The 113,560-nt window shown below is 41.0% G+C and overlaps 6 protein-coding genes and 1 long non-coding RNA gene across 10 annotated transcripts; 5 read left to right on the top strand and 2 right to left on the bottom strand.

Annotated features, from left to right (window-relative positions):
• The first annotated feature begins 3,098 nt into the window (after positions 1-3,098).
• On the top strand, positions 3,099-48,213 carry cntn3a.2 (contactin 3a, tandem duplicate 2). Of its 2 annotated transcripts, XM_030423489.1 has the most exons (24): positions 3,099-3,844; positions 4,806-4,912; positions 6,469-6,606; positions 8,184-8,319; positions 11,904-12,079; positions 14,993-15,088; positions 15,602-15,805; positions 16,670-16,772; positions 17,121-17,305; positions 18,646-18,782; positions 21,298-21,427; positions 21,874-22,024; positions 22,889-23,016; positions 26,662-26,831; positions 28,226-28,343; positions 32,843-33,001; positions 34,446-34,595; positions 34,747-34,817; positions 35,489-35,723; positions 36,216-36,325; positions 38,793-38,979; positions 39,220-39,332; positions 39,465-39,633; positions 43,612-48,213. In XM_030423489.1, exons 3-24 carry the CDS (start codon positions 6,552-6,554, stop codon positions 43,707-43,709), a joined length of 3,081 nt encoding a protein of 1,026 aa, XP_030279349.1. In that variant the 5' UTR covers positions 3,099-3,844; positions 4,806-4,912; positions 6,469-6,551; the 3' UTR covers positions 43,710-48,213. The 2 variants fall into 2 exon arrangements, with proteins under 2 accessions (XP_030279349.1, XP_030279348.1); XM_030423488.1 differs by lacking the exon at positions 4,806-4,912.
• Positions 31,337-41,609, bottom strand: LOC115585249 (uncharacterized). 3 transcript variants are annotated; one of them, XR_003984677.1, is made up of 6 exons: positions 41,347-41,609; positions 39,389-39,464; positions 38,773-39,077; positions 33,221-33,335; positions 32,814-33,128; positions 31,337-31,538 (listed from the first exon to the last, which is right to left on the bottom strand). It is a non-coding gene; the product is annotated as an uncharacterized LOC115585249 (long non-coding RNA). The 3 variants fall into 3 exon arrangements; XR_003984675.1 differs by having other exon boundaries at positions 38,773-39,464; XR_003984676.1 differs by having other exon boundaries at positions 32,950-33,128; positions 38,773-39,464.
• Positions 48,214-49,448: 1,235 nt separating the features above from the next.
• On the top strand, positions 49,449-60,128 carry exosc10 (exosome component 10). The gene is made up of 25 exons (XM_030424406.1): positions 49,449-49,667; positions 50,650-50,786; positions 51,207-51,330; positions 51,417-51,521; positions 51,705-51,864; positions 51,973-52,081; positions 52,170-52,245; positions 52,333-52,443; positions 52,639-52,782; positions 53,858-54,048; positions 54,951-55,107; positions 55,289-55,437; positions 55,634-55,684; positions 55,806-55,917; positions 56,051-56,098; positions 56,198-56,273; positions 56,354-56,463; positions 56,554-56,646; positions 56,733-56,801; positions 57,505-57,610; positions 57,690-57,763; positions 59,246-59,426; positions 59,548-59,612; positions 59,699-59,775; positions 59,880-60,128. Exons 1-25 carry the CDS (start codon positions 49,542-49,544, stop codon positions 59,908-59,910), a joined length of 2,682 nt encoding a protein of 893 aa, XP_030280266.1. The 5' UTR covers positions 49,449-49,541; the 3' UTR covers positions 59,911-60,128.
• A 3,799-nt stretch (positions 60,129-63,927) lies between these two features.
• On the top strand, positions 63,928-67,163 carry srm (spermidine synthase). The gene is made up of 8 exons (XM_030424485.1): positions 63,928-64,161; positions 64,621-64,741; positions 64,853-64,945; positions 65,052-65,205; positions 65,296-65,379; positions 65,637-65,782; positions 65,964-66,086; positions 66,195-67,163. Exons 1-8 carry the CDS (start codon positions 64,031-64,033, stop codon positions 66,207-66,209), a joined length of 867 nt encoding a protein of 288 aa, XP_030280345.1. The 5' UTR covers positions 63,928-64,030; the 3' UTR covers positions 66,210-67,163.
• Positions 67,164-71,634: 4,471 nt separating this feature from the next.
• sst6.1 (somatostatin family member 6.1) lies at positions 71,635-72,880 on the top strand. The gene is made up of 2 exons (XM_030422005.1): positions 71,635-71,981; positions 72,297-72,880. The coding sequence occupies exons 1-2, from the start codon at positions 71,877-71,879 to the stop codon at positions 72,522-72,524; spliced, it is 333 nt and encodes a 110-aa protein (XP_030277865.1). The 5' UTR covers positions 71,635-71,876; the 3' UTR covers positions 72,525-72,880.
• Positions 72,881-96,556: 23,676 nt separating this feature from the next.
• On the top strand, positions 96,557-101,612 carry masp2 (MBL associated serine protease 2). The gene is made up of 6 exons (XM_030422124.1): positions 96,557-96,656; positions 96,730-96,952; positions 97,041-97,218; positions 98,645-98,776; positions 100,194-100,390; positions 100,607-101,612. The coding sequence occupies exons 1-6, from the start codon at positions 96,649-96,651 to the stop codon at positions 100,778-100,780; spliced, it is 912 nt and encodes a 303-aa protein (XP_030277984.1). The 5' UTR covers positions 96,557-96,648; the 3' UTR covers positions 100,781-101,612.
• A 2,698-nt stretch (positions 101,613-104,310) lies between these two features.
• Positions 104,311-112,094, bottom strand: dffa (DNA fragmentation factor, alpha polypeptide). The gene is made up of 6 exons (XM_030424266.1): positions 111,772-112,094; positions 110,444-110,602; positions 110,211-110,365; positions 107,773-107,977; positions 106,650-106,777; positions 104,311-105,884 (listed from the first exon to the last, which is right to left on the bottom strand). The coding sequence occupies exons 1-6, from the start codon at positions 111,863-111,865 to the stop codon at positions 105,657-105,659; spliced, it is 969 nt and encodes a 322-aa protein (XP_030280126.1). The 5' UTR covers positions 111,866-112,094; the 3' UTR covers positions 104,311-105,656.
• Between the last annotated feature and the right edge of the window lie 1,466 nt (positions 112,095-113,560).

The following is a 113,560-nucleotide window of genomic DNA, read 5'->3' as shown; positions in this document are numbered from 1 at the left end:
AGGAAGGATCCCTCTTTGAGGATGGACAGGCGAGTGATAGCTGAAGTAAACAGAGCAGACAGAAGCAGCAGTCTTAGAATTCCTAAAAGAAGAAACAGTATGAAAAATGATATCTAGGAATTCTGCGTTCAAATGTCTAAAAAAAGTACCAGCTGTGTTATATATTTAGTTGAATTGCGCAGCTTACTTACATTATCCCAAATTTTTCAAACAATATTCAAACCGACACAAAAAACACAAGGTGCAAGGGAATCTATTCATCATTATTACAACACAGGGTTGTAAAACTAAATGGGAGTTTGTAAACTCCTTCATGCAACAGAAATTACAGAACACATAGTTATTGCGGTTATTCATATTAAAATATACATAAACACGTAGTGCGTGTGTAAGCAGCAGCAACAACACAGTGATGATAATGTGGTCGGCATCTACATATTACGCGCTTGACGTCTGGGAAACACTGTCCAACAGCTTTGACCGTGTGTGAGTAAGCATCGATGTTGTAAACACAGACTCCACTTCAACTTGCTCGAGTCCCAGTCGGCCCGTCTAGTACAGCAGCCCCACTTTATCCATTTCCTTTTCCTGCAACCGGACATTAGCCAGGAGAAGCCTTAAACTTAGCATGATTAGCATAGCTCTTTTTCTGACCCACCTCCTCTCTGGTGTGGTCCGACTGGTCAGGCTGAATAGTCAATGGCTGCTGCTCTTAATCGAAAACACCTGCTTTCTCCACTGATGATGATGATGATGATGATGACAGCATATCTGGCACAGGCAGCATTAAAGCCAAAAAAATAAGTTACAGCCACAGCACCCAAGCGGCAGAAATTATATATTGTTAGTTCAAAGCAGCTACCAAAAACTTTTGTTGATTTCCTGCCTCCCATAGACAGAAGTCAATGAGCACCATCAATCAATACTGATCTGCTCATAGATGTAACATAGAAAAAGATACCGGACCTTAATCAGGACTCCTCATGTGGCACATGCGCCAAAAACAGTTTGAGGTTCTGGGTTAACGTCTGTGGCCCACTGAATATGCACAGCAGTAACTGTAAGTAATATATGCACCATAAATCTACACGCCTTACTGTAAAATGCCAAAACATCAGTGAAGAGGGCCAATTATAAAGGCAGAAATGTCACCGATATCACTATCATCATTAGCACACTCGCATTATCTGTGCCGCTCCATTACATCTCCACATCAACCAGGTGCATTTCTTGTGCAGCGAGTGGTCGAGTGGAAAACAGGCTCAGTTGTATCCACAACACTTCAGCGTACTCCAATCACAACTAGTTTGAGTGATGTCACTCAGCCCCCGTGCGTGCCCCACTTGCACACATAGACGAAGCCACACTCGCACATTTTTGAGTAATTTTAACACCCCACTCTGCAGCTCTGTGTTTTCAGCCACTTGCAGCTCATTATATTGTTTTCTGGTACGTGTATACTTGAGTCCAAATGGCTCTCAGTGGCCCCACATATTGTAGTTGGCAGCCACTCCTAGCTCGTAACCTCACACAAGCGGATTTCATGCTGCTGTCTGGTGAGTAATGAAGGCTTGGTGAAGGAAACAAGCGATTGGTGGAGAAAGCAAAATCAAAGCGACCAAGACCCGTTAGTAAGTTCTGGAGATGACACACCCCCTTGTGGTCGAAAAATAACAGAGCCAAGTGAAATTACTAAAAAGCAGATGGTTAACACAAAAAATAATGAAATAGGTCTTATTACAAATGGGCCTGTCTTTTGTTTGATTTACGATTGCTGCGATTCAGGCAGAGCACTACACCAAACACTCAATCTCATTTCCAATTTTTGGGACAACCCTTCAAGGCCCTCATATGTCATCAGTAGTCGTGGCATTTATGTAAACAGACACGACTGGCCATTTCCAGTATACCCTCTTCAGCTGTGGCAATTCCTATTATCATTGTGGCAGTCCGAGTATTATAACAATGCCATTTGTCATGTATCTGATCTAATCGTAAAGCACGGGCGCTCACAATTCCTTCTGTCATGGACAAATTGGTAATAACAACAGTTAGCTGGCTAGTTGGTTAGCTTCCAAGACCTCTGCCAAATAGCGGTGATTGTGTTTCGCTCATTTTAAAGAACAGGACCAAAACACATAGAAAACAACCAACAGTTCTCATGACTCTTCGTTTGAGGTCTGCCTCTAAAAACCTGCATTGGGAGGACATGTAGCCCTGACAATCCTCGCTACCCATCTACCTCAACAAGAATTGAGACGCCCTATTCCGGTGCGCGATCGCACAAAATGGAATGGTTGTACAAAATGGTGTTTTGGGATTGAGCCTTAATCCTCACTATTTAGCAGTGTCACATATTTTGGTCAGGGGGCTCACAATAAGGAACTATAGTCAACATATATTTAGATCTCTTAAGGATGTACTATATAATTTACATAAATTCATTTGACAGGACAGAGAAATATAAACTATTTAACAGATACGTTAATGATTTAATGAATTATATATACATATATAAAAAAAAAAAAATAATACAAATACCATGTAGTTCCTCCTTACAGATCATTGTAAAATGTTGGAAATTGTGTTTATAAACCTTTACAAATTATATATAAATTGTTTATAAAGCATTTAATTGTTTGTTACATCATACATTTACCATTTAGGTGATACCATAAAGTATAACTGTCATTTACATGAACTAGCTATAAGAGTCCACGGTATTAAGTTTATATCTTTATTTCATTTTCAATGCATGGCACATGTATTTATTCATTTATGTATTGTATGTATTTATTTGTTGATTTTGGCAGGTCTGCTCCTCCATACAGTGGGGAAGGCGTGAGAGTCCGCGAGGGTTATTGATGAGGCTTATTGACAGGCTGCACGTGGATCAGGAGGATCTCACCGCAGACATCTGCAGGCATAATCTTCCGTTTGTGAGTTTCGTTATCTGAACCTGGGAGAAAAAAAAATTGCCCTCAGACTAAACCACATAATGACCCCATGCTCCACTGATCTTGAACCGAGGAGCCTCGCAGTTCGATTGCAGTACTGCGGTCTGACGCAGAGGGGCGCGGTTCTCCTCCAGGTGCGTCTTCCCTCCCTCCTTCCCTCCCGCACCTTCCCATCCCGGCGGTGCTGCTGCTGCTGCTGCTGCCTCTTGCTCCGGCTGCTCCGTCGCATTCTCGCCGCCGTGCAGCCCACTTCTCCTTCTTCTTCCTCCTCCTCCTCTTCTTCTTTTCCTTCTTCTTCTTCTTCTCCCCCTTCTTCTTCTTCGGGGGTGGGGGGGTGGAAGCTGACTTGATGCGCAAAACAAATCCTCTCCGCAAGATTTCCCTTCTCGAGCCCCAATTTTCAGACCTGCGCGTGCTGGATTCGAGAGCGTAAACACAGGCTGGAGTGAAGCGTCTTTAGCCGGGTTCTGTTTCAGATGTGATTTAGCACCGCAAGCAACGTGGGTGTTGTGTGCGTGCGTGTGTGTGTGAGAGAGAGGGAGAGAGTGTGTGCGTGTATGTGTGTGTGTGTGTGCGCGCGCGCGCTTTTTTTGGTGGGGAGTGGAGGAGCGGGAGGAGAGCAGCGATATGAGGCGCGTGTGTTGATGCCTCCTGCGTTCAGCCCTTCTCCTCTGACTGACTGACTTACTGACCACCGGCTCTCTTATTTTTTCACCTGTGTGAACGACCTTGCGATTGTGACCGAGATACTCCATTCTCCCCCCCCCCCCCCCCCCTCCAAAAAACCCCCCCAAAAAAACAAGGTTTCCATGGAGGATCAATCTATCGCTTTATCCGCGAGGGCTGAATTCGGTTCCTGCTGCTCTCAAGACATCTCAAGATAAGAGGTGAGACTCACATACACACACACACACACACAGACACACACACACACTACATGGCACGCGCGCGATTGGGAACGTGCACAAATACAGAAATCTAAATTATTGACAAACAGTGGTATTTACATGCTGAAATATTTATTCACTCTAACAGGGCTCAGACGTCGGCCTGTCCTGCCCACTGTCCCCGAATTGGCCCATCAATTCCTGAAGCCATGTATCTGATAATGGTTGTTTTATCCTGGAGTGGCGTGAGGTGCCCTCCCAATTCCTCTACACTCAGCTGTCTGCTTGCACTTTTATTCTTATTCCAATTATTTCTCCCTCAATAAGGAACTGTAGCTCAGCTGTGCCTTTTCTTTGTCAAAGTGCTGAGGAGATGCTGTTGCATCACTCACATGGTGGTTGTATTTGTCTTAAGCCTGTGCTCCCTGTGGTTCCCCAACCTGGTGTGGTGCCACACTGCAGGCAGCCTGGCTTCACCCCCCCCCCCCCCCCCCCTGTGAAAATGTGTGGCTAAAGGCGGAGAGCAACACAGTTTGGAGGGGCTCGAATCAGCCTTGAGTGAATGTGTTCAAGTGTACTCAAGGTGCCCATCCTCCAAAAGAAAGAAAGAAAGAAAGAAAAAATGCAAACCTTGAGAAGTGTCAAAGCAATGGCTGGCGTTATTACTCTTGAGATAGAGCAAGGGTTAAAGGTACACACACACACACACACACACACAGGATTTGTTCCTTGCAACATTCAAAAGGTAATTTGCGTACTGGTATATGCCACAGTGTCAGCCGGAATATCTGTGATGAATGCAGCTCAGGCCTTCAAAGTAAGTACACTCCCACTCTGCCAGCTGGGCTATTTGTTCAACCAGCGTGTTACTTGGATGCAGGCGGAGTGTGATGGAGGTGGCGGGTATCGTGATTATACATTATTTTTTCATGTCAGTTAACCCAGTGGTGTGTTGTTACAGGAAGGCTCCCTCCTTGATTGAGAGTGATTCACCCCACAAAGCTTTTCTCGCCACCTTTTATCGCCACCATCGTTAGCACCATTATCCATGAGTGCAAGCTGAGAAAGGTGCGTGCAACTGTGTGTGTGTGTGTGTGTGTGTGTGTGTGTGTGTGTGTGCGTGTGGGTGGGTGGCAACATGCTTGTGCTCGCCTCTGTGTGTGTTCCTGCGTGTGCGGATAGCCTTTTACTGTAGGTACGTGTGAGTCACTGAGTGTGATATCGCTGACAGGTTTCTGTAACTCAGTGTTTTGCATTTGTGAATGATTTATTAGAGCTGTGTGAAAACAAAACGGAGCACGTTGCGAAGACGGTGCCATCCCTGACAAAAAAAAACAAAAAAAACATTACTGATGCAAACCAGAACGTGCAAAGTCGACCGTAGTGTAATACCCACTGTACCTTCCACACACACACACACGCCAACCCTCGGTCCTGAGGTGCCAGCAGTTTGCACACTGTGGGCCTATCGCTGAGGTATGGCATGCAGGACTCCTCTCGAGAGGAAGCGTACCAATCCAATTTTCAGACTTTGGGTGAGGAAAAAGGCGAGAGCGAACATGAAAGGTAGGAAAGAAAATCCTGGCTGAGACCCCACGTGTCTGATTTGACATCCAGGCAGCTGACAAACAATTAGACCCTCCATAAGTAGCGTTCTGAACCAGGCTCGCCCCGGGATTAGGCCACAAATGAACCGCACATCACGGCTTATGTCTTCTAAATGGAAAGCGAGTGTGTGCGTGCCTGTGTGTGTGTAGGACGGTTGTTAAATGTGTTGTACACAGTGAGAACGTGAGTTTGGTGTGTAGGTGTGTGTGGGTTGTGTGACATTTAGCAGACTGGCGTTATTATCTGTCTCTGCCCTTGCTATATCTTGAACACCTCTAGGAGAGATTTGTGTATCCATGTGCGCAGCGGACCTGCCTGTTCACATGAATGTTCTGCATGTAGTCCGAACACGTGCACGTATGTGTGACTGCTCTCTTAACTGCTGCGTTGTTGCCGGGTTCTCCGTTGTGTGTATGTTTGACATTTCATAATTGCATCATTACTTGCTCAGTCTCCCCCCTGCAAGAAGTGGGTGCGCTGCAATTTGCAACACATGCTTCAAGCAGACAGACACTTGCCCTTGATTATGGACCTGGGTGGAATGGCTTCCTCATCAGGCTGTCTTGATTCACCCCAGCATGTGGGGAGACACATGCTGCTGTGGGTGAATCTAATTGATTGGATGGCACCCAATTCCCAGGTCCAAGTCTCCTCAGGCAGCCAGAGTGAATCCGTCCAAGTGAAGGATGAGCTTAGGCGTTGGTCGCTCCCCTAATAGATTGGCATGGGCTTCCTCCCATATGCCTCTGGTATCACCCTCAGACATCTCCGGGTACAAGTTGGCCAAACAACGGGGCACAAAATGACACCGCCTGAATCTTCACTGATTACAAATGTGAGAGCGGACAGAAGAAATGTGACACATTCCGCACCAAATTCCACATCCAATTTAACCCTAATCATACTTTTACATTTGACACTTGGCTTGTCTTCTCCTGACCGATCATTCAAGGCACAGTGTTGAAAGCCAGATAAAGAAATGTGGAGTTTTTACAACTAAATTCTTGTTCCAACAGGTCAAGCTCCCCTCTCACGGAGAACACCAGTGCCATTTCAAAGCTTATTGGATGAAAATCTCATTTGCCCTTGGCTGCCAAAGATGACGTTGCCATGGAAACAGCTTCTACTGTTATCAATCATCCACTGTCTGGCAGGTAAACCACCTTTTCATATGAGTAATGATTCTTTCACGTTTGGACATTTACAGTTGCGGGATGATAGCTGAAGAGCTGCAAATCATGTCAGTGTCAGAGATGATGGGGTGGACCCGGATTTGACGGAACGCTCCTCCGTATTGACTTCTATTCACAACACAGACACAATACTCTCAATCTTTCTCATCACCACTCCGTGATAGTGGCCTGATGAAGAGATATTTGATGCTGTTACCTTGTCTTTCATACTTTTCTTTGTGCATTTAGAAAATGTAAGCAGCACAAAACACAAAGCAAATATGATCGCCTCTGTAACCTTTTCCTTATAGTGTTAACGCTCCGCACAGGGAACAGAGATTGCTCCTCTCAACTCAAAATAAACAAGAATTATTTTTACATAATGTACAACAATTTGCCAATGAAATATTTTTAAAAAATCAACATTTTCAAAAACACTTTCTAGTCCAATTCTGTAAGACATTATAACATATTATGAACATGCTTTCAGTGTCATAATATCCCTATAGTGCTATATAATCATAGTTATAAGCACTAATAGATATTCATAATGCCTTATAAGGCCTTATATAAGGCTATATATGTGATTAAAAGCACTGATGAATATGTTTGTATGTGTTTCAGATATATATGTACTTATATACTTATAATGTGTTATAGTGTGCTTATGGTTATAAGCAATCATAAAAATTCTGAATCCTTTATAACAATAATTATAACAGGTTATAAAGCATTTCATAATGACTTATAAGGCCAAGTATCAATACTTCACGATTGCTGCTCGATTGCTATTTTTCAAGGAGAATACAATTCCCAAAGTTGTAATTATAATCATTTTATAGCACATTATAATTATCATGATTATAAGCAACTTATGACATTATTGCACATTATAATCATGATTATAATGTGCAATAATGTCATAAGTTGCTTAAAGTGGCCATTAGGTGCTTTAAGTAATGAATTAAGTAACAAAATTATTTTTTTGATAGCTACAATGACATACAATGTCATTAAAATGTATAAAGCATTACAGACATTGGTGTATTAACAAGTTATTAAGTTATAAAGCATTATAAACATCATGAATGCTTATAACTATGATTATATGGCACTATGGGCTGTTGTAATGTATTACAAGTATGTTCATGATGTGGTATAGCTTCATAGAAAGTGTTACCCAATTTTCCCTCTTCTATAATATAAAATTGGAATTGTTTTAATTGCTGAAAGGGCAGCATTTCTAACACTTCCTACCAAGTGTCAGGACATAATCATGACACAGTGACAGACTATCAGGTGTTCAATTTATTCCCCTCATTTGTTCGGTGGAAATTTGCACTTTGCAACACCTCAAGATAATATGGAACGTATTGAGTCATTTCCCATGTTTAGTAATGTCCAACCTTCCATTTTCAAAGAGCCTTCCTATTAGACCTGAATATCCCATTTCGTCCCAGAGAACAAGGATTTATGGAGGCTGGACTCAGAATGGCACTTTCTTTTTTTTCTTTTCTTTTGTTGTTTCCATGCTCAGGCTGTTTCTGTTTCTCCCACAGATTGTCTGGACAGTGGATCATACCATGGTCCAAGATGGAGGATGGAGCCAGGTGACTTGTTCATTCCTGTCGACTCCATAGAGGAAGAGGCGACCCTGACCTGTGACGCAAAGGGAATACCAGCTCCTCAGTACAGGTAGGAGTCAGACTTTTTCAAAAAAAGAATCTGTCAACTTGTTTTAAAAGTGACTATTAAAAAGAGTGAACATCTGAATTATAAATGATTAATCCCCAAAAAAACTGTCTGCAAACTTGATTATAAAAATATAATTCAGTAAATTTATTTCTTTTTTGTGAGACAGCTAATGTGCACTTTCTCCCTCGTCTCATCTTCACTGTTATTCCTGAAAGCATTTCTGAGCTGTCAGAAGAGGACCGTGGTTAATGCTAGTAACTAGAGGCAAACATAATATTTGGGTGCATGGGGACATTAAAACAGATTCAAAATCTGTTCAGAACTACCAGCTTTTTAAAAAGAAATCTGGATGTAATTTTGGTGAAAATATTCTACAACCTAAATAGACATTCCTCAAATTAGTCAGCCCATTCAGCCCATTTTAATCATTTATCACTGGTGCTCGCTTCTCGTTCAATTTTCTCCAAATCAGACTGAAACACATAAAGACGCTCTTAGCGGTGCCGTCAATATGGCTTTACTAATTCTTATTGACTAATGCGCTGCCAATCTGCCTCTTGTCTCGCCAGATATTATCTTAGCAACACACGTGTAGCATCGTAATGCATCTTAAACCTCCTGTTATATAACGAACCGCCATGAGACCAATGCGGCTTTCTAGACACCAGTTGGCACCAACAGGCATTGATTACAAATGTCTTTGGGTTTGAAAAGCGGAGACGAGCTGAATGATAAACACTATTATTTCCTCAGCCCTCGCCTTAGACCAGGTATTTCTATGCGCTGATTAAAGGTGAGATGAGCATGTTTAACGTGGTGTCTTCTTGAGCCGGCTGTGCTAGGCTCTGCATGCCCTCAGCACCTCTCTGGCTCCTCTCTTGAAGTGTAAATGGGCTCACACTGCTGTCTCCCCCTTCTTCCCCTTTCCCTCTGCCAGCCCTGCCACTCACAAAGAGATGAGACCCTCATAGTATTCACACTGCAGCGGCACAATAAAAAGCCAAATCTCATATAGAAAAGCATCTCCCTGCGTAGCGGGTCATGAAAGGGTTGCGGTTTGAAAACATCTGAACAGAGGGTCACTTCTGCCTAACCTTTAGCCGACCTGAGAGTTGAAGCCCGGCAGGATCATCTGGAATACACAACTTTCTCTGTGGTCAGATGGTCCGACGACATGTGTTCACAAAATTAGTCTCAAGCAGAGTAATTCGGTTTTCGGGGTTGCTATTCAATCACCTGCCTGATGTTCAGGGCTCCGCTGAACAGCAGATGCACTTTAGAGCAGGTCAAAAAAAGGTGAAATAGTGACTCAGGACAGAACACAAACACAGGCATGAATCACAGCTGATCTGACTCTTCTCAAACCTCTCTAGCGTAAAGGTCTCATATTGTAGAAACTGACATTTCCATGTCTTCTTTGGGATTAAAGCAGGTCTAGGTGACGTATTGATGCTGTGTCAGAAGTGTCAAAATGCTCCATCCGAACAAGATGCAAAAAGGCCCATATTTTAAAAAAAATCTGAAAATCTTCAGTAGAGCTGTCAGGACCTCTGTAATGTTGTGATGTCGCAACGAAACAAGCGCAATCTCCAGCCACGCCCCAAGCATGTTAGTGGTTTTAAAAATTCCCGCTAAGCAGATTTGGAAACACAGTGGATGATGCATACTCAGGCTTGTGAGAGTTGACCAATCAGAGGAGCATGGGCTTATTCAGGAGGGGTTCATAAAGAGACAGGAGCTAAATTGTAGAATTTCAGAAAGAGGGGGAATAAAGGTGCTGCAGCAATGGACCAAAAGTAAAAGAATGATGTGGGAATATGGGACCTTCAATAAGTAATAGGTTTTATCTTATACAAAAACACAGCTACCAATTAGAAGTGTCTAGAATACATCAGCAAGCACTCACCAACATCCAGTGGTTTGGATATATTTTTTGAGAAATCATTGAAAGCAAACTTGAAAGCGTGTGCAAAGTTACCCGTCATGGCCTCCATGGCTTTCATTTCCTCTTAAGGAAAGCAAAATAGAAAGATGTGGCTGAAGGAAAAAAAAAATGTCTGTGCTTTTAGAAGAACGACGGAACATTCTTATAGAGTGCTCTACCCTTGAACCTCTCAATGCTCCGTTTTGAATAGCATTTAAAGAGAGATTGTGTTTTGCGGCAGAGGGGAAAGCAAGTCTGTCCCTGCTGGAGAATGGGACACGTTGAAATCAATGAATTAACGCTGTGTTTCTTACGAGTTCTTTCAGGTGCGTCATTTATTTGATAGTATGATCTGAACCTGCTGTGGAACATTTTTTTTTTTTCTCCCTCGCTAGCTAAGTGTGGGAAAGGTGTAATGGCAGATGAGACAGAGTGTAAAAGGCATCCTTTGTTATACCAGCCCACTGTTACCTCTTGCCAAGTGCTAATATTTTGCCCTAATGAGAAGTCAAAGGTGGAATAATGTCACATTATGTAAATATAATGTGGCAGAGAAGACGTGATTATGGTTAAGAATGATGATGATATCTAGGATGGCTTCTACAACCCTTATCTTCTGCTTCCCTTAAATAGCGGAGGACAGCTTTGTGTATGATCCTCCCTGATTAAACTTTAATGATCCCGGTGGGAAGAAAGGGAGATCGCTGCAGCAGCAAAAAAGTGATAGAGCAAAATAAAGACAAATCGAACAAAAAGAGAAACATGCAATATAAATAAGACATTTGCATGAAACGCATAACCAATAACAGGCTAAGGTTTACGTTGAACAAACGACTTAGACGTGTTGGATATAGCAGCATTACGCATTATTAGATTACAGGCGCAGAACAGCAATCATGTGCTGTGCAGAATACGATAGGTAGCACGAGGCATGAAATTATCAATAACTTGCCGTTCATAAAAATGTCACTTCAGAAGAATTTAAGACTGTAAAGGAGAACAAAAGTGCGACCGTTCAAATGCTCATCAGCATATTTACTTCTGAGGGATGTGCACATTTAACCAGCATTCATACCGTGTTACTCTTTATGGCTTAAAGTTGCACTATGTAGTTTTTTGGGAAGCACTCTTAAACAGAAGATAAATATCTTTGCTGATTGATTTTCATGCTTTAACAAACTGAATAATCAAACTGTCATTATTTTCATGGCTGAAGAAACTGAATATTTAAATGCCATCTCGTGCTGTTTTTACATTTTTTGGACCTTATTTTTCCTCTGAGGACGGTTTATTTATTCAGTTTTGGAGCAAAATAAATGTTTTTGAATTTGTATAATTACCTTATCCATATTGTAATATTTGCTTTCTGAATTTTGTTTTCCAAAATGACATCGTGCCCTGTTCAGAAAAACATACTCCTTTGAATCACTGCAGGAAAAGAATTAATGGCAAAACTCACAACCGTACGGGTTCATGCTGTTCATGCTTCAAGCCTATAAATTCCTCCACACCAGCAAATTTACAGTAAATTATTCTTACTTGGAGTGAGTTACTACAGTGAGTTGTGTTCTCCGCTCACCTCCTGTCGGACCACCTTGGTTGGTAGAACGAAATGGACAGTGTGTTTTGCCAGGGACTGATGGTGTCTTTGCCCTCACAGATGGTCATTGAATGGGACTCTCATAAATCTGGGCCTGGATCGCCGGCGGCGTCTGTCCGGGGGCAACCTCATTATAAGCAGTCTGGACCGCTACCAGGATGTAGGGATGTACCAGTGTATGGCGTACAACACTGTAGGAGCCATCCTCAGCAGGAGAGCAAGTCTGCAGTTTGCTTGTAAGTTTCAGTTTGTCACTTTTTTCACTAAGAAAACTGAAGTGTAACTGCACTTAGCAAATAATGCAGACGCACAGCAAACCGAGGGGCCATATTTGCAATATTTATCAGTGCTGCAGTGTTGAGTGTGTGATGTTGATACGAAGTGGGTGCAGTCGAAGTGTGACGACTGTTCTTTACTTTTACTTGACATGCAAACTAAGAACGACTGCGTCCCTTTTTGTTTTGTCGACTAACTCGCTAAAGCACTGCCAGGAGAGTTCCTTAAGAAGGACTGAAGGCTGAAGAAACCACCCTCTACGCTGACAAGAGCATAAAATGCTGGTTCTGTTATAAAACACAAAGTAATGCAAATGAATAGGAGAAACAGTGCAAACATTGATTTTTATTACGTCTGCATTGTCACAAATTAATAGGTTGGGCTGAATATAAACCCAAATTTTTTTTCACATCACATATCTGCAGTGAGCAAACACCTCAGATGAATAAAGAAACGACTACGTACTGTTGTATGCACCGTTCATTAAGGGTTCTATTCATGATCACAACAAAACATCTTTTCACACCTTCCCTCCGTGGTGTCTGGCCAGTGTGGATATTTTTGGTTCTATTCGACAAAGCTTTTAAGATATGCACGGCTGAGAAAATTGAATAATCACTTTTAATAATAACTCAACAACAATGAGCCTTGGCAGAATTAATGTGCTGGTAACACTGGATAATCTACACACCTCGCTGATAAGAGTTTTACCAATTTTCACCTTCAAATGAAAAAAATTCCCAGTTGAGAACTACAGTGAAGTTTGTAGATTACACAGAGAAGAAATACCTGCACGGCGAGACGCTACAAAGGGTAAGTGGGAAAATACGTGTTTGTTTTTTGTGATGCAGGGTAAGACCCTTTCAAAATAAAGCAGCACTGGAAACCATATGTAATAAACATGTAAACATATTACCAGATCTACACATTCAAATTACAAAAAAATAAGTGTCTAAAATCATCCAGTTTGTAAAAATGTACTTAGATTATATCTAGATATAGAGAATTACTTTTGATTGCAACTTTGCTATATCACATTTGTTTTGGCACAGCATCTTCGGCGTGTAGAAGAATAGACACAGTACAAATATTTTTATTTAACCATACTGAATATGGAGAATGCATTGAGAAGGTTTTGAGATGTTCAAACCAACATCACGTAACATTTTTACCTTAAAATAACAGCTTCAGTGGTTGGTGCATGGTCTCTATCTCTTGTTTCTGCACTGTCAGTGAGAGGGTGGGATCACAGTGTTACATACATGTTCACATTAACATACACATTTTCAACACATAACATTGTTATGACGTAATGAGATTTGTGTGTAGTTAGCACCTACATTGCATCTGACTAATCGTTACAGACCTGGGATATGTATTAACGGCAGCGGTGATGCACTCAGAAACTGAAAAAAGGCAATTTCTACGTGAGGTCACATTAAAGAGAAAAAAAATACAATATTGAATTGCACTAACGCATAACAGCCAACACGCCTGAAGTGTATCCGTGTGATGTCTGTGTGGTTATTAGTTTGTTTTATCTCTCAGTACTATTTGGATCTGACCTCAGAGATTACTATTAAGCGATAGCTTCTTGTTTGACCTTCTATTTTTTAAGTTAGACCAAGAAACCAAATTATATTTGTATTTCTTTTAAAGGCATTTTTTACTGTTTTCAACTTGTTTTTGTCGTGTTTTGGGCTGCAGCCTGTCCTATCCTGCATACCTGCCAACATTTACAGATATGGAAGAAGGAGATAATAATTATTGGACAAAATTCTGGTCCAACAGCCTTGGTGCTCATTTTATAACCGAGCTTTGCAGAATTCTCGGTGTTTTTTTAATTAAACTTCAGCTCAGATAAACATGCTAAATCTGTGGTTTAATCTGGCTTTCACCATCTCAGAAATATCTAGTTATTCATGCCTACATAACCAGTTAGACTTCTCTCTCCCATCTCCCACCTCCAGCTCATCCAAAACTCTGCTGCCAGAATTTCTGACTCATGCTATGAAACATGACCACATTACACCGATCCTGGCTTCTTTACACTCACAAAATCCTGAGAGGCCTCGCTCCAAGTTAGATTTTTTATTTCCCTATGTCCCTTCCTACTCTCTAAGATTTTCAAAGTGTTCCTCGTTGTTCCAAGGTCTGTATTACTACACAAAGACTGTGGAACGACCTGCCAGAGGAGATCAGGGCCACAAACTTGGTCTGGTCTTGTAAATCACTTTTAAAAACCCACCTTTTAAAATTGCCCTTCTTTGATTTTATTTGCTTTTATTAACAACATTTTCTTCATGAGCAGGTGGCGGGTAGTGTTTATGTTTGTTAGGTGGAACGCCATCCTGACCTGACATTTTGACAACAGAAAATGTCAAATTAGCTTTCCCATGAACCTGAGTTGCCAGGTTGCGGGGACAGATGGGTTTAATTTGTATGCAGTGTGTGTGGATTGTGTCTCGAAGATGATCTGGCAACTTGGATAACGTCAGACAAATGTACGAAAACTATTTATCTATATACGGTGATAATTGAAAAATAACAAAACGGGATGATGCTGGGAGAGCTTTGATGAATAAGGGAGAAACCCAGAAACTTTACTCATAAACTGTTCGCACTAGACTAGTCCCTGCGTCGTTAAAGTTAAATCTAATGTCTAATTGAGTGCCCGGGCTTAAATGTCTGCATTGTATTTTGATCTTTTTACAAAACCCCTCATAAGTCTCTCTCCCTTCTCGTTGCAGAAATGCTGTCCTCATGACAATTTCTTTATAGCCCTGTATCAGTGTCTTGCTGCGAGCTTTTACTCAGCAGTGTTTCTCTCTGATTCGGAGATCCTGCGGTGATCTTTCTTCTCATTGTCTCAGACTTAGATCATTTCAAAGTCCACACCAGAAGTGCGGTGTCAGTCAGAGAGGGCCAAGGAGTGGTGTTACTCTGCGGGACGCCCACTTCCTCAGGAGGTAAACGATCTCTCTCTCTCTCCAACACTGCAACTGTGTAAAGTTAAAGATTAAAGTCTAATCTTGTCTCCATTGATTGGCCTTTTTATAATCACATTTAAGACTCTTAAAGGTGTGCTGTGTAGTTTTGGGGAAGAAATTTTAATCAGAAGAGAAAAGAGCTTCATTGACTGATTTATTTTTATTTTTTTTATCCCTAAACAAACTAAATAAACTCTTCTTTGTTTTTGTGACTGAATAAACTGATTAAACAAACTGACCTTAAAGGACAACAGAATTTCATATTGATCTACTTTGTTTATGTGTGGTGGACCCTGCCACCTTTCCAGCTTCAAACAGTGTTCTGGGTACCTGATTTTCCTCTGAGGACATTCATATATAGAGATCATTAATATCGTAAATATTAAAATTCTGAGTTTGAATATCTTCTCCAAAACTACACAGTGCCCCTTTGATTCCATTTAATGTCTCATCATTTGGTGTCCATGATCTGCACCCTTGTTTGTCTTTCAGACCTTACTTATGCATGGGTCTTCAACGAGTACCCGTACTTTGTTCAACAAGACAATCGACGCTTCGTCTCCCAGCAGACGGGAAACCTTTACATCGCCAAGGTGGAGCCGTCCGACGTGGGTAACTACACTTGTGTTGTGATGAACAGCATCACAAAGGGCAAAGTGCAGAGCTCGCCCACGTCTCTGATCCTCAGGACCGACGGTAAGACAGCCGCTTAAGGCCGGGATGTGACAAGTGTGCCTTTAATGTTGAGGACCTTCCCTTTCAAGGTGGCTTTAATCATCATACTAAGCATGAGAGCCCTTTGTCCTGTCGTGCCTCGCTGTGGTTGAGTCCCTCGGTGCTAATGCCTGTAAGTAAATAGTTGCTCCTCAATGTAGGCCAGCAAACAAAGCGCCCAAATCTCGTCTCTGCTGACTTAGCTTTTCTTATAATTCGCATTCACTTTAAAAGCTTTCCCTGTGCTTTCACATGAATTCTCAGGCCGGCCCTCAGTGCTCTGTTGTTCTATTCTCTGTTATGCTTTCATGGAAAGAGTGAATAAAGATTGCCTTGGGAATGAATTAAACATAAGCCGTACGTCACTGGACCATTACATTGAGTGTTCTGGTGGCTCAACCAGTTAGTTTCCACTCAGTGTACTGTACATGTAGCTGCATAAATTTAAATCCCGTCGCATCACTTTCTGATCCGGGCTTTGACTGTCTTCTCTGAATACTGATAGTAACAATAAAAACCACGAGATGTTGGGAGCTGCCCACTCAGGCTTTGAGATAATAGATAAACAGCTAGACGAGCTGAAAACACAAGATTGTAGATAGACCACTCCACTAAGAGGAGGTCTAAATTATTCCTTGCAAGAGTTTTTCCTCTCAGATGTGGCCACTGCACACTTAAGTGACGTACTACTTTGAGTATCCCCGTGAGAAAATGTTTGCTCATGTGTCTTTTATTTCTCCTCTGTTAGTTTTACACTGCAATTGTTTGGTCCATAATGCGAGCCATATTGCTTGTAAGTCATGAATAATGGAGGACTGAGCAAGTTCTTGTGCTTGCTCTTCATAGGAGTGATGGGCGAATACGAGCCGAAAATAGAAGTTAATTTCCCAGACAATGTGCCCGCCGCGAAAGGATCAACAGTTACGCTGGAGTGTTTCGCCCTTGGGAAGTAAGCTGGACTCCTTGAAGCATGTTTTCAATCTTCTGCTGTCTTTCATTCCAGGCGAGGAGCCTGTGGATTTCTATATAGTAAACTTACTGTTGCAATTATATTTCTCAGAGTGCAGCGCCAAGCCATGATTGGGCTGAAAACCATGTGAGACAGTTTTTTATGTTGTTGCAGGATTGACTTAACTCTAAACCATTCATCCGCAAAAGAAATACAGGCTTTAAGCTCAATCAAACACTTTATTGCAGGATTATTACAGTCTCCCGCTACCTGAGCAACGATCTTATAAGTTCAAAGGAAAGTGAATCATGATTTCCCGCTGAGCTTTCCTGACTGTTTTTCTTCTAGCCCTGTGCCTGAAATCACCTGGAAGAGGGCTAATGGCGTCCCCTTCCCCAGCAAAGTCAAAATGAAGTACTCGAACGCCGTGCTGGAGATCCCCAGCTTCCAGCAGGATGATACGGGAGGATACGAGTGTGTGGCTGAGAACAGGATGGGCAAGAACACAGCCACCGGTCGTCTGGCCTTCTACGGTACTTCGACTTCTGTTTGGCAAGCTAAGACAGTACAAACAACAATCCTGATTGTAAATAATGAAGTGTTAAAGGTCCAGTGTGTAGGATCTAGTGGCATCTAGTGGTGAGGTTGCAGATTGTAACCAACTAAATAGTTTTGTAAAAATATAGTGTATAAGTTGGCTAAATTGACATTGTGTTTTCAAGTTCTTTCAGATGTAAAAAAACGTTGTTTTTTTATCAATGCACTTAGTATAATGCCTTTTCATAGTCATCTACAATGTGCATGTGCAAAAAAGTGAACATCTGTGGAGTTCGGGTCCGGCTCGGTCACAGCTCTCTCAGACTCAAGCCGCGCTTTAGTCCACAGAGTGTGTTTCTCTGGCAGCTGGGTTAATAGCGCTTGTGTCGTGGAGGTGGGTTTTGATTGATATAGCTAGGTAGTCCACCTCACGCTACATTAGCAGAGGGTTGACTACACAGCTAACAACATGGTTACTGCGTAACTTGATTGACTGCACTATTAAGCAGTAGTGAAAACATTATGAATCATATCCCATTTTTTCCCCCATAAATCCTACACACTGGACCTTGAATGTACTTATTATGTGACCTCAACAGTTGCTTTAAGTGGTTTAGAATTGGTATCCGGTGACATTATAATCATAATAATTTTAGCAGCTCACTGGTATACGCACATCTGAAAGAAGTCTTAACCCTCTCCTCGGATAATAAGGGCCGCTGATTTTAATTTTACCATAGTTATTACATTTACTGGTTCTTGGCGTACTTCAGCTGTGAATTTTTGTGAGAGAGGGAAAATGACACCTGTGAAATTGGAGCTGACAGTATGTACAGTGGCTGCGAAGTGAGCCGTGCTTATTATGGGCAACTGCACTACCCATGAAAAATTCCCTGAAAAGCTGTAAATATGTGCACGGTAAGAAGCAGGATGAGCTGTGCCGGATGGGAAGCAGACGGTGGATGATGTTTATTATACGCAGAATCAAGGTGACAGGTTGGGGTGAGTGTCAGTGCACTTCAGCCATGATGAGCGCTTCCTGCTTCGCAGTGTTCGGTGCTAATCTTGAGTTGCCACAGGCTGCTGCCACATTTAAGTGATGAAACTGAGTGATAGCTCACATTCACTCTTCTCTTCTCTATTCCCTTTAAAGACAAACCCATTCTCCGAACGTTTTTTATGATTTCCACTTATTTGAGCTGTCAATCTGCCCAAGCTTTTCCTTTGAACTATTTCGGATGCAGCATATTTAATGATAAATCACGCCGCTCCTTCAGAAACTGTCGTCCTGCTTCTTGTCAGATATTTCACCGGAGTCTATTTTCTATTCCCTCAGCCAAGCCTCAGTGGATCCAGGCCGTGAAGGACACAGCCCTGGCCATAGAGGAGAGACTGTACTGGGAGTGCCGGGCCAATGGGAAGCCGAAACCCTCCTACACGTGGCTGAAGAACGGCCAACAGCTTCTCTCGGAGGTAAATTACAGCCCGTCTCCTGCCACCTACCAGTATTTCATTTTAAAGACTTAATCTTCAGCCTCGGCTCATGCTTTCATTTTAGATAGCCTGGCGTCAAACACATTGCTGTTTTTCCAAGTGCAATTTAGAGTGAGATGAGAGGAGAGTGTAAACATCTCGCTGAGGTGCGCCAGTGATGAGACATGGATGTAACTGTCTCTTATTCTGCTCTACCTTGGCAGATTACACAGTCTTAGAGAGTGGATCAGTGTAGTCCCTGGGAGATTGCTCCATTTCATCTGAATGGAGTCAGTGGTTGTTTTTCATTATTCATGGTGCATGTTTAAGCTCCTTGAGATTTAGGGACAATGGACTTAATCTTCTGTGAAATACACTGTATATAGCAGTACACCTTTCTCCAGACCACCAGAGAAATACATGCAGGCCTGTGTATTTTGAGATCCACAGCTTTAAGCTGGACTTTCTCACTCACATTTAATAAAGCCCAGAGCGAAGCTTCTTCTTTTGAGTTGGACTGAAAATATATCCTGTCTGATTTTATCATGAGAAAGACATTTTTTTAAAATATCATTCTTTAATTTGATTTCGATAATATTGTTTATGTTGCATTATTTAGAATATGATTGGCATTTGCACAATCATAGAGGCAGTGTAATGTAGTATCTAAACACAGATACACATTGCTTATGATGAACATATTATTGTTTAACTGTACACCTCTATTAAAGTGACTAGTGCACAGTCTGTTACATGTTCTTCCGCAAAGATTATCTGGTAATGTGAGGGCTTTATAGCCTCCTGAACTGCAGACAGACTCATCAAGCATTTGGTACTTACCATTTGAAATTGGGACGACTGCATCAGTATTTTCTGAACCGGGTCAGAGCAGTGACCCCATAGTGCTGCCAAGCAACGATAAACATTCTAGCCCTAGAGGTATTGAAGCTTATGTTAGCTAGCGTACTACTGGTGACAGAAACTTAAAATCTCACCTCCACTTCTTGCTGAAGAATAGGAAATCCATATTCACTGCACCCCCCACGCATCCAGACTTGTTTAATCTTCTGCTTTTGTTTTGTATTGTATTCGCACCACGCTCTCCATGTTGTTTACATAGAGTGATCTAACCAAAATTTTCATATAATCACTAAAACATGGTGGACAAAAGTAAAAACTGGGTTTATGGTAAAAAACTTTAACCAAAGTCGTGCATTGTATGGTTTCCTTTGTTTTCTTGTCACTCAGATACTAGAAACAACTGTCAATGTGTTTAAATACTCTGAGCAGTCGGGAAATGGGACCATTCAATGAGCATGCAGCATCAGTCTATAGAGCCATGAAGCGCTGAACGCTGAAGCCCCACCCCCCTGCTGAACAGAGCAGTGTCCGCTGTTTATTCAAAATGTACTAATATAGAATGTGTCCCATGTCCAAATTGCACTTAATTGGACACTGCATTTACTCAGGTCCTCAGCAACAAACCTGCCAATTGTGAAGTAGATAGGATGGCTGTTTTTCAAGATATGTGAATAACAAACAGACAGCCAGAGGTTGTTGCTTAGTTAGATACTGAGCATGCATGTGAGAGCTTAATGCTAACAGGCAACAAAGATAAACATGATTTTATGGATCAGACAATATCTTTTCTGGTAAAATCACCCATCTCAAATTAGGGCTGGGTGATGTCTACCAAATGACAATGTCCAAAGTGTTTTAATTGTGTCAGGAACACTGTCCCAAAGCGAAATGAAGCTCACAAAGATAGTAACTGACGCTTCCCACTGTCGCTTTGACGACTTAAAAGGGTCTTCATCTCCACAAGACATGTCCATGACTTAGCTTTGTTCAGCCTCTGAAGTTTGAAAACAAAGTTAGCTGTCACGCTATACAGAGGACACTGAGAAAATAATAGTGCAAACAACAACAGAGCAATTTGAAGAAACACACCAACAGCAGCTGCAGAATAGGAAAACTGTTGCTTCCAGTGGTCTTTGGTTCGCCTACGTAGACATACCACCTTTTTGCGCTCTCTGGCCGGTGGGGTTAAATCATACAGTTATGATGGTAGAGGGCTCAGTTTTCAATAAGCCCAACCCTGTCACAAGTGTTTAACGATGTATTGAATGGACAAAAAATTAACTTTTGTAACAGGAAAATAAATAATGTAGCCACACAGACACAAAGAGACGTAAGCCCAGTTTTCCCTGTCAGACATTAGCGCTGAAAACAGCTGGATAGAAGCAGCTCAGACCGGCAGGACCAACTGGCCCACTGTAAAGCAGACTGGTTTACATGACGGTGACAACAAGCATATTTGGAAAAACAAAAAATGTAGCTTGCTCTCTGACTGATTCATTCTCTGCAACATAATCCCGATTTGATCTGCGCCCATTGACAATGCTTCTAACCCGATCCGATGGTTATTGAGCTTTGACAGACTGCGCTGAGCGAAGCACCAGCTACCTTCAAGTCTTAAGCAATAATTGCTTTCTTTCATCCTCTTTCTTCACAGGACAGAATCCATGTGGAGGATGGAGTCCTGTCAGTGTCGGCACTGACGCTATCTGACGCTGGCATGTACCAGTGTGTGGCCGAGAATAAACACGGCGTCATATATTTTGCTGCTGAACTAATGGTTTTAGGTAGGATGGCATTTATCTGTCCCTTAAATCCTCAAATCATTGTTGCCAAAGAATCTTAAAGGTCAACTTACTGTCATTCTTAAAGGTTGTCTGGATTAGTGGATAATGGGGTCACCGGGGTTGGTATTATGGGGCCAAACACATTTAAAACATAATTTTTCCCTTGGTGATATCCTTATTCACTTTGATGTTATGGTGAGGATGGGCTGACGGATAAAGGCTTCCCAGTTCAGCAGAAAAACATCGACATAAAAACAGAATGAAAAATGATCACTAGTGATTCGATTTTATATTTAGTTGATTCCCCTTTAAATTTGTATAAAACGTCAGTCTCCATTTCTTTAACATTTGATGATTTGTGAACAGATCAAACTGAAACTTGCTTTGGATGCCCTGGGAGATTTGCTGCAGTCTTGTACTAAAGTCAGTTTACTGTTTCCCGTCAGCCTCTCCACCAGACTTCACAGGGAACGTCCTCAGAGCTTTGCTCAAAGCCAAGGCAGGAACTACAGTGACTTTAGAGTGCAAACCGCAGGCCTATCCCATTGCCAGCATCCTATGGAAGAAAGGAAACCTGCATATCCACACCAATGACAGGTGATGACTGAACTGCAAGTGGCTGCATGTGTTCTTTTATGAAGCTGTAGAAAAAAACAGATGGTCCAAAGTAGTGAAGGAAACGGAGGCACATACTCCAATATTGTTGAAAGTTTATATATCTTTTAAAAAAAAATGTCTTATAAGAAAGCAGGTCTAGGTTCTATATAAATATTATGAAAGTATCAAAAACACTCTTCCACAAAGAAATTCTCACAGCTCTTATCAAGAAAACGTGCCTCCAAACGAGCCATAGGACTTTTATAAGGATGCAATGTCAAAACATACAGTCACCCTCCTCAGCATTGCCGTGGTCGCAAAAACAGCCAGCAAAGGAAGGGCAGAAACGTGGTTGGTTGTGTCTGCTCAGGCCTGTGAGAGCTGACCAATCAGAGCAGACTGGGCTTTTCGAGAGGCCAGGAGCTTTCAGACAGATCACAGATGTGGACTGTATGAGAAAAATACTGTTTTGTAACATCAAAGCAAGTAAACACTTCCAGTACACACCCAAAATAAAAGCATTAACCTGAAAATTAGCAAAATGTGAAGACACAAAAATAAAGACAGAATACAAAAACTTTTGACAATTTTTACTTGTTCCATTAATAGATTCATAGATTAATAGATGAATTGTTACAAGCAAGAAACACTGTGTATTCATATTTTTTTACTTGTTTTTCATGTAGCATTTTGTGTAGATGTCAGAGCAGGTGCCCCTTTTAAGCCTTGTCTGGTCATACACACACTTTTGATGTCATTATCATTGACATGAAGACAAATCCAGAATCTGTGTTTATCTAATAATACATGATTCTGTATTAAGTTGGATTGTAAGCTGCTGCCTCTGTTTATACACACCTTCAGGATCACGCTTTCCCCGGATGGAACGCTGAGGCTTGCCAACGTGAGCAGGTCTGACGCAGGCAGCTATACGTGCTTCGCTCGGAATAGATTTGGCATGTCGAGTACAACTGGAAGGCTCCTCGTTACCGGTAAGCTCCGCCGTTAAACAGCAGAATGTCTGTGCATGCCACTTAGTAAGCAGAATTTGTTGCTCAGTATGGATTTACGCAGGAGAGAGCTGCTGTACCGTGAGGGCTTGAGTCAATAACTGGTGGGTAGAAAACATAAACAAACTTTAGGTTTTTGCTTTGAGCAGCACGTTAAAACTTTGGGATGTCTCTCTGCTTGAGACACTCTGCATAATCAAGGAACAACCTTAGATGTTTTTACATGTGATTTTATTGTTTATGTATTTATTTTAGGGGATTGTCAAAATAGTTGAAATCCATTTACTCCTGTCAGGGGTAAAGCTCGGGATCTAACAGGATGTATCTCAATGCCAGCGCTCAGCTTCAACCTTAAAAGAAAGACTCTTGTCTGTCAGCCTCATTTTATTGAGTTGTTTTGTTTGGCTGTATTCTGCAGCGGCTGCAATAATGCACTTGGAAGGTGTTTGAGAAAGTACTGGATCATTGTTCTCCTCAAAGCAGTTGAAACAACCAATTTACTGCAACAAATGAAAGTGGAAGCAATGAAAGCGTTAGTGAGGAGGTGTTACAGATGCTTTTATTGTCGAGAGTGTGTTTCCAGTGGAGTGATTGTTGTGTGTTCTCTTATTGGTTTTATTAATGTGCTGAATGCTGTTGTCTGCTGCTCTATGTGCCAAGGCAGTAATGTTTTCACGTGACTGTTTTTCAAGGCCATAATGCAGCCAGTAGCCCAGACATTGATTATTAGTAGCTTAAGAACGGAGAGGACACTGTTTTACCCTTTGACAGTCTATATAAGGTAAGATGTTAGAGTGCAAATCCTCTCCCTTTGTACCTTCTTTATTTGATTCTAGTGGATTCATTATCATGACTTTTGAAGCACAGTAGACTTAGCCAAATGACTGCTATTGTAGACTCTGAAGCAGTGCCCCTCATTTTTGTTCTGGATGCACAGAGAAGCCCATTACATGAAGTTTTATCTGATCCACAGTGTATTGTAATTGCTATCAGGATTTCAGAAGATTATTCCAGCTGTGTCAGCCTTGAGTATTAGGCCATTTTAGTCGTGGCGGGCTTCGCGTTATCACATTATTCGACTCAGACTTTGATGAGACCTTCCTCTATGTAGATAAAACTGCTCTGCCTGTGACTTAGTGTATTATATACCACATTCTTTTGATGGTGCTGTATTACTTTATTGCTTGTGTAGTATACGGAAGCATGTTGCTGCCACAGCAGAAAAATGTATCAGTATCTCATTATGAAAAAGTTTGTTATACAAGATGTTTTCACATAATAACAACAGATTTACACGTTTACTAGGGGTGGAAAAAATAATCGATTCTTAGATTAATCGCGATTCTGACGTGGATGATTCCGAATCGATTCACAAAATATCAAAAATCGATTTTCTACACTTTAATTGACAACGGTAATGTTGACGGAACACAAGAGGCGGAACTCGGAAGTGCAGAAGTGCAGCGCCCGGACAGTCGCCGGCGTGCACACAACAAAAAACATGGGAATGTTGTGAATGTCTATACCCCCAAACAACTTATGGGTGGAACAGTCTGGGGCATTTGTTCACGCTGAGCGGCTCGAGAGCAGCGTGGAGACCGCTGTTGGCTGTTAGCTGTTGGCTGTTAGCTGTTTGCTGTTAGCTGTTAGCTGTTTGCTGTTGGCTGTTAGCTGTTAGCTGTTGGCTGTTAGCTGTTGGCTGTTAGCTGTTTGCTGTTAGCTGTTAGCTGTTTGCTGTTGGCTGTTAGCTGTTAGCTGTTGGCTGTTAGCTGTTTGCTATCAGCTGTTTGCTGTCGGCTGTTAGCTGTTAGCTGTTAGCTGTTGGCTGTTAGCTGTTGGCTGTTAGCTGTTTGCTGTTGGCTGTTAGCTGTTTGCTGTTGGCTGTTAGCTGTTGGCTGTTAGCTGTTTGCTGTTTGCTGTTGGCTGTTAGCTGTTGGCTGTTAGCTGTTGGCTGTTAGCTGTTTGCTGTTTGCTGTTGGATGTTAGCTGTTGGATGTAAGCTGTTGGCTGTTAGCTGTTTGCTGTTGGCTGTTAGCTGTTGGCTGTTAGCTGTTTGCTGTTGGCTGTTGGCTGTTAGTTGTTGGCTGTTAGCTGTTGGCTGTTAGCTGTTGGCTGTTAGCTGTTGGCTGTTTGCTGTTGGCTGTTGGCTGTTAGCTGTTAGCTGTTGGCTGTTGGCTGTTAGCTGTTAGCTGGGGCGTTGAGTGCGCAGCGTCCAGGTTAACTTGTGACACCTGTAACTAACTATCGGGTATTTCTGTCATTCCGCCGTGCGTTCAAATGGTTACTCAAAGCCATCGTTCCCAGCCGCATACATCGTTATTAAGCTGAATCCAAGTCGATGTGAAACCTGTACACTGTCATACAGCCCGCACAGTATGTTGAAATCCAGCCCGAACTCAGCGTGGGGTCAGTCAGCTGCGGCAAAGTGTGAGACGTCCAGATCAACCTGTGATACAAACACCTGTATCGACCGTCGCCCAGCTGCAGCTGTATTAATGTACTACATGTATGCTGCTACAGGCACACTTTTCTTTTCCTTTTGGTTCTTTGCAAAGCTGGATGTTTGCTAGCAAATGTAACCTTCCAGTTGACTTGCCACATTTCTTTCATTTGTTTTATTAATTAAATATATTGGAAGTAAATTAAGTATGGATCATTACAAATACTTAACCTTGAAAGTACCAAGTAGTCACACAGTGAGAAAAAAGTAGGAAGCTATTAGCAAACTCAGATTTAATTATCATTATTTTTTTAAATCACGCATGAAAATTGCTGCATCGAGATGCTTCGAGAATCGTTTTAGAATCGAATCGTTGACCTCTGAATCGGAATCGAATCGAATCGTGAGGTGCCAAGAGATTCCCAACCCTAATGTTTACACATGACAATAACACTGTGTCAGGTACCTTATCTTATAATGTGATGATGATGATGACCATAGTATCATCAACATCTTGTTGCTGCTGTTTTACCCTAATGAAAAGCCACTGTCCTTCATACAGGCTATAGAGCATAAAAGTAGGGCGGTGATGAGACTGGAAATGGAACTACTTGAGTTGTTCTTTAGGTGGACACCTATATCAGGAGTTAATTGACACCCGGCAGCCAATCAGAATTGAGGATTCACTTACATTGTGGTATAACAGTATAAATTATGTATTCTGGATTAAACTATGAAATAAATGACCTTGTTACCTTGTTGTTGTTAAAACCTTAAATGTTTCACATTATAACAGGATTTTTTCATATTATAGTAACAATATACAGTAAGTTATAACAATGTAAGACTAAACATTTCCCATTATAACAATATGTAGTGCATATACACATACACAAAAGTTTCTTGTTATAATTTATGAAGTTTGTATATCATAATAGTGTGAAAATATCTTGTTTTAACATGAAAAAGCATCTTGTTGTCCCAGTAAACTTTTCACCTTAAAACGTGAAACTAATGCTATTGTTTTTTGACGTGGCAGCAATATGCCATCATATGTTGCTTTTTTCTGGAAAATCAACAAAGCACTGCTCATCTTGTTGCAACAAATGTTGTGTGAGATTGGCAGCCGGCCGAGTAGGAAATGGATCCTTTTCACTTTTTTTTTTTTTTTTTCCTGTCCGTGGCAGATCCGACCAGAATCACCCAGGGGCCAGCGGATATGGAGATTATTGTGGGCGAGAGCATCGTGTTACCCTGTCAGGTCACCAGTGACCCCGTCCTTGACGTCTCTTTCTCCTGGGCCTTTAACGGACAGCTCATCGCCAAGGGAGACGGTCACTTTGAGCTCGTGGGTGGGGTGAGTGACCCGCAGTCATACTTCTTCAGAACTTGCGAATGGGCAGTTGGCACCTCTTCCCATCTTGCTTCACTTCATCGCTGCCATCACTTAAAAGAGACAGCTTGTGGTTTGACATCATGGTATCTCTCAGAGAGACTTACCGTGGCTGCTTTGGCTGCAGCATGATGTGAAGCTATCCCTCTTGCAATTTTAAAAGTCTCCTCTGAGGAATGATAAGATGTGGTAATGTGAAAATCTTTGGAAGGAAGCGCTATAAGATCATTCAGCCCCCTCTAAGCTTCCAATTGTACTTTTGTGAATGGAAACACAGCGGTTACTATGTCAAAATACACTTCCGACATAAAAACCATCATGTAGGTAATGGGTGAGTTGCTCAGCCATTGTGACAGGTTGTCATCTTTCTGAGTACACTTCTCCCAACGGAGCTCAGCCTTCTGAGGTAATCTATTTTTTAATACTTCTGGCTGGTCTTGAATTCTTTTCAAATCCTACTTTGACATAGCTTGCTGCACAGCTCCTTATAACAGGAAGGGGATACACATCATTAGAGGTGTCTTTTAAAGGAACGAAAGCATGGCAGCGCCCCAGATGACAAAACACTTTCAGAAAACCCTCACACCCTTTGAGATTAACCATTCTTCCTGTGCGTGTGTCTGACTGACAATATTCTTATCTGAGAAGAGACTCCTTCCTCAGGAATGCTAGAATGTCCCCAGTCCAAAGAGATTATCAACTTAACTTTGCTGCTTCAAGGAATTTAATTTCCATAATTAAACCGTGTTGGCTGTGCTGCCACATTTCCCTGCCAATGCCAAGAGAACGATTTCACCACTTACGCGCTGCTTACGGGTGTCCTCTCAGATGAGCATCTAGAGAGCCCTTTTTTCCGTCTCCAGTCGAGCAAAAATCGTCTGAACTCTGCCTCAATACCCTATTTGTGTAGTTTTTCTTGCAACAGGTCTTAGCATAGCAGCGACGACCTCTACAAAAAGGAAGTGAAATACACAAGGCCGTGTCAAACACAAAAAAACATTGGCAGCATATAATTTGTGTGAATTCAGGCCTTTACCCTTTTCACCTGAGCTCGTCTTGGACAGCAGTATGTGACTCGTCTTCAAGAGAAACATTTCATTATGCACTCTTTTATGACTTCAACTGCACATACTGTCAAGATTTATGTGTAAAATATCTCCGTTGTGAAATGTCTTTTTGAAAACAGGCCAGATTTTTTCGCACACAGAGTTCCCCCGGCAAAATAACTGCAGGATCTGCAAATGTTTCTGGCACCGCTATTTACTGCACCTTATATATGCTTCACTACATTCTTTAATAAGCTGTCACAAGGTCTGTTATCTTTCATGCTACATAAAGCTTTCTTTCCTCCTTGGTAGAGAACAGCAGGAGATCTGATGATCAGGAACATTCAGCTTTACCATGCCGGCAAATATATCTGTGTGGTGGACACGGACGTGGAGAGCCTGTCAGCCGTGGCCGTATTGATTGTGAAAGGTAAGAAAAACCTCCTCTCCGCTCTGCAGTCGCTAATTAAAACAGGGCTCACAGCCAGGATTGTTCCTCCTCTTTTTTTATAAAAGGGGAACTAAAAATGTAGCTGTAAATGGCAAAGGGACTCCACTTACATAACGTTTTGTACCTTAACGGACAAAGCGCTTTACAATTTTACACTGATTCATCCATTTACACACCGGCAGACACACACAAAACACAGGGAGGAACTTGGGCCTCAGCGTCTTGCTCAAGGACACTCTGTCATGTATAAGCCACGTTAAAAAAGGTGTCCATATTCTGGCATCAAATAAAGCTGTGTTGCAAAAAGCAAAGATTTTTGAAGATGTTTTATGGTCATGTTTTACTGAGATCATTACAAATGCTGGCTGTCGGGCGTGTAATGTTCATTTTAGCTTTTAAACTGAAATGGGTTTTGTTTCAGCCCGCAAAGCAAAATGTCCATATTCTCATGAAAACCATTCGGTGTGTCATCGGAGAGGACACAGTTTTCATGTCCTGCTTAGCAGCAGCCACTTGATTACATCAGATGGAGAGGAGGCTTGCTTTTTTTTTCATATTGCATTCAGGGAGGGATGCTTGTGGAAGTGGAGAACTTGACAAAACTGGGCGAAATTACAGGAATATCAGCTATTTGTGTTTTCTCTCTCCACTGCACTCTCTCGCTCTCTGTCTTTGTAATGAACAATTTCCAATATTCTTGAATCGTACTTGACACTGGAAAATGTTTAGATGCCTGTCTGTGCTCACTCGTGCAGTATGTATGGCTCCACAGAGACACAATTGTCAAGAGTTATATCGGGCAGAACAGAGCAGAACAACTTTTGTGATGGGTTTCGGGGGGAGTGGCAGGTTTTGCAGGAGGAGGGATGTTTCTGCCTTTGATCAATAATCCGCCAAATCGCCCAGCAAATTGACAGTACGCAAATATGTTAAATGTCAGATGAGGTGAGGGATGATTAGGGTGTCAAGATTTGAAATGCCTCAGATCCATATGTTTATCTTGTAAGGACACCCACCAGTGATTTAGCTTGGCGTGCTGGAGATCTTGTAGGCAAATGGCATTAATAACCTTTCCGATTGGCTGAGGACTAAGTGGAAATGAGGCCGTTTCTCATGTGTAGGCACTATCAAGCCCATGGAAATGTATTGGCCCCAGTATTGACTGGAGAGAAACTTGTCAGCGGCTCAGATTGTGCATTATTTACACTTCCTGCCCTCGGCAGCTGTCGTGGATGTCTCATTGCTTGGATCGAATGGCTTCAAATGTTGGGCGACAAAGAATAAAGCTGAATAGGATACCAGTCATTAAGGGGGGGAAGACTGGAAGCTTTCACAACTGTTAACCTTAAATCAGACGTGTCTATCTAGTGGCCAGACAGTTATCATCGTATTTGCAAACCTCCACTATGTTTATACCTATAACCAGTTACCAAACAGTTTACCCCAGTGGTATCTAGCAGGCATTGTTAATGGTCCATCTGCCCATCTCAGTGCAATGGACAATAATCCGTGGTGGAAGAAATACTCAGATCCTTTACTTAAAGGAGCAGTTCAACTACAAATGAAAGTTAAGTCATTATCTTCTCACCCCCCATGCTGATGGGAGGTCCTTAGTCCACAAAACATTTTTTGCGTTGCGTCATTTTCCTAAAAAACTGAAGTAGATGGTGACTTTTTTAAATTTAAAAAACACAGAATGGCTACATACCGCTTTTCCAGTGTAACCCAATTGTCAGAACGCCAAGAGATGGAACTGATTTAATAGAAAATGTGATTTATACCCTTTTTTTAAGCTGAACTCTTTACTGTAGCTGCGGCGCTGAAAGTGATAAATAACATCTTTTCAAATCAATTTTGAACTGCTGGGCTTTCGGAGACTTGGATTGCGCCGCACAAGCCATATGGAGCCACTTTATGTTTTGTTTGTTTCTTGTTTTCTAGTTGTTGTTGGATGTTTAATTTTGAAACAAGTCACCATTTTTTTCAGTTGTTTCGGAGAATGCTGCAAGGCTATTTTGCAGTGATGCTTCAGATATTATTTTGAGGACCATCAAACCTCACCCATCTCTCCATTGGCAGTTAGGTGAATAGATAGTGACTGCATTTTGAATTTTTGGGTGAACCTATCTTTTAATGGGGTGGAAATGGAGAAAAGATCAAACTTTTGATACCTAGCTGCAACATGACTCGTCGATGTATCTACATTGTTATTCATCCATTCCTTGCTTTTTGTGAAAAACCATCAACCATCTTAATAGTTTAGAAGGGCATTACTGTTTGGGGAAACAGTGAAGTGACTCACAGATATATGTAGTGGAGTAAAAAGTACAGTGGAAAAGAAGTAAAAGGAAAAAAAATGGAAATAGTCTTAATATTGTAATGTACTTAGGTAGTTACATTCCACCACTGACGTTAATATATCTTTGCAAAAGGTTGTTTCTGTTTTCTTTGGAACTACTTCCCACCAGACAAATCGTCCTGTGTTGTGTATATTATCCAAAGCATTGGGGACACTGAATCTGGAAATAGATGTTGCTGGTGAGTTCTTCAAAATGTCATTTTTCAAAGCTCTGACCACCACAAAACGAAAAGCCTTCCACCCTCCTATTTATTTTGGGGTGGAGGCAGAAATCTCAAAGACGGATAACTTTGACAAATTAAAGCCCAAAGTTGCTGCACATACCGTGAGGATCTAGCTTCCCTTTGTGGATACGTGTTCTCAACAAACAGCAATTGATGACGAACTCATTCGACTGCGATAATGATTGTGTCAGTGTGATTGCGCTTTGATCAATACAACCTGAGTATTTGTATTTTTTGTGACAGACGCATTATTACATTGATGTAGTATTAGACAGCGATAGTAGCTGAGTCGATTTGCAGGGTGCTGCTGTTTCCCATCGTGTCTCACTCCACTCCTCTCGCAGCACTGAAGGTCAATGATAATAGCTTCTGACACAAAGACTCTTGAGTGATCATCTAGGTTCTTGTTTTTTTACAATGGTTGTGGAAAATGTTTTAGATGCCACTCCACGGTGCCTCGCAAACACTCTGCGGGGTGGCAGTGGTTATGGAGAAGGTCATGTTACACGGATAACATTGCTGTCATTAGCATTCAGACCACTTGACGAGCACTCGTGCTTGTTTGACAGCTGCGTTTCCATCGCCATCGCCCTGGAAGACAGTGTGGGGAAATACACAGTGAGGACAGCCAATATTATTTCATCACTTGTATCACACACTGTTATTTAGATTAGGTTCTGACATGTGTGACTTAGATTCTGAAATTTGGTAATAATCAGTTCGGCTCACAATAACATAACCAAGTTTTCATAATGCTGCCCGATATTAATTTGCCCCATGCCAAGTTCACAATAAGAGCCCAGACAGTCTGTCCATATTAATAAAAGATTATTTGAACACCCTGAAGACAGTGACAGCACCCTCTTGCCTCAGCCAATGAAATATAATTAAGAGGATAAGGAATTGATCCTTGATTGTGTGCTCCATTAATATGTATTAATGAGGCCAGTGCATTAAAGGTTTTTTTGATCAAGAGCTGCTAATGAGTTTTACAAAGATCAATATCTCTAAAGCCAGGCCTCGGAGGCCAAACGTATGTGGGCAGCGCGTTAAAGGCTTGTGTAAACAAGAAAATTTAGCTCAGCAGCTTTACTTATTCACATGCATGTTGAGTGGGTCTGCTAAATATTTATGCGTTCACGCATTTACACATGTAGCGCACAGCGGCTGAACCATAAACCCAAAATCAGTGGTTTATCTTTCCAAAGCATTGATTGTTTATCAAAATGATTATTTCCCACTAATAATTAGAATGTTTTGCTTCAGATTAGAAACCCACTCCAGAGCTGGTGAGGAGTGTGAGCAGAGCTAGGGGCGTTATTATTCTGCGGTCTGTCTCACAGCTCTCTAGTGGTCCATTATTTCTGATGAGCCGACACGTTCATTAGGACAGGAAACAGTAGATGAGGCTAAAGTAAAACATCACACCACTTAATTGGTGGGATAATGAAAATAAATGATAAAACTCTTGGTTCTTCAGGGCAGCGAGGCCCTTTTTCATCTTTTTGACTCCCTGCATCTACTTACGTCTGCTGTTTCTTCGATCAATTACCGCGAGGACCACGAAAGGGAAGGATTACAAGTTGGGCGAGTATTGGAGGATAAATCTTGAATTAACTTTTAATTCCTTGTGAAGGGCATAACTTCTCCTCCAACTCAAAGATTTTTAAAGATGTTTCTGCCGACTTCAAGCTACAGAGGCTTTCATCTTAGCACAATAATGTATTTTAGCTATGTAGTTTAGCAGGATGTGTTTTTTTTTAGCAAATATATCAAGTATTCATGTTTTTCCTTCAGTAGGTGCGAGGAACACGTAGTCACATCCACATTTCATAGTCTCGTCTGTGCCTCTTCATGTGCAAGAACCTCAGCGTCTGTTCCTGTGATTGCGCCAGGTCCCCCCAGCCCTCCAGACTCTGTTACGGTGGAGGAGGTGACAGACAGCACAGCCCAGCTGGCCTGGAGCCCCGGCAGAGACAACGGCAGCCCCATCACCAATTACCTCATCCAGACCAGGACTCCCTTCACTGTGGGCTGGCAGAGGGTTAACACAGGTAGGCAGCGGTCGGAAGATGATTTTTCATCTAATACCAGACGTGATGGTGTTCAGATGGATCCCCGCAGGGAAATTTTCTTACAGCCGGGAGGTCAGAGTGTGGGGTCAGCTACAGAACGGAGGCTCTGCAAATGGGAGGGATTCAGGGTCTGACTCAGGAGAACAAGAGGTCATCTCTGCTGCTTTTACATGATCTCATTTTAACCACTTTGCTGACCTTTACACCTGCCTCAGTCCTCGAGCCAGACAGTGCTTTTCATCTGCTTAAGCCAGTGGTTCTCAAACTGGGCGAGTTCCCCCGGGGTCGACATAGAGCCACTGCAGTGAATGACCTGGGGGAGAATATGGAGTCAGTATCAGCTGATCGTTCGTGCTGACCATTACCTCAGTTAAATCATAATTTTTAATGATTAAACCATATTGTGGGCTGGGGGGGTCATGAACTTTTTTTCCAGCTCCTTATGGGGGCATGCCAGAAAAACCTTAAGAAAACACTGGCTTAACCTTAGTCAATCTGTTTGGATGCCGTCTAGCGCTTGTTTCCATGCACATATGGCAAGTTGCTTTGGAGAAATGGCATCTGCCAAATTAATGGAATGAAATCAAATTGGATTTTTTTATTTCATTAGTTTTCATTGGGGACACTGCTCAGTGATTAACAGGACAAAGAACTGGAAATGAGCCACAGCTAGCCTAAAATGTAAGCAAATGCATATTCAGCACACATCCACCTACTGTATAAGTAAAGCCACAGTATAACACAGCAGCTAGCTCAACAAAATATACAACAAAGGTCTTTTTAGACATTTTATTGCAGAAATGTTGCATATTTTATCCAATATCCATATTTGTTTATTTTGGTTGTCTGTGTTTTTCGCGGACCTTCCGCTCATTGTGTTGGTTTTGCAGCTCACAACTTTACTATTTTGGTTCTCTTTCACCACTCTCATCAATTTCTTTCAGTTTTTGCTGCAGCAGCTGTAGTAGAAGTAGTGTGAAAAAGGGTCTAAAGGCAGATAGCATACAGTGGATATGTTGATGCCTTTAGACCATTATTCTCAACAAAAATAGCTGATGGATACAGCGCAGCATCTAGCAGCTGATCTAGCAATGTCTCGGCCACATTACTTGTAGGATCATCAAATTTGCATGCCAGCTTAAGAGTTTATTTTGAATATTTTGCTGTACAATACAAGGAAGGCCTGTCTTCTGGATCTTTGGCAGACTTTTGACAGTCTAGACTCCAAACCACAGCTCACGTGACTTTCATCATAACAGCACTTACATTATAGGACATAGTGCTTTGCTTAAACATAGTTATTTAATTATTTGTCTATGCAGCTGTGAATATATTTAGTTCTCTTGTTTTACGGTTATTCAGCTACTCCCTCCAGTTTTTTATCAGCTTAAGTAAATGATGTATGTTTTTTGTTTCTTTCCAGTCCCTGAGATAATCGATGGGAACACACTGACGGCCACTGTAGTGGACTTAAATGCCTGGGTGGAGTACGAGTTTCGTGTTTTGGCCAAAAACAGTGTTGGGGTTGGAGAACCGAGCCCTGTGTCGGTCAAGACCAGGACAGAGGATGCAGGTACAGCGAATACAATTCACCACCGTCCTTCTCCCCTCAAGTCATCCTGGTCCGATAGAAAATATCAAATCCTCAAAGTGTGACTGTATGTCTTTCTTAAGCTTGGAGTGTTTCCTTGTGTGGAGGTGTGAACATAGTCTGTGTTGTGTAGTCCCTGATGCAGCCCCCGGTGATGTGGGTGGAGGAGGTGGAAGCAGGTCTGAACTGGTCATCACATGGGAGGTAAGTCATCAGTCTTATGTTCTACTGTGTTACTCAAAGGGGCTGCAGTAAATCTTTTTTATCCTTGAGTGAGGTGCTTGATATTTCTCCCTAAATCAAAGCCCCTGCTCTGTTTGACTCGTGGGTGTCATAAATTTTGGGTCAATTGAGATCTGGCGCTGTAGTCGTTGTAATTTCTTAGTTACAGAGTATGCATGTGAGGCGGCGGCGATGTGTTCATAAGCAGAACACTGAATCTGACAGTTATTGTCATTTATGAGGCTTTGATCTGTGCTGAATTGCTGTTGTTTTGCCAAAAAGTGAATTGCTCAAATCGAGCAAAGGCGGAAGCCAGCCGATAGCTGAGAAATAATGTAGATATTGAAGAAGTCATTAGCCAGCTCAAGCTATCTCATTATTTTTTTCATTTCATTAAAATCAGAAATACCTTTTCATTTTTTAAAAGCTGCACAGATGCTCTGTAATGAGCTTGGATTTCTTCTTTTTTTTTTTAAATGGCATTTAGTGCTCATTTCATTTCATCAGGTGGGTCACAAAAGCAATTTGTGGGTCACGCACTTCTTTTGGCAGCATGAGAGTGTGGGTGGTGATTGTTTCAGCCCAGCGGTGGGGTGAACGTGAGAGGTTTGTATATGTTTTAATATCACTATAGTTTTGTGTTTCACTCTCAGCCTGTCCCTGAAGAACTGCAGAATGGTGAGAGCTTTGGTTACATCATTGCTTTCCGCGCCTTCGGAGAAGTTAGCTGGACTCACGTGGCCACCTCTGCCCCTGGCGCATCGCGCTACGTGTACCGCAACGAAAGCATCGCGCCGTTCTCTCCATTTCATGTCAAGGTTGGCACTTACAACAGCAAAGGACAGGGTCCCTTCAGCCCTGTGGTCACCATCTACTCTGCAGAGATAGGTAAGGGAATGAACATGAGTGGGATTTTTTTTGCAAAGCTACAAAGCTTTAACTGTTTATGAAATGGACAAAGATCATATGAAAGTGGTTTTCGAGGTAGAGGCATTTATTTTCCTGCCTGAAAAGAAGAAGAGACATGCAGGACAATAAATCTGCAGAAATCTTTTTACGAGTAAAAAAAGGGTAGGGGGGAGAAATTGCACAACACATTCATGTAAGGACAGACTGATTGCCTCCAAATATCACCGCTCTTTTGAATGGCTATGAAAACCGGTTGGCATTTAGATCCATGCTACCTCTCAGCATGCTGAGAGGGGGTCAGTCTGTAGTGTGGTGTTGGTCTATTTACCAGCAGCACCTGTGTGTGATGATTCATCCAAGTGGGGAATGGTGCACTGTTATAAATGTAAAAATTGAAGAGATTTGTTCTGCTTGTCTCTGTGCTGTTGGAAGAAGTGCAGAAATGCTCAGTCTCCTGTTGTCTGTTTTCAGAGCCAAGTGGGATGCCAGCGGGAGTCTGGGCCAGAAGTGTCTCAGCCTCTGAGATTGAGGTGAATTGGCAGGCTCTCTCCTTCACCCCTGAAAGGGTTCTGGGCTATGAGGTACATTTTACCCTTTTAAATGGAAATAGAAATCACACACGGCACAATTCAAATGCTTGTCATCACCCCCGTTGTACCTCAAAGCCATCACTTCCAAACTCTGCGTCGCCATGGAAATGGCTGTTTCAGTCAGGCGACCGTTACAGCCGAAATTATACAGTTCTTTGTAGCAACGCAACAGGAAAACATGTCACAGCGTTTTCAAGGGAACAAAAGAAAATTGCCTGTCCACATGCCTTTTCATGTTGCTGTCAGTTATGTGGTCATGATACGGAGCTTCATGATAGTCTGCGCCGCTATGCTGTACCAGACATGTGAGAATTCCAAGAAAGGGCGCCTTAACACAACACAAGCTGTGTGACGATACTCAAAACTGTTTTTATAGGCTAACACAGGGCCACAGTCGGCTCGCCTTAAGGTTCAACGAGGTCGGCCAGATGTTTCCAACAAAATTTTGAAAATAGAAAAAATACTTTTGAACCAAGGCCGCCATTACAGGGTAACTCCACCAATTGTACACATTAAAGTGTGTTTATAGGTCTTAGGGAGGTCTCAGGAGTCTTTACTGTTGTGGCTCCAGTGGAAGCTGTATAAAATCTGATGAATTGCACCCAGTGATGCCACCCATTGGCTAAATTGCATTGTGGGTAATGTAGGCAACAGGCTTTCAAAAGGAAGAAGAATGCGTGGTTTCAAAAAGGCAATATCACTGTTTCGATTATTATCAGAAACGCTGTCTATAATAAGTCAAACAGTGAGGATTGACTTTTTAAACCTGGTTCCTACATTACCCACAATGCAACTAAGCCATGGAATGACATCACTGGAGTTAATTTATCAGATTATGTGCAGCTTCCTGTGGAGCAAACAAAAGACTTTATGCTACTTTTTTCACATACTCAGTAGTACTTCCTAAGACCTGTAAACACACTTTCATGTGTAACATTGGTGGAGTTACCCTTTAAGATTCAGTTTGATCTCCTGGGAACGAGTTTGGCACCATGGAAATCAGTCTTTAGTAAATTTTTCACTAAATAAATGAGAATATTTGAAAACAGCTGCAACAGTGACATTATTCATCTATTAGTTGGTTCAAAAGAAAATTGGTAGTTAACAGTTTTTAGTAAATGATTCTCGTTCAAGCTAAAATATAGAAAAATTGCTGGTTCCAGCTACTTACATGTTGCATGTTTTATAGTAAATAATAAAGTGTTTTGGATTTGGACTGTTGGCTGAACAAACAAATTTGAAGACGTCACTTTGGGCGCTAGGGAATGGCAATGAACATTTTTCACATGAATTATGAACATAATTGATTAGTCAGTGTGTTGGGAAATTAATCAGCACATTAATGGAAAATAACCGTCAGTTGCCGCCCTGTATTCAACTAGGCCTATTACATTTTAAACCCAATGCGGTAGATTGAATACTGTTTTACCTTCAGATCTGGGACAGCCTGATTGCCTCACCTGCATAATTCAGAGTGAATAATCAGGGCGATCAAAGCGCTTTATTATGAGATGTTGATATTATTCTCAGTAAAATCAAAGCTCTTTCAGTAATTCATCCAGGAAAATAAGCTTTTGTGCCATTTCATATCTGAGCTTCTTCGGCGATGTCAACACCAGCTAACATTGAATAAAGATGATGGGAAAGTGGACGGGTGTGGGGTGGATGTCATTTTGGGTTGGTTTATGCAAAATGGTCACTTATTATATGATTGGTAACTTTAGTTGATATTTGATGTGTGATATTTTCATTTAAATGCACATCAAGATTAGAAAGATTTTCATTAGGGGGAAAATAATATTGCCTGCTGTGTGATGCTACATTTAATGATGCATTGTGGTGCTGAAACAATTAAACAATAAATCCCCCGGTCACGCTATGGAAGAATTGTGATTGTTAATTCTGATAATTGAATCATCGTTTCAGTCATCAGGCAAAAATGCAAAACTTCTCACATGAGAGCATGTGCTGCTTATTGCTAAATGATTGTGAATCAAATTACCTTTGTGTTTTTGAGTGCTGGTCCGACAAAATACGAATTATGATGGCGTCACCTCAAGTTTTGGGATATCATAGTGGGCATGCTTCATTATTTTTGACGTTATAAATATGGAATTATTCACAAAATACTCAAAAAAAAACAGTAGTTCAACCAACATCTTTCCTACAGTGCCACTCTTTCAGCAGTATTTGAACAATGACTTAACATTCCTCAGAGTTGTACAAGTACATCAACAAAGGCTTTGTAATGTCAGATCAAATATCCTGCTGGAATCAGAGGCAGGAGCAGGCGATACACCCTGCGGCGATCATTTAACAACATCACATATCTCTCCAGACATCAAAAACAACTACAAATGCAGGGTCGTGCTGTATGTGATGGAAAATGCATTCTACCGTCGTACACTTTCCAACGCCGTGTGTCACCGGTCACTGACCTGCTCTCCGTCTTAAACAGGTGGTTTACTGGGAGGATGACACCAAACCAGAGACCATGGGGAAGGTTAGAGTGCCTTGGAACCAGACCTCGGTCACAGTGAGCACCTTGGCAGGAAACACGCAGTATTTCCTAACGGTCAGCGCTTTCAACACAGCAGGCACCGGCCCCTTCCTCCCTGCAATCAACGTGACAACAAAAAAGCCACGTACGTTGCGGCGCCCGAGGCGCCTCACTGCTCAAGTGTTTGTGTTTTTATCCACGCTGATTATAATTCAGAGGTGGGAAGACTATTCTTAGCTTTCTCTAAAAAAGCAAGAGAAAGTACATCTAATTTCATACTTGTAAAGTATCGCATAAGAGAAATATGGTAATTCTTGGATAATGATGTGACATTAACATGTTTCTGTGCTGTCATATCGCAATTAATTATTTTTATATCATGCAGCGCCGACCCAACCGCCGCTGAATGTCGAATGGACCCTAATTGGCTCTCACTTGTCTCTTTACTGGGAGCCTGTGGTGGCGATGGAATCAGAGTCAGAAGTTACAGGCTACCAAGTGAGTTAAACATCATCAGCATGTTTATTTAGACTGAGTGAAAGCGTGGACCTTACCTGTGTGGTAGCTGTCAGGCTGTAAGAATGCATGTTTACAGAGTGTCACCCAGCTTGTTTCTCTCCCCCCGCTCAGCTGTCATACAGGAGACAGAGACACAAAGAGGTAAACACACTCACAACAGCCAATTCAACAGCGGAGCTGACCCTCCCCGAGGAAGAGGACGACTACATCATCCACATTCAGACGCTGAGCGAAGGAGGGCTGGGCCCCGCCTCGGACCCCATACGAATCCACCAACTAAGTAAGCCAACTCTGGTTCAGTGTTGGGAGCTACTCTAGATTTAGTCTTATTCTTTGGACAAAAACATGTTTTAGTTTTAGGTGAGGTTAGCTTAATAGTTTTAGTCTAGACTTGGACAACAAAATGTCATTACATTTCAGTTAAAATCCTTTCCCTCTTTAAACTCAGCCAAAAGGAATTTTCTCGGAAACCATTTAGGGCGGCTGTGGCTCAGGGATAGAGCCAGCGTCTTGTTATCAGAAGGACGCTGGTTCGATTCCACTGGTTTGCATGTTGAAATGTCCTTGGGCAAGATACTGTACCCCAAACTGCTCCTGATGTGCTGGTCGGCACCTTGCGTGGCAGCCTTTTGTATGAATTACTATAAGTTGTCTATAAGTGTCTGCTCAATGCAAATGTAGATTTTAACTATCTGACCAAAAAGTTTAATTGTCCCTGTCTAGTCATACTGTTCATTGTCAAGGCCTGCATGTTTAAGTCACCAGCCCTGAAGTTCTCAACTGACGTTAACAAATACATAACGTTAGCCTGTAAGCTATAGGCTCATTCATTCATTATTTTGCCACTTCAGACTGAAAACTCTTTCACGTGGAGAACTGTCCTCCAGCCAGGCTGTGGCAGCATGTCTTGCCAGCAAATGTGGAACAAGTTTTGTCTCTTTAAACTTAGCCAACACTTTTATTTCCCTCTGTTTCACTCAAACGTTCTGACATTATAAAGCTTATCACTTGTCCAACCAAACAGTTGACTTGGCCTTGACAAGTAATTATGTTAATTGTCCAGCCCTGCATGTTTCACTGACAAGCATTGAAACTGATATTAGTCAACACATTAACCCAGACAACATTAGCCTGGAAGCTAGGCTCATACATTCATTAATTTGCCTTTTTTGTTTTGTGGGACTGCTTAATAATTGTCAAGCCCTGTATGCTTCACTCACAGATTTCGAAGCTAGCAAACTGACATTCGTCTTGGATCCCATATGAAACCACCAAGTAGGGAAGCTCTCTCAGCTTCAGTGTTCATTTTGCCAGCTATTTTTGATTTAGTCTTAGTCTTCAGACAAAAAATGCTTATTAATTTAATCAAATTTTTTATCCGTCATTAGTTTAATTCTAGTTTTTGTTCAACAGCAAGTTGCTAGCAAATCTGGTAGCTAATAAATTACCGCAGCCAACGTTAGCCTGGAAACTAGGCTCATTTGAACTTTTTTTGCTGCTATGGCACGGCTTGCTAGCGAGTCTGGCACTAGCTGCCTGAACCGACTGCCCAGTAACACAGACTTGATGTTAGCAAACTGATATGCATATTTAAAATTAGGACTTAGCTGCAGTTATCTAACGTTAATTCACTGCAGCATTACTAGCAGAGTGGTTCATCTTAGCAAAATTAACACTGCTTATGTTGTAGTGGATGTGTGCTCAATGTATCATTTGAGTCTGGCTCATTCCTGCACAACAGAACAACAGAATGGCTGCATGAAATTTATCCGTCAAGTTTTTCAGTGTTGTGCTTCTGCAGTAGCACTGTAATACGCTGATCCCAGCATGTTGTAGAGAAACACAACAGAATGGTAACATTCGACATATAGATTCCCCGGGACTCCGCAGTCTCTCACAGCTTCTATTTTTTTGTTATTTGCCCACTCTCGTAAATGAAGTCACTTAGCACTTCTTAAACCTGACAGGGACAGTTTGTCCTCCGTTGACTCACCATTACTCGCGTCCCCAGCCACCCCCGTTCGGCTCCTTCCAGCTCTTATATTTTTTGCTGAAATATGCAGCACAATCCATCTCTGTCGCAGGGGTTGACTTCCTCCTTTACTAGGTGCTATTACTGTCCTGTGGGACTCCAGGGGGGCTCGTCTGCTGCTCTAAATGCTAATTTGCATTGTTGATATTCTGTGTTGAATCGCTGAAAACAGCAGCTGAGAGAGATAGAATTCCTCGCTGGCTTGTCTTTGAAATTTCGTTTGAAAAAAATACTTTTTTTTTGTTGTTTTTTTTTAAAACAGAGATTCTTTGGATACTGCGAAGAGAAAGATGTGGGCAGAACACATTAGCAGGCCAAACAGAGCGCTGTGTTTGTAGAAGCTAGTAGCTCTAAATCATCAGATGTGCAGATGATGTTCAGGAGGGTTCTTGTGGATCAAAGATATATATTTTATCCAGGAAAGGGTTTTATATGTATATTATGTCATTACACGAAAATGCTCAGCCATCCATAAGAGTTAATTGAGTCGCTTAAATCACATATGAGAAACTAGTGATGAGAGCAAACCACATCAGGCTCCTGGTCCTTTTACACACAGCTCCCTCAATATATTTTTATATATGCATTCGCAGTCATAAGGCAGGACGTGATTTAGTTCTTCTTGCGTTTTAAAAAAAAAAACCTGTTAAGCTTCAGCATGCATGTTTTATGTTTTTGTTGGTTTGTTTTTTTTTATTTAAAGGGGAATTCAAATGAATGAAAGAAGTGTGTTTTATGATGATAACATTACTGCTCAATAACGGACAGGCTTATATATGATTTCCTGGGAGCCAGTCATTCCAGAATCATAAGCCTGTTACCATGACAGAAGGCTCGGTTTTTCCCATTGTATCCCCCACAAAAATTTTTTTAAATCGGATGTGTGGATGGATTGCAAACGAAAGAATGACAGGAGGATGAGGTGCCCATCATTTATTTATCCTGTCTTTATGCAGGTAGATCTTATGGTTCATGATTATCTTATTTAAGATTGTTTGTTTTTCTCGCATGTTGACAAAAAATGTATTAAATGTAATGTATTCAACAATGTTTCAGAGCCATTTTAAGATCGTGAAGCATATTTTGAGCTTGATTTTGATTCATGGGTTAATACTGTGAATCACATTGTTCTGCCAGCCAGGATAATTGTGACATGAAAGTTGTATGTCATCCCATGCTTAACAGTGATCCTTTCCGTAACGTTCCATCACTAAAGGCTCATATATGCTCCCTTAACGTATAAAACTTTGTATGTCTGTGTCTTGTATGTCAATATAACCGTCCCTGCCCACATACTTCCATGTGCCATTCAGGATGGCATGGCTGTTTAGCAGTACAACCACTTTAGGGTCAACTTGGTCTCAATGGGACCTCCACTTTACGTTCGCCACCATCTGACTCACATTTAATGCCCGTCCAGCTGTTCTGTTGTTGTGTCCAACCAAAATAACATCATACAGATGTTCTCACCAACTCGCAAAACCTCTCCTCAGAAAGTTGCCCCACCTTAAAACGTCTTCCTCTTGTCCTGTGGTCTTGTCTTGCTTGAAATATTGGCTGAGCCCCGCAATGACCGGAGGTACTGATCTACAGGATCAATTTCAATGCGTTTTGTTCCTATCGGTCATTTAGACACAACAACATGTTAATATAGGAGCCATAGATAGATGTTGATTGCTCAATGTAATGGCTGTAGAATAATGACCCCATGGGGATTTTGTTTGGTTCCCTGTAAACCTTCCTTTTAAAATGAATTTTGTTCACCACTGCACCAAATATCACGGAAATGAAGGCTGACTGGCGATCCAGTGCTGTTAGTATTTGCCACTCTGAGGAAAAAAAGAAAGCAATCAACAATAATAATACCACTTAGAAATGCTAGGGCATTAATAATCATTTTTATTGTCCACAAATGTGGAAATGGCCTTCGGCTTCACAGGTTGGTTCAAAAAAACACATTCTAATAAATCACAATACACACAATAAAAAATAGCTGCAGTAATGAACATGGTTCCAGTGTGAATGCTGTTTTCGATTTCAGCAAAGTTTATTGCATCTTGGTTTGAAAGACTTTTTTCCACTTGAATTTAGAATGTTTTGCTAATCTCTTCTCGGTTGCATAGAAATAAAATAAGGGAGATAAGACTTTGGCGTTTCAGATGGATTTCCTGAAGTGTTTCCTCCAGCTGTTTTAACATCAGCCTATCTTTGTGCTGTGTGTTCCAGGTATGAGCGCCCGCGGCTCGAGAGCCTGGAGTGCGGACATCTCCCCACTCTCCCTGCTCCTCGCCATCGCAATATCAACATTCAGGTCAACGTCGTGACACAGTGACGAACTCTTTTTCAACCCTCTTCTTGGCATTTATTTATTTTTTTTGAATTTGTGAAAGTTGCTGAGTTTTTTTTTTGTTTTGATTCCCCCTCAGTTTTGGAGGCAACCACATACTATTTTGCAGTGTTAGTTTGCGGGTATGAGGCAGCACAAGAGTGGAGCGTGATGCCAGACACTTAATTAACGGTAAATGCTTGAGCTTTTTCTTTTTCTTTTTTTCCCTTTTTACGTAGGTATGTTTTGAAATTTCTGCCTGGTTGGGAACAATGCTCCATTTCAACTATTTTTTTCGAATGATACAGATGCCTTACTTCCATTCATGTGCCAAAGTAGTTTCAGCCTTCTTGTTGTTATTGCTAAGATAGCTACATGCTTTCCTCGACATTTTATTCCTCACAGTTTCTTACTACTGGAGGTCTCAGTGTACCTTTTTTTTGTGTTTTTTCTTCTCCACATCTGAATTGGTGAGTCGGAAACATGTTCATTCACCCGTGCCCGTGCCTTTGGACATTCTTGTAACGCCGTCACTTATCGACACTAGCCAGTGGTACTTTCAGAGCATACTGCAGCCATCTTCATCTTTTCGAGCTCCATTAAAAGTTGGTTGTGTCCCAGATGAATCTCATAAAACAGCTCACAGTGCCAGTTTAAGCCAATTACCTTTTATCATTTGATTGTTGAGAGCTGAATGTACCACGAGGGCTCCTACAGGTTTTAATGCCTCAGTTATTGTAAAAGCCGACTGATTGATGGATTTTCTTTTCTGCATTCACAAAGTTCAGATCTGCATGTAAGCAGCAGTAGTGGAAGGGTAGTACAACTGTATTTCCTTCCAAACTAATGCTGAAACATTCAGTCACTTGACAAAACATAATGTACAGCATATCATTTCTGTCGTTCTTCGAGGTAAAAATGCCAAACTTTCCAAACAAGATGTATGTTTGATGGCAATCCATTTGCTGCCGCACAATCCAACTCAGAAGTTATTATCCCACTTTATACCATGGCCACATGCCAAAAAACTGCTATATGCATTCAAAATACAGACTTACTGTCATTCAGCTACCTAGAATATTTTTTATCCTTGTTGTTTACAGTGATAGGATGAAATACACAGTAGCTGGGCAACACGTAGCTAAGCACCAAACAGATCATAGTCAGAGAGGTTTTGTTTCAGAAGGCTGCTCACAGATCCTCCCTAGACATAAGTTTTGTTATGCAGCTGCAGAAGAATCAAAAACTTTTAAACTATGTTGAAAGGAATAATCGTATTTGCTGTGTGCTTTATTTGCTTTGTTGTCAGGTTAGATGAGAAAAAAAATGTAGTGCTCGCTCTGTCCCAAGTTAAGAAACATGCCCACGTGCACCGGTGAAGCTCAGGTCATGTCTTGTTTGTTTAATTTCATCAGAAGTGTTTGGCCGATTTTCAAACAGCTTTGACCTCAATTGGAGGTGGGAGCTGCTTTTTTGACAATTTCTGTAACCTTCCCAAAATGACAATCTGACCCTCACATCCATCCCACCACTTCACTGAGCAGGCATGTGCATGAGAGAAGAAGAATACAAGCCTTCGAGGAGACACTGTGATAATATATAGTTATTTCCATACCTAAACATCTATCCTGTCTCACCCCTCACTATGAAAGCTGACTTTTCACCTTCACCTTTTGGTGTGGACTTCTGACATGGTCACACCATCGAAATGCGTTAATATAAACCCTTTAACTTACCTTGAGTCAAAGGGTAATTCCACCAAATGTACGCATTTAAGAGCTTACAGGTCAACTGCATATGTGGAAAATAGCAGTTATAAGCCTTTTGTGGCTCCAGAGGAAGCTGCATTTAATCAGATAAATTGACCCCAGTGATGCTAAATTGGATTGTGGGTAATGCAGGAGCCAGATTTTGAAAAGGAAAGAGAATGCGTGGTAAAACAAGGGCGATATCTCTGGTTCTGGTGTTATGATTTGGATTATTTGTTATTAAAACGGTGCCTACATTTCACACAATGAAGCCTAGCCACTGAGTGACTTCACTTGGGGTTATTTATCAGATTACATGTAGCTTCCCCTGGAGCCACAAAAGGCTTTATATTGTTTTTTTTTTTGTTTTTTCAGACATGCAGTCGTACTCCCCCAGCCCTTTAATGTGTAGAAATGGCATAGTTACCCTTTAAGATGTTTATTAGTCAAATCTGTCTGTGTCTAGTTCAGTGCTGCCTGAAGTGGTTCGATTCTTCTCTTTTACGACTCTTCTAGTTGTACTGGATCCCCTGTCAGCCGATCAGAATCCAGAATTCTCAGTGGCCATGGTATAAAAATCTTTTGGCTTTGGACTGTTGTACAGACAAAAAAGGCAAAACAGCATCTATCGTTTGGGGGAAATGTGTGCATTTTTCTCTATTTCCTGACATTTCCTAGACTGATCTAATAATTGGAAATAATCATTACATTCAGCCCTAATCTCCATCCATCTGTGCACCACAGAGTAGTCGTGCCAGTCAACACGCATCATGAGCCATTGCAGTCGAGACGAGAGGCTTAAAGTGCTGCCAATTGTGCCAGTCTGATAATTGAAACCTAGCCACCAGCTTAGACATTATTTGGCAAAATGTATGGTCAGCTGTGATTTAATACTTTGTGAATCTGTCCTTTCTTGTCAGTTGTATTGGCTTTTTTTTATGTGTTACATGTTGTCATTGTTTATTTATGTATTTAGGCAAAAAACCCCTCTGCTCAGGTATTCAGACCTGCTTCATCCTACCTTTCAATAGCGCTACAGTGGCGGGAGCGGATAGATCACGAGCGTGTCAGCGCCCGACACAAGGGCCTATTTAACAGTCTGACTTGACAAACGGAAAGCCTGATATGTGCCGTGATTTAGCAGGCATTAAAAATCTTAGTAAATTAGAGCGGGCCCGAGGGGATTCTATAGGAAAGGGCATAGGAATAATGGCCCTAATGACACCCGCTCAAGACTAATATATCAGGATTTAGGGAGGACTAAATCAGGACAATCCCATCAAGATGACACCAGGAAGACTCAAGGGTGTGTGTCTGTGTGTGTGTGGTTATTACCTTACCCCACGGTGTCATGGACAACTGTTTTCAAGAGGACCGTTCTGCTATTTGGAAAAACACAATAGTTGGAGCTCATTTCTTGTACTTAACCACAGTTCAGGGCTTTTGGCAAACAGAAACATTGCGGATGTTCAAAAACAGCGATACAAGGTCAATATGGGAGGTAAAAAAAATGAACGACTTTGAGTTGAATTCTTTTTTTCTTTTTTTGTTCACATCACCATGGATTTCCAGCGCAAAGGAGCAGGTGGAGAAAACCTCCAGAATCCAAGGCGAGGTCAGGTGCAGCTCGCAGGATACAGTTTGTATTAAATGTGGAGACAAAAAGGTTTTCCTTCCCCCGATGAGTGTCAATAACTTTCTGAAAGCAGTCTTTGAATCCTGTTATGTTGTTTTTGTGGCTTTACGTGTGGTTAAATCTGTATACATTCTCTCATCACAGAATGTCATTGTTAAGCTAACAAATGTTTACACAGGAGAAATGCATCTTTCTGGCTGATTTATTGATTCTGCTGAACTGGAAAAAAAGACAACATTACAGTTTATGATCTCGTGTCTTGGGTACATAGAAGCATTGCCAACCTCTTTGTTTTGTAACGTGTCAGTACTGTGGAGATGTTTGGATTTTTGATTTGATTCTCTTGTTTTAATGTTTGATATGGTTCCTGATTGTTTCTTCTTCTTGTTTTTTTTCTTCTAAAAACTCTGCACAAAGGTCAAGTGTTGCTTTTAAATTAACATTTAAGAGCCGGTGTCGGCTCATTCAAAAGCCTGTGCGATCGGATCTCTCTTGCCTTCGTACGGTGTACTGTACATGCTGTATGTGTTTTTCTTGTGATTTGAAGCAATGCCCCCCTGCTGGGAGACCAAACTGTGGTGTCCTACTTCCAATTGTAATTCTCAGTCGAACCCCAGAATCTGAAAAATACATGAGCAGAGAGAAGCATTTCTTAGCAGCTGCTATCACACACAGCCTTTTGGTGCAGTGACACAAACACTACCTGTTACAGGGTAGTCAGCCAGTGCACATTAGACAATACAAGTTGTACTAGATACTAGTACTTTTTGTCTTTTTATAACAGAACAACTTTACAATTTTCTTGCTACCTTTAAGATCACGAAAAAGGCGGAAAATGATCAGAAAAATAATAAACAAGTTACCCAAAATGTGTAATTCCATAGAGATTGACGAAGAAATCCAATTGGAGCTCTGGGTGACAACGCTTGGCCTTTCTGTTGTGACTCCTCAGTATTTTTGGTGTCCAGGTGATCTCCGTGAGATCGTGGCAAAGTTAACGTTTTCACATTGAAAAGTCATCAGCTGATCTTGATATGCTGAAGCTGTGCATGTACGATATCGTTTGGTGCATCTGTGTTTTCTAAATGAGGGAGTTAATAAAAACAATTCACTGAGGATTTTCTCTCCTGGACCTGTTTTTTTGAGTTATGTGTGTGGCACGGTGTCATTTTCGGCATCAGCAGTTTTAGTGTCTTTACTGCAGGAGGAATTTGAGTGGTGCTTTGGGGCACCATCAAAGCTATAAAATGCATAATATTATGAAAAAGCATATAAATGAGAGTAAATGGCAGCGATAATGTCCTATTCTGTGGATAAGGAACACATTTTGCGACAGTTTTTGCTGCATATACTAATTGCTCAATTATTTAATAAGGACTATCCTCACAGAAAACCCAATGTTTTGACGCTAAAGACAACATGTATCAGGCAGTTGGCCTGTACTGCAGCGTTTGCAAAGGACACTGATTAATTTCTTTGGCTCATGCGTGCGTGTGTCTGCTGAAGTCCAGATACCTTTCACGAAAAACAACGGAATGACATGGAAAGCTGCTGTGAAATATTGATTGAGCCAGTGTTGCGGGGATGCTTTTAAGATAATAAGAGGGAGAGGACCCTGTGAAGAGATCAATAGGCAGGGGAAGTGAAGAAAAGAGAGGTTTCTCGCTACACACCACAGATCATCCATAATGAGCAGGTGTGTCGATACGTAAGTGATGGCTCTTCACATGCTATTGACCTGACTCACAGCACCAGGCAACCGTAACTTCCTACACAAGACACTAAAGGGAAAGGTTCCTAGTGTGGTATCTCTATTGCTGTAAACTGCAAAATGCTCTGATTCCATATATGATTTAGATAGCTCTTTACAGAGATATTCTTTATGATGCGATTAGTGTATTTTTCTTATATACTCCGCAATAAGGTGCAGATGCTGTAGTTCAGTGGCTGCACGTTGCACACGTCAGTACTGCCCCCTAATGGCACCAGCATCCTGGTGCAACACTCCTGGGGAGATGAGGTTGTGTCTGCAGTGTCACTGCATTGAGCAGATGCATTGATCAGACCAGAGCCTAGCCGTGCGGTGGGCTATTGACAATATGTGTGACCTCCTATTGATCTTGAGTGGTGGAGGTTAACATTGAAATAGTAAAAACTCAAATGTTGCAGGTATGTAAAATAAAAGGTATATTTTAGCAGCACGTTCAGGTGAAACAAAAAAAACAACAACAAGCATTTCACTCATGATAGTGTCACAATATTCCCAGAAGGATCTCAGTACATTGCAGAAAAGAAAACACAGTCCGTGTTTGTGCTTCCACTCCAGGCCGACAGGTGTCGCTCTCTCCCCCGCCGGCCTCACTCCGTGTAGCTCCGAAGAAAAACATTGAGGAAAAGAGGGCTGCTTCCTGCGGCTCACATGTACACAGTAGTAACAAACTAGACGATGGCTTCTTCCTCCAAGAGTAACGATTCCACAAACAGTGGCCTCAAAGACAACAATTCAGACCCAAACGACGAGGACAAACCGGAGTTGTGTCCTGGCTTTAAAGACGTGGACGCCTTTGTTAAAGTGAGTGAACTGACGACGCAGAGTTGAGGAGTTCAGACTAGCAGTCGAGTGGGACAACGTGGATGTGTGTGTGGTCACATTAGTGTAGATGATTATTAGGGAAAAACAAGAAGAGCCATCGTTTGACGTGGTGTTACCTCCAAGTAAAGTGTTAAGTAGAGGTCGGTTTTTACCAGAGCTCAGCCTCGCTGTTGTGCTAATTGACGCTAGCTTATAAATATGAGCCTTTCTTAAGGTCTGTTTTTTTGTCCACATTTAATTTAAAGCTATGTCTGCTAGTAAGGTAGACATAGAAAGTGAAATAGAATCATGTTTTCCTCTAAAATATCGCACACATTAAAGTAGGGGTATATAGTTACTCAACTCAACTCAGCTCAAGGTACTTAACTTAGCCAGCTAAAGTGAAAGTGAAAAGAAAGCTAATAGCTATCTAACTACGTTTGTGAGGCTGTCAGGGCAAGTAAAAAGATAACTAGATCGAATAAGTTCTTGTGTCATTCAGCATTCAACAACTTCAAGTATGTCACATTTAATGGCCGCCATGTTTGTTTTGACAACCCCAAAATGAGGCGAAATAAGAAGCAAAATACACATTATCTTTCAGTGGTTGTCTGTTCTAAATGTTTGATTGTGCTACATTTGATTCTAATGGGAACATTTCAAGAAGTATTAAAGAATAACTAATCCACTAATTGTACACATTGAAGTGTATGTACAGACATTGGGGAGTACTGTATGTGAAAAGTGGTTAAGTTGCATTGTGGGTAATGTAGGTGCTAGATTTTGAAAAAGTTGTCCACTGGTCTCCCATTTTACTCTTATAACACTGTTGGATTCATGGTGGACAGTTGATCAGAATCGATACAGCAGAACCAGAGTTGTCTCCATTGTATTCCACACATCCTTCTTCCTTTTCAAAATCTAGAATCTGTGCGGTGGAGCTGTCCTCTAACTAAAAGCTTGGCCTGTCTCTCCCCTGCAGCATGGATTTGGTGCTGTTTTATCCGCCACTAAAGCATCCGCCAGCTTGCCTCAAGCTGGAGATGAATTTGATTTCTATCGGAGTTTTCCGGGCTTCCAGGAGTTCTGTGAAAGTCAAGGAGACAAGCTCTTACACTTGTGAGTATATATTATGTTGCGGCGTCTTGTGAGTTCTGGCTCAGTCAGACCTGCACCTGTCTCTGCCAGTGATGGCTATACCTCTCATTCAATGACCTTAAAGCTCATGAAACCAACAAAGTCTGTCAGGAGCTGTGGACTGCATGACAAAGTTCACCTTTATTGAATTTTAACACATGAATTTGCACAGTTGTCCAAGAGAAAAGGCGCTCACGTGCTGTGTGTCCTTGGAATAGGAGGTTAACCTGATTCCAGTGGAGTGAAATCACCCCAGATTTTGCAGTTGTACACTAGCAGACTACAAAATGCAACATTACTCTCGTAGTCCATTTACAGTCCGTGACGTTACATCCTGTTTCGATGCGCAGCATAAAGGCACGTCTGACTGAGTTAATTCTTGTCACTGTGTCCCTGTGTTAGCATGAGCCAGATAATGCAGGTCCACGGTTGCAGATCTCACCTCAGAGATCGGAACAAGCTGACAGGGCTGGAGGAGAGGTTCGACTTGATTGTGGACTCGAACGACGTCATCCTTGAAAGAGTGGTATGACCTAAAACTTTGAGGTTAGCACAAATTTCTACACGAAGAAGTGTTTGCAAACCAACAGAGTGCATGAATCTGATTTCCAGGGGATTCTTCTTGATGAAGCTGATGGGGTGAACCGGAGCCAGCAGCCTGTCATGCCCGCAGGGTTTCAGCCTCCCAAGATTGTCGTTTCCAGCTGGAATCGCAAGGTTGGCTAATTAACCTCTAAGCTCTTATGCTGCAGATTTGGGCTGCATTCAAGCTGAACCATTATGTGCAAGTCTTGGCATTCAAGCACTTAAAGCACCAGACTGTTTTCTGTTTTGGAACACTTGATAAACATCCATACAGCTGCTTCACACCCTGTGGTAAACAATGCTTTTATTTATCAGGGTTCTGGCTCTGGCAGTCGTTCCGAGATGTTCCGACTGCTACACGCCAAGAATGTCGCAAGGCCTCAGCTGAAATTCAAGGAAAAAGTTGACAACAGCAACACACCATTTATTCCCAAGATCTTCATCAAGCCCAACGCAGTGAAGCCTCTTCCTTCCTGTGAGACTTCTCCCTCTTCCTCCAATCTTTTGTTTTAATAACAGTAATTTGGCAAATCTTTACTCTTCACATTCATTAAGTATTCGCTCTCTTGCTCTCCACTTGTAGATTTCACCAACAAACAAATCCGTAAAGAGAGACCTGAGGACCTAGATGTCCCGGCTGCCCTGGCTGACTTAATTCACCAGCAGAGAACTCAAGAACACGTTGAAGACATGTAAGACTCGTCTCTTGTGGAACATTGACTCTTTGGCCTTTTTGTATTTCTCGTCTTCCATCTTAAGTTGTGATATTGATGATTGTAGGTTTGCACATCCATATCAATATGAACTGGATCATCTTTTACTACCAGAAAGCCTTCTCTCTAAACCAGAAGTGCAGGTGAGTCATAATAGTTCTATAATATGGCACTCTGATTGTTGATCTGGCTCCTGCTAAATCTTTTGCTTGTGGGTTTTTTTTTTTTAGATGTACAGACCAATGGATGAATCTAACTTCTCCTTTATTGACACACTGGAGGATTTGGTGGCTCTTAATGAGAAGCTGTGTAAATTGTCTGAATTTGCAGTGGACCTTGAGGTAAGGGATTGGAAAATAGCTTCTTGTATGTCTACATGATGTAAAGTGATTCAATGAAACAGCCAAGCGACAGATGGTGCCTTTGTGACACTATACAATGTTAACATCTTGAGTCATGAAGGCATTCAGTTCAGTTTTGTGCTAAACTCTTGTGAATAAGCAGAAGTTATGTTAACACTCTCTTCTCCACAACAGCATCACTCCTACAGGAGTTTCCTTGGGATCACCAGTCTGATGCAGATCTCCACCAGAGAGGAGGACTTCATCATCGACACGCTGGAGCTCCGCAGCGAACTCTACATCCTGAACGAGGCGTTCACTGATCCGGCCATTGTCAAGGTAATTGAATTGTCTGCAAAACCTTTGTTCCTGTTTCCTGCTGATATTGACCTTCCACAGGGAAGATTATATTACATGTCTGTGACTTGTTTTTAAAATGGGTACAGTCTGTGTGGCTGTTTTAAAATGGAAATCTTCTGTCATTTTATCGTTGTTTAAAGTCGGTTTCATCTCATACATCTCAAAGAGTCCTATCTAGGGATGCAGCTTACAATTATTTTCAGTATCAATTAATCTGCTAATTATTTTCACACTGATGTATATAATGTTAAAAAAAAACAACCAGCAGTTCAAAAGACTTAATTTACTATCATAAGTGACAAAGGAAAGCAACAAATCCAAACATTTAAGAAGCTGAAACCAGCAAATCATAGATATCTTTGCCTGTATAATGACTAGAAACCATTAAACATTTATTAGAATAGCTGGCCATTCATTTTCTTTCAGTCACCAGATAAGTGGTTCAGATAACTGACCTGAGGCTATGTAATGATAATCAGTCCGACCACTTGTTCTGCTCGCTGTTTTGGTCTGCGTTGTAAAGCTGCGTCATAGCATTCCCACATCACAGCAACAAGAAACAGCCTTAACATGGCCTCAAGGAAATTTCCTTTTTTAGCAGATGAAATTGAAGATGACTCAGACTACTTATAAACTGGCTGCATCTGAACCATCTCAATGTACCTGGAGAAGAAATCTCCAGCAGTGTCGTGATATTAAGTTCTCATAGATGTAATCTTGAAACCTTTGAGCTGTCTCACAGCCATACAGTTTTCACCCGTGTTTAATAAAGTTGGCGGGTGTCCTTTTGTGTGTGGGAGCTGCTGTGACTCAGTCACTCACTGTAGGATACCTGTGAAAAGTGTGCTGTGTGGGCTTGAACCACCAAGATCTGTGAAATAATCCAGATGGGAAAATGTCACATGTTGTGTCTCCAGTTTTTAATCATCTTGATTCAATTAATTTCTGCATCAAAGCAAGTCAAATTATGTAAATAGTAAATTATTATTATTATTACTTTGAGTAGCTCACCAGAGAGGTTTTTCAGCTGAATATCTTTCTGTCCTCTTCTCAGGTATTTCATGGTGCCGACTCTGATATCGAGTGGCTCCAGAGGGACTTTGGCTTGTATGTCGTCAGACTTTTTGACACGCATCAGGCTAGCCGAGCTCTGAACCTGGCTAGACATTCTCTCGACCACCTGCTCACACACTTCTGCAACGTGGGCTCAGACAAACGCTATCAGCTGGCTGACTGGAGGATTCGGTATGGAGACGATTGATGTTTTAGATTTAACTGTTGGATAGAGTTTTAACAAGATAGTGCATCATGTATTTCAGACTTTTTGTAAGATTATGTCTTGGTCTGTATTCACACATGGCTTGTTTGGAAAAGTTGTTCTCAAACAAGGAGCATATGTGAAGACATCGGTCACACTCAAATGCGAGATAGATCAGTCATATAACTTATGATATATTCAATACGTTCTTCATGAGCTCTTTGTGACACCAAAGAACAGAAATATACACATCAGAAGCATTAAAGTGCTACATAAACTTCAGTTAGTCTCAGTTCAATCTCCCCTTTCATGTCCTAATAATGCACAGTCACAGTGAATCACCAAAACTGTCCAGTCAGGGGTGGTTCTGGGGGGGGGGCCAACAGGGGCCAGTGCCCCCGTAACTCTGAGTCTGGACCCCCCTGTGGCCCCCCTGACAGGGAGTCTGCATCAATAATACAATGACAGATTTCTTGCAATGATTTTGTTTTGAAGGGAAAGGCAGAAATAAAGTGTCTCAGCAGTTTACTACCCAATCAAAATTGCTGTAATTGGAAACACTGTTTTGTCTGAATGAGGAATTTAACTTTTTTTCCGGGTTGTATGTGCCCCCTAACAAAAAAAGCCGGCCCCAACCTGCCCCCCCTAGTAAAACTGGTCTAGAACCGCCACTGTGTCCGGTCAACCAGATACATGTCCTCCTGTGTGAATTAATATTTACTCCTGCTTCAATTACTAAACAAGAACAAGACCAAAAGAATGCAACAGATGTTTTACTTTTCCTTTGTTGCAGACCAAATAAAGGTGTTAAAACACTCTTAAAATACATTTTTCTATTATAATTGATTTGGGCGGGATGGTAATAATGTGTCACACTTTGGCCTTGCAGCCCCTTGCCAGATGAGATGGTGCAGTATGCCCGGACGGACACCCACTACCTGCTTTATATCTACGACTGTGTGAGGGCACAGCTGTTGGATTTCAACCACGGGCAGCCTGGTCTTCTGCAGAGTGTCTGGAACAAAAGCAAAGACATTTCCCTGAAGGTTAGCACAGACCTCATTTCATACATCATGAAGATGAAATTGACGCTATTCCAGTATAATTCTCTGTCAAGTATTTTCAGTTTCTTTTACTGCTTTCATATTTCTACATTTCCACACACATAATTTTTCTGTATTTCCTGACATTTGTCACAATTCACTATGCCACCCCACTCCCTTACAGAAATATATGAAGCCTATATACACAGAGGAGTCATATCTGGAGGTGCAGAGGAAGCAGAAAAGGTCTTTCAACACCCAGCAGCTCACTGCCTTCAGACTGCTGTTTGCCTGGAGGGACAAGCTGGCCAGGCAGGAAGATGAAAGCACCGGGTAGGCTGTTTGGAAATGGATGGACTCGCTTCTCTGGAAATCCGCTGCTGGAGCGGTTTCTCCTATTTATAACTTGTGCCCAGCCAGATTTTTCCAACCCACATGCTTCTGTGACAATCTCCCTGCTTTTATGATCATTCATAGTCTTTCTGCATCAGTCTTAACATGTTTTAATTAAGTGTTTTCTGCATTTCAGATATGTCCTGCCTACTCACATGATGATCAAGATATCCGAGGAGCTGCCCAAGTAAGTGGATTTCCCACTGTGACTCATGTCTTTAGTGATCGTTGTTCTCATTTCATTGCTGGCGGAATTTAGTGTTTTTATTCGTAACGTCCAGCAAAGTAATTTGTCTTTATCTTCTCAGAGAGCCTCAGGGCATCATTGCCTGCTGCAACCCTGTACCCCCGCTGGTGAGGCAGCAGGTCAACGCACTCCATTTGCTCGTGCAGCAAGCCAGAGAAATGCCTCTCCTTAAGGTGAGAAATGACGGGTGGCAGCAGGGATTTAACATTTCCTGTCTGTGACATAATCTCAGCGTCTGTGTCGTTAAGCCACTTGTCAATGAAGTCGTCTAAATCGCTCAAACATCATTTTCTACACTCCACACAGGCGGAGATTGCTGCTCAAAAGAATAGGGGACTCACACCAATCAAAAAGGTTTGTCCAAAACTAATTCAACCAAGTGGATGTTTTAAGTTTTTGCATACTACAGTTGTTGCTGGGGTAAAATACATGTGATGTTGTATAATTTTCTAGCCAGAGGTCACGCTGTTCGGCCCTCATGATACATCCAGGGTCTCTGAGAGTGACCACCACCCGTTTTCTGCTGATGGTAATTTTATTATGTATGCATGTCATGCACTAACCTGTTGGTATAATATTCTAGTGCTTTAAACAAGTATTTATTTTCAGAAATGCCTGTGAAACAAGGGATGCTCTTCTCAGAGGATGAGCACAACATGGATGTTGATGTACAGAAAACAAGTGTTCTCATGGCAGAAGCGAAAATCACACTGTTTGAGGTAGAGGTCTTCTTTAAGTCGACTTTTTTCAGCCAGTCGATTTGTATGCAGTGTCGAGGCCTAATGTAAGAACTCTGCTTCCTTTTGAAGGAGCCAAGAATCCTGAAAGACGAAGACTCCCTCCCTGTGGCTCAAATGAAAGCCAGACGTATCATTGAGTCATTTGAAAACCCTTTCAGAATGGTGAGCGGTGAAGTTATTAACCCTCAGTGTTGTTTGTGTTTGATGTTCCTGGACACACAGCATTCAACCATCTTCTTCAATTTCAGTATTTACCCTCCAGTGATGTCCACGTCAACAAGAATGCCAAGTTTGACCCATCTTCAAAAATATTCGAGGTAACTAATAGAGCTAAATACAGTCATGTATATCCAGACTTGGACCTCGTCCACAAATACACAGGTATTGTAAAAAATTGGGTTTTTAAACAGACATGACCTCCGTCCAGACGAGCATGTTGGCAGTTTTTTCAGAAATAATCAGTCCATACTAACACACATGAAAATGCTTATCCCAGGGCCGTTCATGTGTTCTCTGCTAGTGTTCACAGACAGGAAAAGTTTCTGCTCTTCACAGAGTCCTCCTGGATAATGCTATTTTTATTGACAACATTGTCAGCAGCCGGTTTTGTCTCCGTTTTCCATTATTACATTTAGAATGACACAAACGGGCACTGAAAATACAGACAATATAACATCCATTCTGTCGGTGTCGGTGGCAAACTCAGATCATCCAGTATCATATAACACATACTCAGAGTTCACATTTGTCAATGATGCTACGTTCACTGATATGGCCCAATTAGGAATTGAATGTGGATGTCTGCCCGTCCAGACGTAAACACTAAAAACTGAATTTCTGAATATCTATAGAATATCTAGTTTTCAGTGACCTTAGACGCTGTTTACGTGTGTATATATAAGGCCACAATGAAGAAAGAAAAGCTTTGTTTTAAGAAATACTTGTGTACATGTTGACAGGGCCTTATTTGTGTTTTCGTCTTAACTACATGTTCATGGCTGTACGATCTCCTATTTACAGATCAGTAAAAGATGGAAACTGCAGAGTATTGAGCAGCAACAGAAAGAGCTGGAGGCCAAGAAGAAAGCCAAAGAAGAAGCGAAGCAACTGGCAAAGAAAGTGGCAGGTAACTGGGTCTACCTTGCACTAAATGTACTGTTTTTAAAGTATTGGTCCCTATTGAATTTCACTTTTGATTTCTGCAGACGAAAGAAACAAGGCTAAACAGAGCTACAAGGAGTCTCTTCAGAATGTTGCCACTGTTCGCCAGCAAGCAGCGGTGAGTCATTTGCACTCTCGTCCTTCCGTTTCCTCCGTGCTGCCTCAGATAGGCTTTGCACTCTGTCAACTTCGCTGTTGACGTCCCTGTTGGGTAGGAACGAGCCTATGATAAAGATGAGTTATAGTCACCCAAGGGCCTGGTACTGCCTATTAAAGATAGTGCTTTAATAGACAGCACACACCTCTGCATTGCCCCCTATTTCCTTGAGACACGGCTGGTATTTTTGTGCATAAATGCAGTGACTCACAAGCGAGTGAACCACTGCTACCAGTCTGCAGCACAGGCATTTTAGTGGCCTTTTAATATTTATATCTGTCACACGGTGTGTCTGGGGAAGAAGAAAGCACAGCGTGGGATTGAAGCATTAGAGACACGTCCTCCACTCATCAAAAGATTTTCTTCTGCTCCTGGGGAACAACAATAGCTACCGTCTACCCAAAAGCCCACTTTCTGTTGGCGCCATCTCTCTGAGGTATTGCCTGGCACCCTCCCGCTATTACGTGCTCACGCCACCATATGGTGTTTCCTCTCTGCTTTAAAGGCTCAGTGAGACAATAGTCCCTGCACTTCATCTTGAAAGAGAACAGAATGAGTGGTCACTGCCGTTTGACTCTTGCTTCTACTTTTCACCGCGTGAGCCTTCAGCCATCAGTCAATGGTGCACACAGTAATGATGTGCACCACAGTAATCCATTGTGTGATGATGGCTTAAGTGAAGCGTTGGTTTTAAGGCGCTGCCTGCTGAAACGGCACTGGCAAATAAGCACGTTGGCACCGTCTGGTGGAATGCATTACAGTCAGACCAGTTGGCAGCCGCACTTGAAAGTAACACTCGTCAACCTGCCAACTGCAGGCAAACATTGGCTCTGCCGATTAACTGTCAGTTCCAGTCGGCACTTTGGCAGTGAAGTTTTTCTTCTTTCCTTTCTAATTTCAGTTTGAAAAAAAAAGCTTTGTGGTTTTCCAAAGCTTCTACTGCATTGATGTTATGAATGACATTATCGAGGGAATATAGCTGTTATTGGGCTCCAACGAAGGCTAGTGACAGTTATTCATCAAAAATTGATTAACTTCTATCATTTCAGTTTAAGCAAGTCGGATAAATAAATCGGAAACAACCCCAGGGAGATGATATCACAAGAATACATGATTTGTCAAGACATTTGATTAAAAGTACCATCATAAATGTAATACTTTTAATTGGATCAACAAGTATAAATAAGAATCATGTCATCCTTTCTTCAATCTAATAAATAAGGATGATAGAAGCTACTTTTTTGAAGAAATTGTGTTGTTTTTGTTTTAAGCAGTATTGTCATTGCAAAACAGTAATGAAGGTTAAACCTGTGAAGCAACACTGATGCTGTCATTCTCACAATACACAGCAATTGTGATTACATAAATACACACAGTTAATAATACATTTGTTGAAAGATTTATTTTGAGAATTAAACAGAGAATGATGATCAATTTCATTAGGAGTCTGCAAAAGGCGGCGCAAAGAAAAGAGAGAGGGTTCCCAGTGAGGTTGGAGAGTCGACTCCCAAACCGAGTAAGAAGCTGATGACACCTGCAGAGAAGCCCCAGAAAACTGAGCCGCCTCCAGAAGAGAGCTTTAAGCCATTTGACTACAGTCAGTCCGACCTCAAAGTTTTTGCTGGTATGTATATTGTTTAGGTTTTTCACATTACTTTGCACACATCCAGTCGCACTTTACCTTCAGTTGCAGTTGATGTACATTATAAAAATGAATTGACAAACATGCATCTACTTTTTTACAGGTAATAAATCAAAGGACAACACACAGTTTGATCCCAACCGGCAAGCCCATGATTTTAAGAAAAAGGTATTTATTTTTTAAAAAACATTTGTGTGTTGGAACAATATATATTTTGTCAGTGTTTGATAAATTTTAAAATATTGGTCCAACAGAAATTTGGCAGAGGACAAAAATCCAATTTGGGAGCTGGAGGCCGGAGTATGTCATACATGGCTGGAAAATCTGACAGGTAAACATACAGCAGACAGTAATACACATAAGAGGAATATTTTGTTTTCTTGTGCAAATTCAAACATCCCGGTGTGTTAATCATTGTGTGTTTATTCTCTACAGAGGATTCCGGCACAACTGGCCCAAAAGATAAACTCTCTTTGATGTTCCTTTTCTGTCTTATTTTAAAAACTTTTTTTTTTTTCTTCCTGCAGAAACAGTGTTTCCCATTTTTCCCTTGCCAGTGAAATTCAGTATTTCAGTATTTTATGAATTTCAGAATGTCCTTTTTTTCACATCTGCAGAACAGTTTACGTTGTAAATATGTGGATGCACAAACCTCTTTATTAAACATGATTTTAGAGGAAAAGATTCTTGCCTACATGTTTTTTTATGAAAACCAAATATTAAAAGAAGGAGTGTCATTAAAGCAGTATCATAATCAGACTTTTCTTCTCAACTTTCACCCCTGATATTAAGATGAGATACAGATATAAATGTACCTAGTTTTGTGCACAGGAGCATTCTCATGTTGAAACAGAGGAGGGCAATCTTTAAACTGTTGCAAGAAAGTTAAAAGTGTTAATGTTTGCTGTAATAATAGGATTTACCATCATTTTACTGTGTAGTCTGAGCTGAAACTCATAAACAGCTATTCAGTCACTGTTTCTGTACTCATTTATAGCTGCGTTCTTTGTGATAAGCTGATGCATCAACCAATTCAGAATGGTTTCACTTTGTTTGTTGATGTTGGCCCTGTTGTTTCCCTAACAAAGAACATATCTAGGGGATAAAGTAAGCAAACTAATCACACTATCAAGCGCAAGCCAAGAAGAATTTCAGTGCAGGTAACACCCTCCAGCAGTCACTGGTCTGATCTCAATGGTTCATTTTCAGACTAATCACAGGTGTAAAATGGAGCAAAGCTGTTGCAGTCTGTTCCAAAAAAGCATTATTGCCTTATTTGCTAAACAAATCTCTATCAAAAGCACAAAAGGAGGCTTCCATCAGCAGACATGATGTTTGTACATGCTGTGGTGCTTAAATGGAAAAGTTGAGAACCTATTTCCAGGCTATGACAGTTTCTTTGAATCCTAAACTTTATATTGTACACACACGACTGATGTTAATACAAGATTTAGGAGCACCACAGACTATTAATCCAAGTATGAAGTGGTAACCCCTGAATTAAGAAATGGTAAACCTTTGCGAGTGACAGCACGCTTTAACCCTGTGTTATACAAAAGCATGAGGATACCACACTTCGACTGTATTTCGGAGTTTAGGCTGAATCTGTAAACTCTATAAGTGGTTTTGAAAATCCACTTGATGTTTGTAGAGATAAACAAAGCGAGGTCATGTCGTGTTTTTCAGTCCTCATTTATTACATAACCATAACACGCGGTGCTGAGCTGTCTCTGATGTGTTTTATATTTACATAAAGGACTACAACACAAGTAAATATTGGACACAAAAAAAATAAGACTATGACTGTTTATCATTACATCAAATCAATATGGTTACGTAATACTATTGGATCAGTTCAAATATGTTTGAGCAGGCCCAGGTCAGGCCCAAACTATTGACTGGCTGATAACAGCCCATAACAGATCATGTACACTACTCACAATAAGTTAGGGATATTGTGAGAGACTCAGTGGATTTCATACATACGGTGTTTGTTTCACTTCTGATAGTTTTGGGACAGGGAGGCAATTGTATTGGGGTGATAGACACACCTCATTTTGTGTTTTCCACGTAATGGTCTCACTGTGTACAGTGTGCCTTACATATTAGGGCCAATACCAAAAAACTAAAAGACAACCCTTTTTAATGTGGCATCAATTTCAACATTCTGTGGGTATAAAAAGCTGGTATTGTCAGTAAGTTATTCCATGTTCAGCATTCAAACCATGAACACACGTCACTTAACGGACGAACAGCGCCACCTGGCCATAGCGCGCCTTCGGGTCGGTGGCAGGCAGTCAGATGTTGCTCGTGAACTTGGTGTGTCTCAAAGTGTCATCAGCAGACTTGCATCAAGACACAGAACTCCTGGCAGAGTTCGTGACAGACCCAGGAGTGGAGGCCCACGAGTGACAGACCGCAACGATGACCAGTACCTAAGGACCTATGCACTCAGACATCGTTATGCAACTGCCACACAGCTGCAGGCCCAGTTACGAGATGTGAGGGGTACTAGGGTTTCCAGACAAACCATTCGAAACAGACTCCACCGCTTTGGCTTGAATGCCAGACGACCGTTGCAGGTGACTCCACTGACACCAAGACACCGCCGTGAACGTTTGCAGTGGGCACAAGACCATGTGACCTGGACAATGCAGCAGTGGTCTACCGTCCTGTTCACTGATGAGTGTCGGGTCACCCTTGCAGAGAAATGATGGTCGTCAGCGTTGCTGGAGAAGGCGAGGTGAGCGATACGCCGAGGTCAACATGGTCCCCAGGGTTCCCTTTGGTGGAGGAGGTGCAACAGTCTGGGCAGGCATCACCAGTCAGCGCAAAACAGATTTGGTTATTGTAGATGGCTCAGTCACTGCACGTTCTTACCTCAGAGACATCATAGAACCCATCATCATCCCCCAATTCCGCCAGCACACCCCCAACTTTCTGTTCATGGATGATAATGCTCCACCACATCGTGCCAGAATTGTCACAGCTCGACTTCAGGATGTCGGAGTGCCACATATGGTATGGCCAGCAATGTCCCCTGACCTGAACCCCATAGAGCACGTCTGGGACCAGCTGAAGCAGAGACTGGATGATCGTACCCCACCCCCACGTGACCTGGCAGAACTGCATGTAGCACTTGTGGAGGAGTGGAACGCATTGCCTCAGAACAACATCATGAGGCTAGTGAGGAGCATGAGACGTCGCTGTCATTGCGGCAAATGGTGGAAACACCCGTTACTGACATTGTCAATTTTTGTTATTTGGGGCTATCCTTGTTATTGTCTAAATTTTTGGGGTAATAAATATTAAACTAATGAAAATGGTGTTTCTTCTCATTCATTATTAGTAATATCAAAGGGAACTTTTACTTATTTCATTAAAATTCAGACCAAATAGAAAAAGCACTCATGTAAATAACAATATCCCCAACTTATTGTTAGTAGTGTATATGTTGCCTGATTTAATCTGACTTTTTTTCCCCCTAAAGATTACAATGCAGAAAAAAGATGCTCAGGATTATTTATAATTATTAAATTCCCAATGAAGTTTTCTTTTTCAGGGAACTGATGTCGTTTTAGTTAAACTCTTTTTTTTTTTAATGTAGAACATCCTGCCTCCATTACATATCATTGTCACAAGTGCTTGACTACCACATGTGAGGGATCACTGCGAAAAATGTGTATCAACCGATATATTGACATCGTCGATTACATCTGTATCATCATTGGCCCCAAACAGGATTATAGTTTGGGCTCTACCTAGGATGTTAAATGACAAAACACACAATGGACTTATAGCAGAGATATTTTTGATAATATATGAAGACTTAGGTAGTTTGTAGGCTACCACTGATATGTGTTATATATAGGCAAGCATTGAGAAGGGCCCATTAATAGTATTGTTCATATGATGCATCTTTTTGTTCTACCTGAGCTGGACTGGACACATCCTTAATATGATTTTGTAAAATGGAAGAGATACATTTAATAAATACAAATACACCTTTCGTCACCTCCAGTTTGTTTCTTAAAGTAGATCAGGCAAAATATATAAATTTTGCATTAAAGCAATACAGTCCAAAATAGCAAGCAAGGCCTAGATGACCACTCTTATGATTGGGTTTAAAACATTTAGGAGGAAGTTGTATGATGTGTTTCTAATTAATATGAAAATATGAATACCTTTGGGGAAAAAAAGGCCTTACTTTAAAAAAAAAAAAATCAATCAACAAATGGTCACACTGCGTTACCCACTCTGTCCTGTAGGTCTAGGGCATGCGCAGTGGTACTGCACAGCGGTTTAGCTTCACGTGGGCTCCAGCAGCCGTACAGCAAGCATGCAGCTTCGCATGGACGGCGGTGTTGGTGCGACGTCAACCAAACTATACACGAACCGGTACACCCTCTGTCACCCCATTGGCCCTAACAACAGCAATACACTGACGTCAACGGCGTCCCATTCGTTAAAACGCGAATCATCACGTTTAGCCGTCAGATAGCGGGGAAGTGTCAGATCTTTGTCGTAACTTACTCACGTCGCCACACTTATAAACACGTTAGTATTACTTGTGGCAGCTGACCACCATGGACGACATTAAAGATGGATGGTTTACGGAAAAATGCACGTTATGGCCCGGACAGGCGATGAGCCTCCAAGTGGAGGAGGTCCTCTACAACAAGAAGTCCAAATTTCAAGATGTTATGGTTTTCAAGAGGTGAGTACTTTTAGCTACACAACTTGGCTAACGTTGCTAGCTGTTAGCATTTGCTAGAAATGAATGAGCAATCTGAGGCTCGTGGCATCTTGAGAAGTTTCTTCAGCGGGTACGATAGCTACATGTTAGTGGTTCGCTTTGTGTCAAGTTGTAGCTCACAGATAAACTAGCTAGGTAGTGAATTAACTAGACTTGGATAGCGAAAGTGATAACTAACCGTCACTGTTGGGTAAACAAATCACGGATTATCTCTCTCTCTCTCTCTCTCTCTCTCGCTCTCTCTCTCTTCTTTTTATTTATAAATTTTTTTTAAAGTGGTGGAAATTATATGCTAGACCTGTGCTGCTACTTTGTGTTTAACTTGTATGAATCCAACTCAAGTTATATGTCAATATTATGGGCTCAGGGATTTCAAGCTTCCACATGTGCCTCATGCTCTGCTGTAACGTAATTTCACAGTAAAACCTATGGGAATGTGTTGGTGCTGGATGGAGTGATCCAGTGCACAGAGAGGGATGAATTCGCCTATCAAGAGATGATTGCCAACCTGCCTCTGTGCAGCCATCCTTCCCCCAAGAAGGTATCACTAAGATTTATTCTTTTGAAATTCACTGGTGTAGCAGTATGACAACACACAAGAGACAAGCCCTGTTTCTTGTCCTGTCCGTCAACACGTTTGTATTTTCTATAGGTGCTGATTATCGGCGGAGGAGATGGCGGTGTGCTGAGGGAAGTGGTGAAGAATCCGCTGGTGGACTCGGTGGTTCTGTGTGAGATAGATGAGGTGGGAGCAACATCACTGGCGAGGATTCCAGCTTCTCTCTAGAGAGCTGCACTGATATGTCTGTAATACTGCACCTCACTCAGCGTTAATGTTGTCTGCTCTGCAGGATGTCATTAATGTATCGAAGAAGTTCCTCCCAGGAATGGCCAAAGGTTTTTTCAGTCCCAAGCTCACCCTCCACGTCGGAGATGGCTTTGAATTCATGAAGCAGAACCAGGATGCCTTCGATGTCATTATTACTGATTCCTCAGACCCTGTTGGTAAGTTGCACTTTTCTGTTAACAATAATATATTTGTCTGCAGGAGGCGGTAGTCCTATTCTGAGTTCTGTTTTGTTTCTTTTGTTGCAGGACCTGCTGAGAGTTTGTTCAAGGAGTCTTACTATCAGCTGATGAAAGCAGCATTGAGAGGCGGGGGAATTCTTTGTTCCCAGGGTAATTTAATATTTCACCACAGTTGTGTGTTAAAAATTGTAGAAAGGCTGATGACTGATTTATTTTTTTAATCTTTTTAGTAAGTTCCTGACTTGAGTAGAATTTACATCAGTTTACACCTTCTTTTTCAATTGATTCCTCAGTTGATTCCTCTTGGTTGATATTCTCCTTTATGTAGTCTTGAGATGGAAGGATGCCAAAAAAGGCAGACAGGAAATTAACATGGCCTTTTCTCTGCTCTTGTGTCGCTTTCACAGGAGAGTGTCAGTGGCTCCATTTGGAGCTGATAAAGGAGATGCGAACCTTCTGCAAGACCCTATTCCCTGTGGTGGAATATGCCTACAGCACCATCCCAACCTATCCCAGTGGCCAAATTGGATTCATGCTCTGCAGTAAAAATCCTGTAAGTGTGTTTGTCATTCTCTATATGCCATCCGCCACACACCTGATTGTTGTCGGATAGCCTAATATGAACGGGACTGGCTTATTGTGAAAATATTCCATTGCGCATTAACTTGTCCACTGTTTGTGATTGGTATTGTCCGTCCGATGACTGAAGTGCCTCTTCCTTTTCTTTAACTCAGGAAACAAATTTCAAGGATCCAGTGAAAGCACTGTCAAAAGAAGAAATGGAAAATATGAACCTTAAATATTACAATCCCGAAATACACAAAGCGTCATTCGTCCTCCCCGAGTTTGCAAGAAAGGTAAATAAAACATTGTATTCATAAATGATTTGCACGCACTTGAATGCAAGTCAGAACAGTTTAAATATTGACTACATCTCAACCAGTTTCTTCTTGAAACACTGACAGGTACTTGAAGCATGACCAGCACCAACAGATGTTCATTTTCTACCTGGCCCTCAGATCACAAATAAGCAACATGTTCTACGGCTTCTTCACCTCCTCATCACAGTTCAGCACCACTGAAGAGAGTAACCTCATAATGATTTTATGGGTAGGGGGAAACTTATAATCAGTGGATGGAATTTTGTGGAGTCATAGTGAGAAAGTCTCCGTTCTACCCTTTCCTTCCTTCCAGTCTTACACGCTCTTGGTGTTTATTTATTTGTGATGTATTTGGTTTTTACCTCTAACTCTGTCATTGTCTTATCAGCATTTCATGAAGAGCAATTTAATTTTTACTGTGGGAAAGAGCATTGCCATCAAACCTGACCTCATTCTGAAACTGTACTGTTTATTGGATTCACTGCATAACACTTTATGCAATATATTACGTACCATATAGAGTATGTATATGTAATGTATTGCTGTACTTTTATTTGTAATGTTTGATATCAGTTCGTACTCGTAGGAAGATGCACCGTTGTCACCCACCATGACTGTGTGTTCAGAATGCTAGAGTCCTCACACATGAACCCTATAGTGCCTGAAATTGGTTGTTTTGTGTTGAAAAGAACTTGTTCTGTATCTATCATAGTGTACCAGGCAGATTATGTCCTAGATGATGGATCAAGTGTCACCAGTTGAGGAAATTGTCCCTTTTTTTGAAATATCACCAACTGAGGTGAATTGATGCTCAGCTACGAGCATCAGTATAATATGGAAGACTTTAATGTTACGGTGTTAAAAATAAAATAAAATGGAGGATGGCATTGGAGCTTTTTAATGCACAAAATGTCTTTTAATGTGAATTGATTATGCAATTACAACTTGCAGTATTGGGTATTTGACTACGTTTTAGTGAACTTGTAATGTAGGACGCCAGTTTGCTGAGTCATGATTACATGACATGTTACTACCTATTAGTTGTAAACCCACATTCAATATTTGTTGACCTGAGCAATGAGTTTGTGTTTTATAATAATAATAATAAATAAATTGGTAACATAAAATGGTCACGTGAGATCTGTGTGCATTCAGCCACTGACCGATTTAAAGCCACGTTATGTAGGAATTGATTCTCTGTGTGATTTGGATCAGGAAACTCTAAATCGGAGTGAAAACCAGAAACTTTCTCCATTTTAAAGTTCCACCGACGGCGTTTGTATTGACTGACATGGTGCCTTCAAGTGTTATGTCCTTGTCCCAGGAGATCCTACACAGCCACCCAAGTTATGTAGTGCACATACAAGTGATCGGGATGAACAGTTGGACTGACAGAATCACCATTCTCCCTATTACAAGTCAGCGTACAATCCAAATGATTGTAAAGCTGTTACTTTAAGTACAAATAGTTGCATATTGTTGCTTTAATCAGACAGCTGCTTCTTTATTAGCACAAAAAGACAAGCACGCTACAGGAACAAGCACAGTAATGCCATGGCCAGCAAACTAGTTACTAGTAGTTTTGGCTCTGTGGGCAGGTGGCAGGTCCTGCTGGAAAAGTAAGTCAGCATCCATCTCCATGCTGAATCTCCATACTGTATGGAAATTCTGATTTCCTTTTTCCAGCAGGAGTAGTAACTGGCTTGCTGACTATGATATTACTGTGCTCGAGTGGCCAGCCAATTCACGTGACCTGAAGCCCATAGAAGATCTATGGAACATTGTCAAGAGGTAGATGAGAGACACCATACCGAACAATACAAACGAGCTGAAGGCCGCTATCAAATCAAAATGGGCTTCAATAACACCTCAGCAGTGCCACAGGCTGACCGCCTCCACGCCACGGTGCACTGATGCAGTTAGTCATGCAAAAGGAGCCCTGACCAAGAGTGCGTAAGTGAACACGGTTTTCAGAGAGGGTGACATTTCTGTATGACAAATCCCTTTTTTTCACTGGTCTCATATAATGTAATACTTTGAGATACTGGATTTTTGATTTCCATGAGCTGTAAGATGTAATCATCCAAATTAAAACAACAGAAGGCCAGAGATATTTCATTTTTTAAAATCGAGATGTGAAAGTCTCACTTTTTGAAGAAAAAAAACTTTTCCATTGCATTTACAGTTTTTGTGATGGACCTGTAGACGCAGGACTGCATTCTAGTGAAGTGATTGATGATTGTAATGATTTGTTAGAGGTCTATCCACTTGTCCAAAACCTTTCTTAAGATTTGGAGCTTATCTTTATCTGTTGCAGTACTCCTTCACAACTAAATGCAGGTTAATTTAATGATGTGTTTTCCATCCTGCTTCTCATTAACCCTTAATACATTCCTTAGCCGCTGGTATTAACAATGCTGAAGTACAAGTGAGGTCCGAGTGTAGTTTCACTTTCCAGGCACAAGATGGCACCCCTTACCAGCTGCTTTCACACTGTCAGTGTATAAAGGAAAACTTTAAAATTACACTGTTCCTATTCACCAAATGCATTTTCAGAGAGTCTGTCTTTGTATTTTGGGTTTTTCTTTGAATTTGAATAAAAAAGCCCCGTGAAGCCTCTCGTCTGCATTCACTGGTTTAGATGAGTCTGTGCTTTGTGATGGAAAGTGTCACTGTTGCTCTCAGTTGCATCAACTCTAGTTCTCATTGTATAAGACCTCAGCCCCCTCTGGCTTTCTATTAAAAAGTGGCCGACCTGCCACAATGCAGCGCATGATTGTCATGCTTCCCTTACAGCAACCACAAATGTTGTGTTTGATGTCAATGTGTTTTAATAATAATATCTGCGCTGCTGTAGCTGTAAGGACGATGTGTCATTTGTGTCTTCTTTACGTCAAAATTGAAAATGTTTCCAGTGCAGCTGAATAGACCGATTTACCTGTTCAATAGACTAAAGCCTCAGTTGATCTTTGAGTCTGTGTTCCTTTGTGATCCCCTGTAGAGAGTTGTTGAGTTGGTGCTTGAGGCCATGCATGAAGCAGACGTAGTGAAAATGGAGACTTCCACGCACATTAATGAGATCTGGGAAGAACCTATGCCGGTCCGTCATGCTGACGTTTGTTCACGGTTTGAAAGTCTCTTGCGGGCTGGACAGCAGATACTTTTTAAGGAGGCCAGTTGTTACAGACTCTTCAAACACACTGAATTCCCAATATAGAGCCATTTCAACAGTCGGCTAATCTTTGGATTGGCTCCGGGCCTTCTTCAGATCAGCCGTGTATGAAGAAAATACCTCAAACACCATTTTTGAAAGCACGACAAATCCATTTGAACATAATCAACTGAGGCCTACTGGAACATAAGTACTGTCTGTTCCCTGCCGGCAGCACCGTTTGAAACGTCACAACAGTAAACTCAGTTAATTGTGCTTTTTCATCGGTATAACCTGGAGGCTGAGGGCAACTTCTCCACCACTTGAGACAATAATTTCCTCTCAGACAAGAAAGTCTGTTTAGCTCATATACTGTAGATCAGTATAAAAGGGTTCTGCAGGACTTTAGAAGTAGCACACACATTTTATCATTACTACATTTATGGATTTTATTTAGCTACATACACAAAGGCTGCAATATTCAGAGATATGAACGATAAATGGGTGTTAATGTAGGCTGCAGTGAACATTTTTGTACTGTGTAACCACCACAGGGCTTCAATTAATGATCATTTTCATCATCTATTAACCCGCTGATTATTTTCTTGATTCAAGGGGAATCATATCATTCAAGATATGAGTTTTAATGTTAACAATATTAATGAGGTTATAGTATAACATATATATATATATTTTTCCCATAACTGAATAAACAAGCTGTGTTTCTGAGGAAAATAAGGGAGTAAAGACAAAGTAAAACAGTGTGACAGTGTTTTCCTGTATGGTCTGTTTATTTATTCAGTTATGAAAATGAGGAAAGTTTGTTTATTTAGAATTTTTCAGGCATTGAAAATCAGCCAATGAAGATCTTTTCTCCTTTTATTTATTTAAAATTTCTTCCACAGAACTACATAGTGCACCATAACTGACTAGTTGGTTGGTGTATAAAATGTCCGAAAATTGTTAAAAATGACCGGCAGTGTTTCTCAAAGATGGCCTCCTTAAATGTCCTTAAATGTCTCTGTCTTGTCCACAACCCAAAGATATTCAGTCTACTTTAGGAAAGGAGGACTAACGAAGCCAGAAAACCCTGGAATCAGAGAATATGACTCAAGCCAATTAATCGATCACAAAAAAATAGTTGACAACCAATTGACTATTCGTTGTAGCTCTGCTCCATATTATTACAGACAACTACATCCTTAAACATAATCAGTTGTCGTTTTACTCGAAGCAGAAGACTTGGCTAAGGAAAACAAAAACCAATATACACATATTGTGCACTGGGAGCTGGAGACTGCTTTTCACTTGTTGAATCCAAGCAGCTTAGTGTGAATTTAATTGAACTGTAGCTACAGCCTATTATATATCTCCACTATGTTATACACTTTCACATCCATTTTTACCCACCTAGTGATATTCCAGACATTATTCTTTCTGTTAATTTACTTTATAGTTGAGTTATAGCTTTTACAAACACATTTTTATTTGACAAGCAGCCTGATGTTGGTCCAAATGGTGAAATCAGTTATCAGCCTTTTACCCAAACCTGCTCTTAGTATTCCCACTTAACCAAAGACTGGTGTTTTATTTTTTTATTTTCAACTCAGAAAAGCATATAAAAAAACCTACTAAATTCAATCTACTGATTTGGTAAGTAGTAATCTAACTACTTGTCCATGTTAATACAGATCAAAGTTAACCATCAGCTCCATCGTACATCTAGCAGTGAATCGCTTCTTCTTCTTCTGCTTCTGTTTGTTCTTTTTAACAACCCCGTTTACTCCACTTTATCGGTGGTGTGCATTTACTGAAGACAGCCCCTGAAGTCATGGTGGGTGTCAGACAGTTCAATTGTAATCTGGAGGTGTCGGAGAGGCTCACAGAAGCCCTCTGACAGGAATCAGATGTTGACAGAAGAACGGTGCGAGACACTGATCAGCCAGCTTTTGGTCCTTTTGTGTTTTAGATTTGCTTTTGACTGCCGCAACCCAATCTTGTGTCATCGCCCAGGTGATGAGTTGTGGAATTGTCTGTCCACCTGCCTGGAGAGGTCTTGTTTGAGACTGTCTCTCATAATTGTCAATACATTAGTTACATGTTGATGTCAAAAACCCGGTGACGTGGTTGCCTGCTGCAGATGTTCCTCCTGATGAATCACATGAACGCATCACAATTTGTCAAAAAGGTTAACTGTTGAGCACTTCCATTTGTTCTGTCCTGAACCATTCATCTCGCCTCCTTTTTCACCATCACGCACACATCCCCCCACCCCCCGCCGCCCAAACACACGCACACATACACCCTCCACCCTCCGTCATACACCCACCACCCTCCACGTCAGTGGCAGACGGGGGGAGAGGCGTATAAAAGAGTGAGGGACTTTGGAGGTAGAGCAGAAGAAACATCACTGGTTTCCAAATCTTGTGACCAGCTGCCACCAACTGCACTGCACTTTCTCCAGCGCTCTACTCTCTGGATCTCTGGCCAGTGTGAGCTGCTCAGACTCTCGCTCTCTCTCTCAAACACACACTCACACACACGTTTTTCATCCCTGTGAGCCTCCTGCTCCTGTGACTGTAGCTGTGGTCCGTCACCTGTACTCCTGTCACAGCATGCAGCTCCTGATGGTGATAGCAGCTCTCATGGGGGTTCTCTTCAGCGTTAGAGCAGCCGCCGTGCTTCCTGTGGAGGACAGGAGCCCCATCCATTTGAACAGGGTGAGGAGGCTGATTCTTATCTTTTATTTGTACTCCACTGCACTTAATTTAACTGTTTTTATCCATTTTTTTGTTGGAAACATTGTTTGAATTTAAATTTGAAAAGGAATGGTTTATTTAAAATCCTGCTTGTGAAATACAAAGTGTTATTTCTTATATGTATTGAAGAGTTTTCAAGAGAAAATCTACTCAGTTTTAAATTCATGCTGTTAATTCGTATGTCTTGAATAGAAAAAAAAAAAAAAGGTAATACTTTTTCACATTTTCTATGATCCAGTCTCTTTAATAACATGCCCTTTTCTAATTTTTGCTCAGGAGCTGAGCAAAGAGCGCAAGGAGATGATCCTGAGGCTGGTGTCTGGCTTGTTGGATGGAGCTCTGGACAGCAACATGCTGCCGGGGGAAGCGGCACCTGTGGATCTTGAGGAGCCGCTGGAGTCCCGACTGGAGGAGAGGGCTGTCTACAACAGACTATCACTGCCTCAGCGTGACCGCAAAGCCCCCTGTAAAAACTTCTTCTGGAAAACTTTCACCTCCTGCTAACAACGCCCGAAAAAAAAACCACCCGGCTCTGCCTGCCGACTGTACTCCTTCTCCTCCCAGCTCCACATGAACTGTAGTAGACCTCAGCTGTACATATCATCAACACCTGTCAGACATGCGGCATCGATGAACTTCACTGAGACAGACAGTGCGTCTGTTTGAATATCAATGATTTATGTATCTATTTGTGTATACACTATGTATTTATGTATGTAACATTTTATTTCAGGGTCAACAATAAAGCATGGATATAATATTTGAGATGGTTATCACAGTTAATTGCCTTTGATCAAAAAAAAAAGAAAAGGTTGTATTTTCCACCTGCTTCGTCAACATAAACGCAAAGTCAAATTTCATGCAAGAAATGATGGCTGTACTTTTTTTGGGGGGGGCGAGAGAACATTTCACACACTAAAATGATGGAAATATATTAAAGTTTACTGCTGTTGCACAAATATATTTCCATATCTCCTGAAAAACAGTCGTAAATAGCAGACCTTCTTTGTTAAAAGCCAGCCAAGTGTTCTCGTGCAGTCCATAATTTGAACATCTTTCTTATGCTGCTTTGAACTTGTTGCTGTTTAACTGTCTTTCTAGTTTACAGTCAAAAAAATACTTTAGGGGAAATAAATATTGTATTTTGCATATAATATTTTAATAAGACACAAAAAAATAGGCATTTAAATGTCACATTGACGTTCTTAAATTAATATCCCGGTGCTGATTCGTTAATAAAAAACTATATCATTGTTGAATTAGATAAAAAAAATAATGATGTTGAGCCTAAATATTTAAAAACTATAAATGTAACGTTTTCTGTTTAACCACGTTTGGTGGTGAAAGTCTGCAGTGTGTAAATGATGTCCAGTGTCCTAGTACATGGTTTGTTGGTGATCCTTATTAATTCCTAGTCACAAGTTGAGGGAGTTACTTCGGTGAATCACAGGTCATTAAACATGTCAGTAAAATAGGAAAATAAATCAATTGAAAGCTTCTCCGTGTTCTCTCAATGCTGTCACCGGACGGCAGCGGTGTGCAGTGACTGCACTTGGTTGCAGCCTGTTGTTCAATTAAACAGCGAAAACCATGACGGGTATAAAGATCAGTCTAAGTCAGAAAAATGCATGTATATGAATCTGATCCAAGTGTTGGAGAGTGAAGGCACAGACACTGTTGCTGCTGCTGCTGCTGCTGCTGCTGCTGCTGTTGCTGTTGCATGTTGAGATAATGAAGTGTGCCCTGTGTGACCCTATCAACCCCGTTGTTCAATATCTCGCAGCAAACGAGACCCTGTGCCGGCTCTTCTGGCATGTACAACCAGTGTGATGTGTGTTTGTTAACCACTTACTGCGGTGGAGTGTGGAGTAGGTGCTGGCCGCAATCAAATATTGACTTTCAAGCCGGGCCCACAGTCCCTATTAGTGAACTGGTGGATTTCATGTGTTGAATCATATAATTATTTGTCGGCTGTTTGAGCAAGTTCACATGAATACTGTTTTTTAAATAGAAGTGTGACTAAGAAGGCAACAAACAACTCTTTGCATTATATAGAGGACTGCTATCATTCGAGCACTTTCAGTACGTTATTCATTAACTATACACTGGTTATATTATTGTATATACATGAAAACTTTTTGGCGCTTCTTTCTTGTACATTATCTCCTTTATAGGATCTGAGGATTAAAATGATAGGGAAATTCCTCAGGTTTTGCCTACCTGTAGATTTCATTATCATAAACAGTCAGCCCTGCAATGACCAGCTCCAATATATCCGAAAATCATCATGACCTATCTCTCGTGTGAATTCGAGCCCCCTTTGGACATTCCACCATTGTGCCAAGGAGTTATGAATCATACCTGCACAGCAAAGACCACCTCAATTTTTGTTTTTGTTTTTGAATTGAGCTCCAAATTAAAGGGACACTGTGTAGTTTGAGAGGAATTTCCAACTCAGAAATGTCATATTTACAATATGGATGAGGTAATAAAACAACCTCAGAAATATTTATTATTTCCATAACTGCATAAACAAGCCGCCCTCAGAGGAAAATAAGGTCCCCAGAACACAGTTTGAAGCTGGGAAGGTGGCAGGGTCCGCCAAATGTTAATAAAGTAAAACAGTAATGAAATTGCGTTGTCCTTTAAGGTCGGTTTGTTTATTCAGTTTATTCAGTCATGAGAACAAATCAAGTTAGTTCGTTTAGTTTGTTTAGGCATACAAATCTTCAGTCAATGAAGATCTGTCTCTTCTGATTAAGAATTACTCCCCAAAACCACTTGGTACACCTTTAAAGCTGGTGTTCTTGTAAACCAAACTGAGTAGAAAAAAGATACCAGTAAGTGCGTGGAAACAGAATTTTCCAACGATCCTCTGGGGAATATTCTGTTTGAAGTCTCCTGCCAGTGGTAATAAATGCCCATTGCTTAGCAGAGGTTTAGTCTTACAGCGAAACGTGAATGTGAATTCTTAAACAACCTACAATAATTTACCAGCGGAGTTCACAGGAATCCTTCTCAGCCAGAGGACAGGCAAAGCTCAGAGCCGTTTCCAATCACTCTCCTCAACTTAGTTACTATCTCATTATCTTCCTGCGCAGGATGAATAGGAGATAATGGCTCATAACTGTGCTTGTCTCACAGGTGTAAAGACACGCGTTAACATGAGTTCAAAGCGGTGATTCAGTTACAGGTGGAATATTAAAGGCCACGGTGATGTCATCTCTCTTCCTTTTGTTGTCGTTGTTTAAGAGAGCCGGAGAGAGAAAAAGGCTCCGCGACGATCCATCCTGACTGCAGCATCCCCTGAAAATACCGCTTGATGGTGAGTTATGGTTCCGCAAATTTCAAAGCAATGTAATTACATGGTTCTCGCAAACCGCTGGGAACTCTGCTCTGTCGCTCCCTTTAACGATGCTGAATAGACAAAGGCTCCTGTGGGCTTACTTGATTACAGTTCATCATGCAGCAGCTTTCATTTTTCGCTTCCCATCGAAGTGACACATATCCAGGTTTATAACCCTGGGGAGGATAACTAGACTTTGTCATGCTAGGACATAATTGTGTTGAAGAATAAAGCAATATATATGCATATATATGCATATATATATGCATATATATATGCATATATATATACATACATATACATATATACATACATATATATATATATATATATACATATACATATATATATATATATATATATACAAGATTTCTACTCCCTAAAAAAAGCAGCATTCTGCCAATTGGTATTTGTGGGCATGAGATCATAAACACAAAACAATTTGATGTCAGTGAAGGTGCCGTCCACTCCTGACTTCCTGCCCCTGAGCCCAAATGAGCGTGCCAAGGAGCAACATCAAAGCTGATGCCTGCAAGCAAAGCATTTTATTGACTTTCCTTTTGATCTGAAGGAGGAGGGAGAGAAGCGCTCGGGCCTAACTGTGTCATTCAAATTTAAATGTGAGTTCATATGTGCCGCTGTTTAAAAATAAAGAATTAGGTTTTGCTGGCGTGACTTCAAAGTGAGCCGATCACAGTTACACAGATGCAAAGACAAGCTCTAAACTGTATGGTGATGTGACTATACATGATGATCTATATATGGTATATGATTCATGGCAATTTCACGTTGGCTTGTTTTATTTCCCCGTGTAGAATTAGTGACCATAAGACGTCTGGGGAATGACAATATAGGAAAAAGACTGGCAAACATCAAGGACAGATTTTTTTTACATACATTAAGGAATAATCCAACCATTATGAGTCATGTGGAATTGGTCAGTTGTAGAGTCAAGCCCACAGAGTATCACCAACCAATTCTGCCATTACACAGAGCATTTTAGCCTATTTCAGTAAATTGTTTTGGTTTTACAGCCCACATCCTCGCTACTTAATTGGCCCCATTTAAGCAACAGCAGGAAGCTGTTTTTAGAAAACAAGCTCTGAACATAATCTAAACCCACCGCTGCGTCACCCAACTACTGTTTTTTAAAGCCTCAGTTTTAAATTGAAGACGAGGCATCTTCCTTTTTTTGTCTTCTTTTTGGAGCCATTTGAATGAGAGGCGGGGGAGGATATTCTGACTGGATCTGAAAAAAAACAAAAAACAAAGCCCTCGTACACAACTTGGTATTGACATGTCTATCACAAGATCACCATGCCCTGAAGCACATCTCGCTTTATTGTCTATTTTAGTTTAAATGGGAACATGATATACAAAATGAACATTTTGCTGCATTGAAGAGCCCTGAAACCTGCATTTGAGACCATAAACTAATTAAGAAACTGTTTTCTGAGTGAATAAATCAAGTGAGAAGTGGCTTCATTTTCTCATAAGCTTACATACAATTGGTCTTAATTTTGAGCTTCCCCTTTGATGGCCATTAGAAAGAAGGTAGGTTTTAGGCACTTCTACATTTTCCTTTCCAGAAACTTTAAAGTGCCCTAAAACCATAATTCTCAAACTGTGGTACACCTACCACCAGTGTTACGCGAGCTCCCCCTCATGGTATGCGAAGGAATCACAGAAATGATTTTTGATGAATGATTAAGCTAATTAAAAACATATAATCAAAACAACAGGCCAATTTAGCGAAAGCGAAATATCTGTGACACTTGTTAATGGAGACCAAAAAATCAGAAAGAAAACACAAGTTTCTCTGTTTCCACAGGCCTAATCACAATGTTTGTTTACAACGACTTCCTGTTAGAACACCCTCCCCATCATGCTCTAGCTCACATACAACTGAACTGTCTTTTTCATTATGTTACTGTATTTCAAAGTGTAAACATTTAATTCTCTTATCTAAAATGCACGTTTGATGCTCTCATATCTCAGTAATAAGAACACTTTCACGAATGTTAGGTTGGCTCTCAAATATAGTGCAAGAAATTAGCACTGCAGAAACTTCAAATAGGTCGGACCAACATGTTAGGTACCTGAAATTGATGACAGAAAGAAGCAAATTTAGCAGATTTCACATACATTTCACATTGGTAGCAGGATGTGAAGGTGATTCGTCAATTAGGTAACAGATTTGATCGGACAAGGTCTTCGAGACAATTTTATATGATGATAATATGCTAGACCAGCTGTTAGCTGTTTTTTAGCTTTTGTTTTTCTGCCCGTAAGTGGAAAAAATAAAATAAAGCAGCTTTAAGTGACTAAGGTGTGCTTAGAGAGTCTCCAGGAGATCAAAATAGAAAGAAGAGATTTTATCCATCCAATTGTGGTTTTACTAGATTATTTTTGAGCAGTAAATACAACATATTAATTGAAACTACACGTACTGTTTCTTAAGACTTACTGTATTATTTAGTAAAATTACTAAATATCCTACTTTTGTTTTTTAACAGGCATTGTAAGCTTTCTCAGTCACTGACCGCTACATGATCACTTTGATTGCATCTGCGTTTCACAGATGTGTCAGAGCTCATTTTCATCCTGTGCATGGGAAGATTTATAAACGGTTAGCATCAAGCAGCTCTGTAACCCGGCCCTGATCAGTCCAGACAGGCCAAATTAACACTCAGCGCTCGCTTCTGAGGGAAGGTGTGAACAGGCAGGTTGTGCAGTGACTCCCCGCTGACACAAAAAAGGCAGCGTACAACAAACACAATCAACAGAGTTATATCATGCCGGACAAAATTGATTAACGGAAAAAAGGAGTGGAGTGATCTTTTAAAATGAAAGGTTTCACAGATCGAGGGGACAGTTAATGGCATATCGTTATTAAGAATGTGTTGTGTACCCGTATAAACTGGAAACATAAAAGAACATAAACACATTAATTCTTGATGTTAGCTAAGAGAAAGAGAGGGAAACAACTCGTCATACCCTTCCTGAAGTTGTATTTGATGCATTATACAGTGGGTGTACATGTTTCTGTTGAAAAGCGGAGATGGAAGTTCTGTGCAGTCCGTAGACATGTACTTGTACTTTATTAACCCGGCGACTCTGGACACAGCGCCCGCAGCAGCCTTATTCATCTCTGTCAGCCGGGCTCAATTTGTTTAGCGGTGACATTTTAGATGGGCTGTATCCAGAGCCCTGAACAAATGCAGTATGGTTGACTAGCTGAGGCATTTTGAAGGTAAAATAAATATAAAAATAATCATTTTAAAAAATGTTCCGGGGAAAGTGCACACCCAGTAGGAATAATGGGCCTGTCTCTGTGAGTATCTAGTAGGTTTGCATCACTCTGTTGAGACATCATTAGTGCCTTTTCAGAAGTGACTCTCCTCTCCTCGATTGAAAATGTTTGTATGATTTCACGGCTACCTGCTGCTTATCAGTCGCTGCCTTATGTTCGTTAGAACAGATATTTTTGCATGCGGATTTGTGGGTGTTGACAGTTAAACCGACAACCCGATGTTGACGATTCACTAAATTCTGCCTTTTTAAAAAGTTCCATAAGGAGCTACATCATCAGGAACTGGGAGTCTCTGACCGTGAATGATGCCAGCTGCAATTGAGAAAAACATTGTAGCACACACAACACACAGGTTTAAGTATCGCTGATGTGTTTCTCTCAAAGAGTTCTTCTGTTTGGGAGCTCCGATGGGAATGGAGAGATTGTTTTCCCCAGCAGGGCCTAATGATGCCTGATGGCTTATTCAGCTGCCCGGTGCCAGCGCTAAAAGCTGATCATTATAGGGCCCTCTGCTCTTTCCGTGCTAAAGCCGTGGCTCTGAAAATGAGCTGTCACCAGTATGAGGAAGGGATGCAGCACGCCGGTCACTATAGTGACCCTGTTCATGCTGGATGCTGCTACTTTGGGAGGCTGGGCAGGTCTGCGGTGTGAAAGCAAAACACAGGGTTTCAAGGATTTAGTTAATGATGACCTTGAAGTGTCATAGAATGCAAACCGCGGGTTACACTTATCGTAGCGCGGAGTAAAAAACCTATCAGTTTAATGTGAGATGTCTTCAACTAGGGCTCATTAGGGTGCTTGCACTACCTCTTGAGAGTTTAAGCCTTCACGGTTTAATTAGAAACGGAGAAAAATAAAGGCTACAAAAATTTTGACTCAATTATCCCCAATGACTATGTCGAAACACCGCCATGCTTGCAGCTCTGTGAAGTTCTGCTGGGCACAGTGGTGCTTTGAGCTTAAAGCTAACATCAACATGTACTCACATTTCATGATGCGAAGGTATAATGCTTACTCTTGTCTCCATCTTAAATTTTAGTGTTGGCATACTTACATTTGCTAATTTGTTTGATTTGATTGATTTGTTGGGCTGAACTGCCAATTCCAGCGGGGCGCTGTCTTTGCCTCTTTCTTTTCTTGAGGAGCGTTTTTGTCTTCGACTGAAGAAAATAAAGAGAGGAAGAAGGGGACTACTGACAGCAAAATGGGAGTTGGCTAAAATGAAGACGATGCTTACAGCAGCTTTGATAACACGCGACAGAAGCACTTAAGTCATCACTATTCTTCATTGTCCCTGCTCTGCATTACAGGTCGCTCTTTATTTTTGCCACTGGTTAGCTGAAGTTTGCTTGCAAGCCACAGCAACATTAACAAGTGTTTGCAGCAGCAAATGCAGCAATGTAGCGTTCATTAGCTGCTTGAAGCTGCTCTTGAGAGAATTGTTATTTAATTAATCAGATCAGTTATCAGATTTTAGCCGCTGAATGATTAAAACTTCACGGATATCCATCTGATAGCTGATAGCTGCTAGCATGGCTAACAGGAAATTAAGTTGGGAAGATGTTGTGGCATTATTTGAAAAATGACAACCCTATTAAAAAAAGACTGGCCAAAAGATCTATTTTTTAGGGCATTTTTGCCTTAAGGCAATCAACAAGCAGGCATGAAATGTGAGGGAGGACAGAGGGATATGATGTGTCACAGAGATTAAAGCAGACATAGCAGTTACGACTATGACACCATGACACTCTGCCCCAAGATTATCTTTTTTTTTCACAAAGGGAGCCAGTCTTATCTCTGCTGTTGACCAAAATATAAGCTTCTCATCTGTAACTGCAAATGAACCTGAAATCGCCCAGAAAGTTATTTTCAGATATTTCAGGTAAAGGGAAGGGTGGATGTTTCCCAATGAACAGAAAAACTTCTCCAGAGCAATTCAGGTGCAGTGTATTAAATGCACAAAGAAGAAACACTGATGACTACTTTTAACCTACTGGAGAACATTAGGGTTGTACCACTTTGTTAAAAGATGTGGATGCCAAGTACCAATAATGTGGCTGCGTTGTTGCGGGGGTGCAGGGTTGGTAAGCAGCTAACCGAACCACTGTGAGGCATTTTAAGGCCAGACCCAACCAAACTTACAAACACATTGTTTTGCGTCTTTAAAGGTGCAAAATAATTTTATTTATCCACAGAATGTGAAGAAATTACCATGTTGACGTTATTACATCAATGTGTCGTGTTGCAGAAATAACTAGCCCTGGTCTGATTCCGTCCAAAGCTCCTGTGCTTGAGATGTAAACACCAACAGTCCCCTGGTTCCAGAGCTCATAGTCCACACCGCTAGCTGCACACCTAACTGAGCTAACTAGCTAACAGCATTTAGCAGCTACTCTGAAAAACTGACAAAAACAATTGGATCAGTACATATCCTTCAGTTACAGTGCCTTGCAAAAGTATTCACCCCCCTTGAACTTTTCTGCATTTTGTCACATTTTAACCACAAATGTAAATGTTTTTTATTGGGATTTTATGTGATAGACCAACACAAAGTGGTGCATAATTGTGAAGTGGAAGGAAAATGATACATGGTTTTAATTTTTACTAATAAAAAATATTTACCCCCCTTTACTCTGATACCCTTAAATAAAATCCAGTGCAACCAGTTGCTTTCAGAAGTCACCAAATTTGTAAATGGAGTCCACCTGTGTGTAATCTAATCTCAGTATAAATACAGCTGTTCTGTGAAAGCCTCAGAGGTTTGCTAGAGAACATCAGTGAACAAACAGCATCATGGAGCTCAAGGAACACACCAAGCAGGTCAGGGATAAAGATGTGGAGAAGTTTGCATGATTAGGATATGAAAAAATTTCCCAAGCTGTGGACATGGCCGTCCACCTAAAATGACAGGCTGGGCAAGGAGAGCATTGATCAGAGAAGCAGCCAAGAGGCCCATGATAACTCTGGAGGAGCTGCAGAGATCCACAGCTCAGGTGGGAGAATCTGTGCACAGGACAACTATTAGTCATGCACTCCACAAATCAGGCCTTTATGGAAGAGTGGCAAGAAGAGAGCCATTGTTGAAACAAAGTCATGCAGTTTGCCACAAGCCATGTGGGGGGCACAACAAACATGTGGAGGAAGGTGCTCTGGTCAGACCAAAACTGATGTTTTTGGCACTATGTGTGGCAGAAAACTAACTCTGCACATCACCCTGAACACACCATCCCCACCGTGAAACATGGTTGTGGCAGCATCATACTTTTCTTCAACAGGGACAGGGAAGCTGGTCTGAATTGATGGGAAGATGGATGGAGCCAAATACAGGATAATCTTGGAAGAAAATCTGTTAGAGTTTACGAAAGACCTGAGACTGGGGCGGAGGTTCACCTTCCAGCAGGACAACAAGCCTAAACATACAGCCAGAGCTACAATGGAGTGGTTAAGATCTGGGGTCACCAACCCTTTTGAAACTGAGAGCTACTTCATGAGTACTGAGTCATACGAAGGGCTACCAGTTTGATACACTCTTCTGAAATAACAAATTTGCTCAGTTTGCCTTTAGTTATATATGATTATTAATGATTAATGATACTCATCTATGTGAAGACACTGATCACGTTAATGATTTCTCACAATAATTATCAACACTGACTTAAAAATGTGGGAAACAGATAATATCAATATTCAATTTTCATTTTTAGAACAGGCGTGAGGGCTACTCATGTGGTCCTTGGGGGGCTACCTGTTGCCCGTGGGCACCGTGTTGTTGACCCCTGGTTTAGATATTCATGTGTTAGAATGGCCCAGTCAAAGTCCAGACCTAAATCCAACTGAGAATCTCTGGCAAGACTTAAAAATTGCTGATCACAGACACTCTTCATCCAATCAGACTAAGCTTAAGCTATTTTGCAAGGAAGAACTCAGGGGGGAGAATACTTTTGCACACCACACTTTTCTGTTTCTTATTTGTAAAAAAAATTTAAAACCATGTATCAATTTTCTTCCACTTCACAATTATGCACCACTTTGTGTTGGTCTATCACATAAAATCCCAATAAAATACATTTACATTTGTGGTTAAAACGTGACAAAATGTGGAAAAGTGCAAGGGGGTGAATACCTTTACAAGGCACTGTATGTACTGCAGTTTGTACTGTGTCTGGCATTAAACGTTACATAGAATGTGGAGAGTGGGTTGTACTATTGGTGACAATATAAAACATGTAAAGAATAATTAATTTGTGCTTCAGCGACCTCATGAATGCCTCTGAACAGACAACTAATCTCATCACTTTATCTGTTCTGACTCCCTCTGAGAGAATGTGATGTCAAAGCAAATTGTTGTTGTCTATGCGCCTTGAGAAGACCTCAAGTCCTTCAGCATGACTAATTTCTGCTGGGTTATTACTGCCCCAGAAAAGTACTTTTCATCGTGTGATTTATGTTCTGCAGTATAATGAGAGAAGCTTAAGGGAAGATGGATATAAGTGAAGCGTCTGTCTATCAGGGTCTATCGCACAGCTGTTTCTGTGTTACTTCTGTCACTTCTATCGGTGATCTATTGTGATCCATTGTGACCAAGTGGTGAGAGTTAACGTCACAGGTGGTTAGTTTTGTTTTTACGCTGAGTGTCAGACTCATGACCTGAACCCACTCGTGGTGATAGAGTCATTAGAGGGATAGGGCAGCAGGGAGGGACGACAGCAGCACAAGATGATATTGACTGTCTTGTTTGAACACTGCAGAGTCCTGTGCCATGTGAACAATATAGGTCTCTAATCACAAGGATAACACTCCTGTGATTATCTACCAGAACTGTCCTTGTTTGGCTCAGCCTTTGCACCTATAATAGATTTGTTGCCACAGCAGCAGATGAGGATCTCAAGTAATGTTATTTTCTCCCAGTATGTAGTGCTGCTTATGACTATTTTCAGGACAATTGGGCCCTTGTGGAATGGCAATACAGCTGATTGCAGTTGCTCTAACAACACGAAACCCCCCTTATGTCAAATGGCTTGGATGCGATGCAGATATAAAAAAAATGAATAAAAAAAAAAGTGATCTGAACCACTGAGATTATGAATGTTACCACAGCATTATGGGTGGCAGTGATGATTTTCTGTTATTAATGGCATGTAAAGTTCCTTGCTGCTGCCGACGAGAGAGTCATGCCATTACTCATATTAGAAATCCATGTTTAACGTTCAGGCTGACCATTATTTTTCATAAGCCCAACAGACCCGAAAATGTTCAATCAATTATACATGAAACAACCCCCCAATTAATATCCCCACTGGAGTTTTTGAGTCATTGCCTGTCAGCACCATTATATAATGTCATACCAGTGATGTGGGTATGGTCACAATGAGTCCATATATTATGATGCTGGAAAAAAATCCTCACCGCTAATCACTTGCTGCTTTACTAAGAACTACGAAGAATGATAAATAATTTTTTCTTTGAGGCAAATTTTCAGAAAAAGTCATGTTGAGTGTTTTGTAATTCAGTAGTTTTGTAAAAGATAGCTATTTTAAATGCAATAAAGGAGGAAGCGCGGCAGCATTGAGGCAAACTAATGAAGGGAGGGATTCAGGGACAAGGGCAGCACCTGTGTGCCATTTCTCATCATTGCTTGTTCCCACTGATGTCACTGAATGCTTTACTGCCTTATGGCAGTCGGCTGAATCGCTAACGCTGGAACCTGTTTGAATTAGCAAGGAAATGACTGCATTTGTTATCTGTGAAAAAGAGCCATGCCGGACCAAATTGGAAGAGTAATGGGTGTGACGTCAGGAGTGAAATCCAGCACAAAAAGGCTCAACATCAATTCATCAGGAGCCATTCTTGAACATTAGCATCGGGGGATGCTGGAAATGATGAATTACACTCTGAACATGTTGGCTTGGTGTTAGGGACACTTTGTTGTAAATGCACCAAGGCTCAGCTACAATGATATGCTGCAGAATTCACAATGATCTTTAAGTGAAACAAATAAACCCTTTTTATTTTTACAATTTTTTTCTAAAAAATCCCAAAAAACTCAGAAAAAAACTTTTCTCCCCAGTATATGTATATATTTTTATTTCAGATGTATTAGGGCAGGGTCTCTGTGACTTGGAGACATTTATCTATGAAGTTTTTGGATCAAGGATATTACATTTCATTCAATAAATTAATCAGAATTAACCACATTTACTGAAACAACACTAATTTTTTATAAGAAAATGTTGAAATGTGCTAATCATTTTGTTTTGTTACATTCTTAGAATCATGAAAATAAAACAAATATTGTTTATTAATAGTGCTGCAGCACATAATAAATACTAAATACTGAATCATTAGTTATTATATTTGTGTACCATCAAGTAAAGTGAAACATAATACTGTGTATTTCCCCAGGAGACTCATTAACTACTAATTATTTATTCATTAGTTACTCCTTTTCCTGGGAGTTCACATATTGTTCCTTTTTTGTACTTTATTTTTATAGAAAGAACATAAACAACATACAACATACAGAAAGCCATAGAACAAACTGTTGGTCATCACACATTTATTCAAACATTATACTGATGGAAATACACTTACAATACTTACTATACAGTAATGGCTCAGTGAGCATCTCTTGTGGTCACAAACACAACCCATTTTCCAGGTATTGCAAATACTTCCATATTCCATATCCATAGACTTAGCGAAAAGATCATCCTTTCCATATTTGGAATATTAGTCACAATATCAGTCCAGTCTGTCCCTGTTGGAGGTGTGACCTGCAACCATTTTCTGGTTACAGCTTTTTTTGCTGGCTGCTAATAATATTTTTAAAAGATATCTGTCTCGCACCAGTAAATGGGGTGCAATATTGCCCAAATAGAAAAAGAGCAGTAAATTTCATCACCAAAAATATTTTGTATTAACTGTATAACCTCTTGCCTCCTGACTTAGGAGTTATAAAATATCTAACCAGATTCCGCCAGCAGAAATCTCTCCAAAGACCAGAACTAGTGGAAGTTGACCGCACAGAGCATATATTGAACCACTCTTCTTCTGTGATGACTGTTCCAGATTCTTTCTCCCATTTTAATCTAACCTTATCTGTTGAGTGTTTCTTATTAGATCGAATATGGGAGTACAGTTTTGAAACAAGTTTGTTATTGTCCTTATTTTTGTACATGTCAGTAAATATGTCAATTAAGTTGGTCTCACATTCCTCTGTTGGTTTTACATCATCATCAAAATAAGACCTGATTTGAAGATACCTAAAGAAATCACATTTTTCAAACCCATATGTATCCGAAATTTTCTATGAAATTCTCCCTTCGATGAAATTGAGCAGTAAGATTCCCCTTCTATACCAATGTTTGAACCTCCCGTCAATCCTTGCAGGCATGAATTCGGGGTCAAAAGCAACCCTTCTCAGCAGTTTAGGCTGTCTTTCAGATAATGGTGATTTACGATCCTTAAACTAAATTCGAAGGCGAACTTTAGACCATTGATTCAGGTCACTAGAATGCTGCTCATATAGAATTTTACTACCTAGTATAGATTGTAACGGTATATCTAATTGTGAAGTTTCTAAATCCTTCCATTTTGCTGTATAATTTAGGTTTCAGCGGCATGCCAGTGGTCTTAATTGCGCTGCCTTAAAGTAGTCTGCCAAGCATGGTAGTGATATACCCCCTTTCTCTTTAGCTGCAGTATTTTGAATTGAATCCTTGACCTTCTACTCGCTGATATGAATCTTGAGATCCACTTATCTCATTCATTAAATTGGATTGGTGTAACCATTACTGGCAGGGATTGGAAAAGATATACGAGTCGGGAAAGTAGGTTCGTTTTTAATGTTTCTATCCTATTGTGCATGTCTAAGGGCAGTTGAGAACATCTTGTGGGACCATAGTTGCTTTCATATATTTTGGATAGATCTTTAGGTATTCGAACCCCCAGGTACTGAATTTCCTTTGAGTTCCCTTTAAAATCCAGTTTATTAAGCATGTCTTTTTGAGGAGTGTAGTTATAGCTTACAATTATTTTTTTTTTGTACATTTAATTTGTATCCAGAATAGGTTCCAGAGTCTTTTAAGGTAGACATCAACCTAGGGATGCTAACTTCTGGCGCTGTTATAGGTAGTAACACGTTATCCGTGAGTACTACAGCTCTGTTATTCCCCTTAGTCACATGATCAAGTACATGCAGCACCCGTCTAATATTGTCTTGCGTCTGTCTATCACGCACAGAGCCTGTTTGATCTGGATCTACTAGTTCTGGCATCATATGTTCTAGTGTTTTAGCCAGTACTGACGCATACATCTTATAATCAATATTCAATGCAGAAATTGGTCTATATGCACTACACTCTTTTTTATCCTTCCCCTCCATATGAATAACTGAGATTACTGCTTCCCTCCATGTTCTTGGTGGATCTTCTTTAAGTGTGTGGTTAAAACAGTCCAAAAGTTTAGGTACTATTTGCTCCTTAAAGGCCTTATACCATTAGTCCAGAGGCCGTCTGTTCCCAGTGCTTTATTGGCCCTCAAATTAGAAATTGCCTTTTCTATTTCCTCCCTTGTGATATCTGCTGTTAGGGCTTTATTGTGTTCTTCACATATGGAGGGTACATCTAGGGATTCCAGAGATGTATTTATTTCCTGAGGGCTAGTTGTATTTAGTTCCCTACATAGTTCTCTGTAGTAGTTTTCAAAAATGTGTTGTGTGTCCTTTAATTTGTGGTACACTATTTTAGTTCTAGGGTCTCTAAGTTAAATATGGAGCTCTCTGCCTGTTGCTTCCTTAGCCAACATGCCAGGAGTTTTAGGGCCCTAGGGCCATTCTCATAATGTCTCTGCTTAACAAACTTGGCTTTTTTCCTCTAATTCCTTCTCATAGAGTCCATTTAATTCCTTTTTGATGGTGTTGATTTTATTTAGGATGTGTGGATCCTTCCCTTCGACGTGCTACCTCTCTAACACTTTGCCTCAATTTTTCATATGTGATGTGTAGGCAATAAGCTTTCCTCTGATCACTGATTTAGCAGCGTCCCACAAAACACTTGGCGATACTTCCCCATTATTGTTGTTATCCATGTAGCCTTTAAATTCCTTTTGTACATAGTTCTTACATGTGTTGTCATTTAAGATACTTGTATTAAAGCCCCTGTACAGACTTTTCATTTAGTGTTGATTTTGGCGGCCTGGTGGACGAAAGCGGTGGTGTTTTGACGGAATGAAGACCGCATTTCCCATGAGCCCTAGCGTGTTTGACTGGCCAGCGCGTGTAGATTTGTTTTGGAAATGTCGGGAAGAAGACGGGACTTGCTTTGAAAACTTTTTTTTTTTTAGCAGCTATCTACAGCGTGCATATGGATGAGGTAATGTGTCTATTTGTATTTCTATGTAATATAATATGCCGCCGGTGAAACAAAGTAATGTTAAAACTTGTATCTAAGTTCTCTCTAAGTAATTGAATCATGCCTTGACCTGGACAAATGAGAATTTACACAGACATACATCTAAGTTCAGTAAGCCTACAACCAACAGTTTAGATAACTCGGTAGTAGAACTGTTTAGTTTAGTTGTCAACTTACCTTAGTAATATTTTATTGTCAGTGCAATAACCCAGCATTGGAAAAAACTGCAGTAGCATTGCCAACATAATACCTTACGTTGTAAGCTAACTGTATTACCGTTATGTCTGTGACACAGGCTAAACATGCAAAGACTGCACTATTGTCACTGTGTGTAATGCTGCTGTTGCATTGCAATTTCCCAGCTATAAATATTGCCCACGGTGCTACAGAGCTAGCGTTACAGCAAAGTCACAGTGATTGTGATGGATGTTTTGTTCTAAGTAAGAAACTGAATCATTTATAATGACAGAGGATATTACCGATGCATCGTTGCAGGTTGGCTGGGCTGATACACACAGCTGAAATGGATGCGTGATCTAAGACGTTTGTTGTCCTTTTTACGAGTGTAGTATCAAGAGCTAATCTAGTGGTAACGTTAGCCAGCTTTGTTGTAACAGTATAAATTCATGTATTGCTGTAAACTACGTCCCGCAATACATTTCATAAATGAAATAAAATTTACATACCTGTCTAGGAGGAATCGGGCAAATTCTGGATCCGACTTGAATCCCTTCAAGCCCCGCAACTCTCTCCATCTCTCGAAGGAATCGCCAATGTTTATCCATGTTTTAGCCCTAGCTCAATCGGATTCCCTCTCGGCCTTTCGTTGGTCTTCGGTTCGAATTATTTTTCTTTTCATTGTCTCATTATCAGCCATGACAAAAGTTTTAGCTCGGTTAGCACTGGCTAGCGTAGCAACAAAACAAATATCCTGAATGTCGTCAGTTCCGGTCTGACTGCCGTAAATCGTTTCGTCAGTGGTCCGACCCGACCAAGGCCTTTCAGAGGTATAGAATTAGACTACTTAGAAAAAGCGTATCTTCACACTGATGGGCTCATTTGCTGTTGTAGGTAACAGAGACACATCAGCAGAAACTAGAGACTTTTGCATATCCAGTTAAAAACTCCGTACAGGGGCTTTAAGTCGCTAAGACGTGTTTTTCTTTTTATTGTCTAGGTGCAGGGTTAGATAAACAGGCGTATGGTCAGAGACATCTTGAATCCTCGATTAATGCATTCCCTGAGTCTGTGCCTGTCTGAGTTATATGTAAAAAAAAAAAAAGTCAATTCTTGAGTGCACTCTGTGACCTGCTGAATAAAATGTGTACTCTCTATCTGTTGGGTGGAGCTTCCTCCATACATGAATCATCCTGAGTTCTGTCAACATATTCTTAATTACTCTAGCGTTGGGAGCAGGTCTCTTTTTTTCTTTTTTTAAGTATTCTATTTTGGCCTTTTATGGCTTTTTTGATAGTACAGCTGAAGAGGATGACAGGAAACAGGGAGAGAGAGAGCGGGAGTGACATGCTGCAAAGGGACCCAGGCCGGGAGTAGAACCCGAGTCCGCTGTATAGCCTCAGCACATGGGACGCCTGCTTTACCAACTGAGCTAAACGATTTCTCGCCCTGCTCCGCTTTCCCGGGTTGTTTACCCTTGCCCTTCTTGTGCTTTTCCCCCTCCATCGTTAATTAGAGCAAAGTTTAAGCAAGTTTTTAGAGATTTAAATCATCAATCTAAATCAGCTAGAACATTTCCTCATGCACGGAATCGATCAGTAGAAGCATGGGTGGCCTTTAGAGCAGGAACATTATGGACCCACCGCCTTTTGAAATGGTGGATTTTGTCCCCATCACTTTTTGAAAGCATTATTTGTTGAATATGTTCCGAAAAATTGCCTTCACGAAGAAGTGTTAACTCAGAAATTAGAAATAAATGCTTTGCTCTCTCTCCTGTTGATAAACTGACTTCTGTTAATTCTGGTGTGAAATTATGATAAAAGTGTAACCTGGGGAATTAATAGAAATAATATATCCTGCTCCAGCTTAAATCATGTTCTCACATATTGATATTCAAAACTTGATTGGTTGAACTTGATTGATGATCAAAAAGGCAATTTAACTTGACATCAGACGGTAAGCTTGACATATTCAAGTATGTCATATTTTTCAGGCACTTTCCAACACAAAATGAGGCCTTGGATTAATGGGGGTGTTTTGGTTTGCATGTGTATTCTCTTTGAACAGCACTTATACAGTAGCATTTATTCCTGCCATTGATTTGCATGTTCACACACTCTTAAATCCCCACGTTTTCTTGACATACTTCTACATGCTATTTTCCCCGAAGCAACCCTTAAGGGAAGCTCGTGGTGAATGACAAACATGCCGGAAATTTAAGTGAGTGTTTTTGCAAAGAAATCACTGCGAGACACTTCCAGGTGTGTTTTTGTTTCATGCAATTTAATGCATTCTCTGTGCCCACGCACAATGTGCGAAAACAATGGCAACGTTAATGGAAACATTAAACTGAGCCTGCTGCTCTGCGCAGAACAAAGAAAAATGTTAATATATATTGACAGCATTCATCAATTCTGTTTCTTTCTCATGAACATCTGGCCTCGAGCCTCAAGTCAGAGTGAGTCCACAGAAGAGCCAGAAGCAACACTATGTGAAACAGCCTCCTCTGTTATGTGGATTAAATGCGGATGTTCCTGCCAGTAACATTTGAAAGTCGTGCATCTAATCAGATGCTGACAAATCAGCGAATGAGTATTTCACACTAAGAGACAGCGTGGCCTTTTAAACCATCTGTTATCTGCAGCAGGTAGTTAGCTGTGGAAGCCTAAACTCTATCGTTTCTGCTAAACTACAGCAGACGAGCAAATTACAGTGGGTTTACTCCACATTGTTCCTCTGTGTTCAGCTCAAGTGACACATCCCCACTTATTCAAGTCCTTAATTACAGTTTACAGCATGTGGGTGGTTGAGACAACTGTGATTGCAGCCGGTGGAAAGGAGAAAGAGGATGACAGTGAGGATGAAGACGCAGAGGGATGTCATAGTGAGGGTAAATACACTTAGTGTGTTCAAGCGTGGCTGGGAGTATAATTTGTTTCTAGCACAAGATGTTCGGAGAGACACAGCAGAGAGATGAGTAAATAGTGCAAAAAGAGGAAAAAAAAAAGAACATTTCCCTCTTTGCCTCTTTCCAGCAACCGATATTAACTGAAGATCTCTCTTTCTGCATCTCCATCGCTGCCTTTTGTTGACCCTCCGGACATGAACGCCGTTGTTTCGTCTTTTCGATTGATCTCAGGTGGCCTCTCGTTTATTTAATGACTGGCTGACTTCCTATGAGGAAGCACTTCATTACTTCACGGTACAGCAAGCAAGTGAAACTGCTGCGAGGACAGCACCTGTCTTGCGCACATGGACTTTCAGGATTCGATCACGCTGAAATCAAAATGGCATGTTCCCTTGTGTCGCCGCACGTTTTGAGTGCATGTTCAGCTCCGTGTGTGTGAGCAAATTATCCATGGTGCATGCACAGGCTGAGTTTAGCCGATGTCTTGCAAATGTGCTTTGCTGATGACGCACATGTGCAATACTTGACCTAATATTCATATGTATCCTGAAACCCTTTGTAATGAAGGTTTGAGCTTAGAGGATGGGAGTCGTGTTTGATTTAAGTCACATAAAGGCCTTTCAGGTCACTTAGAAGACATCTACATGAAGCTTTTCATGTTGCGAGGCTTATCTGATCAGGTTAAAACTAACAAGCTGCAGTCGAGGATCTTTTAGTACGTTCCAGATTTAGTCTTCATTAGTTTTTATGTGCCCTGCGCTTCTTTTTCCATTGCCGTAGAAATCTAATGGTTGATGTTATTGTCATAGTCAGCGAGGGGTGATAGCTCTAATGATTGTTTTGAGATTATAGTTTTGTTCATTTTCTAACTGAACCGTCTTGAAGCACCACTGTTTTCAGTTGTTTTTTTTAAACCAAAAATAAGATCTCAGTTAGATATAAGGGCTTGAGATTAAATGTTTGTCTTTTTTTTTACAGACGTGTCTCTTGTATCCTGTTCAGAATAACACAAATGAAGGTAAAATTGCCTATCCAGACAGAGGCAAGTGACATTTACTTGAATTAGGTCAAAGGATCTTCCCTTGAAAGCACTAGTTAATCTATTTTAAACTTAAAGGTGAAGTATGTAAGCATTTGTCACCTTGAATTCATACTCTCAACAAATAGCATATAGCGGTGGTCTTGTTCCAGTATTTGATATCATTTTCTTTTTGTTTTGAGATGATTTGGTTGCGTTGGATTGCTCAGTGTCGCTCCTGAAGCCTGAAGATGTGTACAAATAACTTGAAATTGATGGCATCACCAGGTCAAGAATTTTGGACTTTTTTCATAGTGAATTGCTGAAAAGATCTGTGTGTTTCATTTAAACGAAGGCCGTTCAGCTGCAAAGTCCTCGTGAGCCAGTCAAATCAGCATGGCTGCTGTCGCAGTGTCAGCAGTCGTCCCATTATTCACCGTCCAAAGGGCAGCTGCAGGATTCATCCTCAGATGACATCACTGCTAAAGTCAGCCTGTCTCTCTGACGCTCGACCTGAGGAGAGAAGCAGAACTAAAATGCAGAAAGTACAGAAAAATGAATGTTCTGTTCTTGTGTTTGATTCTTGTATTTAATTTTTTATTATGGATTTTTATAAGTACATCAAACATTTCACCTCTGCTGTGCATTCAGGCTTCACATTCAACCTTTCATGTGTTAATTGTGCTATCCTCCCTTTGGTTTCCATCTGCATTATTGAATTCTGCCTCCAATTCACAGCTTGTAACAATAAAAGGAAAGGTTTTTCACACCCTAAGGTATGACCTTACAGTGCGAGCGGTAGGACCCGAGGGTGCGAGAGGTACGACCTTAGGGTGTGAAAAGGTTAGCCGCTACAAAGAGCGTCCTTTGGAAAAAGGTGCTGTTGTGAGTAGCTGTAGGCATTTTAGAGGGACACAGGGTCTTTTTTTAGAACATGCAGTCCTCCACACTCCAAAAAAAATCATCTTTTGAGTCTACTCAATAAAACAAACAAGCAGTAGATTATGAAGGATCGGCTGTCTTGCAGTTTGTAATTAGTACAGCTGTGGCATTTCACTGCCAATCTCTGCAATGACATTTAGAACGTAAAGTTACGGTCAACCTTATGAAATCTTTTTAAGGGAAATCCAGCTCTTGCAGTGAAAACATTTAATGCACCTTTCAGTCTTTTCTTGACAAACTACGTTTTGTGAAGCCAGAAAGCCTTCAACAAACTGTCGTTTTGAAAATGGGCATGATGGCCCATCTGTGATCCACCATACCTCAAAACAAAGATTCATTTTGTTACAACATTCTTCTACAAAACCTGTTGATATTCAGGTGTGAAGATTCACTAGCCTGAGTGACAACCAATCAGGTTGGACCTTTTTTTGTGACTCTTATGTTGTGTTTAGGTCAAATTCAGAGGTCAGATTTTCTTAGCTGAAACTTCCAATTTTCTGAACTCAAATCATTACATTGCACAGCATCTTAACAAAAGACTTGGCTTACTGTGACAAGCTAATGTCTGTTTTGCAAACGGTTCAGTTACAAAAATAGGCACAGTTTCAGTTACAAATACAACTTACCCAACGGGTGCTGTCGTTGATGTGTGACGTCAGACAACTACTCCCCACATTTCAGGTAGGAAGTGGACATTTTTTTTTATTTCTGAGCTGTTTGATCCTTGGTATTTTTATGTTTTATTATGAAAGGCTAACAATGCTTTGTAAGCTGTTCCACCCAGTTTAGTATAGTGGTGTAAAGATAAGAGTTAAGCGATAGAGGCTGTCATGCATTTTAAAGTGCCATTATATTTTTCCAACTAATTTTCTACAGATTATGAAAATGGAGATTTGCTTATCATTAGCATTTATTTACTTGAGGCTCAATATGCTTGGTTCAAAGTTTTGCTTAGGACTAGTGGGTTGTGTTTACTGGTGGTAACAGTATTCAATATATCTCAGAGAAAGCAAGTAAATGCTTCATCCCCGGCTAGATGTCGTTGATTAATCAACATACTAAGGCTGAAAATGTAAAGGTTATAAAGAAACAGTTCCTAAGACTTTCTTTCAGATGGTCCTTCAAGACAGATATTGAGGGTTACCAAAGTGAAGATCTTGTCTTGCGATCAGCATGATCAGTAATCAAAAGCACAGTCTCAGTGTGGGGCAGTGATTACACACTCCCATTCATGACGCCAGTGAATCAGATGCGAGGGCCCTTCAGTTTCCAGAGCACCCATCAGCCGGTGTTGCCAGATCTCCTGAGGGAAACAAGCAACCATCTCTACGATGCAGTGTTATATAGCAGGAGTGTAATGCTTTTCAGAACAATGGTGCCGACATTACCCACAATGCAACTTTGCCACTGAGTGACATCACTGAAAGCAATTTATCAGATTGACAGCAGCTTCCTCTTGAGTCACGAAAGGCTTTATACTCCTTTTTTTTTACCCAAAGACCTGTAAACACACTTGAATGTGCAAAATTCAACTCATTTTACTGCACTTATAAATAATGCATTATTTAAAAAAGCATATCAGCAATAAAATACAGAGGTGACGAAAGGTACTTATGAAACAATAAGACATCAGTAAATGTCCAACGAATGTAAATGTCCAACGAATGTAGTTGCATATGTTGGGAGCACGTTATTGCATTTGATTTTTACCTTAAATAAAACAGAACACATGCACGTCTAAAGGTTGTGGCCCCTTGGAGGCTTCAGTGTTCAGTTTCCAAATCTGCAGGTAAAGCAAGAAGAAAGAAAGAAAACAGTCTGCGATTTACTTTGTCCAACAGTAATATTCTTTCATGAGGGACTCACAAGACCCTAACGAAGAGTAACAGTGCTCTGTCAGGAAGTCACCAGTGTTATAGGGGGTGATGCAGCTTCTTGGAGGGTAAGCCAAGGTGGCAAAATTTCCGGATCCTTCTCTATTTCCACCTGTAAGACCCCACTGAGTTCTTTAATAAAGGCCCAGAAGCTTGAAATAAATTCAGACTGCCAATGGCAACAGAAACAAGTCTCTGGGTCGGAATGACGCAGTGCCACAATTAGTATTAATTGTAAATTTATGATGAAGTTACATTTTGCACAAATGCTTTGTTTAGTGTCGGGGGCTGTTATTTCTGTGGGTGCATCAAAGCCTGAGTGGCACCTGTATGACAACACGGAGGAGAACATCTGCCGGGCTCTCCACTGTGGCTCAACATCCCATCGGCTTACAATCAGGAGAGATGAAAAGGTCATAGCACCGTTTAAAAAGAGTACCATCACAGAGGTCATCGGCAATGGGAAATAAACGTTGATGTTTATGTGGATAATTATTATAATTCACTTCAAATACTAGCCATTAGTGCTTTAGCATTAGGGAAAATGGGGGTTGGCTGTGCAAGCTTACATAACTGATCCCGGCTGAAAGCCTCCATCACTGCTGAATAACATCAATATCTACACTCTATCAAAACAGGCGGCATGAATACAAGTCCTGTATTCTAAAAGCATTAACAAATAAGTCTGGCTTTAAAGCATCTGGCACAGTGCAGACACGTAAAAATGAAAAATAAAAAAACACAATGCAGTCTGCTTTCACTCACTGGGAAACGGTTGTTGATGTACCACTGACTGTTTTTTGTCCCTGATACAGTAATTATGGTAAATGGACTGCACTTACATGGTGCTTTTCTCCCTTACAAAGCACTTCACAATTTGTCTTTCATTCAAACGCACAACTAAGGCAACAGAGCTGCCGTTCATTTGTTAAGTGTCCTGCCCTTGGATACTTCGACACGCTGACAGGAGGAGCCAGGGATCGAACCGTGATTAATGGACTTTTGTTGATGTGCAAACAAAAAGCCCGGGCTGGTAAATGTTGTGGATATAGTGTATTTAGGCTTTTGTTTGACAGCTCTACTGCTCCGAAATAATGAAACGGGGCTCTGAAAGTTTCACAGGGCACTCAAGGGTGATGCAGGTGATAGGCGATCTCCATTTTCAGAAACGTAATTCAGTGTAACATTTATTTGTATGTTTAGAATTGCTCAAATCAACACATTTTACCAGTCAAAGGTGGAAAAAACTCCATAAAATTGTTCTAAATGTAGTTTTTGGGCAACCAAGTGACGTACTGTGTGTCTTTCTTCCTGTGTTTTTTGGGGAATGCGGTCGGTTTTATTTGAATAGTAGTAGTAAACTCTCATTTCCCACTTGTAAAAGCTGAAGCTGAAGAGAGAGAGCAAAAGGAAAATTAGTTTAACAGAGTAAGAATGAATATAAATCAGTCTGACATGCATCGGTTTGATAGATTTCTGTGACCCAGGGAGGTGGGGAAAGATGACAAACGGATCATGTGCCTGTCTTACTATGTTTACCTAAATGTCGACCAGCCGGCCATCCGGGTTCATTTACCCTCAGCTCACTGAGAGTGAATCGTTCCAAAACACGCCAAATATCCGGAGACTGTTAAGCCAACATGAGCAGGTAAGTGTCAGTTAGCATTTATTTCTGCTAAATAATTCTTGAAACTGCTGCCATGACACCTCATCTTGCCCAGTGGCCGCGGTGTGTTTGTCCTGTTTTCTCTCCTGCATGTCTCGCTGAGTGTGGAAATGACAGGGCTCTATGGCAGCTTCACCTCCCCCGACTTCCCCCAGCCATACCCTGACAACCAGCACACAGTGTGGAACATCAGTGTCCCGGATGGCCACAGGGTCAAACTCTACTTCAGCCACTTCAGCATGGAGCCCTCACCCCACTGTGAATATGATTACATCCAGGTACATGCAGGAGAAACCCTAACTCCCATTATCTGCACTTGAGTCTGTAGCCTGCTCACTAATAAAGCCTCTGACCTTGTCAAACCAGGTTTTGGCAGAGGGGAATGAAACCTTGCGGTTCTGTGGCCAGGAAGAGAAGAACCATGAAAGCACCCCGAGGAACACGGTCATCCTGTCAGCCGGGAACCTCATGTCAGTGGTCTTTAGGAGTGACTACTCTAACGAGGGCCGATTCACAGGCTTCCAAGCATTTTACACCTCAGAAGGTGATGCAGAATAGTGACATTTTTCTGCCAGAAGGCAGATACATTGTTGGTGGATGTAATTACACAGAGCAACGTGTCCTGGAGTTTCTGGAGAAATAATAGCAGAATTATATTATTGCAGACAAAAATAATGGCACAAATTGGAAAGTGCAACAAAGGCTACTACGCACAAAATGTACATAAAACTATCAGCCTCTCTGAATGTAATAGCACAATCTGCAGTTTGAATAGTAGCTTGACTAATACTTGCCAGAATACCTACGAGAATGCGGTTTAATTACAAACGCTCTTGTCTTATCTTGCACCCCTGGGATCAAAGTGTGGACTCTAAAGTTGAAAAATAGACAGTCTGCAATTTTGACTTCATGCAATTAAAACTTTCTCCTATTTAACTCCATGTTTTCAAGCTCCCATATGGGGCATCTGCTACAAAATGTTGACAGGCTTTAATGTTCAATTGCTGCAGCCCCTCTATTCACTCTGTCTGAACGGTCCACTTTAGTGCCTGTCTCTGTAGGGGCCTGCCCCCAAAATGGTTAGTCTGCTTTGATTGGTCAGCTCCCACAGACCTGAGCAAGCACCCTGTTTCCACATCAGGTCTGCTGGTGTTTTTGCTACCTGGGCTGCACTGGGGGCATTACTGAGGGGGATGACTGTACAGCTGTGACATCACAACCTTACAGAGATTTTGATGGCTTGTTTGAAGGCATAGTTTCTGAGTGCAGTTCTCTGTTTCTTAAGCTTTTTAATACTGTCACAGTAGTCATATAGCACCTGGACGTGTTTTTTATAATTGGATGTAATGATCGCTCCTCAGAGCCATCTCAAGCAGCTCTTCTTTCCACACCTATTGATTGTTCATTTTCTACCAAATGACGTCATTGGCAGCATTTTTTTGTGAGCCACAGCACAATGAGTGTGTATCTGATACATCAATTATGATCCACTAGAAGTGTGTGGGGATTTATATCTGCAGAAACCCTGCCATCTGCCTGTATATTCTCATTTTTGCTGTGTCTGAGATGGTTTTTGGGCGTCAACCTTTGGGCAGTGGGTGCAGCAGCCAGCAAAGGGTGTGAGCGAGAGATAAATATGAAGCCACCAGGTGCCGGATCATAAGCTCCCATCTGTTGGTGTCCCTGAGCCTGCGGGGAGGGGCCAACCGTGAAAGTTGTGTTTAAAACACAGCAACTGACAAATCCCACTCATGCTGCCTTTAAGGTGCGCCAGACTAGCCTAGTGTCTGTGGTGACATCATCGTCTATGGGTGACATACACGCTCCACAAAGATGCAAAGGACAAAAAATAACAACACCTTATCTGATGCTCAGAAAGACATTCATATAAAGCTTTCTGCTCAGTTTCCCATTTTACATATGTTCATGTATGGAAAAGTACATGCTAAGTGTTTTTCTCTCTTCAACAGACATCAACGAGTGTCAGTCCAAGTTAGACGGGGAGAAAGTGTGCGACCATTTTTGCCACAATTACATCGGTGGATATTACTGCACGTGCAGACAGGGATACCTTCTCCATGACAACAACAGATCCTGCACAGGTAAGAGCTGAGAGGCATGTTCATCTGAGCTCAATCAAAGTGAGTCAAAGGCTGCATAATGAGGTGAGGTGCAGCGTTAAGAGCTTAGCAGAGAGCGCTTAACTGTATATTGATCTCTGTTACTAAGGTATACAGTGTTTCTCAGGCTAAACACACTGTTGGTCAGCTCCTTAGGCACACGGACACTGCAGATATTGATGGCAGTAAAGCAAAGCCATTTTCATTAGTGCTCATTGACGTCTGCTGTTGTATTCAGTGTATTTTAATTCTACAGCATCTGTTCATATCATCAAATCATGGCCAAATCTTACAGTTCAATTCGTCAAAGCCGCTCATTTTTTGACGAAAAAATCAGATGCATTTGCTGGATTATAAACTTGTAACTACACGCAGTTAATGGGAGAAAAAAAAGTCATTTGTGTTCCAAATGTTCTCAATATTTCACAGGGGCGCAGAACAAATGTTCCAAAAAAACAATTTTCTGACATTTCACACAGGGCACACAGTTGATATATTTCTAGATTGGATTTCTTGCCATCATGGCTTCCCTGTGCTACCTAATTCCAGACTTAATAGGCACACTGATGCATAAAGTAGTTGATCTCTGCCGGCTGGAGTAAGGCTGGGTTAATAACTGCAGATTCCTGAGGTAAAAGCAACTTCAAAATGACATCAAAAATTGATACCTGTGAGCAGCACTAATAGTGTACTGACACTGGATAATTAATCACAATTACCGGTTGATGTGCCTCGAATTATTATTCTTTGCCAGAGGAAAAAAGGGTGACAAAACAAATCATGCAATGAATAGGCCAAAATGATTATCTGCCTACAGATTGTACTAATTATATGAATTACAGCAACTCAGCCTCTTTTGTGAAATTCATTTGTTTTTGTCTGCAACATCTGCCGGGGCAATACTGCAAACTTAAATGAATGCCATCATTTATGATGCCGGGAAATGCCTCGGTTGACGTGAATAATGCTTTCTATTGATCAAAAAATGTTCTCATTTCAGGGTTAGGGACAAACTGGACAGAATATGTTTAAAAAACACCCTTGTTTAAATGTGCTCGTTGCAGTTTTGGGGAAAAAAATGTTTACTTGGAGGAGAAAGATCTTCAGTGATTGATATTTATGCTTAAACAAATTAAAAACACTCTTCGTTTTCGAATAAACAAACTGACCTTTAAGGACAATTTCAAGGACAATTTCATACTGTTTTACATTGTTTGTATGTGGCGGACCCTGCCACCTCAGTGTTCTGGGACCTTATTTTCCTCTGATAACAGCTTGTTTATTGTTTCATTAAATCATTAATAGTATAAATATTATTAGATATTGATATGCTGAGTTTGAATTTCTTCTCCCAAACTACAGAGTGCCCCTTTAATTAGTGTGTGAGTCTTGCCTACAGTGCCATGCGTCAGCCAGGTGTTGACCTCCTTGTCGGGGGTTCTGACCAGTCCGGACTACCCGAGTCCCTACCCCCCCATGAGTCAGTGTGAGCACACCATCCGTCTGCCGGAGGGTTCCAGAATAATCCTGGAGTTCCTGGAACCGTTCGACATAGAGGGACACCCACAGGTGCCGTGTCCGTACGACATGTTGAAGGTTAGTCGCGTGACTGACACACACAGGAAGATGAATAAGCAATGTATTCATCCTCATGCCTGTGGAGGCAGTGTGTTTACTGACTTGTCCTCCTCGGGTGATATACTGTATGGCCATGCCGTTTCCGGCCCATTTTAAGTTCGCCTGGACGTAAATCCGTCAGGCGTTTAATGAATCAACATCTCTGTTTCTTAATTGATGTTTCCCTTTCACAAGATTTCAACAGCGGGACAGGAGTACGGACCCTACTGCGGATCAATCCCACCAGGCAGCATTGACACAGGAAGCTACCAGGTGCATGTCACCTTCAGATCTGATGCTACTGGGAAAAACAAGGGATGGAAGATCAACTACACCAGCACCAAGGCTGAACCCCTCACTTTGAGTTAAAGCAACATGATGTAGAAATTGGCATTTTGTGCGATTTTGTGCGGCACCGCTGTCGTAAATACAAATCACAGGTCAGACGTAATGTAGGTGCTACCCTCTCACTGTAGTGACAGCAAGTGATAGAGACAGAGACACAATCCATATTCCATATTTTGAGACAAAAATATTACATAATGTTGCTTTAAGACTGATGGCCTGTTGACATAAACAATGTAATTGTAGTCATACGCTATGTGAACGTTTTACAGTTTTAAATCGTGGCAAGTTAAAGGTGCACTATGTATTTTTGGGGAGGAAAATTTAAATTTAGAAAAATGTTAAAAAGGAGGGGGGATCTTCAGTGACTTTTTTTTTTATGTCTAAACAAACTAAATAAACAAACTCTTCATTTTCATAACTGAATAAACAAACTGACCTTAAAGAACAATAACATTTCATACTGATTTACTTTGTTAATATGTGGCGGACCCTGCCACCTTTCCTCTGAGAACAGTTTGTTTATTCAGTTTTGGAGAAAACAAATATTTCTGAGTTTGTATCATTACCTCATTAGTATTGTAAATACAAAATTCTGAGTTTGATTTATTTCCCCAAAACTACATAGAGCCCCTTTAACACAACCTTTTTTTGTGACACCAGTGCTAGAAAGATACTCTCAAGCAAATTTCAAGCAATATTATTGATAATATCTCATTTAATCATCATTGTTTCATTTCTTTGCTGTTGGCAAGATGCTACTATAATCGGACCAGCCAGATCCTCTCTCAACAACTTTTGTATTGGGTGTTTCGCTGTGTTGTTACTTGTGCAAATAAATGAAAACCAAAACACCCTTTTCCATTATCATTCAATATACTGTAAATATTCTGTGACCATACCATACAACCTGAAGCCACATGTGAAGCATTTTAATTAAAAAAGAAATCTTCAAACAAAACTGCAACCCATTGCAAACCGCTCTGCTCTTTTCTACTTAAAGACAGAAATGCATTTAAATGTTCTGGGAGAAATAAATTAATTCCATAAAGTACTCTGGAAGTCAGTCAGTCTGGCCTAAGAAGCGGTGAATGCTGCTCGTTTAACCTTCATACATAATGCAGCTTGTTCTCAGCAATCCCAGCTCCACTACTCTATCAAAACAGTCATTACAGGGTTCTTCAGTCCCATGAAATTGCCTCTCATTTGACACGTTTGCATTCGCTCGCTGGCGTTTCCTCCATCACTGCTGCACAAGTGGGGTAAAAGAGCACGCCTGACTGTGTGGATGTGAGCAAGAAGCGCACTTGTGTTGATTTATTTGAACAGTTTTTTTTCTTTGTTCTTTTTCCTTTAACGTCATTATGCTGACTTGAACCTGAACCACTACACTGCTACGTACTAGTACTTTGAAGGCCACTACAACTACAAGCAAGGCAAGATAGCGTAGGAACTGACCCGTACATCACCTCAGCATTTGCAACCCAACAGCGCCAGAAGGTCTTTGGTGATATTCCCAGCATGAAATGCCCAGACAGTCCTCGGGGCAGCTGGGTGCTTGCAGAGCAGACCTGCAGTTGTTACCTGAGCGCTGCTAACTCTAATAATCTAATCCACCGGGACAGTGTCACACATGATGGCACAATTGATCGCTCCTCTGTACCTTGCTCACTTCTCACTGTTCAGCCTAGTTGGAGCTAATTCCACAGGAATTACGCACACCATGAAACCCATTAACCAACAGTTGGAAAATATCTGACAGCAGCATGCAGCCAATGGCCTTACAGCTCACATACCCATCACTATTTTGTTGCTAACCCTGCATCACGTGCCTGAACAGGTGCAGGTGTAGAGAGAGAGATGAAGGAGGTTCACCTTGTCAGAATTTTTTTTTGTTATTGTTAATAATGTTTTTTTTTTATCTCTTGCAAAAGCTTTTTATAACCTCCACCCGCATCTGTTGCGTTTGTTGGTTGGTTTGTCAGCAGGTTTACACAAAAACTACTAAATGGATTTTCCACCAAACTTCTCGGAAGTCTCAGTTTAGAACAGACCCCGTTTAATTAAGGCGCTGATCCAGAAAAAAGGGACGGATCCCGGATCCAGCCAGAAGTTAAATCTTGCCTCAACACTGAGCACTCAGCTTTTGATGATGTCTTCAGAGGAAGAGAGAACACAAACTGTGTTGGTGAGTCATATTTTTCAGAGCATAATTCCAAATACTCTAAATCTTCATCGATAGAAAGCAGTGGAGTAGCAGCCGTAAAAAATTTGAGGGTTAGTTTATTTATTTTTTTCAAATCCCTCGTACCACCATTCAACAGGTTTATAAAATGCACCTTAAAACACACACAGCACAGTCAAATGAACATTTGTAAAAAACCTTTGTAACGTTTGTCGTTTGAAAAAGGCGCAACATGCAAGGCTTTCAGCGGGGAGAAAGTTTAAATATTAACAAAATATTAACAGAATGTGATTCACATTTCTGATCTAATGACGTCTGTGTATTGTGTTGCAGAGAAGTCAGCATGCCGACCAGCCAACTCTATCCCATTCTGATCAAAAGCTCCTTTAAATTCAAAATGTGAAAGTGTTCTGTTTGACAATTCTTACGGTTATAAAACAGCAGTGGCCGCTTACTTTTGGTGAAACCACGTGACGCACTGAGTCTCAAGCTTTGTGACGGACACGGAAACATTACTGAGTACAAACAGATCTTGGAGAGCACTTTCTTCCTCTGTATCCGATACTTGAGTACAACAATGCGAAAAGATGATCCATCTGAAAATTTGAAATCCGCCATCATTTGTGTTCATTGTTCGATAGATAGATGATGAGCTCTTCCACCTGACCTATGAGTCACACAGACTCGCACATATCGCCTCACATCACACAGCCACCCCACTGAGACAAAACTTCAATAACTGTGTATAATAGATGCTCTTATATGAGCTCTCATTCAGAATTTCTATGCAACTTACAGACAAAGCTACGTGATTCTCAGCCATAATGTTGTCCATGATGTGCCCAGTGAGGCAGTTATCTTGTCTTATCTTGTATCTTTTCAGACTGGCTGAGTGATCTGTCTGACTTCTTTATTAAAATTAGTGCATATATGCCATTCAAACAGATTTACCCATGCAAACTTAGCTTTTACACAAATCTATTTGCTCCATATTTCAGAGAGACTTCTATCTGCACTCCATGTCACTCTAATGTAGCACTGTACAAGTTACTTTGGTATTGGGGCTTAAGTGGGGATTCCCATCATATTTACATTATTGTATTTCCAATGTCTATTTTTCCATGTATCGATACCCTAAAAAAATCCCTCACCAATCAGTGATGACATAACACACCATGGTACACATACATGAAGACAGCGGTACAAAATATACAAGAAAATGCCACATTTAGGCAAGTGTTTATCTATAAAAATGTTCACGTTCACTGTAGGGAAACCTGTTTGCTAGATATTTACGCGTTACGACACAACACAATACATTAAGAGACAACTAATGGACTAAAAAAAAGGAAAGAAATGTCACATGAAATTCAAGACATAAAAGAAACTGCTGAGATTGTTTATTGACTAAATGATGGAGTGTATGAATTGTACAGGATAAATAAAGAAATATGAAAGAACAAAAAATGTAAAAAACTGTGGCACTGAAGTTGGGTATGTGACATTTTTGAACACTTTCTGCGAGAGTTGCGAAGATACCGGACGAGAGGAGGTTTTGAGTCAGAACATCAAGCTGTTTGCCAGCTGGCTGAAATCAAATAAACTCAACAAAAGATCCCACATACTCAGAATGTAAACGTCACTTAAGTGACAGCACATGTAAATTATTTTCAACAAACACAAGACAATGTTTTTTTGTCACTCACCATAGGATGGAGATCCACAGCATTTCTGTGGCTCGTACTAAGTACATTTGTTACCTACATTTATAAAACACATCTTCTGTCTTAATTTGCAGTGTTTAAGGGGGGCAGGATGTAAACAATAAGACTGGGAAAATGATTCAACAGTAACAGTTTATAAAAAAAAAACCTACCTAAAGCAACAATTATACATTTTGGGAAATATGATTATTTGCCCCCTTTACAAGAATATCAGAGAAGATTGATACCGCTCACAAATCTGTCCACTACATATGAAGCTGAACCCAGCAGTGCAGTTCCAAAGATTGTAAACAGGTGGAAACGGCTCACATGGCTCTGTTCAAAGGGAACAAAACCTGCCTACTGGCACCCTTAAAGCCCATTAGTTAATATGTTAGTCCACAAACATCGCATTTCGGGGGCTTGCTCTTGGTCCGGTGCAGTGACTTCCTGGACTCTTGTCATCACAATGAGGTTGCCAGGCAAGCAGTACAGATTACAGGAAGATATGGTGTTAATAAGCGAGTTTAACAGATGTTGGTGGATGGAAATCGTAACCTCCAGACAGAGACAGGCGAACCATTTCCGTCTGTGTCCAGTTTTTTATGCAAAGCTAAGCTAGCCTGCTCCCGCTTTCTATTCACGCAACTAAAGGCAAGAAAGTCAATAAAAACATTTTCAAAAATGTTGAACTGTTGCTTTAAGTGTCACCTCAATGTTGTTTAGACAGCACAGCGCTCATCAAAATAATGGAGCCAATAAAAATACCAGTAGTTAATGCAAACAAGTCTTTGATAAACATGACTTGTGCAAATCACTCTGCTCCCTCTGGAGGCAAAAGCAGCAAAGTGGTTTGCAACTTTTACAAAATGATGTGGCCGTCAACATCATTAACATTCATGGATTCCAGCATTGTGGATATTATCCGTACCACAGGATAAATCCCATTCGGACTGACCCCGAGGCAGGTAGTGTGAATTCTTATCAGTCTCTGCTCAGGTGAAGCCTCGGCCTAGTTGCTGCCTTGGGCTGGTGTTTCTACAGCTTGCACCTCCGCGTTCTTCTCACTGGACTGCTGGCTGCTCTCCAGCTCTTTGTTGCTCCTGATGGACTGCACGGCCTGAACCAGCTGGAGACGTCTGGTCAGCTCGGCTTCGCAGGCCTGCAGCAGCGCCGACGTCCTCGTCGTGTCCCAGCCAAGCACCTGCTCCATAGCCTCCAGCCCTCTGCTCACTACCAACTAAACAAACGTGGGAGAGGTTTCAAACATGAGAAGTCAAATGTGAAACTTTATACTGACTATGCTGACTAAATTCTACCCTCAGTCAAGTTTATATAATAAGTTAATAATGAGTTTATTACATAGACAGATGCTTCTAATATTTTCCTCTCCTTGTTAATGCAAGTAAGAGTAAACAGAATCTTACACTTGCATTCTAGTCAATGCCCTTTGGATTATATAAACAGACCCGTGTCACTAATAAGTGGATGTGTTTTGCTGGGACTTGCAATTTTGGCTAATTGCTTCATCAATTTTACAGCTGCTTATTAGGCTCGATAGCGTATGTTACAGCATAAGCCTTGAGTTAGAAGGAACAATATAAGAATATAATGAGATATTTCAAGGTGCATTTAGGCGTCACATTTATGTGACATTTCAATGCAATCTGGTTTCTCAATCTACTGAATAAACCTGTTGGGACTGAATACTCATTTGCAGCTCTAAAAAAAAAGTTAACAAGTTGTGAAAAATGCTCATTACAATTTCCCAGAGCCCAAAGTGTCATCCTCAATCTGCGTCTTTTGTTCAAGACCCTTCAATTACTATCATAGTAAAGTAAATCCTCACATTTACGGAGCAACTATTTGACTTTTTTTTGCTTTAAAAATAAATTAATTAATTTATCAAAATATTTAGTAATTCATTTCTTTAACAGCATTGATCGATTCATTTTCATCTGTGGAAGTTTTGAATCAGACTGAATCAGCGGTGTACGTGAACTACCTGCAGATCCTCAGTGGACAGTCTGCTCTCTGGGCTTGATTTGCCTTTCAGGACCATCAGCGTCCTAGACATGAATCCAGATGCAGAGTCCACTTCTACCCCGTCAGGCACGTCCCCGTCTCCGGCCCCTGATGCATTAAAACAGGCTCTCTTTCACGATCATTTGTTGTCTAAGGTTATAGCTCTAATAAATCACTACAAGAGGGATTATTCTACACAAACAATGGTTCCACCTAGTGACCAAAAGGAACAAGCACAGCTCTCTCTCTAACAACACAAGAACATGTTTAGAAAAAAATATCTATCATTGTGTTCATCACGTGCATTTTATTCATTTAAAAAGCTTTTGTTTCAGGTTGAATTATTCCTGTTTGATGTGGATATGAACTATAAGATACGGATATGGATTTAATGAAATATCGATCTATTGAATACAAATAGCATCCCCAGTTCGTTAAGATGAGTAACATACTATATATAGACATTCATCAAGAATTGTTTTCAGATTACACGATAAGTCATCATTTTGATGGATATTGTATCCTTATTGGTCACAGCTATTCATGAAATTGTATTTAGAACAGAGGAAGATTTATGAGCGCCTTTGGCATTTCAAGAGTCATAGGTTAATGTTATTATTATTATTGAATGACAGTATAAAAACACACTTAATATTATAATTATAACATCATTTCAGTCTGAAAACAAATAAAAGAGCAGTGGTTATCACAAAAAAGACAGACCATCACAGCAAAAGTCATGAGCCAGATACCAGTGCCAGATATAACATAGCATTTTTTATGTTTCATGTGTAACACAGGCTCTTAAGGGCAGCTTCAGACTTTCTAATGCTCTTCACAGAACGCTGTAAAAGATTTTACTTAAGAACTAGTATTGCTGTGAAATACAGTTTCTGTAAAGTTTATTCAACCCAAAGAAACACACAAATAAAAAGTAGCAAAGTTACCACATGGTTTCTATTGTGTTAGAAAGCTGCAGAATAGACCATGAAACCAAGCTATGAAAGGGTAAGCTATGAATGAAATGTCCTACATCTTTATTTAGGATAACTGTTTTTTCAGATGGAGAAAAAGAAAACCACCACATAATGACACAGCCCTACCTCCCTGGCTGGGCTGGCTTGGCTCTTCCTGCTGCCTGTCCTCTTGCTCCACAGCTTTGAGGTAGAGCTGGAGCAACTCCTTGGACTGCCTCTCCTCCTCTCGTCGGTCCAAAACCCTCTGCAGTGTCTCCTGGAGGTCCACTGCCCTCTTCTCTGGGAAGCCCAGTGCAGAGGCCAGCTCCAGACACGGGGCATCAACTAAGGTCTAGAGTAGGTTACACAAATCAGACTGAAGCAATAATGTAACTTAGTAGAGTCACAAGATTGATGTGGTGTGTGAGGGAAATTCTTAGATGCCGCTTATTATTCTGATATGTTTTCCTTGCATATAAAACTTTACAAAACAGATACAACATTATAATTCATGTTCAGAGAAATCTTGTGTCTGTTGGCTTCAGACATGAGCTCTGTCTTTTGATAATCATCTGGTTGCATAGTATGAATGGATGTATTGTATATGCTATAGTGTGCCGTGAAAACTAACATAACACGAACTCAGTTAAGGAGTTTATCCTGAAGAGTGTTAGTGAAGCCTCTTCTGAGTATATGTGTTCTGAAAATAGGTTGATATTTGACACGCAAAGGTGGCTGAAGTGTAGAGGAAGTTATATGTTCATCCTGAGGTGGATGTGTAGGGCCCTATGAAATCCGTTTTATTTTTTCCCAAATTCCGTTTTATTTTTCCCCAAATTCTGTTTTTTCCGTTTTAATTTTTGGGAATTCCGTTTTTTTTACCTTTTACTCTTATTATACTAGCAAAAACAGTGTGTTTTTAATGTAAATGACTAAAATGTACATAAATTAAATAGAAATGACCTTAAATTAATTGAGGTGACAAACATATTTCCTCAATACTGTACCGTACAGTGCAGTTAAGTGCATCAAAAACATTTTGACTTCATCATGTCTTCATACAGTCGTATATTTTGTGTTTTTATGGGTTTAATTTGGGTTTCATTGAATAAAAACCTGGTCAGCTCTCAGGCAGATCCAGAAAATGTTCGCATACCAAAATTGTTCTGAAAATTTAAGTTGTAAATATTTTTAAAAATTAGCAAAGATAACCAGCTAAATGAGAAATTATACTCGTGACATTATGTCAATAACATACTAACCAGCTAGCAGTGAAAACACCAACCCTTCCCCTGTCCTCTGAGCTCCCAGCCCAGGCAGAGTCAGCTAAGAGGGCTGTGGCTAACGGGGCTAGCTAGCTAACAGCAGCTACTGTTAGCAGCAGTTAACAGTCACTCTGGTGATTTGCCGATAATATGAATCGGACAGGTGGCTAACTCTCTCGCATTACACCTTCAATTTTGATTTCTCAGGTCTGCTTCTTTGCAAAACAACTGTTCACATAACACATACAAGTCGTTCGGGAACTGCTCGGCTCTGTACTGAGGGGTTAATGTCAAGTTTCGTTTTTTCGCCGACGAAGACCGAGCTGTGGGTAGCCGCTTCGCCATGCTTACATTGTTTTGACGGGCGAGCTCAGTCTGTGGGGAGGGGGGCGGCGACAACTTGTTGTGCCACCAAGATTTGCTTCCCTCCGTGCATTTATCCCTAGACATACGTTCCTCTCCACACGAAAACAGCATGTCAGTGAAATTATGGCAAATTCCGCGATATTCCGCGTTAAAAACTAGATTCCGTTTTAATTGGCCAATTCCGCGATTCCGTGATCGCGGAAATCATAGGTCCCCAGATGTGAGATCACATGTAATCTTGTGACTGCTAGAATTATGAATGTTGTTTTCTGCTATTATAAAAGACGAGAAGAGGCTGCCTCTCTTCAGTCATCATCTATGCGCTGCTGATGTGTGACTCTTGCTTGCAAGCAATAAAGATCTCTGGTGTTTTGACCAACTCTCATCTGCACTGGACAAGCGACTGATTTTCAGCTGCCAGGACAGGTGCTTTTAAGTCACAGCAAAGACACATGATGGAATAAGAGAAGGAAGGAATTAGGCTCAGAGACTAAAGTAGTGAGGCTAAAAGTAGAGCAAATAAGACCTATTCAAAAACAATGTTTTACTGACTGATTCACTTTTTGCTTTTTAATGGTATATGGTGGCCTCAAACACACAGAAAATAAAATAAATGAAGTTTTTTATAGGGCACAAGTCATGCAGATGAGTGACAAATACTTCACTGTGAACCTTATCAACTAAAGGAGGACAGAATGACGAAACTTACATATTTTAACTTTAAAAGACAAGGCTGGTGTTACTGTGTGCAAGACTGAAACCAAAGTTTGTCTGTCTCTCAGTACAGTGACACCCTCATCCAACCCCTTTTGTTCTTACTGATGACATCCTTCAACAAGAAAAAGCAGATGGTGACAACTGAGGAAACTCGCTTTTAAGTTAGCAGTACAATTTCCTTCTCACCAGTGTATGACAGCAAACACTGTTGGTATAATAGAGGAATATTCCTGGTACCTGTAAATCTGCCTCAGACATAAGGATGATGCTGGCAAGGTCCTGCTTCAACTGCTGAGCCAGGTCTACCCAGGGTGGTTCAGCACTGGAGGCGTCTACGGTATCGGTCTCAAGCATCATTGAATCCCGGGCCATCCAGGCTGTGCCACCATCCACTACAATAGAAAGTATATAAGTACCGAAACACGCAGCTGTGCACTCGACAAATCTGAGACAGAAGTAAACGTGCTTACTCTTGCGAAGTGGAGACCATGCCTCTTTTTCATGCAACAGCATGAACTTTGTGTTTAAGGGTAAACACAAAAAGTAGGCTTCATCCTCGACTATCGTCCCATCATCCTCAAGGACCACTGTGACAGGCTCACTGGGGCTCAACCCGAGAAACTCACATCCTGTGGGACAAACAGAGTGAAACAACAGACCAGAACAGAACTCATGTAAATATCCTTCAATAAGAAGGCCACAGACACCTTAGATACTGTGAATTATTTTTTCTATATACCCAATAACAAAACAATCAGGAAAACAAGTCCCGGATAGCACATAAGCTAAATACTTCAGGCAGAAATACCTCACACAGAAGCTGCTCTTCAGCTGATTCAAGCAAATGCCAATGACTTCTGAACAAACAAGTCAATCCATTTAAGCTGTCACCTCCTCCTCCATCACAGCTGCTCACATTTGTCACACAGTACACTGCTGTTGAGTGACCGTGCAGCTTACTTCATCGGTGAGCCTAACCTTAGGCTTTCCTTTTGAAATGGAGTTTTCAGTCAATGATAGATCTAGGCTACATTTCCGTGATTTGTCAGGTGGACTTGCCTGTGGTGGGTTTGGGTGCAGTCTGTACTGAATGCATCAATATTCTATTTATTTCATTTTTTAATTCCTGCTGAGCAGATCCATACATGCCAAATACAAATGAAAGACCAATTGCAATCTATTAATCAACATCATTCAATGCCTGAACCAACTAAGGTTGGAACGGCAGTTTTTCAAATGTTACCTGCAATTACAGGACTTTACCATCATCAAAAACACATCTATACTTCCGAGATGTAGAAACACAAGCACATCTTATGGTCATAGACCCTGCTGCAGAGAAAACTGATCTTGGGCAACGCCTGCTGACTAGCATCCCAGGAATGAGCAGCAACACTGGAGGGCTGACTTTTCATGTTCAGCTCCTACAAGTTTGAACACGATGATGACAGACAGAGGTGCTGCAGATAGCTCAGTGGCGATGAGGACAGATAAGTTAGCTAAAAAAACATGCAGGGTATTCACAGGGTGATGTTAGGGGCTGACAAGAGTGCTGAAGATGATTCCACACCTTAACTTTTGTGTTTCACTTTCATATTACCAAGCAGCATTGATGCATTAATGAACACAAACCGATGTAAACTAAAGTTAGAGGGAACTAGACTACACAAGACTGGGTTATGTGGTGCTACTGTACACTACTGTATCATACGCAGTGCTTATTAGAATATGAGCCTCACATGTATACAGTCGCTTCTCTGACAGGTTTACAAGTTAAAGTCAAACTTTGACAACTCACCTTTTACCTTCAGCTCGTCTAAGGAGGGAACTACCAACCCGTATGACTTCTGTCGTGTGAAGTTGCACACCTTACACGGTTTGCGATCTGTCATTCTAGACTTTGTGTGGAGAAAACAACTGTTCTTTTTTTTCTTTCTTTCTTTTCTTTTTGTTTATCTCAAAACTAATAAATACTGACAGTGGCGCTCGCCTCTTATCTCGTCTCGAGCAGTTTCCAACACGGAAACAGCCGGCGCGGCTTCTTCTTCTTCTGCTTCTTCTTCTTCTTACGTTTTGAGTGATTAACGGCAGCAGGCGTCGTTAGTGTTGCAACAGCGCCATCTTGTGGAGTTACTGTAGTAACCATGGTTACTCCTACAGTTTCCCGTTTTTAAATTCTAGCTTTAATGTTTATTGTAAACATCAGTTTAGCAGTAAATACGATGTTATGGCTGTCATGGACATAAGCGACGTTATTTTTTATGTTTTATTTTATTTTATAATAAGTTTTTTTTTTTACTTAACTTTATTATTCAAAAAGAACAGTGACAGACTCAAAGACATTTACAAAGATATTATTAACCCCTCCCCATTTTTCTCACAAAAATCTCACAATTTTTCTTACAACTCTATTTTTCAATCTAATGTAGATGTTTTCAACTTATCCAATGTTTTTCATACATTTGCCATGCATGCCATTCCTTATAAGTTTAATTTTGGATGTCTAACTTTTTTGTTGTTCTTTGTTGTAGTGTGTCCTCTTTCAAATTACCCAGAATGCTCACATCAACATAAACTCTTTCATTAATCTGAATCTTAGTCAATAAAAAGTAAACCTACTGGATGCGACATATCCAAGACTGTACAACGCAGAGACTTAATAACTGTGGACTTGAAATTCTGTTAGGTTTGTTCAACCAATTTGACAATTAGATAGGCTACATAAAGGTCTGTGTGCATATTTGAATTCTGTGCCTGGGAAGTGCAACTGTACAAGCGGTGTTGTATGTTACAGGGTTTTTCGATCCATCAGTAAAACCCTGCATAGCCAGTATGTACTCCCTTATTACTATAAAAATCTGCACTTTTTATATCTTGCCTCGATTTGAAGAAGAAGAAGAAGAAGAAATCTGCTATCCACACAGGGATTACAGGCCGCACCACAGTCAGACTAACCTCCTTTTGTGTGCGTCCTACAAGCTGAGACAGGAGAAATGCCGCTGCGTTTGTTTAGAACACGTCCTCTTGTCAACTACTGGAAGAATTTGAGATTTCATGGAGGTAAAAAAATGAAGGTTTTGGCCAGACGGGAGATGCAGCAACAAGGAACTTGACAATAAGTGACCTAGGCCTAGATTACAGCTCATCGTCCAAGTATGGTTTTGGATGTAAATCCATGAATTAATCTCCCACAGTGTTTCATATGCAATGTCAGCTCCCCAGTCCAACCCCAAAAGTCATCTCTTCACATTTATAAAGTTTTTAGACTTATCCAAATGATCTTAAATGATGTTTTTTCTGTGATGATATACTCCTAAGAGCCGAAATGTCTCACTAAATTATGTCCATACAGTTTCAAATGAGCAGTTTCTCTACTCTTCTCTTCTCTAATCCATTACTACTGATTGTTTTCAACCGAGTTAACACATAGGTCTTTCATTTACCGTTCATTGTTTACATACAGCATGTGTCTATACATGTTAATGTTAATAAAGGCAATCCATATGTCTATATTTCATGATTTGTATCCATCTCAGGTTTCCTTATTGGAACAATAACCTCCCTCTTTTCAACCTTGTGGTATTCTA

Source organism: Sparus aurata, chromosome 7 (genome assembly GCF_900880675.1).
Source record: "Sparus aurata chromosome 7, fSpaAur1.1, whole genome shotgun sequence".
NCBI lineage: Eukaryota > Metazoa > Chordata > Actinopteri > Spariformes > Sparidae > Sparus > Sparus aurata.
The sequence above is the reverse complement of the archived record's forward strand: the minus strand, read 5'-3'. Positions and strand labels throughout refer to the sequence as shown.

Excerpts from the sequence above, each read along its gene's own strand:
- cntn3a.2 (XM_030423488.1), top strand. The coding sequence starts at position 6,552 with ATGACGTTGCCATGGAAACAGCTTCTACTGTTATCAATCATCCACTGT. Across the intron at positions 18,783-21,297 it reads GCCAACAGCTTCTCTCGGAG|GACAGAATCCATGTGGAGGA; the intron begins GTAAATTACAGC and ends CTTTCTTCACAG. Across the intron at positions 34,596-34,746 it reads GACCAGGACAGAGGATGCAG|TCCCTGATGCAGCCCCCGGT; the intron begins GTACAGCGAATA and ends TGTGTTGTGTAG.
- exosc10 (XM_030424406.1), top strand. The coding sequence starts at position 49,542 with ATGGCTTCTTCCTCCAAGAGTAACGATTCCACAAACAGTGGCCTCAAA. Across the intron at positions 50,787-51,206 it reads GGAGACAAGCTCTTACACTT|CATGAGCCAGATAATGCAGG; the intron begins GTGAGTATATAT and ends TCCCTGTGTTAG. Across the intron at positions 57,764-59,245 it reads CTGTTCGCCAGCAAGCAGCG|GAGTCTGCAAAAGGCGGCGC; the intron begins GTGAGTCATTTG and ends CAATTTCATTAG.
- srm (XM_030424485.1), top strand. The coding sequence starts at position 64,031 with ATGGACGACATTAAAGATGGATGGTTTACGGAAAAATGCACGTTATGG. Across the intron at positions 64,162-64,620 it reads GATGTTATGGTTTTCAAGAG|TAAAACCTATGGGAATGTGT; the intron begins GTGAGTACTTTT and ends GTAATTTCACAG. Across the intron at positions 65,380-65,636 it reads GGGAATTCTTTGTTCCCAGG|GAGAGTGTCAGTGGCTCCAT; the intron begins GTAATTTAATAT and ends TCGCTTTCACAG.
- sst6.1 (XM_030422005.1), top strand. The coding sequence starts at position 71,877 with ATGCAGCTCCTGATGGTGATAGCAGCTCTCATGGGGGTTCTCTTCAGC. Across the intron at positions 71,982-72,296 it reads GCCCCATCCATTTGAACAGG|GAGCTGAGCAAAGAGCGCAA; the intron begins GTGAGGAGGCTG and ends ATTTTTGCTCAG.
- masp2 (XM_030422124.1), top strand. Across the intron at positions 98,777-100,193 it reads CAACAACAGATCCTGCACAG|TGCCATGCGTCAGCCAGGTG; the intron begins GTAAGAGCTGAG and ends TCTTGCCTACAG. Across the intron at positions 100,391-100,606 it reads GTCCGTACGACATGTTGAAG|ATTTCAACAGCGGGACAGGA; the intron begins GTTAGTCGCGTG and ends CCCTTTCACAAG.
- dffa (XM_030424266.1), bottom strand. The coding sequence starts at position 111,865 with ATGACAGATCGCAAACCGTGTAAGGTGTGCAACTTCACACGACAGAAG. Across the intron at positions 110,603-111,771 it reads AGACGAGCTGAAGGTAAAAG|GATGTGAGTTTCTCGGGTTG; the intron begins GTGAGTTGTCAA and ends TTTGTCCCACAG. Across the intron at positions 105,885-106,649 it reads TGTCCACTGAGGATCTGCAG|TTGGTAGTGAGCAGAGGGCT; the intron begins GTAGTTCACGTA and ends ACGTTTGTTTAG.